The sequence below is a fragment of the Ochotona curzoniae genome, unplaced genomic scaffold (genome assembly GCF_017591425.1).
Source record: "Ochotona curzoniae isolate NIBS_2020 unplaced genomic scaffold, NIBS_Ocur_1.0 scaffold_1037, whole genome shotgun sequence".
NCBI lineage: Eukaryota > Metazoa > Chordata > Mammalia > Lagomorpha > Ochotonidae > Ochotona > Ochotona curzoniae.
In genome coordinates, this window is record NW_024467083.1 from 6954588 (window position 1) to 7075023 (window position 120436).

Here is a 120436-nt window from a genome sequence, read left to right on the forward strand (position 1 = left end):
ATCAACATCCCATATTGGTGCTGGTTCATGTCCCGGTTCCCCCATTCATAATCCAGCACCCTGCTTATGGCCTAGAAAAGCAGTAGAGGATGACTCAAGTCTTACAGACCCTACAACCTAGTGGGAGAATCAGAAAACGCTCGTGGCTCCTGGCTTCAGGTTGGCTCGGCTCTGGCCATTGCAGCCATTTGGGGAGTAAGCCAGAGGATGAAAGATCTTTCTCTCTGTCTCCCCATCTCTTTAAATATGCCTTTCGAATAAAAATAAATAAATCTTTAAAAAAATAATAGAAAATACAGTCCTTGAGGTGAGTATTTGGCATAGTGAGTAAGGTAACACTTGGGTTGCCCACAACGCATCACAGAGTGGCTGAGTTCTAAGTCCCATAGCTTCCTGCTCATGTGTACCTGGGAGGCACATGGTCATGACTTGGGTTCCTGCCATCCTCATGGGAAACCTAGATTGACTTCTTGGTCCCTGGTTTCAGTGGTTTCCAGCACCAGCTGTTGTAGACCTTTGGGAGTGAACCAATGGATGGAAGCTTCTGTGTCTCTGCCTTTGAAATAAAAAGTAAGCTTTGTAAAAATTAAAATGAATAAAAACCCAATCTCAGACTGTCATGGGAAGTATATCAAATTATACTGCTTATCAATGATAACCCCATTAATAGTAGCTTTTTAAATTTCAAAGTGACCCTATTTTCAGTTTTTGAGCTATAAATAGAGTCACAAATAATTACATTTCTGCATTAAGTACGTCTTTGAAATTGATTAAGTTCACTTTCTTCTTATCTCAGTCTTCCTCCCCTAAAACTTCTGCCTGGCATCTCCATTAAGCCTTTTTTTCCTTCTTTATCAACATTGCCCTTGTGTGACTTTCTTAAATTCTCTTCTATTGCCAGAGCTCTTTGTCCTCAGCAAAACACACCCCCACCCTGCTACCCTGCATTTCATAAGGATACAACATGTGCTATCTGCCCTTGAGTAAGCATGTGCTCAGGCCACCTCTCATCTGTCTACCTTTCACACCCATCCTGTGATCGACAACACTGTTATTATTGGCATTTTGTAGGTGAGGAAATGGGAGACCTGGCTATGTTAAACCACACTGCTTGCCCTTTGATCTTGACTTTCTGTGGAGGTGCTGTTGTCATCCTGGGGACTGCAGGAATGTAATGATGTTATGTAGGGAAGGTACTTCTTGCAGAAAACATTTTACAGAAGGAAAGGATAAGAGAAAATGAAATTTTACCTAAAGGTTAACATTATTTTTCTGTTGGATGTTTTGTGAAAATAGTCAACAACTGCGCATTACCAATGTGCATAGCAGCAAATAGGTAGTTCCTGTTTTGCCCTTTAACCAAGGTTTCTGCTCAGTGATTCCATGACTTACTTAATATCCTGTTTATCATTTATCAACACTAGGTGCCCCATTTATTCTAAATTCTTTCTCTGTTATAAAACAGGATTGTTAATTTGCTGACAAGCTTTATTTCCGTACATCTCAGGTGACAGCTGTTTCCCAAAAGTGAGATGGCCTTCTCCACACTCATGCTCAAGTGGACACTTGGCTATTCATATTTGTTTTGTATGAATAAAATGGTAAATGAACCAAAGAAACCCTTAGTATTTTCTAACACTTAAGGTCCAAAAACATTTAAAAATTTTTTAAAAATATTTTCTAACACTTGATTAATATTTGCTGGTAGAACTTTGGGGTAACTGTGTCTTAAATGAAAACTTAAAAGGAATTCCTAAATTTCCTTTCCTGAAAAGATGCTACAAGGTAAACAAAACCTTTTAGGGTCAGTTTGTTCCATCAAGTATTTTCTCTTCTTTCTATATTGAACCACTGCCTCCCACTGTGCCTTCACCTTTAGCCTATAAAAAACAAGCTCAAATCACTTCTATTAAAAAATAAAAGCAAAATGGACCCGGTGTGATAGCGTCTTGCCGGGGTCCCATATGGGCATTGGTTCTAATCCCAGTGGCCCAGCTTCCCATCCAGCTCCCTGCTTGTGGTCTGGGAAAGCAGTTGAGGATGGCCCAAAGCCTTGGGACTTTGCACCAGTGTGGGAGACCCAAAAGAGGTTCCTGGCTCCTGGCTTCAGATTGGCTCAGCTCCAGCCATTATAGTCACTTGGGGAGTGAACCATTGGACGGAAGATATTCCTCTCTCTTCTCTGTATATCTACCTTTCCAAGAAAAACAAATAAATCTTTAAAAAAAAATAAAAGCAAAATCAATAAAACATTCCCTCAAACAGTCTGGCTCAGCATAACTCCTTTAAACGACACAACCCAGCCACATTAAAATGGCATTCAGGTCTCTAACCACACCCTTTATCCCTCTGCCTGAGTACTTTTTCCCTCCTGGTCTTTTTTTTTTTTTTCCTATGGTTAGAATAAATCAGAACTGAAGCCTTCTGTGGAGCACACAGCTGAGTCTTATTTACCATGTTGAGAGGTTGCTATCCTGCACCATGGCTGCACCATTTTTTTTTTAAGATTTATTTATTTTTATTGCAAAGTCAGATATACAGAGTGGGGGAGAGACAGGAAGATCTTCTGTCTGCTTATTCTCTCCCCAAGCGACCACAATGGTGGTGTTGCGCCATTCCAAAACCAAGAGCCAGGAACTTCCTCCAGGTCCCATGTGGGTGCAGCGTCCCAAGGCTTTGGGCCGTCTTCGACTGCTTTCCCAGGCCACAAGCAGGGAACTGGATGGGAAGTGGAGCTGCCAGGATTAGAAGCAGCTTCTATATGGATCCTGGCGCATTCAAGGCAAGGACTTTAGCCGCTAGGCCACTGCTCTGGGCCCAACTGTACCATCTTTCTAAAGAGGCTGACAAACCACACAAGACAGTCCAGCCTTAGGACTCTGTTATGATTTGGACAGGTCTTGGCTCCTCAATCTCACATAGATGGTTCAAACCTCAATATCTTATGTTAACAGTTAATGGATTAATGTTAGGAATTGATGCAATGATCCAATTATGGTGTCTAAAGGTGAGTGGTTTGGGAAGTGATTGGGCCAAATTAGGTTACTAGGGTGGAATCATGGTGGTTTTCAAAGGAGAGAACAACACAGAGGGCAGATGAACTGTGTGGTCTTTGCTTTCTGGCTTGCTGTGCATTCACGCCACCATTGGCAGCTCACCCATGCATGACACTAATGGCACCTTCTGGGACTCCAAGATGTAAACTGAACCAAATCTTTTTCCTTCCTCAATAGCTCCTTTTAAGTGTTTGCTATGCAGTAATGAAAAGCTGACTAACACAAACGCATAAACCACACATTCCCTTTAGTCCCCTGTTGGCCTCTTCCCCTCCTGGCCTTTCTTTCTTCCAAGCTTCTAAAAACTGTTGACTTTGTCTTCTTCCTTCAGAAATATTGCACACTTCCCACCAAAGGAGGCTTCATCCTGTGATTTATTCTTCCTTATCACAGTGTCTCGTGTTTTATCTGATACAGTACTCAATCACAGGGGGAGGAGGGGAAGTTCTAGACAATGGTGGGTTCAAGTTCCATGAATAATGTTGAAAGTGAATATGCCACAGTTAAGTACACACTGCAATATGAAACATTCAGTTTCCGCAGAGATAGAATAAACACCCTTTCCAAATGAAATGATTTTTTAAAGGTATATAGACTTATATAAAAAGATTCCTGCTTTCCCTACTATTTTGAAGAAATAACACTAACTCAAAATTTGTTAACTCTGCATCTTATGGGAATTTGGAATGGAAGGTGGTCACATTCCCACTTCAGTCTGCCAAATAGAAGGACTTGGAGTTTATAAGTTTCATTATTGTTGATTCATACCCCTGTTCATTTAGTTCTTGTGATTTATTGCACTCTCTTTCCTGCTTGATGGTCTAATGAAGTAGGGGTTTGCTCATGCTCCAACTATAGCTTCTTTGTTTCTGATTCTTCATCTCTATACCTTGCTTGGGCCCCTGGCTCTGTGGGAACACAGAACAAGTGAAAATGGTGATTACAATAGATTGTTTACCTGGAGGTCTCAAGATCTTGTCAGTGTAAAATTAAACCAGCACATCCAAGAGATGTTCTAAACCTTGGAAAACTTTGCCAGCCTAAACTGCAGAGGACTCTTTGGTTCAAATACACATTATTTTCTGGGCACTTAGAAGTGTGGCCACCCCTAGGCCTTAGGAGTGACTCTCCCAGATCAGCCCCCTACAGATGCATGTAACAAAATCTGAAAACATAGCCTTGTGTAAGCAGTCAAACAATTGGTAATGAAGAGGCAGATCTCAGGCTGGAAAACTGATGATCCTTCTAATACCGTGGCAAAATATTGGATAAGGATGTCACAAGACTGACTTAAGTTCCTTTTATGGCTGAAGTCTTAGAGAAGCATTTGGAAAGATCCAGAATATAGATATAAAATAGTTTCTCTTGGCTGCATTTAGCAGTGTTTTTCAAGAAGAAATGAGCTCACTTAAAAAATACTAGAGTCACAAGCAGAAATGAAAAGAAACAAAGAATGTACAGAAAATTAGGACTTTGCAAGGTTGGCAAATCCAACTATTTTTGTGGTCCAAACAACAGATAAAACTTGCTTAAAGACTTTCTTGAATTCCCTCCACTATGATTCTTCAGCCAAAGAAAGGGATCTAACTTTGAAGCTAGGTGAAAGTTTAAACTCCCTCTAAAAGTTTGGTGATTTAAATTTGTGAAACAAACGTGTAATAGGAGAAATCATACCAATTGTATAAGTGTACAGAAACACTAGAATTGTGCACAGAGCATGAGTCTCAGAAAAGTTCAGAGAGTTGAAGCTTAAATGTCCTATTCATGGGGTTGTTGGGGGTGAGATTAGAGCAACTTTAGAAGGATAGTATACTCTGAAATTATTTTGGGGGCAGATGAGTGAGCCCAGAAAAGCATACAAAATTCTGGGCTCAAGGTGTGCTGCTTGGCATCCAGTCTTCGTGTGATATGAATTTGTTTTTTTTCTGGCAATGAAATCTCATTAGGAAGCCTAAAGGCAACTGTGTTCCTCTCTTGGCACATCCAGTCATTTGGTTAAGTGAACTTTGCAGAAAGCCTTTTCTTGTGCTGAGAGGGTCCAGCCATTACAGATCGTCAAAGTGCCAGCCTATAGGGTATTATTTTATGAGTCCCAACAGAGCAAAGATGAGATTGAGGGTGTTGCCTCACTTAAAGATGATCTGAAAATAGCCATTGCTAAAAAAATTGGAAAGAGCCTAAGTACTAGATAGCATGAAAGTTTAAATAGTGTTTCCAGAAATGACTTCAGGGTGCAGGTCCTGGCATGTATGCAAATGTTGCTACACTTATCATGGTGTAGACACCTGACTTATTGAATGTCATAGCAGCAGCGTGGGACCCTGCAGACTGTCAGTTGTTTATCCTTACAATTGTGTGGCTGACAGGGAGCTATGGCTCACTGCTGTTTCCCAGCATTTTGAGAAGATCAGACTACATACTGAGGGCTCTGGGAAAGGTCTCTCAATTCAAAATACAATTTCTGCTTAATTCATTTCACTTTTGTATCAGCCTAAACTTAAAGAAAAATGTTCATTTGAATTGCTGGAAAGTCAGAGATCATCTGTGATGGACTGGAGATAAATGACATGCAATCCGATTAAACTGTTGTATTTCTGAAGAAACCACAAATGTGACCTGCAGGATGTTCATGCCTGAAACAGTCTTTACAAAAGCATAATCACTCACTTCAGTTTTGAATTTGGGGAACAGCGGGTCCGAATGGACTTCCCACAGGGGAACCCTAAGATAATAACAAAGCCTCTTGATGGTTTCATTGGGAACTTCTTCTGTAAGGGGAGGGATTTCTACTGATTGCTGCTCATCTCCCATTTTTTAAAAAGTATATTTTTAAATTATACTAAGTTCTATTCCATTCCCACCATCTCTGTAAATACCTCCTATGTAGCAGACTGCAAGAAATGGTCACTAAATGGAGACTGAATGGCTTTGTTAGTTAATAGGTACTTGGATCATAGCTAGCAATATTTGAACATTACAGAAAAGATTACACTTCCTCCATAGATAGTGGACTTTGAGCTAGCTGCAGAGTTTATGGGACCATAGAAGGTCTCCATTGGAGGAGTTCAAGGTGTCTGGGAAGAAGAATTCAGTCAGGTTTCCAAATGATCTGAAGGATTGACTGTGTCTCCTTGTTAGTACTCACCTTCATCTATGATATAGTTCTGGGAGTTCTGATCTGTTTATTCAGAACCTGGTCATCCATATGTTGACAGCTCCCAATTTTGCAAACAACATCTACACATTGGCATTCAATCAGGATTTTCTCTTATGTTCTAGACCAGTTATCCTCAATACTCAGTATCTTCATATGGAGAGAGCTCAATCACAACATGTCCAAAACTGGAGTTATTTCTTTTTTCTATGAGCACCTACTTCCTCTGTGGTAGAACACAGTAAATGATCACCAACTAAAACCACCTCTTTATCTTCCTATATAAATATGCCTTCTTTGCAGAATCATTTTATGTTTTTTCCAGAAAGGTTGACTTCAGTTCTCTCTTAGTCGCTGAATAGGTCTGTGACTTGGTCTGACCAATAAAATCTGCAGAAGTGATGATATGTGAATTCTAACCTAGACTTTTAGACACTTTATTCTCATAGTCTTTGAAAGACCCTATAATTATGTTATGAAACCCAAGCTAACCTCTTTGATGATGATGGACTATATGAAGAAAGATGCCCAGCTGACATCCAGCACCAACTGCCAGCAGAACTAGCAGCATAATTTGCAAAGTTCAATGCCTTGATATTTGTACCCTAAATATTCAGAATTTTAAGATGGCAACAGAAAAACAATAAACTAATCACAGAGCCATTCTAAGAGGTGGCCCAGTGCAACTGCACAGTTCACATTCATAAGCTGGTCTTGACCTCCAGGAACCATCTTGGAGCTTCAGGCCCCTAACAAACTGCCAATTGACTATCAACATATGAGTGAATGAAGATGAAACCAACAGAATCTGTTAACTAAGTCCAATTGACAGTGTCTAAGTGATCAGTAGAATTTGTGGTTAATAAAAGATTGTTGATTGAAGCAACTAAGTTTTTAAGTAGTTTGATAGCAAAAATCAAATGAGATGTATTCTCTTATCTCTCACTAAAGTCTAGCTCATTTAACTTTACTCCACAAGGCCTGAGTTATTCTTTAGGCTATCTACTTCCCCATGTGTTCTCTTTTATGCATGCATAGATAAAAAGAATATGGGTTTAGACTGCCAGGGTTTACATGCTGTCTCTTTCCATTACTGATTATGTGACCTTGATCACATTATTTATACCTTCAAATGCTTCTATTCATCTTTAAAAGAGATAGCCTTATCTTTCTTATTAAAGTTCACAGAGATTAAGTAAGGAGACTCACAAATAGCATTCAGCACATATTGTTCTTTAGTTGAGGGTAAAACTTGCAAGTGTATTACACAAGACTCCTAGAGCTATACAAGAACAGTATTAAAAAATGTGAAGACCATACTTGGTCTTGAAAAGTTATGAAGTTGTTGAAATTGCAAACTTGGGCTGTGGAAGCTGTCTTTATTTCTTCACCCATCAGCTCTGCCACTTATTCTGTTTCTTTGCAGAGAACTTAATTTCCTCAGGCCTTAATTTTATCAACTATAAATAGGAGCAACAAAAGAAAATCTATTAGTGTGACTATGCAGCTGGCAACTAAATGAAGAAGTTCTGTAGGTATAGAATATGCCTACTACATGTTATTAAAATATGAATATGGTCAAAAAGTTAAGCCAAGATCACTTTGCCAAATACAAAACCTAGACTGTAAATGGAATGTGATGTAACAGACCATGTGCCAGAGAAGATGTGAATAGGCTGCATTTGGAGATCAAAGACAGGAGTGAAGCCATTCAGGATTTCAACACTGCTTTAGCCGTCCTGGAGATGTATGATTCCAAACCCTCTCCACAAGTCAAAGCAGAAAGTGCTGTGGCAGCAGAGGGAACAGATCAAGAAATTCCCATTAATTCTCTACCAATTTGTTTTTGAGAGCCCAATTCATTTCTTAATAATCAATTTAATTACTGATTATTGAACACTTTGGAATATGACAGTAAATAAATGGTCTCATGGAGCTTCAGACTCACAGGAAATTCATCAACTAAATTAGCAATCTAAATATATTGTGAGAATGTAGAGGATCAAGGAAGCTTTTGGAAGGAAGTTACATTTAATTTGAGATGGGGGTGGTAGAGGTGGCAGTGAGTATGGCTGATGGTAAAGTAGAATTTTTGAAGCTTCAGGGAGAGCGTATGACAATGTGTGGAAGGAGGAGAGAAATAGAAGCTTGAGAAACTTAAAATATTAGTTCAATACTGTAGAAAATCTGAGTTAGAATTACGTATGTAGAAATACATATGTTTACCCAATTGAAGAATTTGAACTTTGACCTAAGGACAAAGTATCTGAAGGGAGGAGTGACAGAAAGAGCACCCTGACCACATGTGGAGAACAGAAGAGGCAACACCAAAGGCCAATCACCTGCTTTTGTTAATCACATTTTATTGGAAGCCATCCTATTCATTTATTTACATATTATCTACAGTGACTTCTTAAGTGTAGACTCTAGACTCACAAAGCCTGAGCTATTTAGCTTCTGGCTCTTTAAGAAAATGTTTACTGAACCTGAGGAGACTGTAGCAGTATGGCAGTGTGGCTAGTTTTGGGGGAAAGGGTAAAATAGGGACTTGGGAAAGGTAGATTTCTGGGGTGTGCCAAATTGTCAATGATTGAGGATATCTATACAGCTATCAATTGAGATCACCTGTTTTATTTGTTAGCCAAATTAAGATTGACTCAAGCCCTATCACACATCTTTTAGAAAGTACAGAACTTGGGCCTGGCACCATGGCCTAGCGGCTGAAGTCCTTGCCTTAAATGCTTTGGCATTCCACATGGATGTTGGTTCTAATCCCAGCAACTCCACTTCCCATTCAGCTCCCTGTTTGTGGCCTGGGAAAGCAGTCGGCAGGCCAAAGCCTTGGGACCCTGCACATGGGAGACCTGGAAGAAGTTCCTGGCTCCTGGCTTTGGATCGGCACAGCACCAGCTGTTGTGGTCACTTAAGGAGTGAATCATCGGACAGAATATCTCTGTTTCTCTTCCTCTCTGTATATCTGACATTACAATAAAAATGAAATAATTTTTTTAAAAAAAAGTACAAAATTTTCTAAAGTGTTTGGCCAATTTTCCAGACATACAACCATCGCATTACCAAGGACCTCATTTTATGGATTGTCTCGTTCTGTGTGCGCCATTCTGCCCTTGGTTTCCTGTTATATACCCATTTGATCCAGCAGGGCCATTTGGCCCCATTCTGTGATTTCTTCACAAACCACATCACCAACTCTACTCATGTTGTGAGTGTATTATGGAGGTGGGGATGTTGAAATTAGGGGAGTAGAAAGCTTTGAGATTTGGAGAAATTAGAGGACTTTAAATGCAGAGTTGGGCATGTTGCCCAATGATGTAAACCTCTGGGATGCCTGCATCCCATATCAGAGTGCCTAGGACCAAGTCCTGCTTCTGCTTCAATACAGCTTTTGGCTAATACACATTGGGAGGCAGCAGAAGATGGCATAAGTACTTGGATTTATGTTGACCATATGGGAGACCTAGATGGAGTTTCTCTGGGTTCCTACTTTTGGCCTGACTGTTGAGTTCAGTTGAGGCGTGAATTAGTAGATGGAAAATTCTCTCTCCTATTTCCATCACTCTTTTAAATAAATATATAAAATCTTTGAAAAAAATTGCTATAACTTAATTATTACACACTTTTTAAAAAGATTTATTTTAACTAGAAATTCAGATGTACAGAGAGGAGAGACAGAAAGATCTTTCATCCCTTGGTTTACTGCCCAAGAGGCTGCAACAGCCAGAGATGAGCTGATCTAAAGCCAGGAGCCAGGAGTTTTCTCTGGGTCTCCCACGTGGGTGTAGGGTCCCAAGAACTTTGGGCCATCCTCAGCTGCCTTCCCAAGCCATAAGCAGGAAGCTGGAATGAAATTGGAGTAGTCAGGACACAAACTGGTGTCCATATGGGATACTGGCATGTGCAAAGTAAGGATTTAGCCACTGAGCCATTGCCCCAGGCCCAGATTATTATACATTTTAAAAACTATTTTGAGTATACTATGAAGTTACTCTGCTTTCCATCTCTTTTTGCCCTCTTTCCCCCCCAACTCCTTTCATACTTCCAAGCTAATTTCTAATGTACAACACTTCCTTTTGCTTTACAACTCTTCCTAACTCAAGATCCCAAGACACAACATCTACACATAATTAGTCATCTGGGAGTTTTCCTCTTGGAAGAATTCTAGATTCAGCAGCTACCTGAGAATTGCTTTAACTTAACCCTAAACAGCAAGATTAGGATAGATATTGAAGACAGGTCTGGATCAATCAAAGTACAATCTAGCCCATTCAGCTAGAGTAGTCAGGAAAGGAATACAGAAATCAGGATCACTCACACGGGAGTGACACAAATACTAAGGAATGAGTATGATATTGTAAATAAAAGGATGCCATGGATCTCGAGCAAAGAAAACCAACCAGAAGGACCATGTTATGTACTCCTGACTTGTAGCTGAGAATGGATCTGAACCATTTTTATATATGTGACTGATTGAAAAGTTCATGGAAAAGTAGTATGAAAGTAGTAGTATGAAAAGTACATTTACTTTGATAGAAAAGTTTGAAACCCATTCACATTTTTAAAGATTTATTTATTTATTTTTATTGCAAACTGATATGCAGAGAGGAGGAGAGACAGAGAGAAAGATCTTCCATCCGCTGATTTACTCTCCAAGCGGCCTCAATGGCTGGAGCTGTCCTAACCAAAGCCAAGAGTAAGGAGCCTCTTCTGTCTACCTAAATCTGTTTTGAGCCCAAATACTCACAGACCTAGTACCTGCGAAGTTCCTCCGGGGTTCCCTGGTTTTATATAGTCTCTTTTTCTAGAGAATTCTTCCTCCCCATCTGCCCAAGCTTTATATCTAGAGACCGAAGTTCTGCTCTATTTCTCCTGTGAGGTCTTCTTGATCTCTTTGAGTTTTGATTCTCCCATTGGAAAAGCTGATTCTGTATTTCTTCATTTGGATCAGATTAACCATAATGGATTGTGGCTTTGTCAACTCACTGGTGGTATCACCTTGGCAAAGTGGTTTGGTTTTATCAAAACCACATGTGTTTTTCATCTATAAAACAGAACAAACAAGTGCCTTAGAGCACTGCCTAACACACAGTACTCAGAATTATTATTATTGATTCTTGTGCAAATCAAAAAGAGTTACGTATTAATGATTTAATACACTGTGATTTAGCACACTGTGTTTTGTTTTGGGCCCCTCTGTCTGACTTTGATATCAAAGTGAAGCTGGCCTCATGTGTATTTAGATGGGTTACCTTCCTCTTTTGTCTGGAAAATTTAAGAACGGGTATTACTTCTTCCTTAAATTTGATAGAATTCAACATGAAATTATCCAGTGCTGGACTTTTCTTTTTCTAGAGGTGTTTTCTTGCTGATAATCTCACTACTTATTGGCCCATTCAGGTTTTCTGTGTTGCCATGGTTCATTTTTGGTAGTTAGTTTTTCAAATTTGTTAGTGTATAGTTGCTCATAATAGCGACTAATGTGTTGCTGTATTTTTGTGATATCAATTGTAATATTAAGGGATTTTTATTATATGCTCAAACCTAGCATAAATTGTATTAATACCCATTGGATGACAGAATAAATGAGTACTTTCATTATAAAGTTTGTAATATTATAGTGTTAGTAGCACTACTACTGGGTAACATTTTAAAAATAAATTTATTTTTTGATGATGTTTACATAATTGAGAAGGATGTATGTTCTTGTGGATCATTGATCAGAGTGGGGAGGTTCATGGAATGGGAGAAAATGGATGAGACAACTGTTTCCAATTTATGAGTATAATTTGCTTTACATTCCTCAAAATTCCCAACACTCATTAGTGCATTTAATTTTCACAATGATTATGTCAGTATTATCTCCTATCATAATTTTAGGTAAAGTAACTGAGGGTCAGAGTAGATAATATTCTCAAGTCACATAGTAAGAGGCATTAAAAGTGATAAAAGTGACATTACAGTACAAAACTGCATTTCCTAGAGAATCTTCAAGATTATCTGATTCCTCCTTTCACTTCTCTTGAATCATTTTACAATTCTTTGCGTTTTTAAAATGGAAAACAAAATTTGCTTGATTCCTGTAGAAGGACATTATGACCCTAGAAGGTCGGCAAGCACAGGATTACAACTAATGGGATAATATTTGTATGAAAACAACTGAGTGGGTACCATTCATATAGCTAAATGGATATCATTTGTATGAGAACAGCTGAGTGGACAGCATGTGGATGAGAACACTTGGTAGCATATACAAAACAACAGTTCCAAACAAAAGTATAGAAACAGTTGAGGGTTTTGTTGATGAGCTCAATACTTCCTCCCTTATCCTATATGACCCTCAGAGTATAAAGTCTGATGCCACAAATAAACTTCAACTTTCGACCATCATTTAGAGTTCATGCATGTTATTATCAGCTCCGTGCACCAAGTCCATTGCTGCAGGACAGTGACAAATACCCTCAATGAATGATTCAAATAACATCTTTCAAAAAGTTTTTTTTCTTTTTATCTGTGACAGAGGCATGCTTTAGGTTTTGCTGAAGACTATGTTTTGGCAGGGCTGTACTGGGATGCAACCTCCCATTCTTACTCCAAGGCCCATTTCTGCAACCCAAGCATTTCCAAATTTTACTAGGGAACTTATTTCTCAAGTACAGGGTTCTGAGTCTGAAAGAAGTGTGATTTAGTAGAGTTTTTGTCTTTATTTATTTATTACTATGTATAGTTATTCTGTTGCAGGTGACCTGAAAAAGAGTGCTTTGAAAAAATTTATTGTACTGCTTTTTTTGATAGGAGAAATAAAATACAAAGCACATTATAGACATACTCAAACTCTCAAAGGAGAGAAGAGAGATCCCATATGGAGGAAGCTCTAGGTTTCAAGGAGAAAATAGTGCAGCATTCAATGCAGACCTCTATAACTAGGGAAGAATTTAATAAGGAAGATGCAAGGAAAAGATATTGTATATTAGCAGCTTGAGCATTGATATGAAGCTAGAAAATTTTTGAGGGTGGAATGGCAGAACAATTAGTTTTATTTGACAAACTGAGTAAGGAGTAAAAAACCATGGGACTAGCAAGCTAAGTTCAAGCTAAAATGCATGACTTTAATGCTATCCATGTATTTAACAGGCAATAATAAGTACTATAGACATTTTGAGATGAAAGGATAAAAAAGACAACCAATAGCATTTTAAGAAAATTCTGAAAAGGTATGAAGAGAAAATGAGGGAGGGAACTGATAAACAAGGGAAGGAAAGATGTGAAATCACAAATATTTGTATTTATTGAGGTTCTCTTATTTGGGTAACATGTGATACTAATCAATAAAGGAGATACTCAGGAAAACATTATCTAGATTCATGATTCCAGGGAGATAAAAGGAGAAAAGAACAGTATTTGGACCTACTTTTGATGAATGAAAGAGGAAGAACACAGAAGAAAAATGAAGGAAAGATATTTAGGAAATAGAATTGGTAGTGTACTTGGATATATAGGACTAAGAAAAAGGGAAAGGCTAGGAAAAATTAAGGTTTCCAGTTTGGGTTATTAAAGGTGAGATAACTCCATAAACTGAATGAGATAAACATATGAAGAAAAGGGAGACAATCAGTTATTTTATTATATATTATTTATAAAATGTTATTTTATTGCATTTGAAAGGCTTGAGAATATATGATAGGATGTTGGTTACACGGGTCTAGAGCTTAAGAGCGTTTTAGATATCTATTTTCAAAGTGGAGTTGTGTCAGGGGATTGCAGAAACAGGGTAGGCAGAATTAAGTTCTGGTGGATACAGCATCTAAAGTGGATGAAGTGATTACCTGGATTAGGCGTAAGTGAACTGAGCAAAATTTAACTGCAAACTTTAGAGCTAAGAATCAAAGCAGGAAAACCTATGCATTGTCAGGTTCAAGGAACTATCAAAACCTTGGTATGAAAAGGTCAAGTGCTGAAGGAATATGGCCAGGGCTTTATTGAGAAACAAGAACAAAGGTGGTAGAGCAAGTTCAAGGATGCTTTTTGCAGATCTTCTTTCAGGGAGAGTGCTTATTTGGAAGAATTATTTCAGGTAGGCAATGAAACTCCAAGAGGAGTAAGCAGCAGAAGATGTTTATTCAACTGCTAAGGAGTAAGTGGAGCACAGAGCAGGTGGTGGATCTAGTCAACTCCTCAGCAGCTGCTTAATCTTATGTAATGTTGGAGAGAAGCATGGCATGCTAGGAGGTGATCTCCAACAGAAGCTGGAGGAAGGGCTGAATTCTGGATTCAAGGTGATGATGCAGCAACAAAGAGGTCAGTGACAGGCATTTTTATATGGATTTCCTTATAGTCTTAACAATTACTGTTGTTACTGTTGTAATTCTATTACAAAACAAGGGAGATCAAAGTTACAAAACCACATTTAAATTATTTAGAAGGAAGATGGCTTTGAACTCAACTCTGTTTCATTCCCCTCCTGTCCCAATCAATGTAACAAATGTTGAATCTAGACAATTATTGTTCGTAGCTATTGGTCAGAGTTATATATTTTAAAGCATTTCTTCTATGGGTAGAAATAAGAATACATGCAGTTGTTTTCAGAGATCTCCATTATGCTTTTACAGTGTCAAGTCTTTGTTGAAACAATAATCTGGGTTAAGAAAAACTGAACTGAAATTGAATTGTTCCCACATCTTGGTTGATACAGCAGGGGATTACTTCTCTTCTCCTTTTGTACTAATAGATTACTATGTGTATATCACAGTGTTAGAAGTCAAATCGTGATAGCTTGAAAAATGTCACCAGATATGAGACCTCATGTACATGCCAGAAGAAAGCTCCTTTATGGGAACTCTAAAAGAAAGCGCAGAGGCCTTCCCATTACTAGACTCCATTTTATTAACTTGGAGTAGTTGGTCAGTGCAGGAGATGAAAGAAAAAACATGTCATCATTTTGCTTTTTGTCTTCTCCAAAATGCAGATAACCGATTGAGACACTCTCTTCTTCAGCCATAGCACTCTGAAGTGTCCTAAATGAGTTCCTTGATAAGCTGGGAAAAGGGAGGCGACTACATGGAGAGCACCTGCCCTGCAGGGGGTAGTATAAGGTGCAAAGGTGTTTAAGACAGAAACTTGGTCACCAAGCAACTTAAAATCCAGGTATGTTCAGAAATTGAGCGTCCAGAATCCTGAGATAAGACTTCCAGCTGGGCTTTGGGACCTAATGTGTCATAGTGTTACCTCCTACCTGGAGGGTAGATTTGGGGGCATTAGGCATTTGTATGAGAAATCTGGACCTTAGATAAATATATGAGCTACTTAGTATATTCAGAAATTATGGAATGTATTCACACTGGTGTGGACAATAGAGCTTAACGAAGGGGTGGGTGTGGGAATATGTCAAGGGTGACTCCAGGTCTCTGTGGTGCCCTGGTGGATACTGTCACGTTAAAGAGACAGCGAACCACTAAGAGAAAACTATGTCTGAAAACTGGTTATTGTCAAAGCTTCAAAACTGAAGAATCTTAAGTTCAGTGCATAAATATTAGGAGATAAAGTAAGTACCTTTTTGTTTGAAATGCATTAATTCTTAATCGACACTTAAGAATAACTATATACTTTGGGAATTTGGCATCTTAATATGTGTTTACAATGTGTAACAAGTTGGATCAGGATAATTGGCATAATCCATCACCCTGAAGGAGTTTCTTATCTGCATCAAAAGAAGTTATATTCTCAAAAATTATTCTGACATTTTTGTTTCATTTGTATTCAGTATATTTGTGAAATTTATTATGTACAGCCAATTAGAAAACTAATTAATAGATTAAGTTTTCTGATCTTGATATGGTCCTTGTCTTAATATTATAACTCCTGTTATACCCAGAAAGTATTAATAGTTAACATTGTTTCTTACTCATTAGCATTTGGAGATACTACTTTCTTATGGCATGTATTTGATAAACTATGAAGACATTTCAGCAGTCTTTCAAAAAATATTTCAAAATGTATTTACTTGAGAGACCGAGAAACAAAGAGACAAAGACACACACACAGAGGGATTACTGGCTGTTTAACTCCCAGATGCTCTCAGCAGCCAGGGCTGAGCCAGAGCCAGGGAATAGGATCACCATTTGGGCTAGGAACGCCAGACTGGGGGGAGGAACTCAATTACTGGATTCATCACTGCTCTCTGACATCAGCAGGGAAGCTGGAGTCAAGAGCCAAAGCCAAGAATTGAACTCGGGTACTCAGATGTAGAATGTTTTTTTTTCTTTTTTCTTTTATTTCCTTGAAAGTCAGCGTTATGAAAAGGGAGAAAAGAGAGGAAGAGAGGGAGGTTGAGAGAAAGAGAGAGAGAGAGAGAGAGAGAGAGGGTCTTCATCTGCTGGTTCACTCCTCAGATGACACTAATGGCTAGGACTGAAGCCAAAAACAAGGAGTTTCATCTGGATCTCCTACGTGGGTGCAGGGGCCCAAGCACCCAGGCCATATTCCGGTGCTTTTCTCAGGCCATCAACAGGGATTTGGATTGGAAATGGAGCAGCTGGGACATGAACCTGGACGCCTATGGGGTGCCAGTGTGGCAGGCGGTTGCTTGACTGCTACACAACTCCTTTCCCTTGGGATATGACTTCTTAAACATCAGTTTTAACACTTGCTCTCTAAAGTTATGTTTAATCTAGTGTTTCCTAACAGGGAAAATTTTAAAATCTGATCCAGGAACCATACCTTTCTTTGTGGAAAATAAATTCCCCTAAATAATATGTTTTTCATAAAAAGCAGGCAGTTTCCTTTAAAAATGTGATTAGGTTGCTCCACTCCACATTCAGCTCACTGTTTGTGGCCTGGGAAAGCAGCAGAGGATGACTCAGTGTTAGGGCCTCTGCACCCAAAAGAACACTCCTGGCTCCTGGCTTTGGATCAGCTCAATTCTGGTATTTGTGGACATTTGGGGAGTGAACCAGTGGACGGAGGATTTTTTCTGTCTCCACAAGTTTGATCTTCCTTTCCAATAAATCTTGAAAAAAATGGGATTTAGGGAAGGCATTGTGGTGCAGTTCGTTAAAACTCCACTTGGAACATCCCAACACTGTATCAGAGTACCAGGTATTAAATCCTGCATCACTTGCAATTAAACTTCATGCTAATTCTTCTGTGAGGCAGCAAATGATGGCTCAAGATTTTGGGTTCCTGCCACCCAGATGGAATTCACAGTGGAGTTTCTATCTCGATGACTTAAGCCTGGCCCGGCTCCTGCTGCAGCAGATATCAGAGGAGTGAACCAGTAGGTGGAAGAGCGCCTTCTTTCTGTCACTCCCCTCCTCACTCTATTATTCTGCCTTCGAAATAAATAAATCTTTAAAATACTAGTATACTGCAAAGTATAGCAATTATGCTTTGAAAAGGCATGGCTTTCCCCCCTGTTTTCGATTTGTTCTTTTTTTCACATGTTATAGTTATATATTTTGCCATGTAGTAGTTTTAAATTTTTGATTACTAAGGTTTATTAATATTTTATGACTTCTGAGTTTTAAGTGACAATTAAAAAGGCCTTTCTGTACCAAAGTAAGAAGAAAATTCACCCATATTTTCTTACAGTGCATTTGTACATTCATTTTATATTTAAATCTTTGATAGATTTAGAATTTATCCTTATGTAAAATAGATACATATTTCAGTTTATTTTTTATAAGTGATATCCACTTTTGAAAGAGTCTCATGAAGCTGATTTGAGCTTCTGCTTATTTGAGTCTATTTCTGGACTTCTTATCCAATTTATTATTTTATCTACCTCTATGGAACCCCCAAAGTCCTTACTAATACAGGTTCTGTACTATTTTTTAATAAATAGAGGATTGCCTCCTTCACTGATTTGATTATTGTTTATCTTTCTGGATGGACCTCAGAATTAGCTTGTCCTATTTCAGAACATTGCCTCTTGACATTTTCATTTTAATGTAATAGATTTAAAAATAAAAATGTAGCGAGAATAACCAAACATTGACTTTAAGTATCAAAGAACAAGATTTGACTTTCCATTTGTTCAAATTCACTTTTTGGTCCTGAAGGTGTATTTTAAAGTTTTATTCAGGTAAGTTTTGCATATTACTTATTAAATTTCTTTCTAGGTGCTTTTTGTTGCAATTTTAAGTAGGATCTTTCATTTTGTAAAGAAGTATTATGTGTGTGTACACATACATAAACACATTAACATAATTTTGGAAATTTAAGTTTATATCATAATCCCATAGTTAGTTTTGGTTTCTATATTGCATGTATATTTTTCCATTAAAAATATTTATTTTTGTCAGAAAGGCATATTTTCAGAGAGAAGGAGAGACAAAAAGAAAGATCTTCTATCTGCTGGTTCACTCCTGAAATAGCTGCAATGGCCAGAGCTGAGCCTGTCAAGGGGCAAGGAGCTTCCTGTGTATTTCCAATGTGGGTGCAAGGTCTCAAGGCTGTGAAGCATCCTTGACTGATTTTGCAGGCCACAGGCAGGGAGCTGGTTGGGACGTGAAGCAGCCAGGACATGAATTGGCACCCTTATGGGATGCTGGAGCTTTCAAGGGGAGGATTAGCCAATTGAGCCATCACTTTGATATGTTTTTTTTTAAATGTTTATATGTTGATTTGAAACTATGTTTCAGTACTTTTCCAAGCAGACAATCACATTATCTGCAAGTACTGACAATTTTACAGTCTTTTTCTAGTAGTTATCTCTTCTTTGCTTTCTCTCTTGCATCTAGTTCCCTTAACTGATAACTTCTAGCACCACTGTAGATTAATAGTGGCAGAAAGGGAGTCTCCTTTGTCACCAAAACCCTCTAGTGTTTCCTTATTAAACTTGAAGCTTTGATTCTTCTATTTAATTTTCAGTCAGACATTACTATCTTGCTTCAGTTAAATCACTGAAGATTTGGTTCAATGATAGGATTCCTAAATGTCCAGCAGAAAAGGATTGGTGAAATACAGTATGGCAGATGCATTGAATGGAATGATCAGAGCAATTATAAAATATTATGCACTGTTTTAATTATTTTTGTTGCTAAAACTCCTAATGTATATGTGAGAAAAATATTAGAGTGGATATTTAGTAAATAATATAAAATTGTAAAAATATACTCTGGTGATTAATAATATAAACATTAACATTTTTTAAAAAGATTTGTTTATTTTCAGTGCAAAGTTAAAGAGAGAAGGAGAGACAGAGAGAGAAAGATCTTCCATCCATTGGTTCACTCCCCAGATGTCTGCAATGGCTAGACCTAAGGTGATCTGAAGCCAGGAGCTGGGAGTCTGCTCCAGCTCTCCCATGTGAGTGCTAGGACCCAAAGACTTAGGCCTTCCACTACTGCTTTTCCAGGCCACAAACAGGGAATTGGGTCAGAAGTGGAACAGCCAGGATAGGAACCGGTGCCGATTTGAAATGCCAGTGCTTGTAAGTAGAAGATTTTAGCCTTTTGAGCTACATTACTGGCCCCTGAGTACATACAGTTTTAAAATAAACCAATGATAAAATTTTGGTACAATTAAAAATAGGTTAAAAATTTTTTTAAGATGGAATTTTTCCTTTCTTCTAGATTCCTTCCTTTTTTTATTTGTTTTTATGACACAAAAATAATATTCTCCTATTTAAACATCATAAAATCTGTTTATTACTCAATTCCAAATGGACTAACATGATATTGTAGAAGGAAGTTTGCAGGGCCTGGTGCAGTAGTCTAGTAACTAAAATCCTTGTCTTGCATTCTCTGGGATCCCATATGGGTGCTGGTCTACTGCTGGCCACCCCACTTCCCATCCAGCTGCCTACTTGTGGCCTGGGAAAGCCATGGAGGAGAGCCCAAAGCCTTGGGATCTTGCACCCACGTGGGAGACATGGAAATGGCTCCTTGCTCCTGGCTTCGGATCAGCTCAACTCCAGCCATTGCGACCACTTGGAGTGAATCAGCAGATGGAAGATCTTCTCTGTCTTTCCTCCTCTCTGTATATCTGACTTTCCAATAAAAATAAATAAATCTTAAAAAAAAAGTTTGCAGGTGCCAGCTCTGTGGTATAGCAGGTTAAGTTACACTTCTAATCCAGTACCACATTAATGAGCCTGGGACAACAGCTGGCTAGCTTCTGCATGCCCCAATCCTGGCTGGTGGGACCATCTGGACAGTGAACCAGCAGATGGAAGTTTCTCTCTGTCTTCCCTCCCCTTTGTAATTCTGATTTTCTTTTTTTTTTTAATTATTATTTTTTTATTGGAAAGGTAGATATACAGAGAGGAGAGACAGAGAGGAAGATCTTCCGTCCGATGATTCACTCCCCAAGTGAGCGCAACGGCCGATACTATGCCAATCCGAAGCCAGGAGCCTCTTCTGGGTCTCCCACGCGGGTTCAGGGTCCCAAAGCTTTGGGCTGTCCTCTGCTGCTTTCCCAGGCCACAGGCAGGGAGCTGGAAGGGAAGCGGGGCTGCCGGGATAGAACCGGTGCCCATATGGGATCCCGGGCGTGCAAGGCGAGGACCTTAACCACTTGCGCTACCGCGCCGGGCCCGTAATTCTGATTTTCAAACTTCCCTTCCCTCTGTAACTCTGACTTTCAAGTAAATAAATTCATCTTTATCTTGAAAACAATGAGACAGCGAGAAAGTCACAAGGAAAATGAGAATAATTGGTTCTATTTAGTAGATTAAAAATTATGGGAACTCACAGTTCATTAAGCAAATTTGCTTTCTTAGTTTTTTTTTCTTTTTTGCATTTTTTCCGAAGTACAAAGAAAAATTTACAGCTTTCAAACATTTTGGAAGCTATCTGTTAGATGAAGTAGTAGATGACTTGTGGAAGAGGGAATAATCCAAGTGCTAGCGTGGGCGTGGCACTTTATTGTTAAAGGCAGGGCTCTTAGGCGGACAGTTAGCAAGAGAGTTGTTCACCACCAAGCTCTTGGGCACCTGGCTGGTGCCTTCCCCACCTCAGACATCCAACTGTGTTCATGCATTCCATCATCAATATAATCTCTCCATGAAGTCCAAAGTTTCCTTTCATATTGTTTGATAGAGAGTTCCTATGGGGGAAATGGGATACTAGCCAGGAAATGAGAAAGAGTTGTTGGGAATAAAAGGTTTGGTTGAAGGAGAAGCTCGAGTATGAAATTAGATGAAATTTAAGAATTCTCCTGGCCCAGGATTTCTCAATTGCAGTAACTGACATTCAGAGCTGGCATTTTTTTTTTTTTTTTTGTGGGAGGCTGTCATATGCTTCCAATGATTAACAGAATATCTGGCCTCTATTCACTAGATGCCAATACAACCCCGTTTCCCTGAGGTGGCAGCCAAGAATATCTCTAGACATTGCCACATGTCCCTCAGGTCAGAGGAATCAGCTCTGTGTCACCACTCCCTGCATTGTGTACCTCTATCTCAATAGAAAAAGGAGAAGCAGATCTCATCAACAGGGTAAAAGCATGATAAATGTAAAGAACAGTAAGAGATATTCCTGTATCCGTTCAACAAGAGTTCACAAAGAATGAGCAAAGAAATGAGAAGGAAGAAATGGGTAAATAATTTTCAAAAATGAAGAGAAGATCAAAAGGACCTTTCTTGTCCAGCACAATCACAGCAAAAAGGACCCATTCTAAGACACATCATTGTGTAGTTCCAGATGACTAGGTATAAAGGGAACATTCTAGAAGGTAAAACAAACCAGACACTGAGTGAGAGCCAGAATGGCATTAAAAGCACTAGTGTTGTGGTGCCATGACAAGATGGTAATGAATAATGTCTAACACTGAAAACCAAGGCTCATTGGGATATCATTTAGGAAATAAAGAACCCATAGCAGGGTTGTGTGTGAGACTCAGAATGGAGATAAGTGAGGAAAACTGGTTCACTCTGCATATGCCTGCAGTGGCTAGGGCTGAGGCAGGCAGAAAACAAGAGCTTGGAACTCGATCTGGGTCTCCCAAATGCATGGCAGGAATTCAAGCTCTGGGCCATATTCTGTTGCCTTCCCAGCAGCATTGGCAGGCAACTGGATAGAAAGTGGAGCAGTTTAAACTCCAGCTATATTTTCTATTGGAATACCAGCATCACAGCTATGTGCCACAATGCCATCTCCTGAAAAGTGTTGGAATGCCAACCCAGGAAAAAGAGCTGCTTTGGGGTTAATCTATTTTTGACTGACTTAATTTTTGATGAAAATGTTTGGGGTTATTTAGGTTATAAATTCACAACACAGTTGAGAACTGAGGCACTTTTGAAAACCATTTATAATTATCTTGTTATTTTAGAAAAAAATGATGTTTTTAATCTCAGGTTCCAAACAAGTATCTCTATTTAGAAGCTGAAGAAGTTTGGAAACAAATTCATCAGTAAAAAATTGCTTCCTATAAAGATTTCTTGTACCTTTAAAAAACCATAGATGAATAATATGTCTGCACATTGCATGCTTTCAATGAGTGAAAGTACAACTCAGCCTTTACACTTCACATTTAAAGTGCAGATAAAAGTCACAAATACTGAATTTGAAAAAAGTATTCTTGAAAAGTAAATATAAGGACTTAATAGATGTGCTTCAAGAAATTAAGCTCCATTAAAAATATATATATATATATATATGGCCTGGCTTCATGGCTTAGTGGCTAAAGTCCTTGCCTTGCATGTGCCAGGATCCCATATGGGTGCTGTTTTGTATCCCAGCTGCCTCACTTTCCATCAGCACCCTGCTGTGACCTGGGAAAGCAGTGGAGGATGGCCCAAAACCTTGGCACCCTGCACTCGTGTGGGAGACCCAGAAGAAGCTCCTGGCTCCAGAATGGCTCAGCCCCAGCTATTGTAGCCACTTGGGGAGTGAATCAGCAGAAGGAAGATCTTTCTCTTTCTTCTCTTTATGTATCTGTGTTTGTACCATGGAATAATAAATTAATTTAAAAATACATATAGCTTATACAGCCATTACCCTCACAAGGATGCTGAATGTTAAAAGTTTCAACATTTTTTTTTAAAGTTTCCACATTTAGCCACTATGTACTGACTTCCTTTAGTAGTCTCAGGCCACTGCCCTGAAGCATTCCCTTATATTCTGTTGAATTTTAAACATGATCTTACCCATCTGGCTTTGTTCACTACAGAGGTGAGATTCCTCTTCTCTGCCTTGGCTTACAGCTCTTGGTGTTAGAGACTTATGCCTAGCAAAGATAATGGTGGTGCACTTATCGGGCTAGAACAGAACTATGGTTAGCCAGCAGAGGCCAGCATAGCAGAGTGCCCGCGGGAGGCAGTCCTGATGCAGAGACCTGAAATGAGATCTGTGCTCCGGGCTGACCCAGATGGTGGATGTCTACACACGCAACCAACCACCTGGCCCCAGAGGGTTATGAAACAGCTGTTGTGAGCGTGGAAAGCAACCACAGGGCAAACCAGCGCTCTCAGGTACTCCCGCGGCTATGAAGCAACTGTGATGAAACAGATTGTGGTCAAAGAGCACGGGCGTCCTGGTATAGGCTGAGAATCTTGGGCAGAAGAGAGGGAACATGCCCTCGGAGCCCAGCAGCACTTCTTTCCCTGCCCGCTGTGCATGTCTCTGTCCCTCTGGAGTGGCACAGGTTTTATCTTTTACAGGTCAGTCCGAGGTCCTTTTGTCAAGACGCGGGTCTTCAGAGGTAACTATGAATCGTTATTTCCATTTAATAGCTAGCTAAGCAAATAACTTGCAGTGGCTCAGTGAGCTTAAGTCAAACAGCTCTAATAGAATTTCAAGGATCTGATTTCAGTTCTTCTGCTTTCCCCCTAAAAATGGACAAGCTGTGTTTTTGTGGTCCAGATACACAGCAGATACGTGTTTGCACGTACGCATTAGGTCACCTATGTTAGTGCTACTGATATTTCTGGCAAAAAAACAGAAAAAAAGCCCACCTGTCTTACATTATTAATAGTGGTGTTTGCAAATTATTTATTTGGAAACTATCTCTTTCAAAAAAGAAAAAGACTTGCGATTGCCTCTTGCGAATTATAATGGCCTGAATACATCTTTTTGTGATTTTTATTTTATCCCAATCAATGCTAACTGGTCGATCCAGAACCCTTGGTAGGTTTTCGCTTCTGTATGTAACAAGTCAGGAGATGTATTTTATCGCAAACTTCGTGTGCTGGGACATTTTGGGATTCAGCCAGCACCCAAAATTCCCAGTCCTACTTCCACACCTCGACAGCAGAGGGTGATTTTTTGGGATTCCGGAGGAGGCTTCTAGGAGAGCACACGCCTTTTCCACACTCGCCCCCCTACCCAGCCTGTAACGCACCTGCAGTCACGAAGGAGAACCGGGCGGGACTCGACTTCGGCCACGTCAGATGTGGCAACAAAAGTCAGCAGTTGCCCTTTCATCTCGTTTTTGGTGACTTAAGACACGCAGCGCCTCCACATGCTGTTTGGGTGCTGAAAAAACAATGTAAATTCTTGGGCTAAAAGGGGGTTTTGGTTACGTGGCGAGCCCAGGTAGGCACCGCTGCGGGGGTCGACTCGGACGGCTCACCCCACTTGTGAGCGTATTACTTGCTTAAGAAAAGTCCGGGGACCCGAGGCTGTATCCCTGGTCTTCCAGGATCCCACTGCAAACCACCTCGCATATTGGCCCCTTTGAGCCCTTCCCGGAACTCCGGCTCCAGCACCCGAAGGTCGGCCCCGCAGCCCCGCCCACTTGGCCGGGGGTCGGACGCACGGAGCCGGAGCCGGAGCAGCCGCGGTCCCTTTAAGGAGCCGCTCTGCGGTAACCCGAGCCCGCAGTCCGGGCGGCGCGGCGGCCGGGGAGGTAGCTGAAGCCTCCTCCAGTGCTCCTCCAAGCGGCCCGGAGCCCGCGGCGTCCCTGGCTCCCGCGAGCATCTCGTGGGGGTGGTTCTGGCAGGCGCCAGCCCTGGGGCCGGGTTGGATGACCAGGCGCCTGTAACCACCCGCGGTCCTTTCCCGGCCAGGCGCAGCCGCCGCCGCCCGCGCGCGAGTCGCCCCGGGGACCCGGCACAGGTGACGCCGTCTGCTCGGGGGGCTTGGGGAGGAGGGCGGGCGCGCGTAGCCCAGCCGAGCGCCGCCGGCGGGCAGGAGCGCTGCGGCTTCCCGGCCCTGGCCTAGCGCGGCCGAGGGCTCCGGCAGCGGGCGCTGGGTGGGCGTCCCGCGCGCGGGTGGCGGCAGGGCTCCGGGACGGGCTCCAGCAGGTGTGCGCGGCGGGCGCAGCATCCTCCCTGCCCGGCGGGTCTCTCAGCTACTCCTGGAGCAGGTGGTGTCCCGGCCCCGCGGCCCCTGCGTTCCTCTAGCGTTTCCCGGCTGCGCGATTCTAGCGACCCTGGCTGGCTGGCAGCTTCTGTCTGATCTCTAAACGGGGTGGGTACAAGCCTTTGGGCATCCAGGGAACGCTTGCTTGCTGAGAGACTGGCACACAGTTGGGTGTATCAATTGGGTAAGTCCCTTTCTCCACCTCCCCCCACCCGCCCCTCCACCTCTGCCTTCTCAAACAAGTAGCTTTTATTTACCCTTGTAGTTCTCAAGTGGGTCCCATTTTTAGCCTCTGGAGTCTAGTGGGAGAGATACTGGGCACAGAGTCAGAGGGAGAACTCGGTTTCTATTTGCAGCTCTGTCATTGTAAGCCCTGGCAAGTTTTAGGAAACTCAGTACCTCGGTTTACCCAGCTGTGAAATGGGTTGCATAATATCAGCTTTTTCCCATTGTCCCCAAACTTGCTGTGGTGGCATTTTGATTTGTCCCAGTTTATTCCAGAGACACTCAGTCCTGTCTCTGTCTCTCTCCCACCCCCACACCCACTCCCGCTTTAAATTGTACACACTTAAGCATTGCTCTTGGGGTATGTGGTAGGATGTCCTGGAGTGATCCTTGACTGTCTGCAGTCTAATCCATATTCCATTTGGGGGGCAAGATAGAAGAGGCTGGGTGTATGCATGAGAATGATGTGCAAGGTAAAACAATGATTGTCATGTTAGAATGTCTTCATGGTCAAGGGGAGAGTTGAGAAAAATGGATCTGGGGTGGTGGTGGTCTTTTGCCCCAGGCTGCCAGGTCAGCCCCGGGTATAGGTTGTACTGCAGCTTCACCTCACTGGGTTACTGGAATCGAGTTGCCCTTTCAGTGTGTCTCAGGCAGAGGACTTCTCCCCTTGCGAGTGCTGACTTTCCTCCAGTCTTGTGGGTGAAGCTGAATTCCAAGCCTGCACTCCTGCCATCTTGGAACATTGGCGAGACTCAGTGGTGGAACCATGCGTGTTAGTGCCTGTGTTCTTGGGACTCAGAAGCTCACGTGTTCGGGGTTGTTTTCCTTCTCCTTGCCCCTGTGGCTTCTTTCCCCGCATGCCTTCCCTCCACAGCGTGGACCTCTCCTGGTGTGGTCTTCTGAGCTCTACCTATCTTGGCTGTTTGCCTGGGACTCAGCTGCTCAGTCAGTCATGCCTGCTTTCGGGTTAACTTTCTGTTTCTGTTCATTTCAGTCTACACACTCTTGACCCTAATGGAAAAAAAGAGTGGCCTTTGGGTTTCAAAGCTCCGTGCTTGGAGATGAGTAGAATGGCAGAAATCAAGAGACTGAGGGTGGGTTGCCCACTCTGAAGAGGCTGGCTCTTCTCTAGGTCTGTTCGACAGATCCTGGGGAAGCCATGCAAAGCAGCCTTCTTTTTTTGAAATCTCCATGGTGGGGGGGAGGAGGGAAGAGTCATTTGATGGCTTCAACGGACGTTTTGGGAGCAGGGAGCCATCAGAAGCATGGTACCAGAGTGATGGGGAGCATTTCCATCCAAGGGCCTGGAGAGGGCATGAACGTCGGGAGTCTCATAGCATGGCAGGCCATTCCGTGTTGCCAGATAGCAAACTGACTAGCTATGTGGTAACCGGAGGCCTGGATTCAGGGTTGGGAAAGGGAGGAATGGGCTGGGTTGCAAAAAGGAGTGGCACAGCTTCAGGGCACGTTCTCCAAGGTCTGGAGGTTTAATTGACCTGTCTCTCTCTTTTCCTCTGTGAGTGTCTTTGCCCCGTGTAGCCAAGCATAGTTGTTCACAGTTCTCAGAGCTGTTCCCTGTACTCCCCCATGCTCGTCCTCCTCTCCCCATGCAGCCTCACCTTTGTTACACACCCTGACCTGGCTGTCCAAACAAACGTCCCCTCTCCTACAGATTAAGGGCTCCCATAGGCTCCAGTGTCTTCCAGAAGGTTAAAAAGTGGGAGACTTGGCTTGAGAAGAGGAAATCTAGCAGTCTACACCAAGATATGGCAAACTGTAGTTTTTCAGTTAAGGAAGATAATGACTGGATTGTCTAGAGGAGCACTGTGGGTAATTTGGACAAGGGAGGACAAGGCCGGGGATGGCCTTGTGCTGGACAGCTTGTGCCATCCTTGAGCAAGGAGAGGATGCCACCCGGCTCGTGTGGAGATACCTTCTAGCGCTCTCCCTTCTTCTCTTTGGCTGGTGAGAGGAAGAAGACTGTCTGATGGAGGCGGGGCAGCCATCTGTTCCCAAGGAAGGGAAAGAGGCTAACCGAGCCTTTAGGATGAACTGTGTTTACCTGGCGTTAGTACCAGCCACCAGAGTGTTACTCCAGGGAAGGCATTACATCAGGAAAGTGAGGCTAATTTTATCAGGGAAGTGACCCTGGTTGCATTTTTTTTCCCCTTATTGGGGATGAAAGAGTGTACACAAAGAAACTGTCCTGCTGTTCCAAGGCTTGTTACTCCTAGTGAGACAGCTGGATGTGCTTCCCAGACCTGAAAAGGCAGGGCAAGGCAGGGAGAGCAAAGGATATGTCTTTGCTCAGAACATTGGTCTGTTCAAGAAGGCAGGCCTACGGATGCAAGAGGAGGGAGCTTGTGAATCAATGTGTAACACCAAGGGTTTTTGAAAATAGCCCATGAAGAAGACAGCTGGAAGTCTGTTCTAAGCCTGAGCCTGCCTGGAGGAAAGGAGTTGCTGAACAATGGGAGCAGTATCTTGGGAGAGTCTGACCAGATGAACAAAGGCTTGTCTAAAAGCAGTGTTCTTGAATATTGTGGGATTACAGCTACAGAATGACTTTTTACATTGAGACCCAGAACAGAAGTCAGTAATGTGTTTCTGAAGCATTTTAATTTCTACTGTATTCTCATTTTGTATTCATAAGGGCTCAGATCTTTAGTGAGTGGAAAAGCAGGTTGCAGTGCAGCAGGCTGGCCGGGGCGTTGGAGAGACACTCAAGGAAGCAGAAAGAGCATGGAGTTGGTTGAATATAGTCTTGTGGGGACAAAAAGAGTTGTAAGAACTCATTTGATGTCTCATGGAAGCAGGACTCGGAAGATGAAAGACGACTGGGTGGGGCAGATGCAAAGAAAGTGTGTTCACCAATCCTAGCCACTTCAAAGTGATTTATGCAAAGAGGAAGTGCGGAAAGTTGGGAATTTGGACTTGAAGCTTTCTGTTGAATAGTAGATCTTCCTCTGTAGTTTACACAAGAAGACAAACGGATCCAAAAGAAATTGGCTAGTGAGTGCAAGGCAGGTCCACTGGAGTAGACTGGCAGGGGGCGGAGGGACTCATTGTGTGGAGTGCTATCCTTCCCTTCCAGCTTGGAGAGGTTTGAGTACAAGTAGATGGAACACATTCCTTGGAAATCCCATTTGCTGATCAAACTTACTAGAAAGTTAGCGATTTGCTTCACAGAGAATTGGGAACATATTTAAATTCCCTCTTGTAAAGGGAATAGTCTATGAAGTCTTCCATAGAAGTTCCGTTTCATTCTCTGTCATTAAACACTCAAAGATAGTCTGTCTCTGGGTTTTTGCTTCCTTTTTTATTTTTATTTTTTTAAAAAATATTTTATTTTTTATTAGAAAGTCAGCTATATAGGGAGGAGAAGAGACAGAGAGAAAGATCGGATTCCGTCCATTGATTCACTCCCCAAGTGACCACAATGGCTGGAGTTGCTCCAATCCAAAACCTGGAACCTGGAGCCTCTTCTGGGTTTTCCACATGGGTGCAGGGTCCCAAGGCTTTGGACCATTCTTGACTGCTTTTCCAGGCCACAAGCAGGGAGCTGGATGGGAAGTGGGAGTGCCGGGATTAGAATTGGTGTCCATATAAGATCCTGGCACATCCAAGGCGAAGACTTTAGTCAATAGGCTACCACACTGGGCCCTTTTGTTTCCTTTTTTTTGGTAACAACTGAAATTTGTCTGCAACACCTGACACTTCTCCAATACTGAAAAGAAGCCTGGAGAAAAATTGCATAGGTGTCTGAGTTCACCCAGTGTTGCTTGGCTATACTGCTTGCCTCTCCAAGTGACGCTCTGCCTGGCTGGAGCCTCCCTCATCCTAGCCTTGTCTGGTTAGCTGGTGTTTCCCCAAAGTTTGAATTCACTCTTTGTTACCTAACTTGTGTTTATTTTTCAATGTTAATTTCTCTGTTATTGCTGACCCTGATTGGGATGAAAAATATTGCCATGGAGCCCAATTTTGGAACACAGAGGAATTATCTTGGTCAAGTTAACTATTCTTTTTGGTTTATTTGAAGGGCATAGATATATATCTGTATATCTGTACATTTATATATATCTGTATATATATTTGTGTGTGTGTATATATATATCATGCATATTCCCAGTGTTGTACTGTAAGGGCTAGATGTGACTTTGTGGTGCTGCTTCATATTGTGTTCTTCTGTGCTAGCCAGCGGTGTCATACCTTGGCACTGCTCAGTAAAAGGTCAGTAGGATAAGAGTTGTAAGTCATGGATTTCATCCAGAAATAGTTGAAAGAGGACCTAAGGGGGCACATGACCAAGAAAACAAGAGATGTGATTCTGTTTCTGGACAGTTTTCCCACAAGGTAGTGCAGAAGAATTTCTGTGCATGAAACTCATTTGCCCCAAAATACTAGGGTTTTAATTCATAAAGGCAGAAATTATGATGCTTTTGATGGTATTGCCTTTGTAGAATTCCTACAAAGGCGGAGCAAAGCATTTTCCCCAAACACAGAAGAACAAAACTCTATACTTGGTTCATGCAGAAGCAGTACTTTTTCCATTGATTAATGCCCCAAATTAGAAGGAATCAGAGCCACTATTCCAAGAAATAACATACGGAATCAGGTAGATAAATACCATAGTTATTGGGAAGTAGTAGAGTTTGCACTAGGTTTGGGTGATGGTAGTTGTACAGAAGAAATCAAGAGATAGGCCCAGTATCGTAGCCTAGTGACTAAAGTCCTTGGCTTACATACTCAGCATCTCATGGGTGCTGGTTCGTATCTCAGCTGTTCTACTTCCCTTCAAGCTCCATGCTCGTGGCCTGGGAGAGCATTAGAGGATGACCCAAAGCCTTGGGACCCTGCACTCATGTGGGAGGCCCAGAAGAAGCTTCTGGCTCCTGACTTTGGATCGGCTCAGCTCTGGCATTGCAGCTACTTGGGGAGTGAACCAGTGGATGGAAGATCTTTCTCTCTCTATCTCTTCTTCACTCTGTAAATCTGACTTTTCAATAAAAATAAATAAATCTTAAAAAAAAATCAAAGAGACACCACTCTCAAAAGTACCTTGAGTGGAGTTTGAGTGACTCTTAGGGCACAAATGAAAGACCATTTTTACTTAGCTGCTTTCTCATATTAGCCAGATAATTCTCCAGTCAATGTAAAGCTATAGACAACAGGACTCTGGAGGAAATAACATTGCTTTAGACATAGAATGTCATATTCTTCTATGGTTTGATGTCACTGGAGAAACTGGTGTAATATTTCTTGATTAGGAAAGGACTAATTTCAACAGCAGTTCTTTATTGAATGGTGTTTCTACTTATGAGTACTATTGGATAAAAGCCAAAGATAAACCCTGGTGACTTTTGAGAGTGATTTCTTATCTCTTGTGGTTGTGTAGGTTGTTTGGCATCTCACCGTTCTGGTTGCAGCTTCATTCAAGTGCATACTTTCAGCTGCAGGGGAGGCTGGGCGGAAAGTTCTGGAAGGCTTGCTTGCATGGCTGGTAGTTGGTATTGAGTACCAGATAGCCTGTTTCTTTTTTGTAGCCACTCATCCTCCAGTAAGCTACACAGGTTTCCTTACATGTTAGTCTCAGGGTGGCATCCCAAGAGAGTAAAAGGCAGATGCTGTGATGTCTGTAAAAATTTTTAAAAATAATTAAAAATGTATTTAAAAGAGAAAGAGAGAGAGAGAGAGATCTACTATCCATTGGTTCACTTCCCAAATGCTCTCAACAGGCAGAGATGGACAAGACTGAAGCCTGGAGCCCCTGGCTCCGTCCTACATAGATCAGGTGCTTGGATCTCCCAGAGTGAGCATTAGTACAAGACTAGAGTCGGAAGTGGAGTCAGAACTGAATGCCAGGCACTCTGCCGCAGGACGTGGGGGTCCCAAGGCATGTTTTAACTTCTGTATCAAGTCCCTACCCTTACAAGGTCTTTTGAGGCTCACTCTGGATGTAGTCTCTCTACTGAACTCTGTTTGCAAGATTCATGGAAGCAGCAACACAGGCTTTGGATTGGAAGATTGGAGTGGCAGTGTTCCATGATGTAGAAATGTATGGCTATTAAACGATTATCACAAGTGGCTGCATGTGCCAGGAACTCTGCAAGGTGCAGGTGAGGCATTGTCTCACTTAAGCCACATAATCTTCTTGCAATGTAGCCTTTCTTATTCCCATTGTACAGAGCCTTCAGATCAGAAAGGTTGAATTCAGCTTGCCTAAAGCCACTTGATAAATACTGAGACTAGGATTTGGTTCTAGGTCTCTTTCTAGTTGGATGCAATTCAGCTGAAGAACCCAACAAGTGGGAGAAATTTGCTAAGTTGTTCTCCAGCACCACTAACCTATTAAATATCACCTCTTACATTTTGTGGAAAGAATAGCAGAAATAAAAAGAAAAATAAATAAAAAACAGGAGGCAAAGGCCCTACCTTAGTTACTTTTGTACGTTGTAAGGGTCTGTTCATTCAGTGGTAATCTGACTGGAATTCAGAGATAAGAACCTGTCTCCCTAAGTGCTGAATCCCTGGGGAGTTTGGCAGGTGCCCAGTGGTCCTTTTTTTCAAAAAAATAAAGAACAGAGGGAATGTGTGATATTTGTTCAGACAGCCTTTATGCAAAGTGCAAAATAAATGGATATAGGTAATTAAATATATACGTATATGCAGATGAATTGTATAAGAAGACTAGTGTACTGAGAAGTAAAGTTCTGTTGCAGATGCATCTCTATTTCCCAGTAAAAGTAGGACTCCCATTGAAACATGAAAATGTTCTTGTCCAGTATGCTACATTTTCTACCTTTGCCTTTACCTACAATGTCATGATATACTTAAATAGTAGAAAATTAATATTGTGACTGTTGATAAGGGATTAAAGCACTGATAATTTGGGGAAAAAATGTCGGGGGGGGGAAGAGGAAGGGAGGAAGGGGAGGAAGGGGAGGAAGAAGGAAGAACATGTATACCTACAAAACTATATCATTTTAAATGATAAACATGCTTAAAAACATAAACAATAAGATGCATGTGGGAGAATGGTTTTTGGTCCAGCTTTTCCTTGATTTCACAGAGTTGGCAGAATGCCAAGAGATGTTGGCAGCCAAGAGAACCTTCTGTGCTCCCCGTGAGATGGAAGAGCACAGATAGGGCAGTGAGCACATGACAAGTCAGACAGAAATCCTGGTCCCAGAACCCCTTCCCTCCTCCAAGTCTCCCAGTTCCGCCCCCACGTCAGCGCCAGCCACCTTTCAGGACCGTTTCTAGGATTGTAAGTGAAATATTGTTCTCCTTAAAGATCAGCCAACAGATTGTATAAGCTTCAAAACCCTTGGTTTGTATTTTGGCATGTACCATGCCAGGGTGAACGTCCTATGACGGTGAGCTCCCGCCTTAAGGCATTCTGGTTTATCCCAAATCCAACAGTTACCCAAATAACTGGAAACTCACAGATTTACAGAACAAAGACTTCCTTATGAAAGTCTTCAGTGGGGGGCAGGTGCTGGAAGCTACATTTCTTAGGTGACTCCTGTGTGCTATGTACTCTGAGATCCTTAGGCCTTGATGGTGAAGCCCTGGATTGTCTAGCTTGCTCAGTGTTTCGGGAGGGGAGAAGCGGAGGAGCTGTGGGAGGGACCGTCTCCCCGGCGGCATTCTGCAGTCCCACTGCCTGTTTAGACATTCTAAACACAAGTCGTAGGTAAGGCGGCAAACCGAAATCAAAAGAATTGTAAGTAAGACAGGAGATTTTATTTTTTTTTTTACGTGGACATGAAATGCATTAGCTTTGCTAGATTTTGTGTATTTTTAAGTTAAAAGCTGGAGCATATCAGAAGTTTAAGAAATGTGCTCTAGGAAAATAAGACTACACATTTTTGTTGTAATTGCTAAAATGTGTGGAAATGCTTGTCAGGTTTTATGGGACCCTAGGGGGAGACAGTATTTCTTGAAAGGGCAGGAATTCTCAAGGAGGAGGTAGGATTGTTTATTTCAGAATCTCTAGGTGTGGACCTGGACTGTTTGAGGAAAGCTGGATTGTGAATCCCATTTCCTCCCACCCTCCTGTAATGCAAACCGTGAAAGGAAGATTACAAATCTTGACCAGTAGGAATCAAGAGAATATAGTGTTAAAGTAGTGTGTGTGTGTGTGTGTGTGTGTGTGTGTGTTCTGGGAGGGGTGCCCCAGATGAGAAAAATACCAAATTTGACAATCTGGAGAAGGAATCCTAGAGGGATTCAATATAGAATATAAAAAGACAGGCTTATGACAGAAAAAGGGATCTCTTAGATCACAGAGATCCACGGCAGAAACGTGAATTTGCTGTCAAAACAGCTCTGAGTTGCGGAGGCACCTGGTGGGGCAGCATGCAGCCCAGGAGGCTGGACATGCTGTTTTGCTGGGGAAGGGTGAGGCTGGTTTGGGGAGTAGGTTCTAGTCTCATTCCTGTTCTTGTATCCTGTGATTGGAATCATTACATGGAAATGTGGGGAAAATAAAGGCAAGTTAGGTTTGTATTAACATTCAGCCTTAAGTACTGTGCTCTTTGCTGTTAAAACAGTAATTCAGAACAATTTTCGCAGGAGATGTCAGTTACTAGAGTCAGTGGAAGGTAGAATGGAATATTTTCTCTTTAACTTGAATTCCGCATGTGCTGCTAGAGAAGAAAGGGGTGAAGGATGAGAAAATGGATAATAAAAATATGAAGGATTTCCTATTAGTGGCTGGACAGGGAGGACCCACAGAGAAATACTTTCTGAGTGTTTCCTTCTTAAACCTTAACATCCTGTATTTCAGAAAGGGAGTGTACCCTAGCCATGTTAACATAGGGCTCAGAGTCACTCCTGATTTAGTCTTCATTTGCCCCTTATTTGTTCAATCTAAGAAGCAATAGGATGACTATTAGAGGATTTATCCGTGCTGCGTTGACTGTTCTGTGAAGTTGGCTTCCTGGAGATTTCACACTAATGCTAGTGGTTCTGGAATATGATGCTCAGAAAAGAAAATGGGGAAAGGTTTTCTGCATTACTTCTAACTTTGTCCATATAACTTGAAGCGCGCGCGCACACACACACACACACACACACACACACACACACACAGCCACTGCAGCCAGCGGAAGCCTTTAAACACATTGAATTAGATGCTTGACAGTTTTACATAAAGGCAAGGTTGAAAGTGAGTAGAATGATCGTTTTCTTTGCTAAGAGATTTTAGTGTCTCTTATCAGTTTGAACAGACTTTTGTGAAAATCCAAACAAAAACCTGATGGCTGAGGTTAGGTATGTAGGTATGCCCCCCCCTTTTTTTTTTCTGGTAGGACATTTATTTGTTGGGGTTGGCAGATGGCTCATCTTCTGTAGTTGTGTGTGTAATTACAAATTATGGTTTACACGTAGAAACTATAAATACCAGAGTGTTAGGGCGACTGATGCTGGCCAGGAATTCAGTAAATAAGTACTTATATGGCTGATACAGGTTTGAAAATATATTTGAGATCATAGTTTTATATGAATAGACACATAAAAACTTTAAAATACATATCATGTGCAAGGAGTTTGAGATAAATATTACAGTCAGTATTACATCATTAATAATGTTGATACTCTCTGCTTTGGACAATTTGGAGGTGAGAGTTCCCTTGAATCAGTATATTTTCATGATGTAATACTAGTGGCATCAGTTTTGAAAATTATTTTTTTCAGTGTTCTGATTCCTGCTAAAATGACCCTGTTTACCAGCCTCACGGGGTACACGTTCCTGGAGGAGGGAAAACTTGTGTATATCATAACTATAAAGGAACAGCACCTGCTGCCCTGAGTGCTGGCAGTGAAGGGAATTGGCCTGGCAGTGGAGCGTGAGGACCCTTCTTTGAGGAAGTGAGGACTGACCTGAGAACCCTTGAAGGGGGTGGAAGGAAGGCCTCCTGAGCTGTAGTGCAGCAAGCAAGGACAAATGCCAGGTGAAGCTGGAGAAGGTAGGGTCCTCATGAGAGCCTGAGAAACCCAAGCAGGCTCCAAGTTGAGGGCAGGTATGAGCACTTCCATTTGCTGGTTTACTTCCCATATGGCCATAGTGACTAGGGCTGCATCAAACTGAAGCCAGAAGCCGGAGACTTCATTTGGGTCTCTTACCTGGATGCTGTCAAATATTTGATCCATGCTCTGCTGCCTTCTGGGTGCATTAAGAAACTGGATCAGAGGTAGAGTACCAAGGGCTTAAACTGGCACTCTGATGTAGTATACAGGCAACCCAAGTAATGGCTTCACCTGCTGTGCCTCAAACCTACCCTATGAACCTGATTGAAAGCCATTTGGGAAGGGATAATGGGGAAACAAGTAGTTCTCAAAACTGCCAGAAAGAATGGATCCAGTGTGCACAAGTTAGGATGGCTCAGTTGGAAGGACAGATGGCTGAGATGCAGGTGTTTTGCACAGTTGAAAGTGGCATTGTAAGAGCTTTCTTTTTTAATTTTTTATTTTTGTTATCTTCCATGATATGGGTTTGTAAGTATAAGGATTGCCCCATCCACCTCCCCTTCCTTCCTCTCCACTCTCCCCCTCCAACATTTCCCCTCATATTATTACAGTAGTATACTTCAGTACAGTACTTTAGTACTTCAGTAATAGTCACAGTTCCAACATTCTGCTTTTTCAGTGTATCATGGCATTGTAGATATTGGTAATGATGGAAAATTTAGTATCCTGTTGTCAAGGTATCGTTTTTTAAAAGATTTATTTTTATTGGACAGTCAGATATACAGACAGGAGGAGAGACAAAGAGGAACATCTTCCATCCTCTGATTCACTCTGCAAATGGCCACATCGGCCAGAGCTGAGCTGATCTCTAGCTAGGAGCCTGGATCTTCTCCCAGTTCTCCCACATGGGTGCAGGGTCCCAAAGCTTTTGGCCGTCCTTAACTGCTTTCTCAGGCCATAAGCGGAGAGCTGGAAGGAAAGCAGGGCCACCAGGCTTAGATCTGGCACCCATATGGGATCCTGGCACATTCAAAGTGAGGACGTTAGCCGCTAGGCTATATCACTGGACCCTGTCAAGGTATCTTTAACAATTTCATTAGGATTCCTCCTTTTATTCTGGATTAGAGATGCATATTGCAATTTATCTTCACTTCCTGATATACTAGCCTCAAATATATGATTTATCTAGGATGATAATATCTAGATATCTAGATAAGTATATCTAGATGCAGATGCATGTAGATAATAATATCTAGATGTATATACATGTTTACCTATGTATCTATTTGTTTTGTATTTTGCATGAAGGTTGTCTTAGAGAGAACATATGATATTTGTCTTTTGGAGATTGGCTTAATTCACTGAGCATAATTGTCTTTAGTTGGAACCATTTTATTGCAAATGGTAGCATTTCATCCATTTTAATGGCTGTGTAGTATTCCATGGAATAGATGCACAACAGTTTATTTATTCCTCCTTTGATGACATCTGGTTTATTTCCATGTCTTCACTATTGTGGGTTGTGCTGTTATAAATATAGGGTTGAGGTCATTTTCTCATATTCAGATTTCATTTCATTTGGATATATTCCCAGAAGTGGGATAGTTGGGTCATATGGTAAATCGATTTTCAGTTGTCATAGCAATATTCATACTGACTTCCATAGTGACTGCACTAGTCTACTCTCCCGCCAACAATGGAACAGGTTATCTGTTTCCCCAAATGCCCACCAGCAGGTGATGTTAGTAGATCGCTGAATGTAGGCCAATCTCACTGGAGTTAGGTGGAACCTCAATGTGGTTTTCATTTGTATTTCCTGAAAAACTAGCAAGTCTGAGAATTTTTATATGTCTATTAGCCATAGTTCGGAAAATGCTAGCTCATTTCCTTTGCCCATTTCTTCACAGGGTTGTTTGTTTTGCTGTTGTTGAGTTTGTGAATCTCTTTGTAAATCCTAGATATTAGTTTCCTATCTGTTGTGTAGTGTGCCAAAGGTTTTTCTCCCATTCTGTTGATTGCTTCTTTGCCTTATTGAAAGCATTTCGATCTATTTTTCTTTTGGCTTCTGATTTATTTCTTTCTTTATTTTGATTATTTTTTCCTGTTAATATTGTGGTTATTTTGCTGTTTTCCTAACTCCTTCAGAGGTATGGTTAGCCCTTTTACCTTGAACTGTTCCAGTTTGTTGATGTAGGCATTAATTGCAATGAATTTTCCTCTTAGCACTGCCTTAACTGTGTCCCACAAGTTTAGGTTGACTTCTGTTTTTGTTTAAATCAGATGGAATTTCTCTGCTGTGAATGAGAATGGATGGAGGTTTGAGAAGAATAAGGGCCCTGGGAGCATTGTACTGTGGAATGTGGAAGGATCAGTGGTCAAGGCACATGGTTGGAATATGGGGTAGAGTTGGGGGATGTTTGATTCCTTTGTAATTTCATGCTTACTTATTTTAGCCTCTTCTGGAGTATGACTTTCTCCAACAATGCTCTGATTGTTTAAGGCTTGTCACTGAGTCAGTAGTTGGGCATATCTAGGTTTGGGGTTTTGCCAGCTCTTGGCAATGGAAAGGGAATGTAGATTGTTACTAAGTGTTAGAGAAATGATGGTTTGTAGGAGCTAAGCTGATTAAGGAGTAAAGTAGGAAGGGCCTAATTGCTTGGGAAAAATCCGAGGTCAGTGGATTTGAGAATGTTTTAACACTGAGTAGTTGAAAGGAATGGGGCCTCCATTCAACAGAGAGTCCATTCAACCTGAGTGTCGTTTTGGACACATAAACGTGATGGGTAAAGGACAGTGGATATCTGTAGTTGGGGACAAAGTACCATTGTGACAAAGAAGGACTGCAGTTTCAGGGAGGTGCTGAGCTATGTATATGAATGCAGGTTACTTAGGAGGAAGCATTTCAGAGATGAGAATGTGATACCAACCTAAAGAGGGAAAGGGAGGTATGAATGAAAGAGCTAGTAATGGTATGGGTGGATGAAAAGGAGTGGAGAAATGAGGGACCTGAAGGGGACCTTGAGGGGCAAAGAAGATGCTCTGGCCATGGTCGGCTCTAGACTCCAAGGTGTTCAAGCTGAGGCAGCTTGTACCTGAAAGGGCTGCAGGAGAAGAGAGGTCCTCATACTGCCCAGAGAAAGGCTAAGGATACAACAACTCTGGGAACCTTTCTGATGGGCTGCAACAACCACTGGTGAACATGAGAATGTGGGCTGGGAGCAGGCCTGGCTACACAAGTGGTATGGTACCTGTCAGCGTAAGAGTGGGCTGGATAGTGGGGTTGGTTGTGTTGAATGAGGCTCCAATGCCCACTGATGTATTCAAGAACTAAATGGGATGTGGGACACCCTGGACCAGTCTGCTGCACAAACTGAAAGCACAGAAACCAGGGTTGGGAGTCTGCCTGGTGGGAGTTATTAGGGGCTGCTCCAGCTAGGCTACAGCTCCCGCTTCTTTATGTGAGGGCCAAGTGTATAGTGGGCTGGGTTGGGCTGGGTTGGGCTGGGCCACAGGATCCATTAGTTTATGTAAACGATGTAGCTGGAGACAGAAATGACCCAGCAGTTGTAATTAACAGTGTGTGCATAGGCAGATGTGGGTGATGGACTGAACAAGTCCCTGTATTGGCAATCACACACAAGAGACAAGTCTGGGATCACCTCAGACATGGTTTTGTGGGGATCCTCCCAACTGAACTGCTGGACTTGGAACTCCAAGTGTGAGGAGAACTGCAAGATCTGTGGACCGACTGTGGAGTGCATGTATCAGAACTGGACCTCCTCAGTGAGTAAGATAAAGCTGTTAATGGCATGCCCAGATGCACATGGAGGATATGACAGTGCATTGGAGCCTGCAGAGGACATTTGGTACCATAGCAGAGGAAGGAGAGCAAAACAAATTGCTCAACTACTCCAGCCAAGCATTGGTAGCAAGTATCTGGGCGAATGGAGACTCTAAAGTGGACTGTGTCAGCCAGAGGTCCTTGGAAGGATTTTTTCATCCTTAGATCTATAAGATTGACGGCATTTCAGAACTATTGAAACCCCTTAAGCAGAACCCTCAGAGCAGGCCTCCACATTGGTTGCACTGGATGACATCAGGTGGCTGTTCCCCATTCCTGGGTACTGAGGCAGCTGGGTGGTTGGGTACAGCATCCTCCTTATCTCCCCCCTTACCCAAGATATAAGAAGAAAAAAAAGAAAATTTGGAAACAATGGTCTCACCCACTTTCCCCTAATTTGACCCTTTCCATCCTGATCAACTCTGTAAACATCATCAAAAATAAAAATAAATATTTTTTTTGGAAAAGCAGATACACAGAGAAAAGGAGATACAGAGAGAAAGATCTTCTGTCCATTGGTTCACTCCTTAAGTGGCTGCAATGGCCAGAGCTGAGCCGATCCGAGCCGATCCGAGCCTAGGAGCCACACAGGTGCATTCTTCTGGGTCTCCCACACAGGTGCATTGTGCCAAGGCTTTGGGCCGTCCTTCACTGCTTTCCCAGGTCACAAGCAGGGAGCTGGAAGGGAAGTGGAGCAGCTGGAATACTAACTGGTGCCCATATGGGATTTTGGTACATGCAAGGTGAGGACTTTAGCCACTAGGCTATTGTGCTGTATGCAATGGAAGGTGCTTCTTTAAAGCACTGAGCTTTCCCTCTTCATGCTGTTACCCTAAGTTTGATCCACTTGTGCCCCCCCTTTTTTTTTAAAGATTTATTTTTTATTTTTATTGGAAAGGCAGATATACAGAAAGAGTTGAGACAGAGAGGAAGATCTTCCATCCGATGATTCACTCCCTTAATGAGCTCAATGGCCGATGCTATGCTGATCCAAAGCCAGGAGCCTCTTCTGGGTTTCCCATGCGGGTGCAGGATCCCAAAGCTTTGGGCCGTCCTCTACTGCTTTTCCGGGCCACAGGCAGGGAGCTGGATGGGAAGCGGGGCCGCCGGGATTAGAATCGGCGCCCATATGGGATCCTGGGCGTGCAAGGCGAGGACCTTAACCACTGCGCCACCGTGCCGGGCCCCGCTTGTGTCCTTTTGAGTAGTGGCAGAGTAAGTCCCTTCTTTGACTTTTTTCTACATGGCAGTTCTTTAAATGTTTGAAGAATGCACTTAAGTCTTTTCTAAGAAATCTTGTTCACAAGCTAATATTATTCAGCCCTTTCACTCTTCATGACATGAGGCAATTTCCAAAATCATCATCTTCTCTGATATGGGATTAATTTAGAGTACAATGGGACTGATCATTTATCTTGATGCAACAGTTTGCTTCCACCCTATCTGGTTATAAAAAACCTTTTTTTTCCTTAAGTTTTGGTATGTGTTCACTATCTTCATTATATTTTTGTGTGTTGCTGATTTGTGTCACTGAACAATTCTAAGGTTTTTCTGTGCATGTGATACTGAATCCCATAATTGGTGATTGCCTTTTAAAGTTTCTCCCTATCCTGTGTTGTTATTTGCTTTTGTGACTGGGACTCATTGTTTCTTCTAATGAGAATAATTTTCAAATATTCAGTTCAATATATTAACTAGTTTTTACCAGCTTGTGTGATATACAGACTAATTATTAAACATGTAAATATTTACAGAAACAGGAATAAGGAAAGAAAAGCTTATAAAAACCCCAGAGGCAGATCTCACGTTGACTTTTCAACCTGCACTGGATTATCTGGTCATGTTATCTAGCCACATCTTTCCTGTAGAGTTCCGGGGCTACCATGAAACACTTTCAGGCTTTTGCTGGAGTCAGATGGCCTTTTGTTTGGTACTCGCTAATCTCCCATAGCTTATCAACCAGGTATTTGTGGGAGGGAGGTGCAGGAAGATGTCTTTTTTTTTTTAAGATTTTATTTTATTTTTATTACAAAGTTAGATATACAGAGAGGAGGAGATACAGAGAGGAAGATCTTCGGTCCGATGATTCACTCCCCAAGTGAGGAAGATGTCAATGATGGCAGGAGTGTTTTAAGTTGGAATATGGGGAGATGTTGAATTTGGCGGTGTCATTTGCTGAGACAGAGAAGCACAAAGGAAGAACTTTGGGGTTAAGCTCCGCTTGGACCAGGCACAGCGTGCAGAGCCTCCAGGATGCCCACACGGAGTCATTGAGAGGTTACTGCTCATCCAGGACTGGTATGCCAAGGGGAGTGGATATAGTTGCCAAGGCCATGAGCAGTGTTGAAGCTATAGGGTGCAGGGAGGATGTGACAGTGGGAGAGCTAGTAAGCATTGCCAAGGTGAGGCGTGCCTGATGACCTGGATTTTGTTGGTGAAATGGGAAAAGCCTCTTCTGTTACAAGATGAGAACATGGAGATCTGAAAGCAGGGACTAATTGGAATCAAGGTAGGAAGTAAGAAATGGGTAGAAAAGGGAATGCTGAGGGAGAGTGGGGTGTCCTTCCAGCTTCCTACTTCCTACTTTCTTGCTGCTCTTAAAGCCCTTTCTCACCCTGTCTTTAGGGTTTTCCCTCCTAACCACTGCAGTGTGATTCTTACCAGTCCTTTCACAATGTGAAGGAATGGGTTGTACTCATGGGTTGTGCTGATGATTCCAACATATCCCCTAAGGAATCCCTGTCCTTCCAAAGGAATAAAGAACAGGGAGAAATGACAGTGATCATCATGAGAGGGAAGGAATTTGCTGATGGAACTGAATCTTTGGGCCTTTAGCCTCAAAAGGGTCTTGTTGGGGTTTTGGTGCAAGTGGTAGCTTCTTGATTCACCTTGAAAACCTTTGGAGGCCCCTAATGGTTGATGTGTTTTCTCTGCTGGTTGTTTACCCCCTTGGGAAGCAGGAGTGTCCCTTCAGCACCCTGACTGTCCCACTCTAGGTGGTGAGGACTGCTTTCCTGGCTTCTCTTACTGTAAGTGTGCTTCTGTGTTTGTATTGTGAGAGTCAGGTTAGTGCGTGGCACAAGGTAGGCAAATGACAGATATTGGCTTAACTCTTGGTGCAGTGAAGGCTGAATCAGCCCTGGCCCTGCCATTTCCAGTGCCCTACATCTGTGAGGTCTGCCAGGAGAGATGGGCTTTCACAGCTGGTGCTGGAGAGGAGCACTTGAGAGCTTTTCATTTTCTTCCCTACTGAGAAATGAACTTCAGCTCCCAGTTATATAAACCATGTTGGGGAAATCAAAGAGATTATTGAATTCAGCAGGTTTCTAGAAGAGTTTCTTTTGGGTCTACAATTCCTGTGAATTCACATGGACTAATTATATTGTAGACTTCATGTCTGGATACTTGTCGATTTTCCCAGAACTATTCAGCTGCTTTCCACCCCTCACTCCCCACTACAGGACAACTAGCATTCTAGCCTTCTATCAGCTACTAGCCCCCCGTGTACATGGGGGCGCATGAAGTGGGTCTAATGATTTTCCACTTGTACTTGGTATCACAATACTTAATCATACCCAAACTCTCCAGGGCCTTTGTCAGTGTTAGCAATAAACACCATTTGGTTTTACCCATGGGTACCATTTTATGTCCTGATTCAAGCACCTGAAGTGAACTGGGACAGTTGATTTAAATCGGAAGGCTTGGTTTTCTGGGGGAAGTTTCTGGGAAAAAAAAAATCTGTAGATCAGGTCCTGGATTTGGCGTGACTGATTAAGCAAGCAGCTGCTTATTAAGAAGCAAAAGCTGGGAGCAGAACAGTTTAATTAGCTTCTGTCTCTCTCGATTCTTTAATAGAAACCACAGCATGACTATATGGAGGCCTTTATTTCGTTTTGAATGGATCGTTTTAGCAAAGGGAGAATTTTCAACATCCACCCCAAAGACAAAACTGAGAACAAGCCTGTTGAAAATATTAAATGTCCATTCAGTCTAACAAATCCTGAATTTTTTCAGTAATAAGTTTCTTGATGAAAGAACTGAGTGCTTTTTGATATATTAATGATTCATCAATTAGATGATATGACACAAATAAGTTTTATGTTACTTTTCAACAAAGATTCAGGACAGAATTGCTGATTGTTGATACTGACTTTTAAGCAGAACCGGTGCTGGGGCCCTGCTCTGGACTGGCAGGGAGAAGTATCAGGCTCACAGGACCAGCTGTCTTCACACCAAGGGTCGGCTTTTTGCTGCTTTCCATGCCTTCCCTCTATCCATGTTCAATGATCTGTCCACCTGGCCTTCAGAGCCCTATTTGCTTTCATCTTGCAAAAAACATCTTCCCCTTTACATCTCATTTAGTGAATTATAATGAAGCTGTGTCCAAAACAGAGTTTTATATAATGTTTGGTTATTATTAAACCTAGACTAAAAGGACACAAATTAACACTTTTTCCAATACTCAGTAAATAAATATTTTTTTAAAGGAAATAAAGTTCATGGACTCTCACAGATAAGAATTGCAACATTAATAGTTTTTACCAAGCACATACACTACAAAAAGGAACAAATGAAGAAAGAATTCATTACAAGGAATTCTGTTAGAAGGGGCTTGGTGGGAGGCCAATTCTTGTTAGGATTTCCTGGCTGGGGGTGAGTGGGGTTATTCCTGGGCAGTAATGACTTGGCTTTTCTCTAGGAGATTGCCTTTATAGGTGACTTTATCTCTTTCTGGTAGGCATCTGGAAATGGGTATTGATTCATTTTCTTTTCATCTGAGGATCAACTATAGCAAAGTTGAAGCCATAGAAAGGCTGTCTTTGCTGGATGCAAACAGATGTTTTAGTGTCTTTATGTGGTCTGCGTTTTATGAAGATTTTTAGGAGCCCAGTGAGACAGAAGACATCTTTAAGTGTGCGTGTGCATGTCATTATGCACAGTAAGTGTAAGCATGTTATTGTTCAATCTTCTAACTCTGTCCTTAACACTGGAGGCTCTATTATAAAAACCAATTTTTTTTTCCAGATCCATCATCTTCTTTTTTTCCTTCATGAGATTCACAGCCATGAAGACTTTGTGCTACAAGGATAGGTTTAATTGATGACTATTTTTATTTTTAAGTTAAATTTTGATTTAAGTGATATCAGTGATATGGCTCTTTTGTAAGACTGTTATCATTCTGCCACCTTAAATTTTCTTAAATTAATAAAAGTTATCTTAAAATTTTTTATTTAGGGTCCTGCACGGTAGCCTGGTGGCTAAAGTCCTCGCCTTGCAAAAGCTGGGATCCCCTATCAGGGCTGCTTCGTATCCCGGCTGTTCCACTTCCCTTCCAGCTCCCTGCTTCTGATCTGGGAGAGCAGCAGAGGCTGGCCCAAGACCTTGGGACTCTGCACCTGTGTGGGTGGGACACCTGGAAAAAGCTCCTGACTCCTGGCTTCAGATCAGCTTAGCTCTGGTTGTTTTGGTCACTTGGGGAGTAAACCAGCGCATGGAAGATCTTTCTCTCTGTTTCTCCTCTCTCTGTAAAACTTGACTTTTCAATAACAATAAAATCTTTAAAAAACAAAATTTTATTTATTTATTTGAAAGAGTTACAGAGAGAGGAAAGACAGAGAGATCATTCACTCCCAAATGGCTATAACAGCCTGTGACTGGCCCAGGGACAGGGGACAGGCAGGAGTCAGGAGCTGTAGCTGGGGCTCCCAGGTGAGAATAGGGACACAAGCAATGAGCCATTGTCTGCTGCTTTCCCAGGTGCACCAACAGGGAGCTGGACTGCAAATGGAGCATCTTGACATGAGCTAGTGCCCCAAATGGGGATGTTGGCATTACAGCTGGTGGTTTTTCTTGCTACACCACAGTGCTAACCGCTGATTCTGTTTTAAATTTTAAGTTGTTTCCTGTGTCTATAAAAGTTAGTTTTTGTTGTGTAACTTTTTGTTTTGTGATTCCAGGCAATGTTTTGCTCTAATTTTTGGCTGTGTTTCTTAGAAATTATTAAAGCAATTTACAGTGAGGGATTTGAGGCATAGAGAAATCGGGTGATTTATCTTAAATAAAATTGAAATATTTTGAGAGCATACTTTGGTTTAGGACTTAAAATTTCTCAACAGTAAAATAGCTTTGAATACCATACTGTTAAAAAACTTGAAATTTATGGAAATCTTTAAATAGGTTTATCCTTTTAAGTACAAAAGGAAACACATGCAAATAGATGTTAAAGAAACATACAAAAGGCTTAAAAATTGTAGTTTTTTTGTATTCTTAAATTTGTGCCGAATTAAAAGTTACTAAAAGTATAAGTACATAATCTTCAATATTAAAGTGTTATGTAATAAAATGGTATGTGAAATTTAGTCAGTATTTCTTTTTAACAGGTTGAAGAAATATGGATTCCAGGCACAAACAGATCATCAGTATTTTTTGTACCAGCTTCTTCACCTTCCAGCTTCTTTTCCACTTTGTAAGCTATTGGTTTTCAGCAAAAATTTCCTCGGGTTTTAATAGTCTCAGCTTTGAAAAGAAGATTGAATGGAACTCAAGGTAAAGTGTATGAACATGTAATTGACTAGTTTGAGAAAAACTTGTAATGATGTAAAATTACCTTAGAATGATTTTTTAAAAAGTCTTTCATTTTGACTTAATGAAATTCAAGATCACACATTTCATTTGACCTTAGGAATGAAAGGCAATACAAGTAGGTAGATCTCGTACAGGAACATTTTAAGAATCCTGCTATTAAAAGACTCTGAGAAAAAATGTATCTTTCTGTGAAAGTGTAGAAAATTAAATAGACCCTGGCTGACTGTGGAAGAGCACTATTTTGCATTCTTCTCTGAAATATTTCTGATAAAAATATATGCTTTGCAAATGATGTGAAGAAAAGCTTTGCTGGGCTTGTGTAATTTATGTGTAGGATTGGCAGTTTGGTTTACCAGAGATCCTAGTATACAGGCAGCACATGTATGTCCGCTATAATTAAGAGCCCTGCAGAATGGATGCATTTGTTATGTAATTCCAAAGCAAATGTTGCTCTTTAGATTTTTTTTTTTTGTAACAAAAAATGAGTGTGAAAAAATTACTTCTCTCCAGGTATAGAAATTGGCTGTAAATTGGTGCAGGATTTTTTGTGTGTGTTTGTTATTCTCCCACGATTTGAGACACAAAGTGACACTGATGACTGCTACACTTGCTCTAGAACCTTTCATGTGCTAAGCATTACAGCAGCCATGATGAGTACTTCTTTGTTGTTAGTCGAAACTAATGCTAGCTGTGAAGTACATTCAGGAAGAATTTGAAATGGCATGTGTTTTTCTAAATTAAAATCTTTTAAAATCCAAGAACTTCTGACAGTGTCTTATTTGAACATAATCATTAAAAAAAGGTAGATCTGTTTATTCAGTTGAAAGAGTGACAGAAAGAGGAACCAGGACTGGAAGATAGAGAGATTGAGCATGTGTGTGTGAGAGAGAGACAGAGAGAGAGAGAGAAGAAAGACAATGAGATGTCAAGATCTTCCATCCTGGGGTTCACTCCCCAAGCAGATATCTATTTGGAAAAGGACTAAGAGTGTAAGAGTCACTCTGTTATTCGGATGGCACTGTCTTTGTCTCTGGAATTTACTTTTGACCTCACTCAGTTCACACATGACTTAAGCTTTGAGGTGGAGAGTATGAAGAAAGGAAAGCATCAGGCTGTTTTTTTGGATGTGTATGCACTTCTTCAAGTGTGGCTTCCAGCAAACATGCAAATCAATACAACACTCATGGTTCTTCCTAAAAACCAGGAAATGGTCTCTGACAGTGCTTGGTCCAAGCCACCTGGGGAAACATCAGGAGAAAAAAATATTGGAAAATACACATGTGAGATATAAGTTTATTTATAAGTAAAAATTTTTACTTAATTGTTGCTTATTGTGACAACACAGATATAGGTATTGTTTGCATATAATTAAAAACACCAGATGTTTAATAATGGCATAGGAAGTCCCAACAATACTGAAGTATTCCTAATTTGTTAAGGTAATTTCTCCAAAATTTAACTCTCTTTGGACAATATTCGCAACTTAGGAGTGATTAAATCAGTAGCCTTCCTAAATGCTTATAATTTTCTTAATATCATCTTTTCATATACACGAGCATTTATTTTTAAGCCATTTGATAAATGTTGAACTATTTTTGTAGCTTTTTAGAAAAGGTTTGTTCCAAAGATAGAATGCTAGAGAAAGAGATCTCCCATTCACTGGTTCACTCCCAGATATCTACAATAGCCAGGTCTTGACTAGGCTGCCAGGAACTCCACCTGGATTCCCACTTGGTTGGCAGGGACTCAAGTATTTGTACCATAATCGCTGCTTTCTAGGGCATTAGGGAGCTGGGTTAGAGGTGGGCTAACTGGGATAGAAACTGACATTCAATATAGTATGTGGACATTTCCAGTAGTGGTTTAACCTATTACATATGATACCTACCCATTTGGTAGCATTTTGATGTTTCCTTTTCATATTAAAGAATTTGCATTTTGCTTTGCCAGGAGTCTGATTTTCAAATAATAGAGCATATTTACTAACAGGCTTTTGAAACTATGCATTAAATGTATGAATATAGGATGTTTCCTTTTTCTACTCATTATAAAGGGAGCTGATGGCCTGGGCATAGTAACATCAAACTTATCTGTAAGTCAATACCATTTCTGTCAGCTGAGGGCTTAGAATCTTTCCGATATACTCTTTAAGATCCCAACAGAGAAGGCACTTTGAGGTGTGAGTATCAGAGATAATTATATTTTTCCACAGGGAAATTTATACTTTGTGGCTGAAAACCAACTAAAACAGGTTGGTTGAAGAGGTTACATCTTTTCTTTCTATAAAATTTTTTGGCTGACAGCAGAAATCTGTATGCATGATTAAGACATAGTGTTTTGTATCATATCAAGCTATTTATGTTTTTAACCTGCTATCCTCAATTGGAATACAGGTAAGCTTGGTATGAAATTACCAGACATTTAAATCATATACATTGAGTGAATTATTTATACCTCAAAATGGTCCTTTTGTATTACAAAGAATTCTTTGTCAATGCCTTTTAATCACTGAGAATCTTTGTACACTTACAATATGATTTGTCACATTTTATCTATGTAGAAACACATCACTTATTAGGTTAAGCATGTTGACTTTTCATGTTACAGTGAAAATGTCTATCAAGATTGATGTTGATTGGTATATTTCAATTATTTTTAAAGAGTTGGGATCATATCAAAAATTCATCAAACACCAATAATTTCTAGAGAGAATACTATTATTTATTCTAATTAAGGGAGCAAGAAGACTTTGTAACTTGAAAACTTCTAAATAAAGCTGTTAGAAATCCAAAACTTTTGGGTTTTATTGTTAGGATAAAAAACGTTGTTGTGTTGCTAAATATATTGGATAGTTTTTTATTTTAAAATGTGTGCATCTGTGTGAGAAGGGAGCGGGAGACAGAGAGCACATGCCATAAGAGCCCTCGCACCTGCAGATTTTCTCCCCCAAAAGCCTGGGTCAGTCTGCAGCTTGGAACCAGGAGCTCACTCTGAGCCCCAATGCATGGGTAGCTGAAACAGTCAAAACTGCCTTCCAGTTTGCTTTAGCAGACAAGTGAGTCAAGAATCAGAGCTCTGTCAAATCCAGCTACTCTGATGTGGCATGTGGGTGTCCTCATAGTGAGAGCCAACACCCGCCTGTGTGTGTTTCTTTTTGTGGCACATCATACAGCTTGGATATTGGCCAAGGCATGTTAGGTAGGCATGTTTAGAGAAATTGCTGTTTTTTCTTCCAAACTTTGTTCTTTCTATAGAAGAAAGTTAACATGTGTCTTGTAACCAGTTAGTTTTCACTAGAGTGTTTCCTTGAAAATCAAAACTTCTGTATAAATGCGTAGTCTTTAATTTTTTTTTTCTGTTTGGAACTGCTTATTTAAGAGTGATAAACTAGTCACGGTTACCCATGTCACAAATGTTATGAGTATCGAGTGCAGTAATGCATACGGGTGTGTCTTCAAAACTTAAGTATATTAGGTAATCATACTCTGGTCATCGCTGATTGTCTGAAGGCTAGAGTTTGATAAGGCTGGTCGATTTGAACATTGTTCGCAGCTGACTGGAGCAGGGAACCCAGCAGTGATGCAGTGAGCCAGAACAGAATGCAGAGTGGGGGCCTTGCAGCTACCAGCTCTCTGCCCAGAGCGCTCCCCTGCTTCCTGTGTCCTGCTGCTTTAGAACTTTTCACCAACTGTTCTACCAGTTCTCTAGCAGGAGTCTATAGACTTTGACATCTTCCATATTAGTCATTAAAAAAGTAAATTTGTGACCCTTGGGTTTCTAAATAGCAAATTTGTATTACATTCTTAGATATATTCTACTTCTTTTTTAAAATGTTTTAAACTATAATTTTTTTTGCAAGAATGAGTTACAGCCTATCACAGAAACTCTAATATCTGTATGTGTATTTTGTTTTATTTTAGGGTAGTATCTACATGCCATTCTTTGGTGGTTGGGATTTTGGGCCTGTACATTTTCCTATTCGATGAGGCTAGCCAGGCTGATCCACTCTGGTAAGCTGTTTCTAAGCTGGTCAATTTGACTTATGTTTTGCTGTTAATTATTAATGAGAACATCACTTTACTTTGAAATAGGAAATACATTTGTGATGCATACAAATGCTTATGTTCAGATTTATATTAGCCAAGTACACTAAAATGATTTATTTTAGGTTTTAATATAAATAGTAATGACCATTTTGCCTTAGAACTGTAATTGTTTTCCACAACAAGGAGGGTATGATGACATAGCATTTATACAGCCTTAGATATTGTAACTGCTGTTATGAGCAAAAATGAAATAGTCAACTGGGACAACATGTACTTAAGTAGATATTTTGTTTTCAAGCTTACAGTTGACCCATGGTTTGACATCACAGAGATAAAATGAGAATTATAGATGGCCATGAATATTTGAAGCACTAATAGCGGCTATATCTGGCAGTAATAATGACAATTTGTAATATGATTCTTTTCTGAAAAACTGAAATGTCATTACAGTGGCAGAAATGTTGCAAGTTGTATTTCCTGGCATCATATGAGAAAGCTTAGTTCAGCTTAGCTTGAGAAAAGGTGTGTTTTGAGAAAGCACTGCGTTGGGATGATGATGATGTAGTTCTAAGCTGTGGTGGGAGTGAGGTGGGTGAGGAAATGTAACCATGGCTTTTGACTACCACCATTTGATTGTAAGGATATTATTTTTATTACATTAACAGTACACATTTCCAATAGACTTATACTGGTATTGATGCATCCCATTGGGAAAACTTTTCAAAGGTGGATCAATTTAGGAAATTGAATTCTTTTACTAGATTTTTTGTATTGTCTACCTAAATAATTTTTAGCTTTTCTTTTGCAAAAACTTCATTTTAAAAATTTTATTAATATAATTTGCAACAGCACCAGTTCTTTGGGGAAGCAAATTTTAGGACAAAGAATTAATTCACTGGTCAGTTGTTGTTGCATCGAACTTAAGAAAACATGGTTTTTAGTATTTTTCATTTCTTTTTCTACCATGATTTATTCTACATCAATTTTCTTGGTCATTATCTGCAGATCAGAATTTGTGCATCTTTCCGTTTGCAGTTTAGCTATAACTAGTTTCATTTTGTGTTAATGTCACAATTTGTTCACCTTATGAATCAGATATAAGACTGATCATGTGAGTTTGTTCTTTGGAGCAAAGAGCACTAACAGGGCAACAGTCTAGGCTCATGATACGTGAAGGGGTCAAAACAGAGTGAAACTGCTCTGGGTATTTCCTAATTGTGTAATAATGGGCAAATTCCTTTAGTTCTCAGTACGTGACAAAACAGAGTCCAGTTTGTTTGAATGTTGACTTAATGCTACAAATGGAAAATTCCATACCATGAAACTTGGTTTTTTGGTCTTAGCCACCAAATTATTTAAAATACTTTATAAAACACAAGCTGTAGATGCAAGATATAAAGGAAACAGAAATGCTTTTTCTTTGAGACTTAGGTCTTAATGCCAAAATTTCATAAATACAAATATTTCAAGATCTGAAAAAGCAAAAGCCTATGTCTATATCACTTCTATTTCCAAACATTTCCTAGAAAGGATGTTCAATTTATACTTAAAACCAAAGGTGGGCTAGATCAGATAGTTGAGCCTCTGATTCAGAATAAAGCTTCATCAACCGCAACCACAACCAACCAGCATCTGGAGTTCCATTAGAGTTCTTTGGCAGATGAATGTGAGTGTGGGAATAGATGTTTACAATTCTTGCTATCTTTTGGCAAAACCATCAAAAGTAAAAGTTTGAGCTGGTATGTATAAGAAACTATGGTTGTTCATGCAGCCAGAAGCATTCTCATAACCAGCATAATACTTTGTGCATTGACAGGCTTAGCACAAGTTGCAGCACTGGAGAGTATGGCCTTCCTAAGGTGATGTGATTGCATTGGCACAGCAACTGTGCTGGGCCCTTGGGTATCTTCCAAGCCCATTGTAAATGCCACTTGTGTGTGGGAGATTTCTCAGTATGAAGCAAAGTAAACCCTAGGAGGCCCCTGAGTTTGGAGATGTGGGGAAGAGATCTGCAGTGTTAGGTTTAGCCTGCCCATGAAGGTCTGTCCCTAATGCTTGGGAGGTCCACATGGGTTGGCTTTAGGTGCTGCGGGGGATTTCCACCTCATTGAGATTCCAAGAGTTGATCATTTTTCCTCAAGTTCATTATGGAAGCTGGCTTGGATCTCAAGTAAGCGTCATGGAAAGAAGGAGCTGCCAAAGATCTCTTGATACAGCAAAGTCATTGTGGACGGGAAGCTGACTAGGTTTCTTTGGGTTAGGGGTTGGGCTGTTGGTACAGGTGCTTTTATGGAGAGCCTATGCGGGCTAGTACCAGTCCCGCAGGATATAGATCTGTTACATTGTTATTGTTTGTGGTCTGAATTTCAACATGATAGCATATCATTCCAGAGTTTATAGAAAACATTTTCTTCGTACTTAAATCTCAAGAAAAAAAGCATTTGTCTTCTATAAGCCATGTGCTTAAAAAGAGGATTTTTTTTTTTTAATATTTGTAGGGGCGATTCATCCCTTGTGACCGTGAATCTTGCTATTGCTTCAGGCTACCTCATGTCTGGTATGTTATTCATGTCTATTTTTTCCACAATACTCATAAAATTATGCAAAGAATACATAGGCACTGCTTTGGGTTTGTTTATTTGAAAGAAATTTTAGCAACACTATAGAGGGAAAAATTAGACCATCAAACATATTCTTGTTGCCATTCTAGTTCTTACTAAAGATCAGAATTGCAAAGTGGATCTTCAAACAACCGAGGCACAAATATTTTTTTAAAAGATTCATTTTCCTGAAAGGCAAAGCTACACAGACACAGACACACATACACACACACACACACACACACACACACACACACACACACACACACACAGAGCGAGAGTGAGAAAGAGGAATCTTCCTCCTTTAGATCACTCCCCAGATGGCCACAACAAAGGGGACTAGGGACTGAAGCTAGAAGACAGCAGTTTCATCTGTGTCTGCCATGTGGTTGTAGGGTCCCAAGCACCTGGGCCATCCCATGCTGCTTTTGCAGGTGCATTAGCAGGAGCTGGATCAGAAGTGGAAGAACTGGGTTTCAAACCCATGCCCATATGGGATTTTGGAGCTGCAGGCAGTGGTCTAACTCACTACGCCGCAGTGCCACCCTCAGCATTTTGTTTTCTCAAACTTATTTTAGTAATTTGAAAGACAGCTTGACAGAGAAAAAGAGAGGGAGATTCTTCCCTTTGTTGGTCTATTTTCCAAGTAGCTGCAATGGCTAATGCTGGGCCAGACCAAAGACAGCAGCCTGAAACACCATCCAGGTCTCCCAGTTGGACAGCAGAAGCCCAGGCCTCTCCCCAGATTATTTTCCCACCACAATAACAGGGAGCTGGATTTGAAGCAAAGAAGGCAGAAATTGACCCAGTCCTTATTTTGAATGCCAGTATCATAGGTGGCAGCTTAACCAGCTGTACCACAATGTCAGCCCCAACATTTACTAATGATTATTAAAGATTAATGATTAGTAGTTTCACTTTGACCTAAAGAATCTCAAATGGAGCTGTTGTGAAGCTATGCAGTTGAGGTCTTAGTATTTCTCATTTAGAAAGCTTGTTCCACTTGATAAAGATTTGTGTAATTTTGATCCAAGTTGCAAAAGCTAAGCAAAAGTCACAGATTCTTTCTTACATACTCCTTCCATTTTACATGATGAAGGGAATTGGAGTAGCCTCCTCCCTCTCCCACACCTTTTATTGAAGTAAAAGGAAAGCTAAGGCCTTTACCACATTAACTGCAATGGGAAAAGAAATTTTGGATCATCTTAATAAAAGAAGAGAACCCATTCTGGATGTGTACATTTACATAGGAAACCACATCTTGTATCTTTAAGTTTATTAAATGAAAGAAAAAAATCCAAGTAAAAGTGATAAAATGTGAAACAAAAGCTATAAAGATAGGCAGTTAACTCAGTAGAAAAATTTCTGTTTACAGAAGTGCGTTGTAGAAATAGGAAAAAATATGTTTTACCAACACAGAACGACTCATTAAGAGGAAGAGATAAATTCCGGATATCCCACACATCCACACCAATTCAACAAATCTTCCCCCATACCTCCTTATTCAATATCCACCCAACTATCAATCACCAAATCCAAATACATACCTATCCCCCCTTTCACTCTCACCCAACACTCCACCACCCCATATTCATAATCCAAAATACATAACCTCTCCCCCTACCAATAACCTTCTAACTAACCACACTCCCCCTCCCACCATTAACCCAAAAACCCCACTCACACCTACACCACCCCTAACCCCCCCTCTAACATCTCCATCCACCCAAAAACACCACCCACATCCATTACCGATCCAAACATACAACAACACACAATCACCTTTCCAATTATCCCATTTTTATCCACCCCTCTAATACCTTCCCAATAAGACAACCTCTCTTAAACCCCCTTCTAACCAACACTACAACCAACCCCCAACACACCTCCTCAAACACCATAATTATTATAAAAAAACAAATACCTCTTATACCAAATCACCCAACATCAAAATCCACTAAATACAACTAACCAACTAAATCCCAATTCCGACCACCAATAAAAACCCACATCCACACCCCTTCAACAACACCAGTATACACACCATCCCCATCTATAAAAACCTTATCAACCATAAACACCAATAACACTCACACCACTCACATAACCCAAAATATCTAAAAACACCACCAATTCTGAGTCATGGTGTTTGGATTCAGAGCCTTTGAAAGAAAATTGATGCCTTGACCTTTGTTTGTGTCTTTTAATAGTCCTATTTCTTGGTGGTTTTACTGTTTTGAATTAATATTTTAATTAAATATTATAAATTAAATTTTATTGTATTGATGTCAACAATGTACTGATCATTTTGTACCCTTTATACAATCATCTTTGTTTGAAGTGTTGTTGCGGGAAAAAGCAGTAGTTTATTTTAAATCTTATTCGGTACTATTTTCATTATATTTAATCCTGGAAACAAGTTATCTAAGCTCACAGCCAATATTAGGTTACATATCAAATGCCGGGGCCTGTAGTAGATTCTGAAGGTAGAAAAGTACCCTGAACTTGGCCGTGGTCCTGGAGAAGCCATGGCAAAGGAATTGTCACGTGTTTAAGATGAAGTGAGCCATCAGACTAGCTGAAGGATGAAGCAAATGCTTTAGCCTCAGACTGGATTGTGACGGATTGTCAAGAGAAAGGTAAATTCTTCTTTCTTACTGTGTGTAATGTGGTTCTTATGTTTCCTTCTTACAGATTTGTTGCTCATCATTTTTTATTGGAAAATCATTGGTGACAAGTTTTTCGTAATTCACCATTCTGCAGCACTATATGGGTACTTCTTTGTCCTGGTGAGTGCCCACATTTTCTGCAGCCTAACAGGCAGACCAGGGTGGAAAGGGTGACTTCAGGGTGAACATAGACCTAAACGTGGGCTATTCGCTTAGAAAGTCATCTGCAAATGCATGTAGGCATCACTCAATAGATATATTGTTTATTAGCTACAATATAAGCTTCCACATAGCTGTTTTAATGTGTGTTTATTAGTAACTATGAAACAGGCAGATGGCCCTAATTCCTTGATTTTCCACTTCCAGTCTTTAGGATTGTGTAGTTATGGATATTAATCCATTCTTGTAGAAGCATTTATGATTTAATAGCAGAGGCATGTATAGATTCTTGAATTATCTAGATAAGGTTTTTTTTTTGTTAATTTTCACATGTGAATCCATGAAACATTCATAATTACAGTTAAATAGGCTGGTGCAGTAGAGGAATTTTGCTAAGGTGTCATCCTAATTCCAAAAGCTGAGGCTAATAAAGAGTTCTTGCAACAAATCTCAGAGAATGAAGTAAGTTAAATTCTATGGGGTGGAGGAAGTCTTCAGAAAGTTCATGGGAAAAGATTATAATAACAAGAATTTAAAAAATTTGGGCCAAGCCAAATTTATCTTTTAGTTACATTTTCCACAAACTTTTGGAAGTATTTTCATACATCTAACATCATGTTTCTGTTTGCTCATCTCCAAACTACCTCCTTTACATCTTGCTTATTTGCGCTTTCTGCAATCATTTTTTTTTCAGCCTAGATATTCCAAAAAGCTCAAGATATATATTTATAGGTTATATGCAGAATTTTGTATAACAAATTATAGTATGCCATCCTATATTTTTCTTATTTTCAAATTTACATATGAACTTCTGGCTTTTTTTCTTACTGATATTAATAAAATAATTTTATGGCATATTTGTGACTATGTGAGAATATTTTTAAAAATCATTACAAATGTATTAATATTTTTTCATTATCCTTTCAGTGGCTCCTGCAAAGATAGCTAGTGAGTTAAGGTCATTTTGCATAATTTCTGCCAAACATCAGATACATCAAAACATAACATGATGTATTCAAAGGCACACATTTATGTAATAATATGCAAGTTTTTAAAGCTATGCCTCTTTTAGTGTGCAAATGTATGCTTATGAATCAGAAAATACCCATCATTACTATTTTTCTGAAATTATAGGTCATTTATACGATAATTCCCTATGTATATTCCTTTGACCTTTTGAGGCATAATGCACTATACATGGTTATACTACATGTGTGATTTTACCTTTTACAGATCTTAGCGATTTGATATACAGGCAATTTGTTACCTTACAAAGTTAGGACAAAACTTCAATAGCTTATAATTAATACTTACAGAAGGTAAATATCAGGCACTTTGTTTCCTAAGCACCTAAGCATTTTTGCTAAAACAACTACAAAAAAATCAAAGAAAATTCAGACAAGCTTCCTAATGAAGTATGTTAACTGGATGCACAGATGAGTTTAACACATATGACTTTAATAGCACACTGTGGCTTTGTACCTGTGGTTTTCTGATTTATTCTTTCTGTTTTCTTTTTTTAAAATTTGGGAGGTACAATTACAGAGACACAGAGAGAGGGATGAGGGGAGAAAGAGATCATCCGTATGCTGGTTCATTCAGGCCAGACACAGGACCCAAGTGCTTCTTCCAGGTCTCCCCCATGGGGTACGGAGACACAAACAGATGCATTAGCGGAGAGCTGGAAGAGAAACAGAGTAGCTGGGACTTTGGTCAGTACCATTCGGATGTTGTGGGGCGCAGCTTTAATCTGCTGTACCAGACACTGGTTCTTGAAGTTTATTGTGTGAACGTGAGTTGCAGTCAGTGCTATCAAAGGCATTTGAACTGGTAAAAGAGTACTGATCCCTTACACGCACTGTATGTGAATGTTCTGAACTGCTGTTCTCTCTCAGTCACTGAAGTCACAGGCTTGGCAGATGACAATCACATGGACTGGCAGCAGGTGAAGTAATTAACTATGTTATAAATGGCATACTGGAATTAAGAAATGAGTCACAGTTTTAGTAAGCTGATAAGCAAAGGAAATTGATCACAGTTTCTCTTCTAAAAATGAGTGCCTTTTGGATATGTCTTCCTGTGTTTTGTTGCTTTAGAATGAAATATTTATTGAATGCAAGTGTGATTTTTGATAGGGAAACATTTCAAAAATTAGATGAAATGAGGAATGTTGATAGAGTGATATATTATTTAGAGATCTTACACTTGCTTATTAAAGGTATTTTCTGTGCAGTGAATTCTCAGGTCATACTGTGTCTTCTAAGAAGGCTAACATATTTTTAATATATTTTTTTGGTGTAATGATCATGAAACTCTTGTCACTTACATAACAGGAACTGGGATTTGTAAAGCATTTAATAGTTATGAAACTTTTTAAGCTGTTTGTAGTAAGGTTTTTTTTTTTCTTAAATGATTTTGTTATTAGAACAAAGTAAACTTGAAGTGATGAAGAAAAGCAAATTCCTGGTAGGTTTTAGGCATATGCTCTACTGAAGAAATAGTTGAAAAGTGAGTTGCTTTTGAATTTAAAGTATTGTGGGTTCTATATAGGTTATAATACCTTGATCACTATTTTTGTATTGCTCCATGTTTACTACAGTTGTAAAATTACCTGCAGAATATGTTTGAGTCTAAGGATTCTTATTCTATCCATATTTAGGTACAAAACGCTACACTTTTCTTTCCTTTTTTTTTTTGTTTTAAAGAATTATTTCTTTATTTACAAGGCAGATTCACACAGAGAGAGGTGGAAAGACTGAGCTCTTCCACTCACTAATTCATTCCCCCAATGGCCACAGTGGCTAGGGCTGTGCTGGTCTGAAGCCAGGAACCCGTAGCTTCATCCAGCTCTCCCATATGGATGCAGGGTCCCCAACATGTGGACCATCCTCCACTGCTTTTCCAGGCCCATTGGCAGGGAGCTGGACTGGAAGTGGAGCAGCTGGAACTTGAACCAGTGCCCACATGGGATGGTGGCATCACAAGTGGCATTTTAACCTGATATGCCACAATGCCAGCCCTGGGCTGCCTTTTCTTGATATTCAGGTTTTACTCTGGGATGGCATGATTATCAAGGAAAGCATAGCAGGCTGGTCTCTTAGTCTAAGGGAAATATCCTGTTTAAGTGTTAGTTTCTTATTTTAAAGTTAAAACACTATCCTTTGTTCAACTTTTCTTGTCTTTGGTAACCTTAGTTTGTGTGTGCTGTTTGTGAATCACCTTCTCTCCCCAGTCAAACTGCACCTTTACACAGAGTTGTCTTTTTTTGGAAAACATGTTAGCTTGACAACTCACTGAATATGCATCCTTTCCCAACTCCTCTGAATTATCACACTAACTTGATTCCTATTTGTTAACTGATTCTGTTGTGATTTAGGAAGAAAACTTGGTTCCACCTGGGTCTTCAGGATATTATATAGCATGTAATGTCTTAGGACTGAAGCTTTGTTTCTGGTTTAGTGCTTTATCCCAGTGTCTGTGCAAGCAAATGTGTATGAAGTATTATTAGAAATGCAAGATTTGTTATGTCAGATTCAGTAAAGTTATGGCTTACTGTATTAGAGTGGGAGACAAGAATTTGAAAATATTGGCCTTGTGTTTAAGAAAAAAATCTGCACAGTAGTGCATCAAATAAATGCTATGATTCACCAACATTTTATCAGTAGCAAAGCTGAAAAAGAAAAGCTCTTGGTTTAAAAGACTGTTAATAGATTTACTTATTCTCAGTCACATGTAACTCCTGTGGTACCTCTTCTTCTCCCAGTAAGATAGCCTTAATAATTTTTAGGTATCTAAAAAAATTTTAGGTATCCATGGTAACTGTATGGCTATATTTCAAGATAATAAAATTTCAAAAATTAGCTTGGAAGGTATTAAAAATAGTCATCTAGTAGAGCTTACTTAAGCAAGATTCAATAGCAAGAGCTATATAATTTCCTCATATTTTCCACTAAGTTTACATTAGATAAAGCAGGTTAAATTTTTGCTCCAGAAAAAGTGTTTTTAAACTTAATATTTTCTTAAGGACATATTTTTAACTTTATTGTATAATAATGTATGAAAGACTGTCAGAGATCGGTCTTAGGTATTGTTTCATAGTATTTCTATAACTCATGTATATAAATCTATATAGAAGTACAAAATATAGTTTGAAATTCTTCTAATTGAGGGATTGCCCATAGCAAAATGAAGTGGTCAATTAAGTATTTTTATATACATTAATATGTTGTATGTATACAAACACATACATTCATTTATGTGTTTTCTACTTTGGAATTTGCTTGAACACTACTTTTTAATGTAACATATCTGATGTGACAGTTTCCACAGTTTGCTAACAGAAGCAGTTCTCCTGTAAGGCCTTCCCCACAAATTTGGTCTAGGAGTTCCAGTCTGGCTCTAAACTTCATGTCCTGTGGTTACTCGTTCATGCTCTTCTCCGGACACCAACTATCCACCCAGATTTGAGTAGTGGAATTTTTCTAACACACATGGCTCCCTTTCTTTCTCTACATTTGCTTGAATTTTGAATCATATTTTCATTTTAGTACCAACAAATAAAAGAGTTGAGATTATTCTTTCTACCCTAGTCAATATTTTTCTGTTAAATTTTTTAAAAAGCAAAATTTTGATTTTACTTACATGAATTATCTAGAATTATCAAATTCATAGGGAGAAGATAGGACAGAGGAGATGATAGGAAGCTGTTATTTAATATGTGTATTATTTAATATATATAACAGTTTCTGTTCATGAAAAAGTTCTGGAGGGTGAATGAGGATGATGATGCTTGCATAACAGAGTGGATATACTTAATGCCACTGAGCTGTATAGTTTATTTGAAAGATAAATTAGAAAAAGAGAAAGAGAGGGAGAGAGAGAGCTTCAGTTGCTGGTTCATTGCCTGGATAGACACACTGAGAGAGAGATTGATTCTACCCGCTGGTCCACTTTCTAGGTAGCTACAGCTGGTCCAAGTCAGGAACCTGGAACACTCTGTCTGGGTCTTGCACATGAGTGGCAGGGGCCCCAGCACTTGGTTCATCTCATTTCCTTGCCAGGTGCTTTAGCAGGGTGCTGGATTGAAAGTGGAGCAGCTGGGACTCAAACTGGCATGGAGAGGGAATGCTGGCATCACAGGTACTGGCTTAACTTGCTATGTCACAGCACTGGCTCTATGAGCCATCTAGTGCCACTTTTCTAGGCCATTAGCAGAGAGAGCTGGAAGGGAAGTGGAGCACCTAGGACTCAAACCTGTGTGCCTATCAGATACTGGGTTTACCAGCTGTGGCTTTATGCTGTGCCACAACATCAGCCCTAATGTTCAGTGTTTGTTTTGTTTTGTTGGTTTTGTTTGTTTACAGATTCAAGAGACAGTTTTTTCAAAGTGGAGAGTGTTTATGCTTTTCCCAGAGTTGTTTAAATGAAAACGTATCAATTCAGCACTATTACTAATAACTCTTTCAATATTTGTGTTATTAATTTGGTACTTTGGTTAATGGTTCCTTTTTATTCTGTGTCCATATGGAAGGAGTTGGAAAAATTAGCCTTTTAAACTATCAAAAATCTTATTGATAGTGTAGTTAATAAATAATATTTTTGCATTTTTAAAGTTAATATTAACTGAAGGGAAATTTTTAGAGTTGTTTGCAAGGTTAAAAGCTATTATAATTAATATTTTATCAGTGGAGTGTGTGAAATATTTTAGAGGTCAAACATGAAATGTTTTAGAGGTAAAACAAACATCAGTTATGGTTCTAATTGCTAGGCAAAGTATTTGAAGGGTAGAGCAAGTAAATTAGCAAGACTTTGGCTGATGTTAGTAATATAGGGAGTCATAATAGTTTGTAGAAGTTGGGTCTGTCATGTTCTGTACACATTGGATGGAGCTTTGTAGAGCCCATAGACTTGGAACAACCAACCTAGAGAGGGAGATGGTCACCAAGGTGCAGATTGGCAGAATCACCATCTTTTTAACTGAAGGGAGAAGGAGAGAATTTATTTTTATGAAACCAGGATATATGTTTATTACCTACATGAATGCAATATAAATAAGGCTTATACCAATAAAAGAATTCCTGTTATTTCTGTGGCTTAAGTGAGAATGTCAGTGACATAACTTTTTTCCTCCTTGAGAATAACAAAAGTCACTTTTTGTTCTTCCAGACAGTCCTGTTCTGGCTTTGTACTATTTTCCAAGTTTCCCCCTCCCCCTGCCCTACTGCACTGCAAAGTTTAAAGGGAGAGAAAAACAGAATAATTCAGCTTTCTTGTTTTACTTGGATTATCTACAATTGAATAAAATTACTTAGTCTCCTAGTCTCTTCTTAACTCAAATATTCCCAGCAGTTGTTTTGAGCAAACTCACCTAAACCTGGAACAATGAGGGGAAAAAAAACTTAATTAAAAAAGGCATATGTGGAGCTGGTGTGGGGAGGCTAATCCTTTGCCTGCAGGATGGGAATCCCATATGGGCACTGGTTCATGTCCTAGCTGCTCCACTTCCAGTTCCCTGTTTATGGCCTGGGAAAGCTGTGGAAAATGGTTCCAAAGCCTTGGGACCCTGTACCCACATGGAATACTGGGAAGAAGCTCCTGGATCCCAGCTTTGGATCAGCTCTGGCTGTTGCAGTCATTTAAGGGGTGAATCAGCAGATGAAAGTCCTTCCCTTTCGCTGTAAAATCTACCTTTCAAATAAAATGAAACAAATATTTCAGAAAAAAAGGTACCCATGGGGCAGGTTGTGGTGTAGCAGTTTAAGCCATTGCTCAGGATGCCTGTACATACTGGGATCAAGTCCAGCTTTAAATCCCATCTGACTTCCTGCTGATGTACATCCTGGGAGGCAACAGTGATGGATGGCTTAAGTACTTGGGCACCTGCCATCCATGTGGGAGACCCTGAGTGAGTTCCTGGCTACTGATTTTGGCCTAGTCCAGTCGCAGCTGTTGCAGGCATTTGGGAAGTGAATCAGGAAAAAGAAATGCTCTCTCTCCCCTCTCTCATTCTTTCTCCCTCTGCCTATATGATAAATAAAACGAAATTTAATAAAGTTTTTAAAATAGGAAGCTCACTTAAAAAAATAAGTGCATAAAATGTCCAATTATTTAAAGTGTGACTAGGAGTTTGTTTTCTATCCTCTTTGAAGTGCCTCTTTAAGCTGGATGAGTTAGATTTCAGAGTTGTTGTTTTCTTATCTTACTGTTTCTTAGCTGCAAATGTGATTTCCATCATGTGTTACAATGGATTTATAAGAAAACAAAGGTGGGAGTGGCTTGCCGAGATTTCCAGGGTTTACCACTTTACAGGAAAAATCCTGCATCCCAGGAAATTACTTTCCATGATGAAAACGAAACAAAACAACAACAACAAAAAAACCCCTCAGAGCAGTCATGATTGGTGGTTCTAATAATGGGTTATTCATTGTTAAGTGTGTTATGAACATGACCTTTATGGTCTGTTTTAGACTTTGCCTATTGTGTTAACAGTGTGATTAAGACAGTTAATCTGTAACACTGTGACTGCATTTTCTAAGAGTTTAGGTAAATAAAATGGTTACAGTATAGTGCCCAAATACTCCAGATGTCACTGATACAGAAAGTTATTATTTTATATATATGTGCATATTATAGTGTATATTATATGTTCATGTTAGCATAACATATATATTAGCATGTTACATCAGGGTGTTATAGACAGATGGAAAGAATAACATTTAATTATATAGATTGTAAAAGTATTTTTTTATTGTATGTATTTATTCAGTGCATGGGCTTAATTGTGTCCCCCTCCAAAATTCATATTTGGAAAGTCTCACTCCCAGTACCTTAGAATAACACCTTATCCAGAAATGGAGTTGTCACAGCAGTATTTACTGTCATTTGTTGCTGTCAGTGGAAAAAATATTCAAATGTTGTTGTGCCATAAAATTGTATTTTCAGAGAGTGGTCAAATGCCGTAGTTTAATTTGGAAATAACTTGAGGATATAAATGCAGAAAAATATTACTGTGAAGCAAGTATGTATGTCCTGTCAATTAAAAACTGATGATCTTTGAGGAACTTAACAAAGGGCAAGCTGTTAGTACCTGAGTTGTTTACTATGTGTCTATTGTGTCAAAAACTCATCCAATGAAAATAGTTACTCATTTTTGGAAAATAAGATAGTTTCAGAACTAACCAGAGAAGGGTAGCCACAGTCAACATAATTTTTTTAACCAAAACTTATTTGGAATCCATCCAGTCTGATTCAGAGAGTCTAAAAGTGATGGCTACGTTAGGCATAAGCGATCACCCATATGATCAATTGAAATGTTGGAAGGAGCTCTCTGAGGTTGGCTGGTCCACCCAACATGCCTGTAAATGGAACATGCATCGATGATTCTAGAGACTTGGAAAGTTCTTATGATTCTAAAGCCTTCTGTTGCTAGAAATAAAACATTAAGTATTGTATGCCCAAACATCTTTGCTGGAAGAATGTTTAGCATGAGATCATTATGTTGAACTTATACCAGGACGGGCCGGCGCCATGGCATAGTGGCTAAAGTCCTTGCCTTGAATGGGCTGGGATCCCATATGGGCATCAGTTCTAATCCTGGCAGCCCCACTTCCCATCCAGCTCCCTGCTTGTGGCCTGGGAAGGTGGTTGAGGACAGTCCGATGCTTTGGGACCTTGCACCCTAGTGGGAGACCTGGAGGAAGTTCCTGGCTCCTGGTTTTGGATTGACACAGCACTGGCTGATGTGGCCACTTGGGAAGTGAATCATCAGATGGAAGATCTTCCTCTCGGTCTCTCCTCTCTGTATATCTGACTTTGTAATAAAAATAAATAAATCTTTTTTTTTTTTTTAAAAAGAGTTTATACCAGGACTTAGTGTAATGTGGGACTCAGAGCTGAGATGCAAGCCAAAGTGATTACACATTTGACCATAGTCATTCTGCCACTATGTTGAAGAAAAGAGTGATATTCTAAAGGCTACTAGGATATCAGAGAAGTGCTGTTAGAAAAAGAAATAGAGTAAAAATATCCTACTACATGATGGGACAGAATGTCACTTTAAATTCAATATAGACAATAACCTTTCTGAATCCAGTTATATTTGCATTATCCTTTTAAAAAGTGTCACATTTATTATCTTAACACATATAATATAGCCAACTAGATTTAAGTACCGAACGGAAGGAAGCAGAGGAGCAGGAACATAAAAATATTGATACAGTCATACAGATCTTATGCAATTGATGAGTCCTAATGTGTGATAGTTGCCACTGTTAATGAGTGGCAGTAAATTGTACAGAATAACATAATTTCAAGTAAATGCCCATTCCTTGCATTTCTGTGTTGAGGTAACAAAATCTGGTGTATGCGTTTCTCCTACAGAGGTATTTTAGGCTGGTCCTGGCCTTCCAAAATGCGACTGCCCTCCTGTACACAACTTCCCTCACTTGCTGCTTTTAACATTCAGGTCATTACTCCTCCTTCCTCGCTTGTTACACATCTTAGATTCACTAAGGGTGATTAATTTAAGGGTGATAAAATGTTTTAGATTGGCCTTGGAAAAGCAAGGTTTGACAATCCAGTTCTGACTTCAAAAGCCATGAAATAACCTAATGGAAAAGTCTCTAAATCACGTTATACTCATTGGAAGCAGAAAGTAACTGGGACTTGAACAGGTACTCTGAGAGGAGTGCAGGGCATTGCAAATTGCACCTTAGCGATTCTCGCTGTGCCACAAAACTGGCCAAACAGTGCTGGCTTCTTTTTTTTTTTTAATTGCATTTAATTTTATAACAACGACAATCTGCCAGCTATGTCTCCAGACCAGAGTTAGTCTCCACAAGAAACTGTTGAATTCAGCTGGGCAACAAGATACTGGACTCTATGCAAGGCACATGCTTGCACTGAAAGAAATAAGACTAGATTTGATCTGTAATACTGCAATAAGGTGGAGCAATCCACCCCAGGGGGAGGGCAAGAGGAAGGGAAGGGGGAACAGTGCTGGCTTCTTCAGCCACCTGCTGCGTGCCAGGCAGGAGACCAGGAGCTAAGGACATTGCAGAGAGCTAGGCACAACCCTCCTTGTGAAGCTGACAGTTTAGAAAGGAAGACAGGCGTTAGAACAAGAGGGGAGGAACATGAGTGAGACACTAATAAGGACACATGTGGCCTACATCAGAGCATATACATTCGATGTTCAGCTCGCTCTCTGATCAGTAGGAAAAATTTCTGAAGTTTTGTCTATACCTAATGTATTGAAGGTGAGTATGCTATTTTTTTTGACATGCAGACTTAACTCTGATATAGTATTAGGAGTATTGGAGTGGCTCTATTTACCCAACATAAATTTTAAAAATATACTTAAGTTCTTGGCTGAGGAGTGAGTGGCTTTCGTGAATCAGCAGGTTAAATTGTTTGCAACTCCTGTATATTCTGCTGGAGTGCTTGTTTTAGACCAGGCCATTTGGCTTATCCAGCTTTCGATGGTTCAGCTGCTTGGACCCGTGCCACCCATGGGAGAGACCTGCATGAGCTTCATTCTTCAATCTGGCCCACTTCTGACTGCAGCCAGCATTTGCTAGTGTGCCAGTGGATGGAAAATCTCTGTGTTTCTGTCTTTCTTCTCTTTCTGTTGCTGTCTTTCAAATAAAAAAGTAAACAAGCATTTAAAATATGAAAATCTTGTAATATTTTGAAGTGTAATAAAATTTTTATGGAAAATGGCATTACAATGTTTATTTTGGTAGGAAAAGTTGAAATTCATGGATCTCATGTACTATCTCAAAGTTTATGAAAAATGCATGTTATGAAAAAACCACATTAATTTCAAAATTTTTTTACACCAAAATAAACTTAGAATTCCACATTTCCACAGGCTTTTTAAAAGCATGTTTTTTACTGTTGGCTTTCTATTTATTAACTCTGCTATACTTTTCATATTACCAAATGGGTAGAATGTAATAGAAACTGCTTACATTTTAGTAGGGTTTAAAGGTTTTTTAGTCCTAGGATCTTCAGTTTGATTTGTTTTAGACGAGATTTGGTGTGTGTAGTTACATTTGGCCTTGCGGACTGGCTTGTAGAATGTACAGTCATGCAGGGTAAGTACACATCTCAGTTCCAAGGTGCTCCTGCTTCAAAATGGTCTTAAACAAATAGTACTTAAAAAGTACTATTAGATACTTAGTTGCTGTAGAATTCCTCACCCTCTGAAGTTCACACAGCTTTATGATTTTTTCCTATGATTATTTACAGAATCCATTAGGTCAGTGAGACAACTACTTGAAATCTCTTTTTATAAGTAAACATTAGCTATATAAGTAAGCATAAGTGTATAATATACTCTGTTGTCTTAAATACAGTGAGAATTATAAGAACATTTCTAAATTCTTATGAAGAACATCTGCTAAGAAGTTGAGCAAGAAAAAGGCAGAAATTCTTTTGGTGCGCTTTGCTATTGATTGTTACATTATGCCAAGAAGCTACTCAGTATGTCTTTAGTACTTGGGAATTTTGATAAGAATGTTCTCCCTGACATGCTGCTGTTTTATGTTGATCATCTAGAAAGATGGAGTGCTGGGCTATATTGGGAATTATCGGCTGCTCGCGGAGCTTTCCAGCCCTTTTGTGAATCAACGGTGAGTTCCTGAGATCATTAGTTATTGTAAAGTTGTACTGTTTTGCTTTATTTTGGGAAAAATTTTGTCACCATTATACTGATGAGGAAAGGGAACCTTGGAAAGGACAGACTGTTTTACCCAAGGTCTCCAGCTAGGCAGTGGCAGTGCTAAGCTCTGAGCCCTGCTCTCTGTGGATGCTTCATTGCACCTTTTTCCAGACTTTTCTTTCACTTAGTGTAACATGCACTGAACTACAGAATCCAGTTGACTTTCTTATCTTGAATCCAGATCATATTCCTGATACTAACTTCCTCCTTTCCCCAAAATGTGATACTGACTGGATCTTAGTATCTTATTTTAAAAATCCTTTTATCTGTATGTATTCTTTAAATTTAAAATACTGCTTTTATTTCTATTATACAATACATAGTAACTATACTAACACTGTGTAACAGTGATTGCCAGCAGTGTTAGTATGTCCTCATGGTTGTGCCTCAGATCTCTAGAACTTTATCATATTGCAAAATTGAAACTCTTATACCCATTGAACATTAATTCCCACTCTGCCAAACCCTGACAAGGGCTTATCCATTCTGTTTCTAGATAGCTTCATATGAATGGGATCATACAGTCTTTGTCCTTTGGGGTTTGCCTTCTTTGACATCGTGTAAAGTCCTCAACGTTTAGATTGCTTGAGCTTCGTAACTATTGTCAGTCATACTGTCATGAACCTGGATTTGCAAATGTTCTCTTAAAAAGTTATCCAACCAATTCTGCTTTCCATCCTCTGACGTGGTTCTTGATGTCCTCTGCTGGCCTAGACGAGCTGGCTGTCTTGACTTCTGTGTGAAGCTGCGTATGCTGTTCACTGCATGGGCATTCAGCTGAGGAGGCCAATCCTGATATGAGCATTCCAAAGTTGGACCATGTATCTTGTGATTCTTGCTGTGGTCAGATTTGCATCTAACAATCTAGTTGGAGCCCCCAAGAAACCTTGTTTGGAGTAACCCAAGACCTGACTCTTGTCAGGATCAGGTGCGATTTGTCACCTGCACCAGCCAACACATGTACTGGTGAATGCACCTGCCTTGTCGTCCTGCCCTGAGTCCTTTTCATCACTGACTGATGGATGCTGTAGCCTAGCCCAACCTAGCTCTCTGTTGAACCAGCCCTTTCACACACCAGTGGGAACTGCAATTTAATTGGGGTTGGCCTTCAATAACTCCTACCTGGCCCACCACCAACCCAAGTTTTTGCATGTGCTGGGATGTGCAGTGGTATAGGTTGGCTTGTATATGGCTCTTGAATACACTTGTGATTGCCTCAGCTTAACTCAGCCTGACTCACTTCAAGATCCTGTTCACAGGTATGCCAAGGCTTCTGCCCCCTTGTCTAGCCTGGTCCATATCCAAACTTGGCTTTCATGTTCACCACTGAGAGGTAGCTGCAGCTTAGCAGAGGAGTGCACGAAGTTCTCCTGCCAGTCCCACTCCCTAACCCTAGATCTTGTGCTTACCAGGGGTTATTACAATCTAGCTCAACACAGCTTGCATCCAGTCTTGGCACTTGCCAGCAGATGCTGCTACAAAGTCCAGCTGGCTCACATTTATCCTGGGTCCCACATGTGCCAGCAGATGCAGTAGCCTAACCTAGCCTGGCCCTGTCCAAATCCAGCCCACATTCTGGCCAATGGATGTTTCATCCCTGCTCAGCCAGTTCCACACTCGCCACCCAGTCTCAGTTCTCACTCTCACCAATGGGAGTAGCAGCCTATTAGGAGAAGCCCTGAAGCTCCCCTACTAAGCCTGCTCCCAGCCCCAGGTTTTGTGTGTGCTGGTGGGTGTTGCAGCCTGGTTTGGCATGGCCGGCCTCACCTCAGCATTTTCTGTCTGGTGCTGCAGCCTGGCTCTGCTGATCTGTCCCCAGTCCCGGCTCATGCTGATGCGTGCTGCAGCCTAGCCCAGTGCAGCCAGCCTCTAGTCCTGACCTTCATGTAACAGGAAGGTATTGTGGCCCATCCCGACTTGGCCTGCACCCCATCCTGGTTCTTGTACTTGCCAGTGGGTGCTGCAGACTGGCCCAGCCTGGCCAGACCCAGACCTGGCCCACACATACGTCCAGGAAATCATTGTCAAACTCTATGTCCTAATATTTTACCCCTGTGTTTTTTTCCCCTAGAAGTTTTATCATTTGGTTTTATGTTTAGGTCTTTAGTTTGTTTTAAATTGATTTTTGTATTTAGTATAATGCTTCATATTTCTTCTGCATGTGGATATGTGGTTTTCCTAACACCATTTGTTGAAAAGACTATATTTTTTCCTACCATGATCTTGGTATCCTTGCCAAAATCATTTGGACATATATCCAAGCATTTATTTCTGGGCATTGTATTTTGTATCAATGATCTATATATTTGTCTTTATGGCAATGCAGTGTGTTTTGAAATCAGAAGTGTCAGGCCTGCGATTTTGTCATGGGTTATTTGGTACCCATTGAAATGCTATATGAATTTTAAAAGAACAATCTTATTCTGTTTCTTCCACAAATGCCACTGAAATTTTGGCAGATATTTCAATGATTTTGTAGATCTCTTTGGATGTTGTAGATATTTTAACCACACCAGGACTTTGTGATCATTTGATTTCTTCTATTAGTGTTATGTAATTTCAACATACAAGTCTTCTTACCTTTTCAGATAAGTTTATTCCTAATTATTCTATCCTTTTTGATTTTGTATTAAATGACATTATTTTTATGTTTTCCTTTTCGTATTGACCATTGCCTTTTTTCAGAGAGAGAAGAGGGGAGAGAGAAAACAGACAGAGAGAGAAAAGGGGCAACAGAGACACACACAGACACAGACACACAGGCACACCGTAGACTGGAGCATTTAGGATCCAGGAATGCACACAGGTCTCCCTGGAGAGATACGATTATTAGAACCACTGTCCCTCCAGGGAACTGGAGTCAGAAACTGGAAATTGAACCCATGCACCGTGATGTGAAATGCAGGCATGTTAATTGCTAGTCTAAATGCCGGGTCCAGGTTGTGATCTGTTTATTTTAGATTTACAGAAAAGTTTCGAAGCTACTACAGGGAGCTCCCATATACCCCTCATCTTATTTTCCTTTTTGTTAACATCTTTCACATTTTCATGGAACTACCATGAAAAGGATAAAAACAGCATTGATATATTACCATAAAATGAATGCCAAATTTATTTGAATTTTATCTGTTTTTCTTCTAAGTGCCTTTTTTCTGTTGGAGGATTTAGTTTAGAGTGCCATACTCTATTTGTCATGTCTCTGCAGTTGCCTGTGATCTGTAATAACCTTTCATTTTTTTCTGGCCTTTAAAGTGTTAGGTTTTCTCATAAGATTCTCCCCAGTGTGGGTTTGTGTGATGCTTTTTTTAGTGAATCCACATAAATGATGGGTTTGGGGAAGGCCTCACGGGGATAAAGGACTCTTCTTGTCCTGTCTTAACAGAGGTTCACTGCCAGCCACATGGCATCACTGCTGACTCTGACTTTCAGCACTTAGTTCAGGTGCTGTGTGCTGAGTTTCTCCACTTCAGTTTCTTCCTGAGAGCAAGCTTCTATATGCAGCCCTCCCTCCAGAAGTGGGAGGTGAAGTTCTACCTGCTGGAGGGCAGCTGGTGGCTCATTTTTGACCATAATATATTGTTATCATTTTGTACTTCTATCTGATGATTTATCAGAGTTTATTTTTTTTCGCTATGAAATGCTTTACTGTGCCTTTCATTTCATGTTCATGATTCTAGTTTTGTTTTTTAGGGTCTCCCTGGTTTGATAACGGATCTTTTCTGACTTCCTTCATTCTAGCTTTGTTCTCTTTCCAGACTTTCTTCACAGTGCTACCACAGTTAGTTTTCTTATGTTCTTTTTAAAAAAGAGATTTATTTACTTATTTAAACATCAAAGTTAGGGGAAGAGACGGGGATATTCCATCCATTGATATTTTCCTCAGATGGTCACAATGGCTGGGGCTGGCCAGTCTGAAGCCAGGAGCCAGGAGCTTCTTCTGAATTCCACCTGTGAGTTCAGGAACCCAAGCCACTTGGGCCATCCTTTGCTGCACATTAGCTGGGAGCTGTATCAGAAGTGGCTCAGCCGGTAAATGAAACAGTGCTCACAAGGAATGCACGGCTTGCAGGCAGTTGCTTTATCCACCACGTCACACTCTGGCCCCAACTGTTTTATGCTCTACTTTGGGTTGCTTTGTTTTCTGAGCAAAAATAGCCTCTTGTTTACACTTTTCTCTCTGGATGATGAAGGCCTCTGAGATGATCTCTGTATCTGCAGCCTTGCATCTTCATCTCGTTAGAATTGGTTTTGTTTGCTTCTATCTCATATACACGTGGTTGGTTCTTACCTTTCCTTCCATTTCCCATTCATCTTCAGAAATTTTGCCCACCTTAATTTCCCAGTCTTAGTTCAAAATCCAAGAGTCAGGCTAGGTGTTAAAAGGTAAATGTCTAATGGACTCTTTGGGCCTCTGCCTTCTGCATCTGTAGATTCAAAAAACAGCAAATCAAAATTATTTGAAAACAATTTCATCTGTACTGAACATGTCAGCCTTTTCTCATTGTCATTAATTCCCTAAACATGTGTGTGTATCTAACCAATTATAATTAGTAGAGATTTTTCATCTGCCATTTTACTTCTCCCTTGGTGAATTCTTCTCTCTCAAGGTTTCTTCTTTGCTAACCTTGGTGTAATGAACTATGTATACGTTTTGTCATGAGGTTGCAATTCAGCTTTGCTGCTTACTTGCTATGAACTTGAACAAGTCACTTAGTATCTTTGTATCATAGTGCCTTTGTATGTATACATTTATATCTAAAATAATATAAAAAGTATTATTAGATATAAAAATAATATAAAAGATATAAAAAGATGCAAAAATAAAATAAAAGATATAAAAATAAAAGGTATTGTGTATCTTCATATTATAATGAAATGTATACCAAATTCAGGTCACAAATTCAGCCTGTAGTACAATACACTTCCTCTGAATCCTTTGGTGTACATCTGGCCCAACTGTCCACTCACCCACGGTAATACATGGAGACATGCGAGGCATCACTGTCCTCACTTGCCTGTATTTGGTTCACACCAGTTCCTACCTTGTCACTTTTTACCTTTCTTAGTTTTGTCACCTCTTCTCCTCCATTCTCAGTGCCCTAGTCCACTGTTTCTTGCCTGTAACTTACCACTATTCATTAGAGTAACCACAAGCCACATACAGAATGAGTAGCCTTCGTCTGAAATGCTTGGGACCAAAATATCTGATTTTGGAATATTTGCATGTATATAATGAGTTCTCGTAGGAATGGAGGGCCCAAGTCTAACTATTGTTTGATGCATACCTTATGCACTTAGCCTGAAGGTAATTATATGTAGCATTTCTACAGTGCTTAATTTGTGACCTATCGCATTGAGGTTACTGGTGGAATTTTCCACCTGTGGCAGAATGTCTGTAGTTGAAAATTTTTGGATTTTGGAGCATTTTGGATTTTCAGATACACAACCTGTGTGACTTTTAAATTACTTAAATAAAATTTAAAAATCAGTTAATGTTTCACATTTCAAATGTTTCATAGCCTCATGTGGTTAGTAGCTACTGAATTCGGTAACACATCTGTGGAATTTTTTCGTTGTTATGGAAAGTTCTTTGGGTTATATTGCTCTAGACCAGGGTGGCAAACCATAACCTTGTGAGCCAAGCCTGCTTTTGTAAATAAGTTTCGCTGGAGTACAGCCATGTACTTTGTTTACCATAACTGCTTTCACTGAGTCATCATGACAGAGAACATATGACTTCCAAAAGCTACTACTTTAATATTCGCTACCTGGCTCTGTTTACCCACCCCCGCTCTGAATCTTCTGCCTGCCTCTAGCCCTGTTCCCTTTTCTTCTCCCTTCTAGATTCTGCTTCCTGCAATATGCAGGTTGAATGCTCAGTGGCTCCTGCTGCTTACAGGATACCATATGATCCCTCTGATGTGACATAGAAAACTCTCCAAGGAGAATTATCTTATCTCCTTCTGCCACATGGTTCCTTAAACTCTGATCTCATGCCAGCTTGTCCATTTACTGGCAAGGTCTTCTGTCTTCTTACTCATTATTCAAGACTTAACCCAGGGATCATTTTCATCATTAAGCCCCATCTTTTTCCAGACTGGGTAGAACGTGCCTTACATGTGCTTTCTAACAGAAATGTAAGTTTATTAACTCTAAAATCATGTGGATAGGGGCCCGGCGCGGTGGCGCAAGTGGTTAAAGGTCCTCGCCTTGCACGCCCGGGATCCCATATGGGCACCGGTTCTAATCCCGGCAGCCCCGCTTCCCTTCCAGCTCCCTGCTTGTGGCCTGGGAAAGCAGTCGAGGACAGCCCAAAGCTTTGGGAACCTGCACCCGCGTGGGAGACCCGGAAGAGGCTCCTGGCTTCGGATCGGCATAGTATCGGCCCGTTGCGCTCACTTGGGGAGTGAATCATCGGACGGAAGATCTTCCTCTCTGTCTCTCCTCTCTGTATATCCGCCTTTCCAATGAAAAAATAATAAAAATAAATCTTTAAAAAAAAATAAAAAATAAAATCATGTGGATAAATATCTAGGGTTGTGTTTGCTGGATTGTGTATATGAATATGTTCAGTTTTAGCTGCTAAAATATCTCCTTGAAATGCCCATATTTCCCCTGGCAGTGAGTGACTGAGTGTTCCTGTTACTCCAGATCTTTGTCAATAATTGTCATTGTCAGTATTTTGGGTCCTAACTACTTTGTATGTGTGTAACAGTATCTACTTATTTTAATTTTTCTGCATATAGTACACAATTGGTTTCTCCATTGCATTGCCTTTGTCAGCAGTCATTTGAATATGTTGTATGGGTCATTTTCTGAGCCTCTGTTCCATTTCTTTGATTTGACTTTTTCTTCCATTATTTTTAACTTATTTATTTTATTATGTTATGATACAGTACCATAGGCTCTGCGATTTCCCCCTTCCCCTTTCCCAAATCCCATCCCCAACACTGATTTTCCCTATATCATTACAATAGTGTAGTCCTTCACAGTCATAAGTCCATCATTCTGCTATTTAAGTGTATCCTGACCCTGTAGGTATGGGTAATGGCAGAGAAGCCACCATCCTATAGTCAATATATATTTAACAGTCTCTTTGGGAATCAATCTTTGATTTGTATGTTGAGATTCCTACAGTATTATATCTTCACATCTGGATATGATGTAAATAAAAACAAAAATATCAAAACCCCTGAGATGTAACAAAAAAGTATTGAAAGAGCTACTAGGGCCTGGTGCAGTGGCGCAAGTGGTTAAGGTCCTCGCCTTATGGGAACCCATATGGGCGCCGGTTCTATCCCAGCAGCCCCGCTTCCCTTCCAGCTCCCTGCCTGTGGCCTGGGAGGGCAGTCGAGGACGGCCCAAAGCTTTGGGACCCTGCACCCGCGTGGGAGACCCGGAAGAGGCTCCTGGCTTCGGATCGGCATAGTATCGGCCGTTGTGCTCACTTGGGGAGTGAATCATCGGATGGAAGATCTTCCTCTCTGTCTCTCCTCTCTGTATATCTGCCTTTCCAATAAAAAAAAAAGTTTCTAAAAAAGAAAGAGCTACTAATCTTGTGTTTTGCATGAAGATTGCCTTATATCAGAAAGATTGCCTTGTATCAGATATTTGTCCTATTGGGATTGACTTATTTCGTTGAGCATAGTGGTCTCCAGTTGGGACAATTTGGTTGCAGATTCCAGAGTTTCATTCTTAATGGCTGAGCAGTATTCCATGAAGTAGATGTACCACAGTTTCTTTATCTATTCCTCTTTTGATGAGCATTTGGTTAGTTTCTATGTCTTCGCTATTTTATATTGTGTGGCTGTAAATATAGTATTACAGGTACATTTCTCATATGCAGATTTTATTTCCTCAATTTTTGGCTCTCTCTGCACTCTGCATACTGACTGGCATAGTGCTTGTACTCTAGCCTACACTCCTACCAACAGTGAAGAAGGGTGCCTTTCTCCCACATCCATGCTAGCAGGTGTTGTTAGTAGATTTCTGAGTGTAGGCCAATCTCATTAGAGTTAGGTGGAACCTCAATGTAGTTTTTATTTGCATTTCCCTGAGAGCTAGGCAACCTGAATGTTTTTTTCATAAATCTACTAGCCATTTGAATTTATTCTTTTGAAAAAATACCTGCTCATTTCCTTTGCCCATTTCTTCATAGGGTTGTTTGTTTTGCTATTGTTGAGTTTGTGAATCTATGTAAATCCTGGATCTTAGCCCCCTATGTGTTGTGTAATGTGCAAAGATTTTCTCCCATTCTGTTGGTTGACTATGCTTTGTAGATTATTTTCCTTTGCTGTACAGAAGCTTTTTAGTTCCATTTGTTCATTTTGGCTTTGTTGGCCTGTGCTTTGGGTGACTTTTCTAAGAAGTCTTTCCCCATCCCTGTTTGTTGCATAGTGCTTCCTATGTTTTCCTCTAATACTTTGATGGTTTCTGGGTGCATATTTATGTCCTTGGTTTATTTACAGTTGAATTTTGTATAATGTGACAGATGGGGTCTTGCTTCTTATGTCTGCAAGCTGCTATGCAATTGTCCCAACAGCATTTGTTGAAGAGCCCAGGCTTTTTCCCTGGATTATTTTCAGTTTTCTTGTCAAAGAAAATGTGTGGGCTACTTTCCATTTTGTGCCATTGATCATCTTCTCTGTTTCTATATCAGTACCAGATTGTTTTGGTTACCAATGTCCTGTGGTATGTGTTGAGTCTGAAATTATGATTTATCTAGCTTGATTTTGATTTGATTTTTCAGGATAGCTTTGGCTATTCATAGTCTCTTGTGTTTACGTATTAATTCTGTATCATATTTTTATTTCTGGGAAGAAGGTTGTTGGGATTTTGATTGGAATTGTGGGGAATCTGTATATTACTTTTGGTAGTATGGACATTTGGATAATGTTGATTCTACTGATCCAGAAACATAGTAAGTTTATCCGCCTTTTAATTTCTTCGTCTTTTTCTTTTTTCAATGTTCTGTAATTTTTATCATAGAGTTCTTTCACATCTTTGGTTAGGATACTTCCAACATATTTAAGGTTACTGTCTGATATTTTCTTTCTTTTTCTTTAAATATTTATTTTTATTTTTATTGGAAAGTCAGATATACAGAGAGGAGGAGAGACAGAAAGGAAAATTTTCCATCTGTTGAATCACTCCCCAGGCGGCCGCAACAGCTGAAGCTGCACTGATTGAAACCAGGAGTCCAGAGCCTCTTTGGGGCTCCTATGCGGGTGCAGAGTCCCAAGGCCTTGGGCCTTCCTCAACTGCTTTCCCAGGCCACAAGCAAGGAGCAGGATGGGAAGTCGGGCAGCAAGGTTTAGAACCTGCATCCATATGGGATCATAGTGCGTTCAAGGCGAGAACCTTAGCCACTGAACTACCACGCCAGGCCCACACTCTGCTAATTTCACAGGGACTGTACTTCAAATTTCATTCTCAGCCATAGATTTATTTGTGTGTATGAGTGCCATAGATTTATGTACATTAATTTTGTATCCTGTGAATTCCAATAGTTTCTTGATTAAATCTTTTGGTTCTCCTAGGTAGAGAATCATGTCAGCATGGATAAACAGGGGTAATTTTAATTCCTCAGTTCCGATTTGAATCCCTTTAGATTTTTTTTGTTTGTTTAATAGCTCAGGCAAGGACTGCTAATATTGTACTGAACAGCAGTGGTGAATGTTGACATCCTTGTCTACTTACAATTCTTGGTGGAAACACTTCCAGTCTTTCTCCATTTAGTATAATGCTGGCATTGGGTTCTTCATATATTGCTTCTTTTTAAAGGATTTATTTATTTTTATTGAAAGGCGGATATACAGAGAGAAGGAGAGACAGAGAGGAAGATCTTCCATCTGATGGTTCACTTCCCAAGTGGCCGCAACGGCTGGTACTCGCCAATGTGAAGCCAGGAGCCAGGAGCTCTTCTGGGTCTCCCACACGGGTACAGGGTCCCAAGGCTTTGGGCCATCCTCGACTGCTTTCCCAGGCCACAAGCAGGGAGTAGGATGGGAAGCAGGGCTGCCGGGATTAGAACCGGTGCCCATATGGGATCATGGTACGTGCAAGGCGAGGTTTAACCATTACGCTATCGTGCCGGGCCCCATATGTTACTTTTATTGTATTATAAAATGTTTCTTCTGTGCCTATCTTGCTTAAGGTTTTTAGCATGAAGTGGTGTTTGGATTTTATCAGATGCCTTCTCTGCATTTACTGAGATGATCATATGCTTTTTATTTTTCAATTTTTCAATGTAGTGAATCACATTTACTGATTTGCAGATGTTAAAACATCCCTGCATACCAGCGATAAGTCCTACCTGGTCCGGGTGAATTATCTCCCTGACATACTGCTGGATCTTGTTGGTTAGTGTTTTGTTGATGATCTTTCCATCTATGTTCATCAGGGATATCTGTAGTTCTCCTTTTCTGTTGTGTCTCTTATTTGGCTTTGGTTAAGGTGATACAGGCTTCATAGAAATAATTTGGAAGGATTTCCTCCCTTTCTATTGTTTGAAATAGCTTGTGGAGGATTGGGGTAATTTCTTAAACATTGGTAGAATTCTGCAGTGAAGCTATCTGATCCAGGGCTCTTCTTTGTTGGGAGGAGTTTGCTAATGATTCAATCTCAGTGCTTGTTACAGGTCTATTTAGATTATTAATTGCCTCATGATTCAATTTTGTCAAATTGTGTGTGTCTAGGACTCTGTCCATTTCTCCTAGGTCTTCTGATTTGTTGGTATATAGTTGCTTGTGATAGTTCCTAATAATTCTATGTGTGTCCTAGGTATCTGTTGTTATATTTCCCTTTTTGTTTCTGAACCTATTGATCCATATCTTCTCCCTCCTTTTTTTTTTTGATTAGTTGAGCAAGTGCAGTATCTTTTTTTTTTTTTTTTTGTTAAAGAACCAGCTGTTTGGTGCATTGACTTAATGTATTGTCCTTTTTGTCTCTATTTGGTTTATTTCCTCTCTTATTTTGGTTATTTTTTTTCTGCCAAACTGGGATTTGCTTTGCTATTTTTTTAGCTCCTTCAAATGTATGATTAACTCATTTACCTGGTACTTATCTAATTTCTTAACATAAGCATTGATGGAGATGAACTTTCCTCTTAGCACTGCCCTGATTGTATCATTAACTGTTGATATTGTATTGATGCCTTCATTTGTTTCATACATTTTTAAATTTCCCCTTTGATTTCCTCTCTAACTCATTGCTCATTTTTACCATATAATTCAGTCTCCAGATATTTGCATGTCTTCCTGGGTGTTTAGACTTATTGGTCTGTGGTTTCACTCTACGATAATCTGAGAAATTTCATGGTATAATTTTGTTTGTTTGTTTTTTTTTTAATGCTGAGGCTTGTTTTGTGACCTGTAACATGATCAATTCTGGACAAAGTTCCATGTAGTAATGGGGAAAAAATGGTATCTTCTGTAGTATGAGAAGTTCTTAGATATCAACTAAGTCCATTTGCTCTAGTATCTGGGTGAGCTCTGTTTCTGTCTCTTCGATCTGTCCATTGATGTTAATGGATTATCAGGGTCCCCCAGTATTGTTATAATGGAGTCTATTTCTCCAGTTAATCCATTAGTATTTGTTTCACGTAGCTAGGTGCCCTGGCGTTTGGTGTGTATATATTTATTATGGTGAGCTCTTCTTACTGAACAGATCCTTCGATCATTATGTGGAATCCTTCCTCATCTCTTTTAATGTTTTTCATGTCAAAGTCTATATTATCTGATATAAGAATGGCTATGCCTGCTCATGTTTCCTTTCCATTAGCCTGGAATATCTTTTTCTATCCTTTCACTTTCAGTTTCTGTCTTTGTTGGGGAGATGTTCTCCTGCAGGTGACAGATAGATGGATTTTTGTTTTTGATCCAGTCTGATAATCTGTGCCAATTGATGTGTTTAAGTCATTTGCATTCAGGGTTAGTATGCATAGATAGTAATTTGATCCTTTATTTTAGCAATGGGTTGTTCATTGTTTGATTTAGTCTTCTATTGTCCTTTTACTGTGATGATCTCCATGTTTGCCTTTGGTTTTGGTAGGTGCTATTCTTTTTCTCTGTCAAGGGAGCATCTTTAAGTATCATTTGTAGGGAGCGTCTGGAAGAGACAAATTCTCTGAGTTTTTCTTTACTGTGGAAGAATTTTATTTCATTTTCAAAGACAAAGGAGAGCTTTGCTGTGTAACCTATTCTGGGTTGACAGTTTCTCCACTTTAAAATCTGGAAAATGTCACTCCATTCTTTTCTGGCCTTTAGGATTTCCTCTGAGAGGTCAGCTGTGACTGATTGGATTTCTCTACATGTTAATTAATTTTTCACATACATATTTAAGAATCTTTTCCTTATTTTGAACTGAATAGAACTTGATTATCAAACGTAGTGAAGATAACTTTTGGTGAACCCTGTGGGAGTTCTGTGCCCCTCTTGTATGTTGTTTCCCAATTCTTTCTCCAGATGAGGGAACTTTTCATTTATCATTTCATTGAATACATCTTCAGACCCAGCTTCTTTTTCTGCACCTTCTGGAACTTCCATAACTCCTCCTTTATCTGGCCTTTTAAAAGTGTCTCTTAATTCTTGATTTTTTTTTTTTTTTGCTTGACTCAGTTCCATTTCCAGGTTTTTGATTGTTTTCCCATTGTGGCAAGAAATAGCTTCCAATTCTTCATCATTCTATTATGGAGACTTTCCACTGAATTTTTAATTTGATCCATTGTGTTCTTAATTTCTAATATATCAGGTTTCATTTGATTCATTGCTGTTATTTCCTGTGTGACATATTCCTTAAATTCCTTGAACTCCTGTATCTGCTGCTCATTATTGTTAAGAGGCTTTATAACAAGTTTTTAAAATTCTTTATCCCCCCATTTCCTGGATGTATTACTTAGTTAACTCTGAGGGTGAAAAAGGCTTTTGCTCCTTTGCATTGAGGCATTAGTAATATTCATTGTGCCTCTGTCTCTTCTTTTGCTCCTGGTCATTGAACTTCTGGTTAGCAGATTCTTCTCCTTAGGGCAACTTTCTAAGCTGTGTCATCCACAGGTCTACGGGTTGATCCTACTGGTTGCATTTGGCACCAAGTTCTTCATTTGCAGTCACTTGTGCCACTCTCTCCAGTGAGTTTCAGGTGTGGATTATTGTGCTAGGCATCTACCATGGTCTCCATAGCCTCAGCTCCTGGCTTGCCACTCTCCAGCCCTTATGATTCTATGCTGTGGCCACTCCATTTTCTGCACAACCTTTCTCCCACTCCCAGTTTGAACAGTGCCCAGGATTAAGAAGACTCTTGCTGTCCTAAGTCACTAGGATCTGGTCTTGCTTGAACCTACTGGCTTTAGGGCTGGGGGCCACCTGAACCTATTTTGGGTGGGACCCATGGGTTTCCAAGTCAATACTGTTTTCCCTGTGAGACCAGTGCAATGTACTGAGCCAGAAGTAAGTTTATTCCCAGCTTACCATGTGTGAAATATTTGCTGTTGTCCCTCTAGTCCTATAGCCTTTTCCTCAGTGCACAGAATGGCTTTTGATGTGGCACTGGTGGGAGTTTGGGCCATGGCATCCACCCTGTTCCAATACTGCTCAAACTTGGGGTCTGCCCCTCTTTCTGTACTCGTGGTCGGATCAAGCAGATTAGCAGGACGGGCTTTTCTATGCCTGGGTTCACCTCCTGAGCTCCTGGATTTCCCTTCCTCCATTCCCATTTGGCTGCTGTGGAGCTCTGATTGCCAGTCACCAGCTGTTGACTGCTCCTGAAGTACCTGGTCACTGCAAGATCACTTTGTTGTCTCCGCTGCTTCCCTGTGTCTCCAGGTCTCCAGATGCCCCTCTGCTGTCAACCTGTGCTCTCCTATTCCTGGAATCTGCCCTCCTTGCTTCTTCCTGGCTAATGCTTCTCTATCAGTTTAGATCTTGCCTCACCCTGTGCTGCCATCTTGCTATCTTGGGTGATCTGTTTTTCACCAGGATTGTGGTGTCTTGATTCCTGGAGATAGATAGTAAACTTTGGAAGTAGGGAGTGTGAGTTCTCCAAACTTCTTTTTCAATGTATGTTGTGTTGGCTGTTTTAGGTCCTTGGCCTCTCCCTGGAAATTCTGGAATATGTACTGGGTTTTTAAAACAGAATCAAAATTAAAATGGTTCATCCTTAGACTGCGATGTGACTATGTTTCTTTTATTTTTTTTTTTTTCAGGTGGTTCTTTGAGGTCCTGCAGTATCCCAAGTTTTCCAAGGCTAATGTCATCAATGGAATACTCATGACCCTAGTGTTCTTCTTTGTACGTATCGCCACCATGCCACCTATGTATGGCTACATGTATTCCGTGTATGGAACAGAACCCTACAGAAGACTTGGACCGTTACTACAGTTCATCTGGATCTCTGCTTGTCTCATTTTGGATGTGATGAATATCATGTGGATGATCAAAATTACAAAAGGCTGTGTCAAAGTCATCTCTCTTATCAGACAAGAGAAAACGGGAAATAATCTCCAGAATGGGAAACTCGAGTAAAGGTGTGCTTTGCAAGGCACCTTTGCTTAGATAAACAATTTTCACTACCACCCAGCATTATCTTTGCTGATAGGATTAATTCTTGGCATGTTCTCAATGCTTCTTTATTGATTATAATTGTTATTCAGGGTTTCAGTGTCTTTTTTTCTTTTGTATCTTTAGAAAAGATAAACTAAATTTTAGGGTTCATTTTTCTCCCTTTTATAAGCATGGGTAAAACTTTAAAGGTTTCAATAAAGATTATATACTAGTGAATCTTTTCAGAAATCTCTTGACCTATACTGATATTTTTCTCAGTGGAAAGAGAATTTGGTGCCCTAAGATGTATGCCACCAGTTTTCCTGAAAGAATAAGAAGAATTTCTCTTGAATCTGCAAATAGCTCTTAACATCTGTTACGCTGCAGTCTTTTCTTACTCTGACCGTCAATGCCAATACAAGGTTTAATTTCTGAATTGTTGACATGTTCTTTTTTTTAGGCTGTTACATATAATCCATTTTTTTTTTCATTTCAAACATGCAATTATCCTTTAATGATGAAATGTTTTACTTGAGAATATTTCATTAGTTTAGCTGTAGAAAATATTTTCTGCAATTTTCAGGTTTTAAATGTCATTTTCTTCTATTTTTAGCTTCTTGTTCAAGTGTTGCTTTTTTTATTTTATGATAAGGCTGAAGCCCTGCATAGACCTCTGTAAGATATGAATTTCTTCTTCTAAAACTGCATGCTTATGTATGACTATTTAGGGTAGAAGGAGGAATCACTGAGCAAAATGCTTTAACACTACTGGTCTCCATGTGCTTCCCCTGTTTTGTTTTGTTTTTTTTTTTTTGGTTAGGAAAAATATTTCAATTTGCAAAATATCCCCTGTGTTCAGAACCCAACATGATCAGTTCCAGAGTTTTGTGCAGTATGTATTTATCAAGGTCTTCTTGATGAGACCAAACTACTAAACCATACCAAACCAAACAAAACAGTGTTCCTATCTATTCAGAGTTTACACCCATGCTTGATTAGCCTTCAAGTGCTGTGAATTCCTGTGTTTCTTAAATTACCTCCGGGTAATTTAATCTAAGTATTCTAGTGATCAAAATCATTGTCTTAGTGCATGAAGGTAGATGGCTGGTGTTTCTGGTTTGACAGGTGTGTGTGTGTGTGCAATTACTTTAGTTCCTGCAATCCAAATATAGATTCATATATTAAGTTATTATCACCTTTATTTATTTTTCTCAAATACTTGACCTTGTTGATTGTTCTTCCTTAAGAAAAATAGAAATTTAAATCAGTCACTGGTGAATACTTGAACCCAAACCAAAAGACCTATCATTGAGTTCCTCCACTTGACTCACAGTCAGGCTTTGGTGTGACCACGAAGGGAAGCTCACTGAATGTGAGGGGACTGAAAGTTTACATAGATGGAATTAAAATCTCAGCTGATTTTCACGTAAACAGTTTTTGAAAGCCATTCATAGTTTTTCTCATACTCCACACTTTCCATTAATTTCTTGAGGAGTTCTCACATGAGAAAGACTTTTTTATTTGATTTGATTGTCCAGTGCAGATAAAGCCTGTTAAATTTGAGAACATTTAAAAATGGGAATTAAAATCTTAGTCAATAATCATAAAATGAGATTGATTGACCTATGCTACATTTATTTTTGATGAACTTAATTAAAATAATGCAAAGTATAAGTGTTTGTCTTGAAAGCAGGTAATATTACATTGATTGATACTAAATTTAGTGCTGTCCCCATCAGATGCACCTAAATATGTATTGGTTGTCTCCAGAGGGCAGAGATGCAAATGATTTTATCTTGTTCTTGCTCTTTTGCAAGAAATAAACTTTTTTTTAAAAAGGAAAGCCTTTATATTATAGCACTATTTTGAAAATTCATTCCTGTAGAAAGAAATAAGCCTTGAAATACATATTTTTTACTCTTTAAATCATTCTTGTTTTTATCGCAGAATTTAAATCCAACATCAAAGTGAGTATAGTACATAGGTATAATGTCTTCATATAGCAGTTCCAGAAGTTGCTGTTCCATTTAAGGCTTGATTTTGACTTTCCTTGACATTCTCACTATTAAGTATATTCTATTACTCAGCAACCCTTAGGCTGGCTTCATGGAGATTTGTATCCCAAAGCCGAGTCCATATATTTCCTTATATAACACACATGAAATAGAAATGTCACTATAAACTGCCATGTTCCTTGAAGTCAGATCCTTACAAGAGCTTTGGTGTTTTGTGTTTCTTATCTGAAATACAAATGACGACAGTACATATCACTTATTAAATGATGAATTTTTCATTTTTAAATGACAGATTTTTGCTAGACATTTTCGATAATAAGTGTTTTGACTACATGCGTTAATCTAAATGATTCTATTGGGCATTCTGATACTTAACTCTATCAAAATATTTATAGAAAATAAAAACAAATTGATATAAATTTTTAAGTAATTCTATTTTTGTAGGAAAGATTAGTGACAACTTGTAATTATAAAAGTGTTCTTTCAATGTGTAGTATTCTAGAACAATTAAATTTCATGTGACACTAAAAAAAAAAAAAGAATAAAAACCAGGAATGAAGATTATGGATCCTGCTATAAATATGTTGTGAAGATTTAAGCATTATGAGGTTTGCTTTACAGATTTTTCATTCTGTGTTTAGAATCTCTTAAAATTGCTGTCATTTCCTTAAAACTCAAAATGGAGTTTTATGAGTACAAAGAAATTAATGCCTGATTATGTTTCATTATAGTCTACATTGAAATTAAATTTTTATTCTGCCTCTTTAATTTTGGCATTTCATGAATGAATTCTACGTTAAGAGATGTTGGTAGCCCTGAGGGACTCAGGTATGTTATGTATGACCCAGTACTGTCTTAAAGTTCTCATTTTAAGAAAACTGTCTGGTTTGAAGGTGTTTCAATTAAATTCTTTTCTTTCTATGTTTAGTGATTTGTTTGGCTCCAATGTTTGCTTGTATGTCAGTTATTCCGTGGCAGACTCTAAAAGGTACCCTGGTGTGCAGACCTGGCTCTACTGCCGGTGGTGTCATTTGTGATGCAGTTGAAGACGTACAGGGGAAGAATCTGTTGTAATGGGCATGTTTCTTCTGTTTTGTCTTTAGACATGTCCCAAAAGATGCTATTAAAATAAATATTTGAACATATTTCTGCTTTTGGTTGCAAGTGAAATGACTTTAAAGGGTTAAGTCTGTTGGATAAAATTGCCAAGCCCACCTGTTTGTTGACATCATCCAACATACTTTGTAATGGTTTCTGTGTCGTTATGTCTTCTGGATTTGGTGAGAAACAAGCCTGTGTAATTTTATCAGGAGAGCGACCCAGAGGTTTCTCAGAAGCTGTGAAGCCTGCTGGGCAGTGAGACGCCTCCGGAAGCACCCCAGTGTGCACGCACCTTCCTGGCCCAACCACAGCTGGCTGACAAAAAGCACACTTGGCTGATGCAAGTGATTTCTGATGCAAAACACATGTGCTGGAGCAGCCATGGAGACTGCTGTTCCCACAAAAGCTCTGATTGTTCTCCCTCAATCTGGAAATTTTTTCTTGAATCTCTCACGACAGCCGCGTGTCTTCATCAGCACCTCCCTCCTCACTTCTACCAACACTTTCCCTGCTGTGGCTGCTTTTGAGACCACTCCATGCGGCTCCAAGCTTCCCAGTTTCTTGTGGCCAAGTTAAAAGCTTACAATTAGGTTCTCTCGTTGCAAAACAAAAGCAATGTGGCCAGTTAATATAGTGATACCCCTTTACAGCACGAGGCAAAGCTAATTATGGTTTTATTAAGAAACATCTGTGATCTCTTAAACTAATTTAGCAATAAGGGCTGTGCCATGTGTTTAAGCTGAGAATGTATTGCAGGCATGCCCATTATGTAAACTTTCTTCGACGGCTTGGCAGGAGTGATGGGGAACTTTTGTCACTGCATTGGGTGGTTGGGGCTGTTATTTTGGGAGCTCTGTTCTTTACAATAGATCAAACTTTGTTATGGTGATACTCTTTAAAAACAAGCTTCCCAGCACATAAATTACTTGGTGTTTCCCACAGTACTACATCCAAAGGCTTGAGCCTTGAACTTTTCCAGTCTAGACTTCAAACAACCTCTGCATGCTTTGGTAACAAATAACACCTTAAATGAAGATACTGGGATGGCAATTAGAGCTGAAGACAACTCCCGAGGACTGGTTGGTTTGCTTTGAAAATGTTCACACTTACTTGAAGCAGCAGCAACTTTTGATAGCAGTCCCTGTTCCCAAGACCGGAAACAATGAGAAATATTTCTAAACCTCAAAGACTTGCAATATCTCTGGCCGAAAACTCGCTAAACTTCATGCATACATTTGCATCCTTTAATTAAGTGTACCTTAGGGTTATTTACTATTTCTTGGTTGATGAAGCCTAAAAAAAAAGTATAAATAAAAAGTACTGCATATTTTGTTTCTTGCTTGGCTTGTTCTTAGTATGATCATGTCTAAATTTTACTTAAGGAAATTTGTGTAGATAATACTGGCTTGTAAGTAGGATGTTATGATTTTTTTGTAATTAAAATATGCAATAATAGCATTTAGACTGTTTTTTTTTAAATATCTTCTTGAAACCTGCAGTAAATGTGATATAGCAAAAGGAATGCATAGTTTTTTTTTCTGAGAATATATTATATTGTCATGAGGATTTTTGGAAGTTTTTCAAAGTTAAATTAACTTTTTGAGAACATACCTTTCAGTTTATTTGCATAAGGCAGCAAAACTTATTTACAAAAATGTAAGGCTAGACCATTTATAAATCAGCATTACTAAGGTTTATAGTGTTTAAAATAAGTTTAGTATTTATTTTGGTTTCTGGTTGTGTTTTATTTGAAAGGACAATGTCTTGAGACATTTTCATTACATTTTTCAAATGTTTCTGTACTTTGCCATTTTAAAGCATATGCAAGTTCTTAGCAATAATCTGCATGTCATACAAGGTCAGCATATTTAGTCATGATAATTCGAACTAATGTTATGTTTTAAAATGATAAACATCCTATCAATCTATTCCCCTCTTCATGAAGGCTGGAAAAACTACTATGTGGTGCAAAACTTTGTAATTTTGTGAAAATTAATAAAATCACAATTATTTAGTGCCCAAGGTTGCAATGTGTTCCTTAATGATCACAAATGGAGAGGTGGGTGACAAAGTTGCTTCCATCACGTGAGCTCTTGAGCAGCACATAAATAGTCCAGGTATGTTTTTGTTTCCCAGGACACTCATTGAGCTTGTTTATCCTGTTTCTCACCCTGAGAGCTCAGCCTTAGAGCAAACCAGGAACTACAAACATTTTAATCATGCTTGCTCATGCAAGGAATGGTGCTATCTAAACAACGGACTCTCTTAGATTAAGGAAAGCATTGGCAATTAGGTTTTTAATCTCCTTTTTGTGTAGTAGGCCTCTAATGTGATCTCTAGTATTTTGCCAAATGTGTTGACTGGGATCCCTGCTTTCTCCAATTGCTATGATCCTGATCTTGCATTTTGGTTTGGGAATGTTCAGTAGGCCAGGAAACTGCCCACTGATCAAATCGAATCTTGAAATGGTTTGGCCTTTGGAGAGCATCGTGAGTCATGCTTCAGAACAGGCCTGAATTGTGTCAAGGCTGGTGGAGGAACAGCTGAATTTCAAAATGAAAATAGCACTTCCAGCTGTCAGTGGAGACAAGCCACAGATGGAAAAACTAGGATTCGGAACCCCTTAAAGCAAGTGTAGATGGAGTCTGTCTCCCATTTTCCAAGCTATGTCAGACTGGACTCATTCTTTATGCTCCAGTCTTTCCCAACCCTACGGTTGCTTCCCTTTCCTTTGTGTGGTTCTTACACATCAGTGCTTTGGCTAACATGTAACATTTCCCTGTTAGTGACAGACAGATAGCCCTGGTTATCCTACCAAACTGAACTGACCATGCACGGCCCCTTCAATTTGAGTATCTCTGCCCACTGTCATTTATGGTGAGGTGCTCTGACATTCTCCTTTGATTGCTACATAGCCCTTTCTCATTTTCCTCCAACTGAACTGCTTTATCACATCTGGTCTTGTCAGTTTACCCAATCATAGCTTGTACCTACAGGAAATACCTGAGCCGAGCTTTCAAATGGGCCTTGTCAGGGGAATGGCTGCTCATGGAGATGATGGGCTATGTTGAGAATAATCAGGATGGATAGACATTTGGAAGGAATGACACAAAAGAAGGAAAGGACCTCAGGGCTAGAAAAGAAGCCATGTTGGTTTTTGGTGAAAGGAATTTACTAAACTAAATGAATAGAGTAAAATTCTGACAGATGGTATCAGAATGTAATAAATGTTATGAGTTTTCTATATTGAATGAAATCTACAAATATTAATGATACAGGATACTTTAGAGGTTCAAGGAAAATTATTTGAAAGGTAAGTTTTTGTTGTTGCATAAAAAAAAATTGAAATCCAGGCACATTTTGTTTCTGAAATAGCTACTTCTGCTAATTTTAGCAATATTGTACTCCCACTCCCATATGCTTTCCTCTATGAGTGTTTTCAAGTATATGTGTGTATTTGTGTATATGTATACACATGCTATATATATATGTGTGTATACATATAAACCTATCTCTACATAGTAATGTACACTTCAAAATCATTTGTACTTGAACAAGAGCATGTTGTATTCACTGCCAAAGATGACTGATTATACATTCCAAGGCCAGAAAGGGGAGGCACCATGACTGAAGCAATGGTCCTGATAGGCTGCCCCAGCTGGCAGGCAGTCTGACATCTGTGGCAGCGAGCAAAAACCAAACTGCCTGAGAACCTGGCTTAGCTTCCTGGAGAGTTGTGTTGCCAGCTGGGCCCATCATGAGAAGTGTTAGGAGATGGAATGTGTGTGTGTGTGTGTTTAAGTATCCTGTGTTTTGGGTGGATGAGCACAAATGGAGAGGTGTGTCTGATTTGAAAACTGGGAATGGGTAGTTTAGAGATGGTAGTCTAAAAACTAACTGTAACCACAAAGAATCATCTTGAGTTTTTAAGTCTTAGTATTGTTATCTGTAGAACAATATTAATTATATTTCTATCTCTGCTGTCCCAACTCTACCATCTTATGAGCTTCCACTGGAAATGTTAACTAAGAAAGAAATAGGTGTCACTTTGAAGACCTAGCCATAATGACTTCAATGGTAGTTGGCAGAGGGACTCAGTGTCAAGTTAGATGAATGAGCATACAGAAATAGGTAAGCCTGAGGCTGGTCCAAGACAAGAAAGAGTCTGATGAATATTGCAGAGATAGCCAGGGCTTGCAGAGGAGGAGAGAGAAACCGAGCATGACTCAGGAGTAAGGCTGTGATTCTGAGAGGACACAGAATGGCATGATGGCATTCTGTGATGTCAGAATGGCAGGAGTCACAGACCTAGGGAGCCTCGTGGGCCAGCTAGTGGCCGCTCTTAAAGGGATCCTGGGAATGGGAGAAGGAATCAACCTCTCAGGCTCTTTCCACGAGTGAGGAAAGAGAAGGTAGAGATGCATACGGCCCACGGCAGACTTCCAGTGGCATGACACTATGTAGAATTCAGTCTGGGAGAAAGAAAAGCTTTTTGAAAGTGCCACGCAGTCATGGTTTTGCTTGCTTTTCTCATTTTTGACAGCTGGCTTGCCTTGACCTTTTGAATCCATGTATTTCAAGATTCAAAAGGATCACTGACTCAGGGACTCCTCACAGTCCCTTTGTGCTCCCCTTCCTGTTCTCACGACTTGTGGCTGCCATGGTGTCATCCCTGCCTGGCCAAGTCAGAGTTTGAGGAGGTCTGGAGATGGAAGTAAGAGGCTCAACAACCAAAGTTCCTCTGTGGGCCCAGGAATTCCTGCTGCAGATCAGGGAGCCCCCAGCCTAGAGGGGCTTGATGAGGCCATTTTAGGGTGATGAGAGAAACCACCAAGTTAAAGGAAGGAGAGAAGCAGCTGTGTATGCTGAGCCAGGTGGAGCCTGCAGCGACCCTGGCAGGCTTTCTATTCTGGTTTAGGAGTTGTTGAGAGAAGAAATGGAGAGACATGATTTTTTGTATGAATTTTCTTTTTAATTTTTCCTTTAATTTTTGAAAGAAGAGAGAGAGATGAGCTTTCATTTACTGATTCAGCCCTATAACAGCCCCAAGTGGGCCAGGCCAAATGCAGGAGCCTGGAACTGAGTCCAGCTCTCCAGCGTGAGCAACAAGAACCCACGTCATTGGGCTAGAATCGAAGGTAGAGCCAGGACTTGAACCAAGGACTCTGATGAGATATGTGAACATTCCAACAGAAGTATTAGCTGCTCTGCTGAAAATCTTCTCTGACAGACACTCTTAAAAATGGCTCTTCTTGAAATACCAACCAATGTAAGGGAAGTCTCCAGCCTGCTCTCCCGCAGTCTCATCACACATGCCACTGAGTCATCACTGGAGAACACATCTTCCGATTTTCTCACTCCTGCTTGCAACCTTTACTACCACCCTCCAAACCTAAATTCCTAAATACAAGTTTAAGATTTTGAGAATGCAACCTTATGCTAGCTACTCAACCTCACAGTCCAACTAAGGGTTGTATAAGGAAGGCACTACTGCTTACTGCATGCTCACCCAGCTCCAAACACAGGGAGCTTGCTGTGCCCTCACCTTCAGGCCTTTTCCTCTCTCACCAATCTGTATCCTTTTATCCTCAGCACCAAATATTAAGGGAAATTATTTTTCCCACTAAAAAAAAACAAAAAAAATTCAGGTAGAATTGGCAATAATAAATTCATGAAATTATTTTAATATTTACTGAGCACTGACTTATTTGTCAAGTGAATTCTTGCACAGCAGGATAAATGAAGTCATTCTTGACTGACAAAACCCTGCTGCAGCTATGTTGCAGATTTTTTTTCTTTCTGCCTGGACACCCAAGATTGTAATTTACCTACTCACACTAGCTGGGGCAAGTGGTGGGAGCGCAGCCCTGTTCAGGCCTGAGCACACAGTCTGTTATTGGAATGACATGGTAGACTTTTCAGCCCTAAGTCTGGAAACCTTGATGCCAATACCAAGATTACCCCATATAGGTAACCATTTTAGGCAAGTGCTTTCACCTTGAATCTTTTTGTTGTGGTGATGGTGGTGGTGGTGGTTTTTCATCTTTGAAGAGTTGTACTGGACAAAATGAAAGCCCTCTTCTTTTTAAATGCGTCATTCTATGATTATGTATTTAGGATCAAGGTTACGGTACAACCGAGGGCATTGAGCATTATTTCAATCACACAGCAGCTCTGAAATATTGGTCTCAGTTGTGTATGGTGGCCTCATGCTGAGTTTGGTCATGACTGTGCGCTTTGAATGAGGCTATTTGCTTCTAACTCCTTCTGTCTCACTTGTAAGAGGAGACAGTGTCGCTTGCAAATCAGTGAATCTAGCCAAAGAGGCTAAGTGTATTCTGGGCGCGCCAACATTCTTAGAGGAAAAAGATAAAGCTTTAATGATGTATTTTTCCACTACACTTGCAGCCAAGTTGGCTTTTTTACTTTCCTTCTTTATATCAATCTTTGGAAGATATAAACATCTTGATCATGGGTCCCCAAATATAGAACCTGTTTTCTTTGTTTCCCACAACAAAATAAAATCATCAGAAATGCAATAGATGACTAAGGAAAATGTAAATAACAAATTATTTGTTTGCTACTTACAAAAACCCTCACTTGCAATCTATCGCTAGCAAATCAATTACTTTGGTTGTCTCAGTACTGGGTATTCAAAGCTTTCCATTCAATTGCTGCACACTTGTGTGACCCTAGGCTAGACTTCGGTGCTTGTTTGGTGGGCTCTGTGGGGAGTTGAGACTGAAACGAATTGGGTTAGGGGAATTATTGTGACATTGTTTATTCTCTGTGACTTGGTTGGATCGCATATTAATTTGTTTCCTACAACTTGATTAGCCTAGGATGGGCAGGTAACAAAAATTATCCACAATAAATTCATTCCAGATTCCTTTTTTTAAAAAGATTTATTTATTTATTGGAAAGTCAGATATGCAGAGAGGAGGAAAGACAGAGAGGAAGATCATCTGTCCAATGATTCACTCCCCAAGTGAGCGCAACGGCCGATGCTATGCCGATCTGAAGCCAGGATCTAGGAACTTCTTTCGGGTATCCAACGTGGGTGCAGGATCCCAAAGCTTTGGGCCGTCCTTGACTGTTTTCCCAGGCCACAAGCAGGGAGCTGGATGGGAAGTGGAGCTGCTGGAATTAGAACCAGCACGCATATGGGATCCCGGGTGCGTTCAAGGCGAGGACTTTAGCTGCTAGACCACGCCACTGGGCCCTCACTCCACATTCTTATAGTCAGTACATGGGCTTGCCAAGATGCTCTCTCATGAAGGAAATTAATATAAGAAGTAAATTTGCATTTTCTAGGAAAAATGTGGATTTTTCCTTAGCACTATAATGAACAAAAATATGTGCTAATCAGGGTTTATGTTCTAGAGGATGGAGTAAGAAAATATATGAACTTGACTTTCTTTTTAATGACTACTCTAAAAGGAAAACTTTTATAACTTTGGGCTGCTATTTTTAAAAAGGAATCTAAGGTATTTATTTTTTCCAGTAAGCCAAAAAAGTCCACACTTCATCATTCATTATGACATTCTAACCATACCCTTCAACTGCTAAATGTCTTCATCCGGGATGAAATTAAATGTTTACATTTTTTATGTTTAATTCAGGCTGCTGAGACCTGATAGAAAACCAGTCCTGTGGGAGCAGACACAAATTTAAGATATGAGTCACTCACTTAGAAATGTTAATTCATCACCCTAGACACATGCAAGGCAGGGGGTATAAAAAATAGACATACTGGCAGGGTCCTTCCCATAGGAAGCTTAGACACCAGAAGGGATAGTGGTATTTACTGGAGTGTTTGTGTCTTCTCAAATTTGTACATTAAAACACTAATTTGGTTTTAGGGATTGAGTTTTGGGGTGGAAATGAGATTGTGAGGATGGAATCTGCATGAAGTATCAATCCTTGCAAGAGACCTCGGAGCCTTCCCTCAACCTTCATATCACAAGAAGACAGAGTGAGAACACTTGTAAGAAATCAAGTCTTGGGGCCCGGCACAATAGCGTAGCAGTTAGGGTCCTCACCTTGAACACACCAGGATCCCATATGGGTGCCGGTTCTAATCCCGGCAACCCCACTTCCCATCCAGTTCCCTGCATGTGGCCTGGGAAAGCAGTTGAAGACGGCCCAGAGCCTTGGGACCCTGCACCCACGTGGGAGACCCAGAAAGAGATTCCTAGCTTCTGGCTTCAGATCGGTGCAGCACCAGCCGTTGTGACTACTTGATTCATTGGACGGAAGATCTGCACACTCTGGTAAATAGAGATGTTCAGTGAACAATCTGAAAAAAGAAATCAGCATGCAAAAATAGTTTTTGATAGCAGCAGCTGCCATGAAATTAAAAAGAAGACTTAGAGATTGGGGGTATCTTAAATATTTGTTTATTTGAAAAGTAGTGTGGCAGAGAGAGAAGGCAGGGAGAGAAACAGAGAGAAAGAAAAAGAAGTGTGTTTGCATCTGCTGGTTCACTTTCCAAATGCCTGCAACAGCCAGGGATGGGCCAGGTTGAAGGCATATTTGAAGTATTTGCTTTATTCTTTATTTACTAAACCCTTCTTTCTTCAAGACAAACATTTTTACGCTGGTGTTTAAAAATATTATTTGATTATGGACAAATAATCTTGGCTTTGATGTGCTCGGGGGTGTCTCTGGGCTGGAATACCCCTTGTTTTTCATCTGGCTCCCAGGTAGAAAGTGAAGCCTGCAGTGTGAAGCGAGAGATGCTTCCCAGCACATACTGTGAAGAGATCACTGCACACATCTGATGAGCTGCTTCCTTAAAAGCAGGACCACTCACATATTAAACACTCCCTGGATTAAATGAGAAACTTCAAATACGAAGTGCGGCTCTCACATAACCCTTGATTTCCTGTAAAGAAAAACATCTTTACTTAATAGCTGAATATTTGGGGGGAACTTTTTGCTCTTTGGCAAACATGAAAGAGAACTTCAATTAAATTTCAGTAAGTACTTTGTTAGGCTCAGGCTGTTTGTTTATCCTGTTGTTGAGGTCACTGCAGTGTGAGCACTTCCAAGTTCCCCTATCTTTGCTAAGAAAGATAAGGACCAAGGCAGTACTTAGAATTCCCAAGGCATTCATATCAACGAGATTATTTCTGTACGAGGCTCCTTGTCAAACAGCACTGTGTCCTCTAGTTGCTCTTTAGATTTTCTAAGGCTCAAGAAATTTTGGAGGGTGCTTATTTCATTTCATAATTTTGGTAAAGAGGCAAAATTGTGAAGTCAAATATTGATTTAGTAAAGTTTCGTTTTTGACAACTTACTTCCTACCAAATCTAAACAAATGAAAATAAGTGTTGGGCTCTGGTGGAGAACAGGAATAACAACAGAAACACAGTAAAAACAGAAATAAATCAAAGGAGAAACCAGCACAGTCCCTCTCTGTGCTTCGGGGTTCCAGTTCTACAAATTCAACTATCATTGAAACATTAAGGGGGAAAATGTCTCTGTGCAGAATTCTCTTATTCCTTAAATAACGCAACATAATGAGCCTTTGCATGGCATTTACATTGCACTGGGTATTGTAGGGGAAAATCGGTGTAGCGCCTATGCAAATACTATGTCATTTTGTGTAAGGACTGAAGATTTGCGTGTCTATAAGGTGTGGAGTCCTGGAACCAATCCTCCTGCAGATAGATACTGAGGGATGATGCAATATAAACAGTGCAGCTCCATCTAGGTAATTAGTGCAAAAATCAATTTCCCTTAGGCCAAAGCTGGCAGGATTTTTTTCATCATTAAACTTAAGGAACAAAAGTAATACATACTATTATCTACATTTACTTAGGTTAAAAAATTAGTTGGGAGAAGTTTTGGGACAATATTAGAGCTAAATATTAAAAAGGACACCTAGGACATTTTAGAATTTTATGTTAGAATATGTACGTATTTCTCCTAAAATACTTATTACTGATTATCTATCATACAAACATTCAAATTAAGCTTCCTTCCGCTCTTCCTGCCTTTCCCTCCTTTACAGAGAGGAAGATTTGGGACCAGGCTGGGGCTCATCGTGCCTCCCCTCTGCGTACAAAGTGTCATGATTTCACTCACTCAGAAGGGCTGGGATTGACTACTGGGACCTGCATCTCCCCCACATTCCCGATGATGCGACGGGCGATGCCATTGCAGTTGTACTTTGGACACACTTTGATTAGCCACCAGCAGAAAGAACAGAAAGCACAGTCTCTGCTCAGAGCTCAGAGTCTATTCACAGCCACTTCCACGCTCAGCCGTTGCTCACAGACTTCCTGCTTTTTTTTTTTTTTCTGGTGAAGATCTAAACAGAATCAGGTCCAACCATCCCTCCTTCTACAACCCATGAAGATTCAAGGCTTTCTATGACTTAGGGAGTGAACCCAGAGCTGAGACTTGGTCCTTTTTCAATTTCCATAAGGAACCCACCTACACACAGATGGTGTCTATTGTAGACCTCTCTGAGATGGAAGAAGACAAAGAAAGGAGGGTTTGATGCAATAAGAGCAGATACTTCGGGAAGGGACCATGGTCAGTATCTGCATCACCCTGTGTCTCATGTCCTGTCTCCACTCAGACTTGTATGCTGTGAATAATCATGTTTCCCAAGTGTGGTTGGGAAGCCAGGCAAGGAGCTGCATCCCATCAGACCCCTAAGTTAGAATTTCACCCAGGAGAATCCTATCTTTAGTATAAATGTTTAATGTGGAATAAAACTAAGTACTAAAACCCATGGAGAGAGGAACAGAGGGGGAATAGACTGCAGAAAACAATACTTACTTGGCTGGTTAAGTACTGCTGTGTGGCGATGCAGAAGTTGAATCTCATGTGTTCATGTGCCCACTTCTCGTTCTTCTTTTTTTTAAAGATTTATTTATTTATTGGAAAGTCAGATATACAGAGAGGAGAAGAGACAGAGAGGAAGATCTTCCGTCCAATGATTCACTCCCCAAGTGAGTGCAACGGCCGATCCGAAGCCAGGATCCAGGAACTTCTTCTGGGTATCCCATGCGGGTGCAGGGTCCCAAAGTATTGGGCCGTCCTCACCTGCTTTCCCAGGCCACAAGCAGGGAGCTGGATGGGAAGTGGGGTTGCCGGGATTAGAACCGGCACCCATATGGGATCCTGGGGCATTCAAGGCGAGGACTTAAGCCGCTAGACCACGCCACCGGGCCCCTGCCTCTCATTCTTCTTCAAGCCACTCAGGCATGTAAACCAGTGGTAAAAATATGTTTAGTACTTTAAGTACTAAACTGTTATCACTTCTATTTAGGACAAAATACTGCCAGTGCTCTTCAGTCAAAAGCCATCAGAAATACACTTGTGTAGGAACGAGTTGGGTTTTGGAGTCTGGCAGCAAGGGTGATGCAATCCATGGGGAGTGAGGGGGCATCTTGGTAAGGTGGCAGTAGACAGTGTCTGTTACGGGACTTGTCCTAAGTAATTTGGCGGAACACATAAGAAATGGAGCGTTGGCTCAGGACTGGACAGTGTCAGGAAATGAGGTTAACTTGATGAATGAATGTCATAATCAATCTTACACAAAAGAATCAAGGACTAGAGACAGACTATCCGGTCACTGGCAAAGCGGCAGCAATCACTTAAATCAGTGAACATAGCATGGCATTTGCTCTTATCTGTGGCTTGAATGCTGCTCATGTTATGGTTGTGTTCAGATGTGACTAGACATTGGGAATTTTGTCCTGACCCAACACCGTTCATGGAGGGCCCTTGTCTGATACTGTTCCTTGAAATCGCTTATGTTCAGCAGGAGAGCTCCAAGGCCTAGCTGAAGGTACCAGCTTCCGAATGTCAAGGGCTTTTCTCCCATTTTTTAAGACTGTAGCCTCACCTTATCTGTGGTTTCAATTACCCACAGTCAACTATGGTCTGAAAGCAAAGTGCAGTGCATTAGATTGCTTTGATAGAGAGAGATCATGTAATTTTTGTTACAGTGTGTTGTTACAATTTTTAAAAAAGGTTTACTTATTTACTGGAAAGTGAGATATACAGAGAGGAGGAGAGACAGAGAGGAAGATCTTCCGTTCGATGATTCACTCCTCAAGTGACTGCAATGGCCAGAGCTGTGCGGATCAGGAGCCAGGAGCCTCTTCCAGATCTCCCACATGGGTGCAGGGTCCCAAGGCTTTGGACCATCCTCAACTGCTTTCCCGGGCCACAAGCAGGTTTCTGGATGGGAAGTGGGTTTGCTGGGACACGAACTGGTGCCCATATGGAATCCCTGGCATGCAAGGAGAGGATTTTAGCCACTGGGCTATCGTGCCAGGCCCTACAATTTTTATTATCATTAGTCTCCACCATATCAGGCATTAAATTAAACGTTGTCATAGATATGTTTATATGGAAAAGATGGTAGATATAGAATTTTGTACTATTCACAGTTTAAAATCTTCATTGATGGTCATAGAATATATCCTATAAAGAGGAGAGGGGATGGTACGTTACAGAAGAAAAATATGTTATTAGTCTTTTTTTCTCAGAAAAGAATAGCTTGGAACTCCCTTTGAGAAATAAAACTGTGAAAAACAGGGGTATAAAAAAGGGATTTTAGCTTGCAGAGTAATTTTTTTTTTTGGAATCATACCTTTTGAAGAGATTGCAGTAGGGTAGAGATTGAATGAAGAAATAAATTATTATTAACGCACAATTACGTTGTGCCAGGCATTGTGCTAGACTGTGGCACTGCAGTGGTGAATGAGACAAGTTCTCCCTTACAGAGCCAATGTTTTAACATGGAAGGCAAACAGGGCCACACTTGGTCTGGCTGGCACTGTGATCAGACAGCACATGGGAAAGGGCCTCTAGACTTGGTAAGTGAAGCAAGACTCCGGTAGAAACCAGATGAGTGGAAAAAATCCTGATGAAAGAGGGAAGAAACGGGGAGCCAGCTTCAGGTGGGAGAAATGGCATGCCTGGGGACTGTTAAAGCCAGGAGGCTATTGGCAACATCCAGGCAAGAGGTAATGAGAACCTGGACTTGTACAGACAGTGGGAATGGATAGGTTTTATGTGGCCACTGGAATCATAAGAGTCCATTTCTGTATTGATTAATCCATTGTTCAGTGGCGAACAGGTCTTTGTGGGTGTGTGGTATTATCTGGGGGAAATACAACTATTTTCAGACAGGCTGAATTACAGACTTTGTAGAAGATCTGAGTGAAGTTAGGAAGGCAGGTAGATATGATGGAAGAGAGTCCAGAAATGTTTCCTGCAGAGCTAGGTATGAGATACATTGGACTACAGAGGACAAAGATGGCAGAGTGAATGGGAATTACCCGTGGGAAGCACCTCATCTTCAAATTAGCATTTTGCAGAGTTAGGTACAGTGAGCAGAACTTGTGGGAAAATTGATCACATCTTAAAAAAAAAAAAGACTGAGTCTGCCATTGCCATCACAGCAGGGAGTTTCCACATGTTACTTCCTCATACATCTCTGAGAAGGGTAAGTACTAATTTAACCCAGGAGTAGCTGAGTAGGCCAGTGCTTTTCATGGCGCTAAGTGGAGGCAGCAGTGGAGCCTGCTGAGTCCATTGCCTTTCATAGGATATCACCAACGAAGACTGGTCCTGCGGTTTGAATGGTGATGCTGAGTTGCTCTCCTGATCCAGGCAGGCAATGCACAGGTCATAGTGATGCCACAGGCTGGGCCTTGGAATTACAGATACTGTTAATTCGGACTTGGCCTCAGTGATGTTTCCCAGTGGACATGCCTTACAAGATGACCTGGCCTGTGCTGACAGTCAATGGGCTCGACTCACCACCTCTGTGAGTCCGGGGTCCCTGTGCTCACAGCGCTGCCTGAACTCTGCTCTTGCAATCCTTGCATATTCTTGTAGTGACTCTGGTCAGGGCTCTGAGAGGAACCTTCTCTGGCTTTGAAAACCATAGCAAGTGTAATTAGAGGCTTTGATTTTTTTTCTCCAAGTTCCTGAACTCCCTGTGGGGACTGAATTTCCTCCTTTTCATTGGCCTTCTCTGAATCCATAAAGGAGAGATAATTACCACTATAATAAAAAAAGATGAGTGACTACCCCTCCTGTTTGCATTCTTTTTTTTAAAAAAACTTTTTCCATTTTTTATTATAGTTTTGATAATCTTTACATAGTTAATTAGGGTAAAAAGGCTCAAGGGCTACAGGAAAATGGGTAAGACTGTTATCTCCATGTTGTTTCCTTCATGTATCTGAGGTAAAGGACACTTGGACTTCTGACAAAAGTCTGAGTTACATATATTAAGAAAGCAAAAAATGAAACATGATGCTGTATCAGCAATGGAGAGGAAAGATGGGCAGGAAAATAGGGAGATTGTAACGAGGAGACTGTGGTTATCAAGAAGGAAGTGACCCACCCTTTCAGTCCCCTGGAGGTGAAGCATGGAGACTGGGAGGAATTCCCTGGCCTTGGACTTTGAGTGTTGCTGGGTAGCTCCAAGGCCTTAGTGGTCTTAGGAGTGCTCAGAGTGGAGGCTGTGATCTGCACTCTTACAGGAATGTTGGCTCTGAAGCGAAGTGAGATGAGAAAGAGTGAGGGCTGCAAGCACGTCTGAGGTGAGTTTCTAGGGCACACAAACGGATGCCCCCAGGGATTCCAGCATCACTTGTGTGGCCTGCCTCGTTGGAAATCCTAAATTAACTGAAAGCTCTACATAGCATGATTAACACTGAAATGTCACGATGACAGATGGATTTTGTTAAAAATAAACTTTATTGTAGATAATTTTTTTTTTCGATTTGCAGAAAAACTGCAAGATAGACCTGAGCTTTCCAATATTCCTTGTGTCCATTTCCATGAGTATTTCTATCTTACCTTAATGTGCTGCAGTGCTGGTAATTAGTGAACCAATATAGACACACTATTATGAATTCTTATCAGATTCATTTATTGTTATAGTACCGCATCTAGGATATAAAACATCAAATCAAGGGAAATATTAATCATGGGAAGCCATTACAGGCTGATATGGCTTTGGTATTCTGAGTTCCTACATAGTGAAGCAAGCTTCAAAATCCAACTTAGAGAAACTTTTCTCATCAGAAACTACCAGAGACCCGCTCCGGCTGATTTGAGAGCTTGCAAAGGATATGTGGATCAGCGAGAAGATAAGAAGAGGAGATAAGGAGAGCAGAGGAGGCACGGACCACTATGGCATGATGCTCATAATGGACAACTCAGAAAAGTTGCCTTCTTTATTTATACACAAATCATCACAAGCTTTTGCACAACATACAATTGTTTCATTTTTACTTTATTATAAAAGAATGATTACAAAATCAATCCTAAAAAACATTATTATTATTTTACTTCAGAGAAACTATTTCCATCAAGCTATTACTCATTCAAACCTGCAGTGACCTGGCTGAAGCCAGGAACTCCAGAGTTGGCAGCACATGCAGTTACGTAGTGACAAGTGGTTTACTCATATCCAAAATCAGTTTTCACAAATTAAGTAATATTGCTTAAAATATCAAGAGTACAGAGTTAAAAGATCATAAATGAAAGGAATTTATAAAAGCATATAGCATAGATCCTTTGTTAAATGTTATAATTGACCATGTATTAATTACCATCACCTTCACCTAGTGCTGATTCACCTAGTGTTTTCTGGTCTTTTGTTAAAGGGCAGTGAAAGGGATCAGGGCAACGCAGCCAATCTACAAACAGAGTGTCTTTACAAAGAAACTTCTTTTTATCTTTATAAACTGTTTTCTTTCCCTAAACATAAGTGCCGATATAAGGTAGAAATTTTAAGCCTTTTTGGGGGGCGGGGGGGTTCACATTTGTCTCTCTTTAGAAGATGTCCCATATACTTTCTGCTTTCCCTGGTGAGAAATCAAAATACATCATATCAAGTGTTGTAACAGTTCGAGGCGCATGGTAAACAAACTTTTTGTACCTCCATGATTACCATCTGCTCCAAGATATTATCAAGCCATTTCTTAAGGAAAACATTACTTATATTAGGGCAAGCTGCAGGACAAAGGTGGACACATAAAAGGATGTTTGGAGACATTTTGGGCTCAATTGTACTATTGCATGCTTTTAGCAGTGTGTCATTGCTTTAAGTTGCTAAAGACACTTTTACCATAACATGATTGATCAATTTGAGGTTGTTTTACCAGTTACAGGAATCATTTCATTGCATTAGCAGAAAAACAACAACAACAACCTCGGGAGAATTCTGTGAAACATCAGAGAGGTGGTTGAGTGTCCATACAATGGGGTGAGGCAGCAATAAGGTGACCAGAGAGATTCTGCCGGGCCTTGCCATGCAGCCAGAAACTCCTCGTAGCCTTGCTAAGAGAGGAGCGGTGCTCATCACACACCCATGCCATCCGACGCAACTGCATGGCTTCCCACAAGAAAGTGACAACTAGTCTATAACTTGGGACTCTAAGGCTACTGCTCCACTTTAATCAAACACATGTTTGCTGTCCAGGGCTTCTGTAAACAGCCTGTGAAGGTTTCCCATCTGTGGAACCCGAACTGATTGTGGTCTTGTGTTGCCCAATTCATGAATCATTGTTTGCTCAGGTAAACTCTAAAAATCTAAAGTACCCGATTTTATCTCTTAACAGTCTTTTCTTGGCTATGGCAGTTTCTTGATTTTTCTTTATTCCTGGTGATCAGGAGAGCTCTGAGAAGTACTGGTCTGGCCTGGTATAGGATGTTCCTAAACTGGTATTTGTCTGATGCTCTTCTCATGATTAGACCAGGGTTATAGGGTTTGGGCAGAAGAGCACAAAAGTCAAGTGTGACTTCAATCACATATCGCATCAAGTGTATAAACTATCAGCATGCTGACCTTGATCGTGCAACTCCAATGGCAATTGTCAGGTTTCTCCACTGTGAAGTTCTTTTCCCACCTCTGTGCCCTTCTGTGCCATGCTGTGTGGCTGGGTGTCTCTAGGAGCAGCCCATACTCGAAGAATGAGGGTGAAGTGCCTATAGAAATTGTTTGGAATTCTTCTGCCCTAGAATATGTCTTCTCCCCATGAAAAGGGAATGTTTAAACCTAAAAATGATTCGATGACTTCATGTCTTGCTTACTGTGGTTCAACTTGTAGGAACAATTTCACCCAGGAAGTCAGCTATTTGGTTCATATTTTTTAGTTCAGATGAATGTGCTGACAGTGGCGGGAGTTGAGAGCAGCGAAGCACAGTCTCACAGAAGTGATGTTGAATGTGTCTCACTCACATGTTTCTTTTCCTAGTCATTAGCATTTTCATAGGCCAAGTAAAAAGTCATCGAATGGAAACTGCTTGTAGCTGAGTGATTTAGGTAACAGGAGGCTAAAGTCTGGGGTCAACATTTTCAGCTGTCACTTTTTACCTTCTGGTTCCTGGATAGGTGACATAGGAAAGAAGATGAAAAGTGTTTAATAATAACTAGCAGTGAGAATGGAAGAGAAATCCCAAAGTGAAACAGCTGTGTGTGAAACCACTCCAGCCGGGTTCTAACACTGACTGCTGTGGGATTAAGGACAAATTACTACCAAACCTCTAGGAGTCTCAGCTTCCTCATCTAGTAACTGCAAGCATGAATCCTGTCTACAAAATAGAGTTTTTGAGAACTGAATGAGACAACTTTTAACTCTAAGGTTGTGCGCTCGCTGGGGCTGCTGATCCCTGGGCCGACCCTCCGCCAGAGTGGACTGCTCTACTTGCACACGCATGCATGCTCACTGTGCATTAGATGGGTCAGAGTGCAAGCTACACTAGCTGTTATTATTTTTCAAACATTTATTTGTTGAAAAATCAGAGTAACAGGAAGAAAAGGAGAGAGAAAGAGGGAAAGCAAAAAGGAGGCATAGAGCGAGAGAGAGAGACCTTCTACCTCCCAGTTCATTCTCCTATGTAACAGTTCTAGACAGGGCCAGGCTGAAACCAGAAATCAGAAACTCCACCAAAGCTCTCCTAAGTGGATAACATGCCCAAGCACTTGGGCCGTCTTCCATTCCTTTCACAGGTACATTAGCAGGGAGCTTATTTGTAAATAGGACAGCCAGTTCTCTAACCAGCGTTCCAATATGGGATGTTGGAATTGTAAATAATGGCTTAACCCCGTGCACCACAATGTACAACGCAAACTGTAAGTTGAATATCCTGAGTGTCGTTGCTGTTAGTATTGGTGAGACACACAAAATCAGTTTCCTCCAGGCTCTCCGGTGTTTTTGGAATGAGCCCTGTATCTGGCTTCACTATGTGTGAGTGACTAAGATGTCCTGTTGCCTGACAGGTACCGGGATGGGGAGTCAGGGATTTACCCTGGTGGACTTCGAAAGATACACTTTCCTCTTGCAGCTATGCTGGTTGTCCTCAGTGAGCAAGTAGTGTCAGTACAATCCTTCATGGTGTATGCAGACAGATGTGGCTGCATTCACACAGTATTCTGCAGATGCTCATCTGCTGGTGTGAACACAGGGTGATGTACACATTTTGTATTCAGCGAATACAGTTCCATTCAGGTCTTGCTTTCCTTTTGTTAACATGTCAAAGTAATGCATGCATGACCTCTCTTGGTTCTGTGTTTCTGTTGCTCTGGCACTCCAACTCTTGCCTCTCCAGTACTTCTGACGTCAGGTATCCCCTGAGCATGGCCTCTGTGTATCTGTATTCCTCATCCTCTGTTCACTGCTTGGGTAGGACAACAAAGATAGCAATGCTAAGATGCTTTATATTTCTTATTTGTGTACTATCGAGTGTTCCAGGAGAGGCGAGGCCTAGCAGGAGTGGAATGTGGGCAGAGACACCAAGGAGAGGTGAATGTCTGCAGCTTTGTGTGTTCAGGTTATTCATTACATGTCTCTTAGGATAGCTTACATTGTTGGGGAAGCTGGGGCATAGGTCTTCAGTTTAACAGATGGACTTGAGGGTAATGACCATTTGTTCCTCTTGGGGTTAAGATTGTTTGGATTGCCACATGGACTTGTGATTAGCTATTTCTAATGGGCCCTGTTATCACCAAACTTGGTTAATAGAGACTCCTTAATAAACCTTAAAAAAAAAACCAACAAAGAAATGCATGCATGCAGGAGGTTGGGTCTCCTATTGATTACAAGCCTGTTAAGCATGAGTTAAAAAAAAAACCTATAATGCAAACCAGGGAGTGGGCATCCAGCCTATGAATAGGATGCTCATGGCCCACATTGGAGTACCTGGGTCTGGTTCCTGATCCTAGCTCCTGGGGGAGCAGTGGCTACGGCTGACTCCAGTAATTGGGTTCCTGCTGCCTATGTGGGAAACCAGGGCTGCGTTCCTGGCTCCTTGTTGGGTCCTGAGCCGGGCTCACTTGGTAATCAGCCTTTTAGGTGTAAATCAGAGAATGGTCCTTTCAGTTTTTCTACTTCATAGATAAATAAGAATTAAAAATATTCCAAGCCTAATAATTTCTGAGTAGTGACTTAAGATAATCAAATACTTAAAAAAAAAAAAAGAAGCAAGTTTGAATGAAGCTGGCAGGTTTGCCCCATGTTTATGGCACCAATTGGGGTGCTGACATCCAAGGTAGGAGTGAGGATGTTATGTCCTGGCTCCACTTACAATTCTAGCTTTTTGCAAATGCACACCCTGGGGGAAGCAGAGGGGAGTCTAGGTGTGTGGATCCCTGTCACCATGTGGGAATCCTGGGCTGGAGACTGAGCTTTGGCCTGACCCAGTCCTGAGTTTTGTGGATATCTGGGCAGTAAGCCAGCAGATAAGATGATTTCTGTGTGTCTGTGGGTCTCTCTCCATGTTTAAAATAAACACATTTTCCAAAAGAAAAATATTATACATGGACAGTATCTCTTTACGCATAGTTTAAAGGTGGTTTATTGACTCAATTACACTTATGTCAGAAATGAAGGTTTAGAGCTTTTTAAAGAAACAATAGAATGCTAATTTAAAAATTATATCTATATCTTCTTTTCCCAACTCAACATTTTCTTTTAAAAATTTAGCTTTTAATCTTAAAAAAGTATTGATTGGCTAAAATTGAGTAGCCAATTTTTAAATTCAAAATCACTTGTTAATGTGGGGCTTTTAAGGCTTTCTTTTGGGAGAAAAAGCAACTATATTTTGGTATTAAAATTGAAATCAATAGTTCATAAGGAAAAAAAAGAACACTTCATTCTCTTCATTGCCAAACTTTGAATACCTGACTTCAACTCCAAGGATTCTTGCTGGTATTATATCACACATTCTAAAACATGCTGATTTTACTTTCCCTAGTAACAATTTTCATAGTATGAAAACTACCATGAGCTGGTTATTGGAGATAAGGTTACCAATTTATTCTTTTTAAAAATTATATATGGGTCTCTTATGGGCTTTTGAGCTTCCATTCAATTTTTTTTTAAAGATTTATTTTTATTATTTTTTCATTGGAAAGGCGGATATACAGAGAGGAGAGACAGAGAGGAAGAGCTTCCGTCCGATGATTCACTCCCCAAGTGAGCGCAACGGGCCGATACTATGCCGATCCAAAGCCAGGAGCCTCTTCCGGGTCTCCCATGTGGGTGCAGGTTCCCAAAGCTTTGGGCCGTCCTCGACTGCTTTCCCAGGCCACAGGCAGGGAGCTGGAAGGGAAGCGGGGCTGCTGGGATTAGAACCGGCGCCCATATGGGATCCCCGGGGTGCAAGGCGAGGACCTTAACCACTTGCGCCACCGCCCCGGGCCCTTCCATTCAATTTTGTTAAGTATATTAATTGATAACATTAAATGAGTTCCATAAAGAATAATATGCATGCAAGAGGTCTTCAAAAAGTTTATGGAAGAGTGAGTATTGTGGCATAGTGGGTAAAGGTGACGAATGGAGTACCTCCTCTCCTTGTGATTGCTAACGTGTATCTTTGGGAGTATCAGGTAGTGATGCAAGTATTTGTGTCTGATACCCCCATCTGAAAGATTATGATGGCGTTCTTAGCTCCTGGCTTCAGCCTAGCCTAGCCTTGACCACTGCAGCCATTTGGGGAGCAAGCTAGTAGAAGGAAAATCTCTCTATCCCATCCCTTTCAAATATGTAAAAATACATAAATAAGACAAAGCTCATGGCAAATGCATATTATGAAAAAACTTTGTGTGGGTCTCAAAAGCTATTTCACTAAAAATGAAATGACCATTTATTTGTATTTTAAACTTTTTTTGAAATCCCCTTGTGTATCAAAGAAACAGGAAGTGAAATGGGCCATAAAGTTCACTGAATTCACTCACATGTTGTAGCCCATAGAAAGTCTAGGTGATTTTGAACTTGTGAGGCAGCTAAGAACATTAAAGCCTGAGAGGTTCATACAAGTCAAGGTGTCATTTGCAGTTATTTGTAGTGGAAGACGTTTCATCAAACTTGTGCCTCTTATGCTCAGATGCAGAACCGTGCTGGCTCATGGTCTCATGCTAAAAAAACCAAACCAAAACAAAACAAAAAAACACCCCTCCCCCAAATAGAGCAAGCTAAGGCCATAGAAGAGGATGTTAGGGTTCTAGGGCATCTCACATGCTTAAAGGAAGAGTGGAATCATCAAGTCAGGCGTAAAGCTGGCTTCAAGAACCATGAGAAAGGCGATATAGCACTGCTCGGGTTCCCATTCTACCTTCCTTAAGCTTTCACTTTGAACTATTGGGGATGTTGACTTTAGATGAGAACTTTGGGGAGCAGTCAAAACTAGGTTCAACTTCAGCTCTGAAATTCATCTTGGACATGTTGTTCAATGGCGCTGAAGGGATAAAGTCACTTCTGTAATGTTTTGATCCATTTACTGCTGCTAAAATGAAAATGCCACAGACAGAGTCATGTATAAAGAAGAGAGATTTTTGTATTTCTCGACAGTCTGAGGGCATGTCCAACACCAGCGTGCTGGCATCTGGTGAGAGCCTTGCTCTGGTGTGAAGGTGTCACCTGGAGAGAAAGTGTGGGTGTGCAAGAGGGCAGGAGAAAGAGAGGGTCTTGGAAGCCAAACACCTGCATGCCAGCTAACCCATTCCTATAGTAAAGGCCTTAATCCATTATGAATTTCCCACGTAACCAGTTCAGTCATACACTCTTTTTTTGAAGGATTTATTTATTTTTATTGGAAATTTAGGTTTACAGGTAGGAGGAGAGACAGAGAGGAGTTCCATCCTCTGATTCACTCCCCAAGTGGCCGCAATGGCCAGAGCTGAGCCAATCCGAAGCCAGGAGCTAAGAGCTCTTCCTGGTCTCCCACGCGGATGCAGAATCCCAAGCCTTTGGGCTATCCTCAACTGCTTTCCCAGGCTACAAGCAGGGAGCTGTCTGAGAAGTAGGGCTGCCATGGGATCCCAGTGCATGCAAAGTGAGGACTTTAGCCACTAGGATACTGCACCAGGCCCAGTCCTATAAGCTTGTGTGTTCTATATTATCTGCCACACATCAGAGAAAACATATGGTATTTACCTTTTTGAGACAGGCTGATTTTGATGCTCAAAGGCACTGGTGTCTGTATTTCTCTGACACATTATCCTTTCTTTCATTGGCAGCATTGGTGACACTGTATTTCCAAAAGTCACACCAAAGGCTCCGTTCACTCCTCCAGGATTTCATCCAGTTCTCTAACACCTTTCTGCCATGTGGCAAGTTTGAGGCTTTTGCTTCCATGATCTCACCACAGCTCAAGTCCTTCAAGGAGAATAAGCAGATTCATGCACCTGCGTTACACATGAACTGCTAGTTCATGGCCAGCGTAGGATGCTGTCCATCTTTGGAGGCTTCTTGATTGCAGAGATTTCGAGTATGGAGGGGCATTTGGCACTGAGGTTGAAATGGCACCTGGGATGTCCCAATGCCCTGTTGGAATGAATGGTTCCTTGCTTGTGCTCTGTTTTGGATTCCAGCTTCCTCCTGCGAAGGCACTAAGTGACCACTCCATGTCTCCGCTCTCTGCTATTGCCGGGCAAGGCTATGCTTGATGTCATGGCTCCTGGCTGAAAAATGCTAAAAGATATGAGAAATATAATCCTCTGAGGATTGGTGAGGAATACTGAATGTATGAGGCATACATTCAACAAATCATGTTCCGAAGAGGAACTCTAGCAGTTTGGTGAAGGATAACATGGAATTTGCTTTCTCTTTGTCTTATAAAGCACACATACAGCAAAATGATGTCACATCTACCGTACATTGTTTATTTGCCAGCAGATAAACTGACTGCTCACACCAGAGAAGGGCTACAAGTTATTAGGTAGTGATGACCAAGAGTGGCAAAATGGAAGACAGCTCCCTGTGTGGTACTTAAGGTATGAATGATGTCATTTTCTTTCTTCACCATTTGCAGTCAAAGAGACTAGTAAAACAGATACATGCAGAGTAAATGGTGCCTACTGATGTGTTTACCTTTGTTGTTCAAAGCCTATTTCATTTTTCAAGGAAGATTATCCTGTAAGTTTAAGAAAAGGATGTACTATGCAAGAAGGTGACTACAATTCACAGGTTTTCAGTGGTCTTCTAGCGCTGACTTTCGTGTTATGAAATGATTGCTCCGTATCTGGTATTCTCAGAAGAATTTTCCTTTTGTGTGTTTCAAATTCTTTGCAGGTATGATGTTGATAATTACTTCATTCTTCTCTGCCCAAAGCAGGATATCAATACTAAATGTTACTTCGAATTAACCAATAGTCCCAAATCCATTGTCTCACTTGCTTTTGCCCAGGTTGTAGGCCTAGAGATAATGGGGTCAGGTGTCTGAATTGCACAACAGCTGCTTGCGGCACTTCCGCTTTGCCAGGCATGAGTTCACCCTGGGAGGAGACAAGTTCAGATGAGGGAGAAACGCAACTACAACGCTGCCTTTCTTGAGAAGAGAAAGGGATTCGAAGCTGAAACATCTCTCTTAACTGCCCTCCTCCTTGGGTCTGAAGCTCTAAGATGTCTGAAGGCTATCAGACCAGACCAAGGGACAGCTTTGTCCTGAGAGGGGGTGAGGCAGGGTAAATCATCTTATCAGGAAATACCTGCACCAAGCTCTATTACAAGTTATCAGAGCTGGCTTCATTTCTACTGCGGAAGCCAATGAAGTTGAACTTGATAGCCTGATACTTTACCTTAAGAAGTTCAATCAAGAGTCAAATATTTTTAAAAGAGGTTTATTTATTCTTATTTGAAAACCAGAGTTATAGCGACACGGAGAGTGAGAGAGAGCTTGCATTCATTGGTTTACTCCCCAAATGTTTGCAGTGGCTGTATCTTGATGATCTGAGGCCATGAGCCAGAAGTTTCTTCTAGGTTGCCCACAGGGGCACAAGGGCCCGAGGACTTGGGCTGTCCTCTGCTGTGTTTCTCACTGCATTCTCAGGAAGTTGGATCAAAAGTGCAATAGCGGGGCCTCAAACCAGTGCCACATGGGACGCTGGCACTGCAGACAGAAGCTTAGCCTAACATTCAAAATTTAAGAAAAAAATATGGTACTCTGGAATCTGGGAGAAAAAAGAAAAGTTCTTCCATTTTTGTGTTAACAGACATTGATAAAAATCAACCAAATAATGCCAGAGTTCTGTGTAAAGCACATTCCAGTAATTTTTGGATCCCCTGCATAGAGTTTTTATTTCCATACTGAAGTGAGTCATCTATTTTCATAAAATGAAAGCATAATTAAAGTGCTGTTTAATGTGAAATAACTATATGATATTCCTATAGTATGGTATTCCTATGGTATGTTTATAATAGTGGAAATAATGAGGATCTAAAATGAGGAATGAAAAGCTACTGTTGCAATACTTGGTTTAAGATGTTAGACTCAAACATCGTGGCTGACTAAGGTAATTCTTTAGAATTTCTCAATATTGTCAGTAAATGCAGCATACTGATCGTAGAGCTCTCAGTAATCTTTTTTTTTTTTTAAAGATTTATTCATTTTTATTACAAAGTCAGATATACAGAGAGGAGGAGAGACAGAGAGGAAGATCTTCCCCGATATTCACTCCCCAAGTGAGTCACAACGGTCAATACTGCGCCGATCCGAAGCCAGGAACCAGGAACCTCTTCTGGGTCTTCCATGTGGGTGCAGGGTCCCAAGGCTTTGGGCTGTCCTCCACTGCTTTCCCGGGCCACAAGCAGGGAGCTGGATGGGAAGTGGGGCTGCCGGGATTAGAACCGGTGCCCATATGGGATCCCTGGGGCGTTCAAGGTGAGGACTTAAGCCGCTAGGCCACGCCGCCGAGCCCAAGAGCAGATTTCTTAAATGATCATTTTACACAGCAAAAAGCCAAAGAGCTTCTTAAATGCTTAGTTTTAGTATTGTGGTTATATTGTTTAATATCAATACTCTGTCTTCCAGTGACTTAATTATTTTTCAGAGGATTAATACTAATCTGCATAGTAACAAAATATAAGGCCCTCATTACAAACTCAGGTGGAAACAGGAGTTATTTCTAGCCAATCTGGATCAGGTACTATGTGGTTTCCAATTTCAGCTTGGGATATTAACACCATACAGATTTACCTCCTGCATGGCTTCCAAACTTCATTCAATAATACCAAAAGTTTATGTTGTATATTAGTTGTAATGATTATTTTAATTTTGAAAACTTTCACTTTATTTTTAATATTGTTTACATTCTTGAGAGGATGCATCTCCATGTGGGCCTCTGATTAGATTGGGGCAGGGGGTCAAGGTATGGAAGAAGGTGGATGGGCCAAATATTTCAGTTTTTTTTTTCTCCTATGTCCACTGGCAGTGAAGGGGAGGGTGCGGCTTCTTGCTATCAAACTATATCAGCTTCCAGGAATGGGGTCCACCATTTGATGATGACTTAGAAACTCTGATATGTGGAAGAATGTTTCAAAGGTTTTACCTGAGTGGTTTTTGATAGTTCTGGGACATTGCTCGCTTTGTTGCACCAGGGCTGAGAAAATCTTTCCAAGGTTTATTGGCTGACCAGGTCAACTTTGGTGTATCCACACACCTAGACATTTGCTGCAAAGCCTGGCCAGAAAAGTTGTTTAACCTGTTCTACTTTCCATCCTGTGACATGGCACTTGACATCCTCTGCTGGCCTAGATGAACTGGTTGTCATGTCTCCCATGTGCAATGGGGCATACTGACCACTGCATAGACATCAGCAACTGAGGAGGCCCCTTCCTGATACACACACTCCAAGGTTGGACCACATATCTCGTGATTTTCCCTGTGGTCAGGGTTTGAGTCAGCGATCTAGTTGGGGAGTCCTCCAAGAAACTGACTGGCGTGGCTAGGCCTGACTCTTTTGCCAGCTAGTTCAGGGTCAGATTTGGTCTGTCACCTGCACCAGTAAAAGTAGATGCAGTTGTCTTTTCAGTTCTGTCTCATCCTCATCTCTCACTTGAACCAATGGATGCTGCTGAGGCCCAGCTCAGTCCAGCCTGCCACAGACCTGGTCCCCATGCACATGAGTAATGTGACCTAGTTAAGATGACCCCCAGTAATCCCAAAACCCGCCCTCAGCCCTGCCCCCAACCTTAGTTTCTGCATGTGCCAGAGTGTGTTGTAGCCTAGCCTGGCCCATTCTGCATTCCATCTGTCTCTCATGCACATCTAAAGGTGCTTGGCGTAGCTCATTCCAACCCATCTCCAGATTCAGCCCACACATACACCAATGGGTGCTGCTGCTTTGATCAGCCCAGTCCATTCCCAGCCCTGGCTCTCATGTTCACTGTCAGCAGCTGCAGCCTAGCAGGCAAGAGCTCATAATTCCCCTACCAGGCTCATTCCTAGTCCCAGACCATATATTTGCCATGGGGTACTGTAGTCCAGCCTGATTTGACTTGCAGTTAGTCCTGGATCTTATCAGTGGGTACTACAACCTAGTTTGGCTGGCCCGCACCCATTCTGGCTCTCGTGGTGGCCAGCAGGTGTAACAGCCTAGCCCAGTATGACCTGTCCTGAGACCTAGCACACAGGTGTTACAGCCCTGCCAAGACCAGCCCACCCCCAGGTCCCAGCTCTTACACTAACCAGTGGAAGCAGCAGTCTAGCATGGCAGTCCTCAAATTTCCCCTACTGGCCTGCTCTTAACTCCAGGTCTTGCATATGGCAGTGGGTGCTGCAGCCCAGTCTGGCATGACTTCCCCCAAGTCTTGGCAATCACTGACAGTTACTGAAGCCTGGTTCAGCCCAGCCCAGGCATAGTCTCAGCTCTCACTGGCAGGTACAGCAGCCTAGCCCCTAGTCTACTCCCCCGTCTCAGCTCTCATGTAAACTGGCAGGTGTTGTGGCCCAATCTGGCCCAGCTTGCATCCTGTTCTGGCTCTTACTCAGCCAGCACTTGCTGCAAATTGGCCTAGCCCAGCCTGTCCCCAGACCTGGCCCACACGCATGCCAATGGATACCACAGCATGGCCTGGTGTGGCCTTCCCTTAGCCCTAGCTCTAGTGCTCACCAGTGGGAGCTGCAGCTTTTAATTCCCCTGCTAGGCCTACTGTCAGCCCAGAATCTTATATGGGCTGGCAGGTGCTGCGACCCAGCCTGCCATGCCCCTCTTCCAGTTTTGGCACTTAATAGCAGGTACTACGGCCTAGCCTGGCCAGCTTTACCCATTCCAACTCTTGTCAGGGGGTACTATTGTCAAATCCCAGGCTGGTCTACTCCCACCATTCTGGCTCTCGTGAATGCCAGCAGGTGCTGGGGCCTATCCCAGTCTGGCATGCTCTCGGATTTAGCTCACACACATGCCTGTTGATGCTGTAGCCTTGCCCAGCCTGGTCTGACCCTGACCCATGTCTTCTGCTCACTAGTAGGAGCAACAGCCTAGCACAGGAGTTTGCAAAGTTCCCCTACCAGGCCTGTTCCCAGCCCTGGATCTTGTGTATGTGGATAGATGCTGCGACTCTGCTTGGCATGGTCTACCCTCAGTCCTGACCTTTGCATGTGCCAGTGGGTGCTATAGTCTGACCAAGTTGGCCTCTTCCTATTCCTTGCTCCCACAGTGTCAGAGTTCCAGGATTCAACCTGGTTCAGCCCCAGCTCTCACGCAAACTGTTGGATGCTGCAGTCCCGCAGGAACAAGCCCACAGTCCCCTAAAGCATCTGCTCAGATTCTCTTATATTCTGGTGGGTGCTGCAGCCCAGCCTGATGTGGTCCACCCCATTCCCAGTCAGGCATGTCCCTACCCCCCAGCATAAGAGTGCAACAACAGCAAGCAGTGGGTGATGCTACTTAGCTCAGCCCAGGTTTCCCATGTAGTGGACGCCATGACCCCACCCAGACATGTCCTCTGGTTTTTTGCTTTTAAATCATTTCATCTCAACTCCCTTGCCAACCCACAAGTCCAGTCGCCTGGTATGTAGAAGCCCCAGAATTCACTCCTTTTCTGTCAGACATGTCTTTGGCTGCCCCTATTGCAACAAATCCTAGACCACTTTTCTCTGGCAATCGGCAGCTCTCTTGGCAGCATGTAGCATGCCTAGGGGCCAAGATGATGTGTCCTGCCCTGGTGTCTCCCACCTTCCACTGCACCACACTGTCCTGTGGTACAGAGTTCTATGATATCTTTTAAAAAAATAAAAGAGGCAACTCTGCACACTGGTATAGTTAACACAGATTTGGCATTAACCAGGTCCAAAAGGCCCACCAGCTGTTGGCTGCTGTTCTCCCAGCAGTGTAACACCACTTGTCTAGGTACAAGGCAAACTAAAGCAGTTGTCTATAACTGGGCAATTCATTACGTTAAAATTAATTTTTTCAGGGTTGGTGCAGTAGCTAGCATTTCATGTGGGCACTGGTTCATGTCCTGGATGCTCTACTTACAATCCAGCCTCCAGTTAATGGCCTGGAAAAGCAGCAGAGGATGGTCCAAGTCCTTAGGATCCTACACCCACATGGGAGATCCAGAGGAAGCTCCTAGGTGCTTGCTCTGGGCTGGCCCAGCTCTGGCTGTGGCTGCGATTTGGGGAGTAAAACAGTGGATAAAAGCTCTCTCTCTTTGTCTCTTCTTCTCTCTGATTCTCAGATATGTCAAGTAAAATAAATAAATCTTTTTTAAAAATTCATTTGCCTTGGTACACAATATAAGAAAATGAGTTAGCAATTGGGAACAACTATTAACCAAATAGGTGAAGTTAATATAAAGATGAGCCCTGGTATGAAATCTTGTGATTTTAAGGAAGTAATACACAGTTTCTTTCGCCTGTTCCTGCTTTCTGCATTACTTAAACATGAACCACGTAAAAATGTGGGTGGAAATCTGCTTGCTTAACTTTAATCTGGATCAATAAAATCTTGCTGGAATCAGAGTGGAGGTAATATGAAAAAGTAATCATGCATTTTTGCTAATACATTATCACCATGCATTTATTCGTTCTGAATTCATTCTACAAAGAGTAAGCACCTGTTACATGGCAGCCGTTTAGGAATCGGAGGTAAAACACACTGCCTGGATCTCAGGAAAGCGATATTGCCCTGAGGTTACAGACTCATAAGCCTTTACAGGAGTCTGATGAGTCAGTGTGGCTAGGGATGGGGACACACAGAAGAGCCCTCCAGATCTTCAGATTGCAGACTCGGGAGAGATGTGATGATGACAAGGACAACCAGTAAGAGTACACAGCAAAGAGGTGCGGAAGTATCTCAGAACAAGAAAGAAAGACTAAAGTACATAGGATAATGGACCAATAGTAGCATCCTGACTTCATTTCATTTGCAAAGTATAGTGATCATTTGGAAACAAATGAAGACATCAGTGGGCAAGGAGAGCATGCAGAATTCTATCTGCAAGAGCAGATAGAGAGCAAGCAGGATTCTATCTGAAAAAACAGCCAAGGAATCTTAGCCCAGCCTTTTATTCTCATGCAGGTTTTTAAATCACCAAAGCAGACAGGGGGTGCTGGGGAGAGCAAGAGAGAGAAAACAAGAGGAAGATGGAGAGGAAGAGAGAGAGAGATAAAAGAGAGGAAGCCCAAGGTGGTATTACTGGTTGGTATAGTCACACAAGAGGGGCTTTTGTTTATTTTTTAACTTGATTCTTCTTTCCTTGCAAAAGAAAGGAAAGAACAAAGTGAAAAGTGACAGGCAGTCCCACAAAGGGACTGTTGTTTGGGTCCAGATCGTGTTAGCCAGACAGGCAAATAGGGCTTCTTTGTTCCATCGCTGGGAAGCACAGCGCCATCACTTTGACATTCCCGAGGCAGTCCCATCCACTCCCACCACATTACCCTTCACCTCTAAGCTTGCGCTGCTGGCTGCAGCTTCCCCAGGACCTTGTGCAACTTTTGGAACGTAGTGAGGTATTCACAAATGCTCGCTGAAAAGGAAGGCAGACATCTGTCCTCCCAGCCCAGTTTACTTAAACTTTCCTCTACTTCTCACCTGAGAAAAGAAAAATCACAATGGCTTCTGGAGTTTTTCTCTGGGGAGGGTCCTTCATTTAGCAGGCTGGGCCCCAGTAACCTCATCCCAAGCGAGGACTATGTCCCTCCCGGGTTAGACTGCAAACCCCTGGTGGGCAGTGGTTGTGTCTCATCCACTCGTGGAAGGCCTGAATCGTTGCAGAATGACCAGCCCGTAGTAGGTGATCAACAACCCTGCTGAAAAAGAATCAATTCCATTAAGAATTTGTCCCAACACGTATTCATTGAATCTCTTACTTATGTGGCACTGTTTTAGATGCAGAGGAAACAGATGAACCAGAAAGTTAAGTCCACTGGTTTGGTGGAAGTTTAAATCCTAGTGGAGGAAGACAATAGGCATATTGGAAGTTTCTAATCCCTACTCTTCAATTTCTCCATCTGCCTCGACTCTGGACAAGTAAACCTCTTCCGGGTTTCCTATGCAGGTTTAGAGTCCCAAGGCTTTGGGCTGTCCTTGACTGCTTTCCTAGACCACAAGCAGGAGGCTGGATGGGAAGAAGGCCACCAGGACCAGAACCGGTGCCTATATGAGATCCCTGGCATACGAGGCAAGGACTTCATCTGCTAGGCTTCCGTGCTGGGCCTGATAGATAAAATTCTTTGATATGGGTAGCTGATGACCAACAGAAGTTACTTTTTCCAAATCTTAATGCTTGGAAATCTTCGACCAAGGCCTTGGCAGTGTCTGGTGAAGTCTTGCTCCCTCATAGATGAGATGACCTCTCAGACTGTATGCCCACGTGGTGGGAGGGGAAACAAGCCCTCTTAGACTGCTCTTCTTTTGTTTTTAAAGATTTATTTATTAATTTATTTGAAATGCAGAGTTATAGAGAGAGAGAGGCAGAGGCAGAGAAGAGGGGAGAGAGGGAGAGAGAGGGAGAGAGAAAGAGAGAGGGAGAGAGGGAGGGAGAGAGAGATTTCCATTTACTGGTTCATTCTCCAAATGGTTGAAATGTCAGGCTTGGTCAGGTTGAAGCCAGGTGCCAGAAGCTTCATCTGGGTTTCCCATGTGACTGTAGGGTCCCAAGCATATGGATGCCCTTTGATGTTTTCCTAGACACATTAGCAGGGAGGTGAATCAGAAGTGGAACAACCGGCAATCCAACTGACCCTGGTGCTGCAGGCAGTGGCTTAACCTGTTGGCTGCGTACCATGCTCCATCACACGCCTCCTTTTAAGGGACAACAATCCCATTTACAAAGGCTCCACCTCTTGGCCTCCCAAAACCTTTATCTCCCAATGCAATCACTTTGGAGATTAGGTTTCAACACATGCATTTTGTAGGACGCACATGAAGTAACTACAAGACACTTGTAAGCAAGATGATTTCAAAAATGCATGAGAAGAGTAAATCCCAAATGTGAGATAAGGAGTAAGAAGCAGAGTTCAAGAATTATGGGTCAGCTGAGCACCACAGAGACAGAACCATTGAATCTCTTGACCAAAATTTAATTCAATGTATTGGGGACTGTCAGTTATCTCCCAGAGGTTTGTCCATTTGTTCATAATAAGAAGGGAACAGAAATACTTCTTTTCCTTTGCCATTTTAAGCAGGCTCTGGCAGGTTGGAAATAATGTTTTCCTTTCGTCCCTTAAAAATCGGGAGCAGTCATTGCACTGACTTCTAGCTGGTGGGACTGGACTAACTCCCTTTCTCCTGTGAAGATGTAGGCTTCTGGCTGGCCTCCGCAAGCCACCCCGGATCATGACTCGCCCGTGGGAATCAGTGATCCGCAGAGCAGAGCCCTCCTGTAGAAGCAGCGTGGGTCTGAGCGTCACAGAGCACCACGGCTCTCCCCACCTCCAGACTCAGCTGAGCGAGAGAAAACCACTGCATCTCTGGAAGCCACTGAAGTCATGCTTCCTGCGCCTTCTCACTTGGAATGACCCACGCCTCCCACGTATTCAACCAACGATTTTGGAATTTCTGGCTCCCAGCAAATTTTGCCAATTCTGTCGCTCTCTTGAGCCTGAGCCTTCTCCCTTTCCTTTCCTCTCCTCCTATTTTCACTTTATTTCTGTTCTTTCTTCTTTCATTAGGCATAATAAAAAAATATTTTTGGTGTGTTCTCTGCTGACTACATTTTAAAAACAGACTTTTAAAAATAGAACCCATAAAACACACAAAATTGGAATAAATGAATACCTGACTCCTGATGCACCCATTACTCAGATCCATAAACCATTAACCTGGTATTAACCTCAGCCCAGCCTTCTTTCAACCTCTTCTTACTTTCGAATCAAAAGTGTCCGGACTGCATAGATGAAATTACACATCTCTTTGTTCTTTGAGAAGCAGTGAATATATCTTTTCTACCCTTCTAAATACAAATCCTAATTCCTCCTGACTCCTGATTTTCATCTCAGAAGAAAAATCCTTTTCGCCAACTTTTGATAAGTTCATCTTCTTATTTCTCATCCTTTTATCCTTCATCTTTCTTTTCCTCATCTTCTCCTTTCCTCTTCCCTCTCTCTACTTTTTAATTGATTATTATTATTCTTAGGCAACCCCAATTAATTTCCCATTCATCGCTGTGGTTGCTTGATAGAAATCTCTCCATTTTCAACCGTAAGTATCTATTTTGCAAAAATGGCAAAAATTACTCATATATAGACCCTTAGTGAGTTTGCAGAATTTTTTTAAAAAGATGTATTTATTTTACTTGAATGTCACAGTTATAGATAGAGAGGAAGAAACATCTTCCATCCACTGGTTCACTTCCTAAATGACCACAACAGTTGGAGCTTAGCCAGTTTAAAGCCAGGAGCTTCTTTAAGGACTCCCACATGAAACAGGAGCACAAGGATTTGAGCATTTATCCATTGCTTTCCTAGGCTATTAGCATAGAGCTGGATCAGAAGTGGAGCAGACACTGGCAAGTGCAGAAACCAGGTTGATGCACAGGTCATGCTAGGTTAGGCTGTCACACCTACCAGTTTGCATGAGTCACTGATGGGAGCAGACTGAGCAGGACCAAGTTGTAGCACCTGCCAGCAAGAGTTTGGACTGGGGTCAGGCCGAGTCAGGCCAGGCTACAGCATCCAAAAGCAAAAGCCAAGACAGGTGATGGATTATGCCAAGGTGGGTTAGAGCAACTACCTGCATGCACAAGATCTATGGCCGAGAACAGGCCTGGTTGGGGAGCAAAGGGGATGCCCTAGCTGGGTTGTGGTTCCCATTGGTGAATGTGAAGGCCAGAGTGGGGGCTGTGGTCTGATCTGGATACAGTTGCAGTGTCCCTTGGCACAAGTGTGGACTGTGTCTGGGGTGCGCCATACTGGGCTAGAATCCTGAACCCATTGCTGCTTCTGAGAACTGGAGTAGTTGTAGGACAGGATAGGTCAGGTCCCTGCTCCTGCTGAGCCACGTGTGAGCTGTGTCTAGATGTGGACCAGGCTTGGCTGGGCTGTAACACCCAACAGTAAAAGCAGGAATGGGTTGAAGGCCAGTCAGGAAAGGCCAATGTTCCTGATAGGACAGGAGTTGCAGTAAGTAGGGCTGGCCTATGGACCCACCAATGGACACGAGATCTTGCACTGGGAGAGGTTCTGATGGAGGAGCTTGGGGAACTCGTTTGTTGGGACATAGTCGCTGCCAGTGAGCACAAGAACTATGGCAGGGAACAGCCCAGACCAGGCTAGGGAATGGTACCCGGTACCCATGGGCATATATTTGGCACAGGTTGGGGGTGAATCAGGCTGGGCAAGTTCATATCACCTGCTGGTGAATACGAGCACCAGAATGGAGTGTGGGTTGGGCCAGGTTACGTTGCAGCACAAGCCAGTTCACGTGAGGGTCAGGACTGGGGGCTGGCAGGGCTAGGCTAGGCTATAGCCTCCACCAATGTGAACTGGAATTGGGGATGGCACTGGGCCTGGCCAGGTTACAGCACCCACTGGCAAATGCCGAGGAGAGGTGGGCCATTCCAGATTGGGCTGCAGCACTTAACCAGCACACGTGAAACTGAGGGGGAAGGGGGTAAAATCGGTAGGAGTGATGTGTAAGGCTCTCTTGCTGGATCAGCACTCACACTGGTGAATGTGACAGTTGGGACAGGGGCAGACCAGGTCGGGCAGGGCTACAACACTTGTTGGCTTCATGTGAGCTGGATCAGCGGAAAGTCAGGCTGGGTTGACTAGTCCAACTGGTACATATACAAGCCAGAGTGGGATTGGGTTGGTTGGGCTTTGCTGCAGCATGGGGGACAGGTGCTGGCATGGGGGGCAAACTTTGTCAAACTTTGGGGGGCAAACTTTCTCACGTTTGTCAAGAGTGGAGTGGGTCCAGGAGGGAAAGAGTGGACACCTCCCTCTTGGGTTGCCACTTCAACTGGTGAGCATGAGAATCAGGACTAGGGGTAGGCATGGATAGACAGAGAGTGGCACCTGCTGGCACATGTGTGGACTGGATAGTGGTGCTGGTTGAGTTGAACTAGGCTTCAAGGCAAGGGAACCAAGGGAGGGGGCAGGTCTGGTGGGGGTAATTGCAGGTCACTCCACCTAGGCTACAGCTCTCACTGGTGTATGTGAAGGCTGAGTGTGTGGTGGGCAGGATCAGGCTGGGTTGTAACACCCATTTGTTTGTGTAGAAGACAGGGCTGGAGACAGGACTGACCCAGCAATTATGCACACCCACCAGTGTGTGCATAAGCTGATTGGAGCGATGCACTGTGCCAGACCCTGTATTGTCAAGCACACACAAGAATTAGGTATGGGATTATCTCAGATGAGGTTTCTTTGGGGATTCTCCCAATTTAACTGCTGGAATAAGAGCTCCAACCATGGGGAGAATTGCAGGTTCTGTAGTCTGACCACGGAGTGCATGTGTCATAGGTGGGCCTCCTCAGTGGCTTAGAACCAGCAATAGACAGCACATCCGGGTGCTCAGGGAGGATATGGCAGTACACTGGAGTCTGCCATATTGGTACCACAACAGAGGACGGAGGACAGAACAAACTGATCAACTATCTCAGCCAAGTGTTGGTGCTGAATATCTGGGCAAATGGAGACTCTAAGTTGGACTATGTCAACCAGTGGATTCTGGAGAGATTTCATTGTGCTTGAAATGGTGAGATCGGCAGTAATTCAGAAATGTTGAACTATTGAAACCTCTTGAGCAGGACCCTAGGAGCATACCCCACATCGGGGTCCCT

General features: G+C 41.0%; 1 protein-coding gene and 1 long non-coding RNA gene across 3 annotated transcripts; one reads left to right on the forward strand and one right to left on the reverse strand.

The window, feature by feature from the left end:
- Positions 1-21069: 21069 nt before the first annotated feature.
- LOC121168802 lies at positions 21070-24837 on the reverse strand. Its single transcript, XR_005885755.1, has 3 exons — positions 24753-24837; positions 24502-24635; positions 21070-21267 (listed from the first exon to the last, which is right to left on the reverse strand). It is a non-coding gene; the product is annotated as an uncharacterized LOC121168802 (long non-coding RNA).
- LOC121168801 (TLC domain-containing protein 4-like) lies at positions 23502-84982 on the forward strand. 2 transcript variants are annotated; one of them, XM_040999172.1, is made up of 8 exons: positions 23502-23632; positions 23822-23862; positions 45885-46050; positions 50010-50099; positions 52634-52692; positions 55430-55524; positions 67123-67196; positions 81486-84982. In XM_040999172.1, the coding sequence occupies exons 3-8, from the start codon at positions 45896-45898 to the stop codon at positions 81802-81804; spliced, it is 792 nt and encodes a 263-aa protein (XP_040855106.1). In that variant the 5' UTR covers positions 23502-23632; positions 23822-23862; positions 45885-45895; the 3' UTR covers positions 81805-84982. The 2 variants fall into 2 exon arrangements, with proteins under 2 accessions (XP_040855106.1, XP_040855108.1); XM_040999174.1 differs by lacking the exon at positions 23822-23862.
- The last annotated feature ends 35454 nt before the right edge of the window (positions 84983-120436 follow it).

Excerpts from the sequence above, each read along its gene's own strand:
- LOC121168801 (XM_040999172.1), top strand. The coding sequence starts at position 45,896 with ATGGATTCCAGGCACAAACAGATCATCAGTATTTTTTGTACCAGCTTC. Across the intron at positions 46,051-50,009 it reads AAGATTGAATGGAACTCAAG|GGTAGTATCTACATGCCATT; the intron begins GTAAAGTGTATG and ends GTTTTATTTTAG. Across the intron at positions 67,197-81,485 it reads AGCCCTTTTGTGAATCAACG|GTGGTTCTTTGAGGTCCTGC; the intron begins GTGAGTTCCTGA and ends TTTTTTTTTCAG.